We start from the raw sequence: 123,375 nt of genomic DNA, 5'->3' as shown, positions 1-123,375 counted from the left end.
AGTGTTCAGAAGTCACAAGGAAGAATATCAGACTGGGCAACAACTGAAAGCTATAAACAGGGATGAGAAACAATGACACACCTTAGTACAACTGATCTCCTACTTGTATGCAGTCAAAAACATTTCAGCAGGAATCCAAAGAAAGCAAACAATGTTAGTCAGAGAAATAATAAAGTATTCTCTCTAATGCAAAAAGTCTGTCTTTGGTCTTTGTTATTATTAATGAACCTACTTGCTGTGATGCAACAAATGTATTTTCAAGCCTTAGCCATTCCTTTAAAAAAGCAAATTCATATCTAAATTAAATCTAGGTGCAGAGACTTAGACTTTTCTACAATAGGAGAGTGTTCCTGAAGGCAAGCTGTGTAATGCTCCTTTTGACATCAGAGTGCTTCTGCAAACAATTTCTTTTTACTTACAAAATCTGTTACAGCTCTCTTTGTCCAGTATTGCTGACCTATCAAAGCACCCGGCATCCTCTGTCTTCACCCCTCTTTAATTGGTCTTTGCCAGGAAACTTTACCACGGGCCATATCACCACTGGAGATCTCAAACGTTATTGGGATCATCCTCACCATAGTCTTGGACTTCGGAAATATTACAGAGACCTGAGACCTTGAATTTAAGCATGCTGGGTAGCGTCTAAAAAGTGTTTGGTTGAACCAAGAACAGACACCAGATCCTCCTATCTTGACATAGTATTTTAACTACAATCCAGTGCAAACACCTTTCACTGAATTGTTTTAGTGGAAACTCTTCATTAGTATGGATAATATTGTAGTAGATACCACAGAATATAGACATTAATTCATTGCATGAGAATTAGTCATTCCTTTCCCCATTTCATCCTCCTACCTTTTTCCTACTGTCATTGCTTCTAAATATTAAAGCTTTTTCTCCTCTCTTCCTTACTAGATAGAATTAAACTACATAAAATATTGCATTATATTGTGCACAGACATAGGGTTTAGGTTACATGGCATTTTGTAGCCGGGTGGGAGAGCATCTTTTGAGTAGGAACATGTTACATATTAAGAAAGGTTCAACCCTCCTTGCTGGGCCCATACAAAACCACAGGTGAGATGAAGTGACACCATCATGAGCCATGATACAAAAATCCCAGCCCATTCCCTTGCCACTGCTCAGCCTGGAAGCACATCCTCAAAAGGCAACTCAGTAAAGCTGAGGGATTGTACCTCAGGCTGCCCATTTGCTTCTTACCATGTTTAGCTCTTAGGCTCCAGCTTGCCTTTTCCTGTCCTTAAGGCTCAGGACCAAAAATCCCAATAGTATCACTTCACAGCCCCTTTGGGGGATGGTTCATGGGATGGCCTAATGAGCACAGTCACAGGGTGAATCACACACAAGCTATGAAAAGCTATGCAAAGTGATGAGACTGATGTTACGTAAGTTATTACAACTCCAGCAGCTGCTCTTCCTTTCTTTTACTTTAATTGCTACTGATTAAAACCTCAATTTGCATTCCTGACTCAAACTCTAGATCCAACCCGTGGGGAAGATAACATGACCTTAAGGCATCATCCGACATGAGAAAAAGATCTGGAAGCAGCAGCAGAAATCGGGCTGGAGAAAGCGCATGTTTAGCTCAACATCACAGTGCATCAAGGACAAGGCTTGAAGAATCAGGTGTGAATATAACCCCGTGAGTCTACTTTTAACATGTTGGTTTAGATGTCGCACAGCGTTTTCCCCCTGAAAAAAAATGTAGTGAGATTTGCTCAGCTACACAAAAGATAAAAAGCAAGTTTATACCAGATAGTATACATACAGCAGGGTTTTGCCATTCTCTACAGTCATGCTTTGGATATGTTTATAGGTTTGCATATTATGAGGAAATAAGCCCATTTTATCTTATTTCACGTGTTCAGAGCCAGAACAATTTTATTATATACAGTAAAGGTATTGTCATCTCAGGATCAGAAATTAGAGACTGCTTGCATCCTTTCTTCAGCTATGTCTTCCAGTGTTGTGTCCAGTGTGACTGTAAATAATTCAAATTTAGGAATGTAACATTTGTTGCAAATTTTTCCATTATTCAACCTAAGCTCCCATTCTCTTATTTATATCCTATTTTTCTTAGTTATCTCTCAGATAAGCCTGAATATCCATGAATATCAAAAAGAGAAAGCAGGCCTTTGCCTTACATGTCCTTTGGAGCTACAGCTTAGAGCCAGTACTACAAATTCCCCCCAGGCCTTCTGAACATGCCCATGCCCTTGGTTACAGGGCAGGCAGCACCATGATTGTGAAAAGGAACAGGGACACCAGCTGCAGACACTCATCAGTGGGCTCTTTTTTCCATGTTGACCACATATTTCCTCTGAAATTGTGCTAAGGTCTCTCTTACCTTTACCTGTGTTTTGCCATCTCTGAGCTGTAGTCAGCCGTAGGACTACCAGCCAACCTGCCATCACTTATACCTTGAAAGATGTTAGTCTCAAGACTCACCAGCTTGCTCTTGCTTTTTGGAGATCAGAAGGACACCACTACTGCCTTGAATGTGTTTAGATATTTGAGAGCTCCTGTAAGTTAAATAAGAGATTTCAGTTCTAGAGAGATCTAAGGGCATTGTTTGACCCTCAAAAATATGGCTTTGTGTTCACCAAGAAATGAAATAGCCAAGCCTGAGCCACTGGGCAAACACAGACAAATGATGAAGACTGAGGGGGATTTTTTAGCTGCTGGCTAAGAGGGTAATATCTTTCAGAAAGTTCAAAAACTTTCTGAAGCCTGTGAAGGTCATAAGATAATGGGCCACAGTCAGAATAGCTGTGTTTGGCTTGGAATAATAACAAAATAAATCAGTAATGTTGTAGTATCAGTGTTGAACTCTCTCTGGAAAGCACACTGCGTCTCAGGGCATATGAGCACACTAGAGTTTAAGACAAAACTGGGCACTAAAAACTGCACAAGTTTAAACCACGCAACTTCTTAAGGCTGAAGAACCTTGGAAAGTGGGATTATTTGTAACTGAGATTAAAACAGACTGCATAGAAAAGAAAAAAAAGCTGTTAACTAAAAGGGAGGAAATAGTGTGAAGAGGAATTACTCTTTTTCATCATAGAACTTCCCCTTTGTAATTAAAATGTTGCTCAGCAGCATAGCTGGGGAAGGTCATACAGTGCATTTTTGCTGTGGTTACCTTTGCTTTTGCATTGCAGTTACAACAGGGTAACAGGCAGGATGCTGCAGAGAGAACAATGAAGGCTTTCACAGACAACCTTTACCCTGAGGAGGGACAGGGTGTCAGCTCTCTCTATTCACTAGTAGGTTGGATTAAGTGTATTATCCAGCTCCTACTTCGTGCTTAACATGAAAACTGGGATTACAGGAATTGCTGTAGGTTTTTGGGGGGTTGTTTGTTTGTTTGTTCATTTTTAATTATGCTACTAGTCAACCCAAAAATACTTAAAACCTGGAAGTCAATAAGTGATGCTTTTCATAGCAGTAATGCTCCTGCAGGCGTTATTGCAAAAGCTTTGGCTTAAGTGACACAAAGAGGTGGAGGAAAATCTGTCTTCTGGTGTAAAAGGCTGGAGCAGAGGCATTTGAAAGAGATGAGACTGACAGCGCAGGTCACTGAGGAAGGGACAGGGAAGCCAGAGCATGGGGAGGAAGGAAGGGATCTGGCTTCTCTCTGGTGAGAGAGGAGGGATGCCAAACCTCCAGTGAGAAGTGTTACCAGACAGAGTCAGGCAGCAAATGCTATCTTGGCAAAAAAGTTATGAGGTGAGTAAACTGTGAAAGTGAGAAAGGCCAAGTGAGTAGTGTGGAAAAGAAAGCAGAAATTTCAGAAGCTCTGAAATTCATTTGACAGAAAGTAAGACCATCTAGATGCAGGGTCAGAGGCACTTCCAGCGTCTCCAGCAAGGAGGACTTATCTCAGGATAACCCGGACTGCGTTCCACACAACTCCCTTCCCAACTTGTACATGGAACAAACATGAAGCTGGAGTAGATATTCCCAAGGTTTAGGGGCTGGTCATAGATAAGGCATTTTGTTTTGCAGGTTTCTGTAGTCCTGCACACTGAGCTGGGGGAAGCCAACCGTGGTCTGGCACTTGCCTCTTGTGCAGCCACATCTGCCAGCTGGCAGCCTGACCAGTGCTGTGCTTTCTGAATAAACACTGCAGATCACCTGTCTACCAAGGACCTTCTTCCTAATTAGATCAGTTATTTTCTCCCTTTATGAAGAAAGACGGACAGATTCACCATTACTGGGGCTTGGGGTTATAATTAAGTTATTGTGGAGGTAATTATGGGTAGTAAGCAGGACACAATAAATTCTCTAGTCTATAATACGCTCACCTATTAAAAAAGAGGTATTTAGTACACCTGAGAGACATGGACCTGTGTTTTACAGGCAACCTTGTGTTCTTCACATCTACCATGGTGGATACAGATGTAGACTTGTTATATTGGCTTTAAAAAAAAAGTAAAGGAAAGAAAAAGCATAAGAACCTGAGGTGACTTGATCTAAGAAGATGTTTATATGTAGATTTAAAAGTTAGACCCCACTGTTACCATTTGTGTATTTTTCAATGGAAAAGTGCTTTCAAATCCTACTGTTGTAACTCAGGAAGAGACGAATTAAAATAAAAAAGCCCAGCACTCACAGTCTGTTCCACCGCATCACAGCACTGGAGCAGCTTTGGAAGAACATTTACTGGTCCACATGAGAGTTTCACTGTGTGACTTCAACAACAAAATGGCAGGCACGTGTCATCTGCCCTTCTGTGGCGCATACTTGCCTTCCCCACAGGGCCAGAGAGCAGCCCAGCTCATGGCAACCACCCCTGGCCCATCTCAGCTCTCAGGTTCTCCATTAAAGTTGGCAAACAGCAGTTAGTTGATTCCCAACCAGGAAAGAAAACAAAGGTAAATAAGGTGTAGCCCTGGACAATGGTCAAGGATTTTAACAAAATCCTTGTTAAACATGAAATTCTTGTTAAATGCTCATGACCCTGTGGTTTGGGCAGGAAAACACTATCCTGACTGCTAACAGCATCACTTTCCTTCACCACGGGCAGTCCCCAAGATCGCAGAATCACAGAATGGTTGGGGTTCGAAGGGACCTCTGGAGATCATCCAGTCCAACCCACCTGCTAAAGCAGGTTCACCTAGAGCAGATCACATAGGAATGTGTCCAGGTGGGTTTTGAATGTCTTCAGAGAAGGAGACTCCACAACCTCTCTGGGCAGCCTGTTCCAGTGCTCTGGATGCAAGTGAAGCCCCAGCATGACCTGCCACCCTCACAGAAATGACAGCAAATAGCCCATAGTTTACACTGACTGTACTGTACACTTACTGTCCATTTTAATTTCTATATTCATGCTATTTAACATAGATTTTTCAGGGTAAGAAGAGGAAGGCAAGGAGGAAAAGAGAAGAAGGGTTTCTGTGAAGATGTTCCCAACATTTTTTCTCTTTCTGGCCCAAAACTATAACTATCCCACTAAATTAAGCAAAATGTTATTCTTTGTCCATCCCCATCCAGAATAAATAAATTGTTTTTCGAGAATCTCTTTGTACAACAGGCTTGCTGAAAATTGCAAACATGTTATAAAGTACAAATGATTTTTGCTCTGGCTTAGCAGACAACCTCTGAGGGTGACATCTCACTGACACAGATGCAAGCAGAAATAATTCAGCAGTCCCATCTCTGCTCCCACATCAAAGTCAGTTCCATCTCCTCTAAATTCAGCAGTGAAGTCAGAGTAACATATTGCTTACCTCCATATAACCCAAAATGCATTACCAGGCACACAAAAGTCAGGACAGAGTGGATGGAAGGGAGGTTTGTGAAACAAAGAGTACTACAAATGTGGCTTGAGGATTTTCTTGCCAAAACAAAGACTATACATCTGTTTGGGTCCTTCTTCATTACAGTAGTTGTGTTAATAAAATCATTGCTCACAGGTTTACAGGCTCTCCCCAGGTGGGGAGGGTTAAGGTCACAACAGTGCAAGAAAGCCACAGACACACACACAAACACACACACACACGCAGGTGTTTGCAGTACCAGTACCATAGAAAGAACAGAATCCTCCAGGGGATGGAGAGAGAATTTAAAAACATGGGCCCTGTAAGGAATACCCCTAACATAACGGATAGTGCATTGTCAGTAGTAAGAGGATTCAGAAGCTCTCAGGCTTGCTTTGCAACCTTCCATTTCACTGGAATGTATCAAGAGATGCAGCCCAGCTGCATCTTTGTTTACATGCAAGATAATTTCTGAAACGGACAAGAGAGATGTGGCAAACATCTATCTTATGCCTATTTATTACTCCCTGAAGAGCTTTGATGGGAAGCATCTTCAGCAATATTGTTCTAGTTGCTGGAGTCCCGTATTTCTCCAAACACACCTCTCAGCAACATACCACAAAGTCTGAGGCAGTGGTTTGTGGAAATACCCCATCATTTCTGTGTAAAGTGGTATCTAGAAGCTTGTATCCCCTCTTGATGCCAGCTCATTCAACTGTCACTGGTTGTCACCCATGGCTGAATTTAGCAGACCATCCCCACATTGCATCACTTGCCATTTTCTTCTTCCCACTATGACTTTTTCAAACCTGTGAACCCTGCATAGCTCTGGCCCTTGTAATTTATAGGTAAGGAGATACAACAGGTTTCTCACACCTGTGCTGTGCAGTACATAGTCCTTTGCACCTGACTGATAACTGCATCCACTATAGAGATTTCATAACAGAAGGTCTATTTGGAGTCTTTATAAAAAGGCTTCTTATTTGAGACACCTGTGTCCATAAACAGCTTCCTATTCTAAGGGACTCTGGGGGCTTGGAATGGGTAGTTATGTGAAATCTGAGCTTACAGTTAGATATAAACAACAATGTGATAAAATTGCAGGTTGTAAAAAAAAATAAATCATCACATCTTGGATTTTCAAGTTCTGTTAAAAGCTTTCTATATCTTTTTTTTTTTTTTTTTCAAACAATACAGCAACATGTGATTTATCTTGTTTAAAAATCCTTTATGTTAATTGGCTTCTAGTTTTTAAATGTTTCTCCTTAAACACAAATAGTTTTAGGGGCTCAGGAGCTTTGCCAATCCTGTGCTTTCATTAGTATCCCACAGACAGGCATGTTTGAGTAGAGCATTGATCCTTGTTATCACATACATTATACATGTATCATTACAGGTGGTCAGCTCTTCCATCCACACTAAATCAGCTTGTCACTTTACAAAACAAACATTTTATTTCTTTTAATATCTATTCTTGTCAGTCTCTCCAAAATGCAGGCATGCTGCTCTCACAGCCACACTGCTACTGCTAATGCCTGCACTAGATAGAGGATTTGGTCAGGGCTCAGTGGAGATATCAGTGATTTTGCAATCCAAGAGTATTACACGTAACTGAAGAAGTGCAAAGAGAACTTCAGGTTTGGATGTGAATATTAAACCAAAGAAACAGGCTATAAGTTTTGCGAAATCAAGTTTCCTAGGAATACTTCAGCCTTACTTGGGAGTGGAAATGAGACTAAGCTGTGTTAGGATCTACAACAGAGACACTCATTTGGACACACCAACTCAAGAAGGCCAATGGCATCCTGGGGTGTATTAGAAGGGCGGTGGTTAGTAGGTCCAGAGAGGTTCTCCTTCCCCTCTACTCTGCCCTGGTGAGACCACATCTGGAATATTGTGTCCAGTTCTGGGCCCCTCAGTTCCAGAAGGACAGGAAACTGCTGGAGAGAGTCCAGCGCAGGGCAACAAAGATGATGAAGGCAGTGGAGCATCTCCCTTATGAGGAAAGGCTGAGGGAGCTAGGTCTTTTTAGCTTGGAGGAGACTGAGGGATGACCTCAGTAATGTTTATAAATATATAAAGGGTGAGTGTCACAAGGATGGAGCCAGGCTCTTCTCGGTGACAACCAGCGGTAGGACAAGGGGTAATGGGTTCAGACTGGAACACAAGAGGTTCCACTTAAATTTGAGAAGAAACTTCTTCACAGTGAGGGTATCAGAACACTGGAGCCCAGGGAGGTTGTGTAGTCTCCTATTATGGAGACATTCAAAACCCTCCTGGACACATTCCTGTGTAACCTCATCTAAGTGTTCCTGCTCTGGCAGGGGGATTGGACTAGATCTTTTGAGGTCCCTTCCAATCCCTAACATTCTGTGATTCTGTGACAACATAGATCTCAGTGTTCAAGAAGTGCAAATTTCTGCACTGCAGGTGGAATAAACCCAGATGTCAGTGCTGGTTGGAACTGAGAAAAGTCCCTGCTGAAAAGGCCCTGGGAGTTACAGCAGACACCAAGTGAAATTCAACACAACAGTGCTCTTACATCATGAACCGGGGACATGGCATAATGGGCTATGTTAGGAGAGGCACGACCAGCAGACCAAAGGAAGTTGTTACCCTCATTTGGCAGGGAAAGAACACTGCACTGCAGCGCTGTGGCTTGAACCCTCCTAGACCTCCTAGTTCAAGAAGGGACATGCCAAGAAACTAGAGAGGATCCAGCATAGAGCTATGAAGGTGGTGAGAAACCTAAAGCACATAATCTGAAATAAAAAGTTGAAGGACATGGGCTTTTTTGGTCTGGTCAAGAGTAAGAAAAGTGGTGATGCAAAGCAACCTACCAGTACTTGAAAATAAACCCCAAAGATGACAAAACCAAACTTGTCACATAGTGATAGGTGGTAAAGCAAGAGGGAACAAGGCAACAGCATCATTCTGAGGTTTGGGAGATTTAGGGTAGGCATTAGGAAAAAAAAAAATCTTACCAAGACAGTGATGTCACACTAGAAATGGCTACCCAGAGAGGTCAGAGATGCTCCATCCTTAACACTTTTGAAGACTTGGCTAGAAAAAAATGGCATAGTGGCATAGTAACTACATATTTCCTAACCTGTTCACAGTGCAAATGGTGGTATCCCCAGTGCAACCAAGACAGTTGCTGACAGCAGGTGACATTTCAGTGGTGCTTCTGTGTTTGTTCCCCTCTAGTACAATATAATCCCTACAGGAATGTAAAAGCTTCTTGGTGTCAAGTGAAAGAATAACAAACCAGTTTATTTTCATGGGGATAGAAAGATACATTCTTTGAGCTAACTTTAGCTTAGGACTAGGAAACATTTGCAATCTCATCCACTAGTTGGGGACCCAAACACCATGTGCTGTAGGAAGCAGACCAGAGCTACATTTGTTCCAACTAACATTAGCATTAATTTGGTTTGACCAATGACAGTAGAACAAGAGGTTTAGACCTTGTACTAGAATAAAAAAAATCCCTTTCTTATTGTCTATCACAAACCTTAACTAACAGCAAAACAAATAGTTTTTCAGTTTTTGAATGGGTCTGTACTTCCTTCTTGTTGTTCCAATTAAGCCAACAGTTCTGCCTCAATGAAATTCCATCTATCTCTTTCATGAAAAGAAAAGTACATGTTAAGAAAAAGAAAAAAACAAACCTAACTTACAGGCTTTCCTGAAGCAGGTCTTAAAATCATCACTACAAAAGAGCTTCCCTATATCTGTTTTCAGAATCTACTGTACTTTTGCTTGAGCATTGATTTTTCATAACTGTGACAGCTCCCTTCACTTTTATCCTTTTGTCTTCTCCTTTCAGTATAACTCTCATATTACAGCTGTAATAGCCACCATCAGTCAGAACAGGCCAACTTTGGAAATTCCTTCAGTCAACTCACTAATCAGGAGCTTACATGTGAGCCCCACATCAAGAAGTAGTCCCATCTCTTAAAGGATTTTGACTCTTGCCCAGCTGATGAATGAGAAATGCAGCCAATTGTGGAAAAGGCCTCAGATAAGGAGGAAACCTAACTTTGTTCATTGGCTGTTTTCACTGGCTGTAATCAATTAATGGCTTCCAGATGGATCCAAGCCTTGAGCCCTCGGTGCTGATGTTCGTATAATGTGACACTGGTTTATTTCATTATAGTTACTGTGGATGTAAATTACCACATTCAACAGGTATAAAGCAGGTTATCATTAGTTAAAGTACTAGGACTTGGATGCGTAGATTAATTTTGATTTATGGGTCTTCATTATTGTCATTTTTTTTTCCTAAAGATAAAATCATGGAGGAAAGGAGAGAAGGATAACAATGTAATGTAGAGTCTGCTTCATTTCAAATTTTGGAGCTTCTGCAACTAATTTTGTAACTGATATGATAACTCTGCCTCAGTTTTATTCTGCTTCTTTATTTTCAACAGCTTTGAGTTATAGACACTAGCTTACTTAGGAACAGGGTATAAACAACTGATGGGTTAAACAAGTGCCCATGGAGGCTGAGCATAGATTCTAAACATATTTAGAAATCTAATTCCTACTTAGGTAAGGGGAATGGGAAAAGGTTTGGGCCTGTGGGTAGCAGTTAATATATAGGTAAGGTTTGTGCTCCGTCTGTCACTTAGTAAATGCTGAACAAAGCAAAAGGGAGGAACAGGTATAACAGCTCAGGAGGGAACAGTACAGTTTTAAGAAATCATATGAAAGAACTTAGTACTGAAGTAATTTACCTCTTATGCCTCCCCTCCTACCCCAGGAAGAACACCACAGAAATCTGCTATTCTAACAGCAGTCATGAAGTTGGAGACAGTTCATTTACAGGATAAATCCCATGTTTCTTTCTTAGTTGATGTAAAATTTAAGGAATATCTGCTGAAAGCCCCACATCTCAGCAGTTATGCTGTGTTGACCAACCTCTGCTATAGTTTTGTGAAAATAAATGAACTAGTCAGCAGTAACTAGTAATAGGGAAGTTAGTCCTGGCCTTACAAAACTGAAATGCCTGCTGCTCTGCAGAGCACAAGCAAATAGTCCAGATGCAAATAATTGAGTAAGTGAAGATAAGTGTTTTAAGGATCACCAAAAACCTCAGCAAGTAGAATAACTTTACCCTAGAGCCTTCCTTTCAATGTTTGTGGCCTTAAAGAAGCCTAGTTACCATCATGAGTTGCATGTAAAAAAAAAATGGAATTTTTATTCCTAAAGTATGTAGGCACTTTAAGGAAAAATCACAGAATGCCACTTGGATACAGAACTACCCGTTAGTATTGTATGTCTAAGCCTCCGCATACACAAAAGTACAGAGGAAACAACAACCTGAACACTGTGCTCAAATTTTATTCTCCATATAGATATTATGGTTTAGAATATACTGCAGGAAGAGAGCTGTGGCGGGGTTTAGATAGATGGAGATTTGTTGTTGAATTAGTCAGGCTCAAAGGAATCTCAAGGCCACTTCCAGAAGCTGAGAACAGAATCTGCTGTGAGAAAGAGGGACACCTCTTTATGAACAGGGCCCCAACATGGCGTGAGTCATCGGACCTATCATCAGTGAGACTCCAGCGCGTGGACAGCCCATGATACTCATTTAGCAAATCCATGCTTGGAGCGTGGATGCGTGATTAGAGAACAGTTGCATATATAAGGAGGCTTGTTTCTGTAATAAATGCCTTTGCGTGATTCACATTGAATCGGAATGCTGAGTCCTTTATCATTCCAACAGAGAGCAACAAGTTTTACCTGTTCTTGAAGAGTTTACTGGATTCCTGCACCCAAAGGTAATCTATTTATTGTTGTTCACCTGTCACATCAATTAAAGTCTCTTGGCATCATCAGAATCTTTTATGAACTTGATGTCCTTCAAAAAACAACCAGTTGGCCCTGGCCTCATCTAGAAGAGCACTTCAAACTCCACAGGGACATAACTCCATTCTACCCTAAAAGATCCACTTCAGGTTACTCTCCAGTGATCATAATCCATGCCGCTTCCATGCAAAATACTGATGTAGTGGTTTGTTGTTGTTGAAGTAGTCTTCTAATACTTTGAAAAAGCTTATTAAAAGACTAGATACATCACGTAGAATTTTCTCAGTGTCTGCTAGGAGCCCACACGCATATGAAATGAACATACAGAGCTATATCCTAAAAAAAAAAAAAGAGAGAGGGAGACCAAAGATACTACCAAAACCTTTCTTTGGGGGAATAGGAACATCCACAGCAACTCAATGTTTCAGTTTAGAAACAAAACAATCACTATTCTTGGCAATACGCACTTATCCCTGTGGAGATGGAGGCAGTAATAGCAATATCAATCAAATCTTTGCATTAAAAAATGCACAGTTATATAACCGTATACTAACTTGAAAATCTGCAGTTGTGTTGTTCGGGTTTTGTTTGTTTGTTTTAATAGTCCTCCCTGGTTTCAGTAGATACATCACTTTGCAAGCAAGCTGCTCTTTACAGATGTCCTGTTGCAGCAATGGACACTGTGGAGCCCTCCTGAGTGTACATGTGGAGCCTTCCTCCAGTACATGTGGATGGGAGGCCATACATCACCTTCCCATCCTTGCTGAAAGAAATAAGAAAGGGAAAGGTCAGTGTACTGTACAGTTATGGAACAGACAGGCATTAGCTAACATATAATTGTATTGTTTCAGTACTTTTTTAATAACATATAGTTTGTTCTTATTGTTAAAAATATAAATCATAGGTTTTCCAAATATATAGGTAGCCCATCCATACTACAGCCCAACATGCCTAAACTCAGCTGTGTGAACCAGCTAGATGCAGACAGTCCTGCAGCCCAGACCCAAACTCAGGCTCAGATTAGGAAGACTACACAACTGTGTCTCAGCCGTGTGACCAAAGACATGGAGATATTTTTCGAAAGATCAGAAAGGCCACAAGCATATGGATAAATCTGTCACTTAACATCACTTGTTTACAGTTTGGATGGACTGCAGTTTCGGTGATTTCTATCTCCCTGACCTGACTTTGGCCACTTCAATATTTAGCTGTTTTACACAAACTTGATATCAAAGGGCATCAACGTTCTGAGCAGCACTACCTGCGTTCATAATCATTCAGACTGCTATAAGCACAGTAGGTTCAGGAGTTAGTTGGGTGATACTCCACCTTCAAGGTCAAATAACTATAAACTTTTTTTTGTTTGTTTTTAATTTCTTATTTCTGACAGACAAATACAGATTAAATATATTCAGCTACTCCCACACACACTTATTGTAGGAACTTCCTCATGCAATATGCTAGCTTAAGGGCACCTTTTTGCCAAAACAGCTTTCATATCATATTGCTGATAGAAAGGTGTGAAATTTGTTCAGGCACACCAAATTTCAATGTCTCTTTCTATATGTGTTTGTGTTTGTGTGTGTCTATACAAATTTATGTACAGTGGTTATAAGAAGAATGTCCTCACGAATGAGGGAAAAAAAGTCAAGCATTGAGAGTTAGGAAGGACCAGCAGTAAAATTACGTTTTTTGCTCTCTCCTTTTATGTTTCCAACATATTCTCTGCATTGGAACAGAAAAGAAAAGCTTAATCTTGAAATTAAATTACAATCTTAGTGACAGTCTAATGTCTATGTCCACAGGAATTCACAGAACTTTACAAGTAACGCAGCCTGTGTTGGCAATAGCAATTTTTGACCCTGCCTTACTGCTCACGAACACTTCACATGGCTGAAATGCTTAGATGCCAGCTGCATATTGACAGCAAACTGTATTTCTAGAAACCAGTGCACTTAATTTTTCTCAGCGATATTAAAAACCACACAGGATAATTACAGCACTTCTGCAGCTTGGGCAGAACACTGAACCTGCATGAGCCATTCTCTCATTTGAAAGTGACATACCAGTTACAAGTTTAATTTGGCTAGAAGCTTTAATTTATTACATTTCAACATTATGCTGAAGCTGTAACTTCATTTCACACTGCACAGGCCCATCCCATGCCAAGAGTGGGTGAGATGCACAGATAAATGCTGAAGAGAACTTACTTTGGCAACCCATGCCCACAATCCTGGAAGGAGGCCTTTAGGTGCCAAGTTTACGTTTAAGCTTCTGCTACATTTCGAACGCTGACATTAAAATGTGTCTGCAGTGCATTTACAACCACAAAGTGAAGTCCCATGCCAAAAGTTACCTGTAGAAAAGTGAGAACAGTGCCTATGTACAATAGCATTTTTAAATGTACTCTGCACAGATGAGCAGCAGTGACTTATCTACTTACCAGCTCCACAAATTCACCTGGCACCTAAAAAATACAAACATAGAAAAACAAGATCCTGTTTCTCACTGGCATTGCAAAGGAAAGCTAGAAGAGTAAACAGCTCAGGTAAACTAGAACAGCTGGTTTTTCTAGCCTGGTTTGGGCAAGTAACTACTTATTAGAAACAAAGCCTTTGTGTTTCAGAATATGCTTCTCATAATGATAATAGAATCAAAAATGAAAGCATAGGCTTCCAAAACGTCTTTCTGCCAGAATCAGAAAAACTGTACCAGAAAATTGATTCTTTTAGTATGTATAGAATCACAGAATAGTTTAGGTTCGAAGGGACTTTTAAAGGTCAATGTGAAACGCTGAAGAACATTACTGCTCATCTAGGCCAGTTTTGAACATTTCCAGAGGGAAAAGATTTTATGTTGGCTGTACCGGAGATGTGCCAGCATGTCAGAGCAACCCTCTGGCTCTCCAGACTGCGAACAACAGTTTTCCCACAAGACATGTGTGTGTCCTTGGTGGGGACGTTGCCTAAAAGTAATACAGTCTTTATAGACAGCCTCAGTACAGAAATCTGCACCCGGGACTGTCGCTGAAATATCGGTGTGGCATTTCACTACCCACAAGGGTGAGAACCTGTCAGTGCCACCACAGCAATGCTCTGCCCTGGGAACACGCAGCCGGGCAGGTCTGCCTGGTGGGGAGGACACAACGCAGAACTGTCTAGAGATCCTGACTTCAAACTGCTCCCAGTTAATGCTCAGAGTGTCTAAGGCTTTGTGCAAATGTAGGTCTTTTAACAACACTAAAAATGTCTCCTAAGCATTCAAGAAAACTGCATTTCTCGCTTGGTCAGAATGGAAGAAGACAGCTTAATTAAAATGACCAGATTTTCAGACAGAACATAGTATTTTGTATTTCAGCTCTACAGTTTCAGAACTTCACAGAAATTATTTTACAGAAGCTGAGAACTGCTCAGATTTCTTCTTAGAATAATATGTTTCTCTTGGTGTTTATATTAATAAAATCATTCCTCACACTTTCATTTCACCTCTGCAGTATATTCTTTTCCAGATCTAAAATAAAGAGGCAAATGAAGAAAATTGTTCCAGCAAGGCCTGTAGCATGTCCAGCTATGGAGCCATGTAAGAATTTTAAACTGTATTAATTTCAGTGGCCTGACTGCTTTCTTTTTACTCTCAGTACAGCATCGGAGTTGGCCAAATTAAATGCCTAAACTCATCTTCAATTTTTCATGTAGTTCATGCAGTGCTCTAAGAGGATCCTACACACAAAATCTTGCTAAGATAAGGGAGATAGATGAAACAAGACAGACTGGACAAAAACAGGTTAAACACTAATGCAATAAAATACATATTGTAGCTGTTAGGGTCTAGGAAAACATATACTAGAATACTTAAACTCAGATAATCTCTGGAGACAACTGATTATCTCTAGCACAAGTGCCGAGGTCCAAAAGGACCACAGAATGGTAAACATTATGATTATCATTAGAGAGGGTAAAAGGCAGGCCAGAATTCATAGACCAATCACACCAACTTAATCTCTTGTATGATATACGAACCTTGATTCCAACAATAGATAAGGACAGAGACCAAGAGTGTCTAATACACTGTCTGCCAAGTATTTACTAGGTGATCTTGCAATGGCTTCTATCACCCAACTTTGAAAAATGCTTCTACAATTGAGATTAAACTGGAGCAATGGTAAGCAAGTAGACTCCCTGATTTGCCACCGCCACTGTATCTTCACACACGCTCAATAAGACTGTCATCAAGAAAAATATGTCCTATTATTTAAGATGAGATTTAAATGACTTTGAATTGAATTGAAAGAGAAAAAAACAAATGGTTGAAACCAAAGAGAAATTGCCTTAAGGTATTATGAACCATCGGTTAATTGTACTTGGACTCTCTTTGTGAAGAGTGCCTCTCCAGTCTGATCTGGTTGCTGACTAGTTTTAAACTAGTTGTAAACTGCAAGTATTTGCAATGCTTCCTTAGCAAGGTTAATCAATACATGATCATTCAGCAGTTTTATGGAGCACTTAGAAGCCCAAAGCTTGTGTTGAAGGATGTTTACTGTGGACAACAAAGTAAAGACAGTGAGCCACGACAGCATCATACAGGACAGGGAAATCCTGTGTTTCAGTCTGGATGTCACTGCTGGCTCAGAGTGTGGTTTTGCAATAGTTCAAACCAACTTAAAACAGTTACTGTTTGCTCTCTCATGCCTATATTTTGCCTTCTCTTGCATCAATTCTGGCGTTTATTCAACACCTTTTTCTCTGTTTTTCACCTTCTTTGCTGTGGCTCCTTGGAGCCTGTGTGGCTCTCCAGACAGCTTGCCTCAGTGTCAGGCATGTGTTCCATTAGGCCAGGCACCCATGCATCACCAGGAGCAGACTGAGGCTCTGCCTGCAGATGCTCTGGCATCATTCAATCTGTCATGTCGCCAACCTTGGCTATGGCTCTGACATGCATGGCCTGACAGGCACCTTACTCATCAAACAAGGAAGACTCTTGCTGCAGCACTAAGGAGAAAGCATGACCACAATGAGCTATCCTCTTTCTTGCTATTATTTCATGCAGTTGATTTATATGTGCCTTTCAGTGAGGCCACTGAGTCCTGTCACAAGTCTCCAGCCAGTCTCATCGCTGGCCAGTTTGTGGTGCCACACCTGCGGGTCAGGACTTTCAAGGAACGATAAAGTAAGCCAGGTCCCATGTAGCAGAGTGTTAGCTAATCAGAAGACAAGCACTCCAGGAAAATAATATCTCAATGTTTGCATGCATGCCTCTCATACCACACCATCATGTTCATGTGGTTAACCAGGGAAGTGGGTCATAACCTTATATGCTGGAGTCTGCAAAGAGCTGCTCCCTTCCTCTTTCCTTCAGATGACAAGAGGAGTCATACTTTTCAAGTCTTGTCTTGCTTGAAGCTATTTGACTCAGGTCCCAGACCTGTACTTCCTCCCTAAGGAGATGAGAAAAAACAGAAGCCTTGTTGCTTGCATTATGATCATGGATGATGTTAATTGCCTCAAAAGTAATTAATTACAGGAACCATTGTCTTAGATTGCCCACTGAGTGAGGAACACAACCACTAAACAAGCCATAAAGATATGTATCAGGGCTCATTATTTCATTAATCTTGGAAGAGCTGCAGTAGCATGTATTATGTACAAGCTACAAACACAATCTGTTTGAGTATCACCTGGTAACTTAACGGCTGGATTCTGAACCTCTGGACAAAGCAAGCTCCTCCTTTGGATTAGCTGAGAACTTGCATGGTGGAAAGCTGCAGCATCAGACTTCCAAGAGGCTACATATTGTCAGCTACAGGTAGTCCATGCTCTGGTAGTCCCTAGTCAAAGCTGTCATCCTACAAGAATGAACAGAATTTAGGGAAGGAGCTAAATTGATATTTTGAGGTTTGAACAAAGTGTATGTTTCCAAGTCAAAAGCTGACCTTGTTAAAAAGGGACTTCATTAGCTACTGCCAGGGCTCACTAGGGCAATTTCTGTGGATAAACAGGAACCAACATTAGGATTTTCATTAAAATAAAGGGTTGGGCAACAGGCTGTGCGTTTTCCCCTCATCTATATCTGCCAGTCAGGAGAAAATCTGAAATTCTGGTACCCAAAATATCACTAACTAGTAGTTCCACACTTCCCTGGTGCCCTTCAGTCTTCTTGAACAAACCTTAGAGGAAGAAAACAAAGCATCCAAGGGCAGCCTGCCCCAGCTGTGCTGATTTAAGCCATTCCAGGTGTGGGATGGGAATAAAGGGTTCAGGTCTCCAAGTGCAACTGCTCTGGAAGGCATTCTCCTTGCTCATGGTTGCCTGAGAGCAGAGGAGTTAAAAGCTCGGGGTGGGGTCATATTTACACACTAGCTCTGCACTGTATGCACCAGGAATTGCCTCACATGGTCTCACTCCCCTGGGTCCTTTGTCTGTAGCTGGCAAAGGAAAGCACTGCAAAGCAAAGTGTATCTACACTTGACAAGCCATATCTGATCACTCATAAGAATAAAAGGCTGTTGGAGCTATTTCATTTACAGCTAGCCAGCTGAACTCTAGACAGGAAACCACACCCATCCTCAGCTCCAGCTTAAATGGGATTACTCTGTTTTTTCATGTCATTTCTACTGAAGGTCTCTCCTTTGCTTTACTTCAGCCACTGCTTATGAGAAATCAAGGCATCCCTGTGAATTCACAGCTGATAAGGAAATCCCTCATGGCAGAAGGAGAGCATTGCCACCTCCCATGCCCAGCACAGCCCTTCACTGCTGCTGGGACCGACCCACTGGGTTTGCCTGAAGCCAGCCCAGGGAGCAGCGAGGAGAAGGCATTGGCCTCCACCCGGGAACTGCCACCAGGGATTGAGTGCACGGGTGACTCACCTGGCACTGTCTGCACTGCCACACCTGAGTACTTATCTGGGCGGGGGAGCAATAATCCTTAGTAGAGCCACTGATGAAAGGATCTGGCCTTGCTGCTGGGACGTTGTGCCTGTTGCCACCTTATCTGTCATGGCCTCAACAACAACAGCGTGGCTGCAGCAAAGCCGGGTGCACAGACTGAGGGTGGAGGAGATGAAAGAACACCTCACCAAAGCCTTCTGCTCTGCTGCACCACATCTTCGCAGGAGTCAGGTTGCAGAGGAGGCACAGCTCCGAGGGCTGCTCTGCTCTCCTGAGACACAGGATCGCTCACAGACCGACAACGCATGTGACAGGCACTCAAGGAGAGGGAACAAAAGAGGCACACCCAGCCAGACCTGTGAGCAGGGACTGCAGCATCCCCTCCCCAGCACGCCAGATGAACTGAGAAGAGTGGTGCCCCTCTGCTCCTATCTACCAGTTTTAGCACAAGTAGCTCTGTACCTCTGGCTCCACTCAACCCTGCATAACTTTCTCTGCTTGCTGGGCATGCCCTCCCACACTGCCACGGCAGAGCAGATCCCAAATAATATTAGCCCGGTCACCATGAAAGAGAAAGCATGGTGATTTCTCTTATAAACCAAACCGCAATAACGTTGGGTAAGAATTTCAGAAACCTTGAAAAAGATTTCATTTAAGATTTATAATGGAAAAAACAAACAAACAAAAACAAACTTATATTTTAGACTGAAAAAAAAATATTTTCCTACTTCTATTTTTTTCTTTTTGTATTACCAAAAGCAGAGGGGAGGACACACACACACACAAAATAAATAAAGGTGGGAGAGCCTCAGTTAAACTTCTGCAGCTCAGGTATCCTAACAGCCCACAGGGCAAATAGCAGCATAGCTTGTTCCTCCACAATGCAGGGTGATAGGACCAGCCAATCTCCCTTTCACAGCTGGTACTATAAATATTTAGCCCCAAGGTAACAAAACAGAACAAAAAAGGACTAAATGCTTCCAGAGCACTGGCAGGAGGGACAGGGCAGTCCAGGTCCTGTTCCAGTGAGCCTTTCTTGTGAAGGCGTCACATAACACTGCCGGGAGCCATTTGCCAGGAGCAATTAATCAGAATTCCTGTACTTGCTCAATAGCAAATTTCCAGAGGTCACAGATTTCTTCTCATTAAATCCTTTGGTTAACAAAGTACCACGAACCACACCCTTCCATGAGTCCTGGTTTCAGTAAGTTGGACGTACGTGTGCTTTCCTTATCACAAATCTATTCAGCACTTTTCGAACAATTTTGCAAGAGGACATGTAGCCACATAAGGCAGTTTAAGTGAATATGAGCTGGACTCAAGAGCATTTTGACAGCGAGGTTAGTAGCCTCAACATAACAGAATCAAACTATTAGAGGCATTTAGGGTGTGGATGTAACTTGAAACATATGTAGGAAATAAAACCTGACAGGCTACCACATAACAAAGTAAGAGTATTGTTTTGAGATCTTGTAGGGCCTCTGATTCTGATAAGAAGGCATCCAAGTAAAACAAGAGTAATTATGACAATAAAAACAATGTTTATTGATCTAAAGTTAAGAACTATTGTCTGCAGTTTCATGTGCAAGTACCCCTATTCCATTTCTGAATGCTAACATTAAATATATATATATATATTGGTTTTAAATGTATTCAGTTTAAATGGGTAAAAGCACTTTTAACCGAATACTCTTATTCCTTTTCATTATACAAACCTCAGATAGGTGAAACTCCTCTGTGACAGTTTAACAGTCTTTTCAGATAGCATTGAGCATTTGAGACATTGTTGGGGAATGAGAAAATGTTGGTGGGGCCAGAGCTGCTGCTGTTGGAACGTGCTCCTGTTTCCTATGAAACAAGCACACACAAGTGAGGAGACAAAGGAATTAAGCCAGAAAAAGACACTTTTGAGTCTGGCACTCTAATCAACTTGCAGTATAACTGCTGAGGAAATAAAAGCAGTTTAACCACAAACTCCCTCCCACATACCAGCAACTGGGCTTTTAAAGGCATGATTATAGTGCCTTGTAGCCATCCTCTAAGAGTCACTTTGGCCAGGTAAACCAACACAGGATAAAAAAGAGAGAGGGGGATTGGAGAGACTGGGAAATAAAAAAAAAGATGATGAGGAGCATTACGGGACCAGGAAGATGGTAATTCCAGGTTCACATACAGTAGGTGAGTTAGCTGAAGCCAATGGGCCTCTTTGCTGGAGGCTGCTTTTTAGTTCAAGTGAAGACAATCCAGCTGGGTTCAAAATTGTATGTAAACTTTGATTCTGAGGAGAGTAAAATGCCAGTCAAAAGAAATAACTACAGTCAGCATGGCTTGGGCAGAAGGCCTCTTAGCCAGGCAGACCATGGCAGGATACCACATGTTGAGTTTATAGAGAAGTATTCCCATTTCCCAATGGGGAAGAGCTTAGGAGAGAAGAGGAAGAAGAGTCTGGAGGCTGTGGAGATGGGCTTTGGGCTTTCCTCTCTTCCAAGGTAAGGGAAGTTATCTTGGGTTCAAATCACGACAGAGAGTTACTGAGAAGGGCATCACTACCCAGCACAAGTGTTGTTATGTCTTCGGCTGGATAGACACAAGAGATAAATAAATCATACCTCAGATGTCAGGAATGCTGTACTAAAAAAAAAAAAAAAAAAAAGAAAAAAAAGCAACTAGGAAATAACAAAAGACTATTGGGCAACTACATTATTAGCACTTCACAACTGTGAGAGGAGAGCTTGGAGCCAGGCCCTTCAACAGCGTACCTGAGGGGAACACATTTCTTGTGCTTAAAGAATATTATTCATCGAGGTCACCCAGACAGATGACTTGGGAAGAAGTGAAAAGATGACATGAAAAGTTCACGTTACAATTAAGAAATCTGCCTCTGCAGTTGTTCTCAGACCGAACTGCATTTCTGTATTTATGCCAAGTAGCTTTTTCTGTATCATATATCTTTGGGTTTAGCCAGACAAAGGGGAAGCAATAAATTTGAGTGTATACAACAAGGGAATAAAATGCAGAAGTTTTATACTGCTGTCCCATCAGCCTGAGAAAGCACAAGATTTTGGCCCAAGAAATGATCGAGAAACACATTAGGCAGTATTAATTCCTCTCAAGTCCTTTCTTGAGAAATAGCTTCTCTTATCTTAGCCTCAAAGTTACCTCTGTTCCTTGCAAATTTCTGCCTTAATCCCAGCAGAGGGATAGCTCTGCTTTCAGTAGTGAAAAATTATTTTTAGAGATAACAAACCTATTGTAGCTGAAATGACAGATGGAACTAATAATCTCTAAGGGAGGAAATTCGCAGAACTCAAAATTTCCCATTTTAATCATTTTCATGCACGTCTCACACCAGCAATTCATCCTACATTAGCACCGACAGTAGGGTCACAGCAGGTTCGAGGCACGCTTTCTCCAATACCTGAACAAAGCTTTTTGTGTTGTAAAATCAGTTTCCTCTCCGGATTACAGGAGGAAACATGATCTGCACAACCAACATTTCTAAAACTGATGGGAGATTAAGGCTGTTTTTATATGCAGCCCAACAACAGATTTATCTAGCTTTGAAATATTCAATCAAACTTTTTTTCCACTAAGCACTATCCTCTGCCTGTTCTGGCTGAGACATCTGGGTCATAATGTCCTGTGAGGAAGTCTGCATGTTGGAAGCGCAGATAGGCACAAGCAGGTGTTGAGTGAGAGTCACAGATGTGATTTGCATTGGGTGAGTGTTACTATAGCTGTGCCAGAACAAACCTGATAGAAGCTGGTCTACTGCCCTGGCAATATCAAACAAGAACAAGATCACTGCTGGGCCAGACACCCAGCGCACTCCCAGTTTCTTGTGGCCCAGCACACAGCGGTAGTCTGAAAGCCCCAAAGGAGCAGGATGAGGCCTTTTATAATTCTGTACGCACATACAACCTGCCCTGAAAACCTCTCTACAAAAAATGAGCAAGCCCTTCTCAACCCAGGGCAAACCATTGGCTCTGTCTGTTTACCTCAATAGGAAATTGTTCCCAAAGTTGGTCTCCCTCTGTTGCAACGAACTGACTTCCAGGTCAAGACTTTCAGTATTGATTCTGCCATCTTCTTAAAATCACATTCCTACACAGCCTACCCAAGGAGATCGATCGTTTTAATAGAGAAAAGCTGCAATTCCAATTTTCACTCTGCTAAGGTCTGTGTGAAGCACAGCAGGCAGTAAAATTACTGTGGTTTGCGTGGGGCACTGTACACATTTGGAAGCAGACTTTATCCTCAATATTTAAAAATTGATATATATTTAATTTGCCATTTTTGCTGTACTTGAGAAATAGTAATGGGATCCCCTCCAGGGCTAATTTAATATAGTTTTGTGAACAAAGCATCTGCTTCATATCTCCAAACAAATGAGTTTAAAGTCTTTTACAGAGTGAATTACATTAACCTTTCTAATTATTTTTCTCCTGAGAAAGCACTTCCAGATTTCTCCTGACAAAACATATTTCACTCCTGAAGCATATTTACCACCAGTAATTAAAACTAAAAAATGAGCAAACACGCACACGTTCTTGTAAAACAGGCAGCCCCACAGCAGAACTGCAAATGCTGAAGAGCTTCACAGTGCGATACAGCCTTGGAGCTGCCTGTCACTACAGCTGATAACAAATTCCATCCAGCACAATATGTGTGCTAGCTACAGATTAACCAAAATAACCAAACCCCTTGAAGTTAAGGCCTGACACCAGGAATGTGTTTAGTCCTCTTGTTTGCGTTAAAAGCAGATGCTTGATTTGCTCCACCAGAGCACTGCCTGTGCATTCCAGTGTGGCAGAGGATCACTATTTATCACCAAAACAACCTCAGGAACATCCACAGGATCTTAAAATGACTGAAAACAGAGACTGTGTCCTCCCTTTCTCCCCCTACCCCAAATTCTATACAACTCTGTTTTATATTACTCCACAGAGCAGCTAAGACTCTGGAGCATTTTCTTCCTATGACAAATATCTGCACAGATATCGGGAACTCAGCATGTTCACAAAAGCGCAATGAACTGAAGTGACAGCGCAGTGAGTCACCCAGTGGCTGCTCCTTTTGAAGGGCTATGGAAAGTGGAGATGGCAAACCAGAAAGGATCAGCTTTCCTTTGCCTCTGTCAATGCCAGTCATAACACCACTTGAATTTTTAGCTCAAATCTACAAAGGAAAAAATTCTTTCACAATGGCCACATTGAACGAAGAAACAATGGAAAATTGCTGATTTGGTTCTATTATAAAACACAGAATTACTTTGGACTAGACACAATAGTACTAAATTACGTTTCAACTTGGTATAATTATAACTAGCCATTTATATGCTGAACTTACATCAAAGAGCAATTTATTTTGAGTAATAGCACATAATTCACCCTAACGTATGTAATTAGAAATGAAATGCAACATATGCCCAGGGTTTCTGTCTAGGGAGAATGTGAAGTGCAGACTTTTTGAATTCATACTTTGTAGGAACTGCTTAATTACATAACTAGTAAAGATTAATCATCCATCACAGTGCAACAGATCAGGTAATATTAAAAAACCAAATAAAAATCAAGCTGCTGAGCACAAAGGAAATCCATTATAAACACAGTGGAAATTATATATGCCAAAGATAAATGAATTCCTGGTATAACTCCACTACTAAAGGAAGAGGGTGGCGGGGGGAAGTTGGGAGGAAACATAAGAAAAGTACTTGGACCTCTGTTTCTGCAGCACATTATTCCCAAAGACAGGCTGAAGCTCTGCCTTGGCCAGAGATGTCCACCAGGCCACCCAGGACCACAGCCCTGGAGTAGCACTCCTCTTACTCCCCAGCTACAGACAGAAGCAACAGGACATACGGACAGCAAGGGAAGGATAGAGCCCACCACCCATCCCCTCAGCAGGACCATAAGGGATACCATGATCGGAATGATTAGAGTGGCTACATCCCAGCACCACCAAGCACCTGCCCAGCTGCAGGAGCCTCCAGCAATCCCTGAAGGGTCTCAGCTGAATCAGTAGCAACTGCTTGGGCTACAATTGTCCCCACAAGGAGTGTGGATATGCTCCGGGGGTCCTGGATCTGCACTGATGCTGCTCTTTGCATGTCATGTATAGCCAGGTGAAAGATCATCTTCATCTCTGCAGCAAAACCCCACACACTCAGTCTTTTTCCACCCCAAAGTACCACTGACCTGGAAGTCAGCTTCGTTTTTTTCCCCCAGTGTTTGCACATAGTTGCTATGATGTTTTAGGTAAGCACCACAAGATACAAGGATCATGCTGCGGTGTGCCAGGCAACAAACAAAAATAATAAATAATCAGAAGTGAAGATTCTGACATTGAAACCTGCTTGTAAACTGGAAAGTGTGAGTAGAATATAAATGAGCAAAAAGCGAAAAAGCTTTCAACTATTAAAATGTAGCCTTATGAAAAAATGCTGCCTCCAAAATACAGTGACTTATGTGCTTCAGATAAAATAAATGAAGTGTAAATGTCACTATGATAAAACATCTGCATCATGTAGCACATGGGGAACAAGCACAATTCATGGGTAATGACTGCTTACCTTTCTAAGTAAGTACTTTGTCCCAGTCTCTGCTGCCTGGTATCTTGAGCTGATGTGTCACTGAAGGTTTTGTGACTGATTTATAGTCTAACAATTCTGATTATATTTAATGGATTCATCATCTATGTTTGAACAACTGCATTTAAAGCCCTTTTATCCTGATCATTTATCAATGTATTCTTTGATTCTATTTTGCTATATCTGTCATTCAAATCAACACTGAAATTTGGCTTCAAGAAGAAAGCAGGGAGGATCTTTACTTATCCTGAGACAGAACTGTTATCTTATGTAAGCAGGCAGTGAAGGTGAGCAGAGAGATTTCCCTCTGGTTTTCAGTATTTTTTTCTTTTTACCATAGGACAGTAGCCACACAGAGCAAATACAATTGTGACAAAAGGCTGAGGAGATCCTGGTCAGACAAAGACCGCCTTTCTTAAATCTCTCAGGTAAAGAAGTTTTCTCTGAAGCATCTCTTCCCCAGATGTTTTTCCCCACCTGACTTGGTTCTTCTGCAATATTCCCATTCCCCAGCTTTGATTTTATTTGTTCCCAGGACTTGTCAACAGTTTAAGCTGAAACAATAGTCCATGGAGGGCTCAAGGCTCTGAACATCTCCCTTTCTTGTAGTTGGGAATAGGGGGCCTTTTTGAGACTGTTGTGACCAGAGACGTGGTGGAGAACTCCAAAGAACCAAAAGCAACTAGTCACTGTACATTAAAGTGGATTTACAACTTTTGTCAGTCCCTAGTAAATATCTCAGCATATTTTGGATGTAACTAGCAGTAGCTTTGGATTACCAAGCTTTCTGAAGCACTTCTGCAGCAGCTGCCAAAGCTGCCTGTGCTGAGTGCAGGCACCACGCTTCTGAGTGTTTGTTTTGTTTTGTTTTCAAGTTGGCTTCTGAAGTTACCTGTGCTCTTGCTCTTTACTCAAATGTGCTTGACCAAACAAATGTCAGCAGGCCATAATTCAGCTCTTTCAAAGACAGACAGGATAGAGCCCGATGGTTTTAGCCACCTGGGAAAGTCTCCAACAGTGGGGTTAATCTCCCCATGTTTTGCACTTTCTTCCTCACATGAGCTTCCATGTATTTTAAAAGGGCTACAGGGTTGTATTTATGTGCATGTATGTGTATGTGTGTATATTTATTTTTACATTTAAAAAATCATATATATATATCTGTATAGTTACACAGTAATCATGGTTATAGCTAATAAATGTTAAAAATGATCCACTGGTTGTGAGTATCCACAATATCAAACCCACACATGCAAAAATGAAATTGCTATTTATTTTTCTATGTTTGTGTGCTCATGATAAAGATTGAATAATGAGTTCCTCAGGGTTATTTGAGGTTGACACAGAAAAATTAAAGTGCTTACACAGCTGCACCTGGGCTTCTTCCCTTCTATTTGGCAGCCAAGAGTTATCCTGGGCTCTGAAACAGATTGACTTGTTTAACGTTAAGGTCGAGCAATGTAAACGGCTAACAATACCCTATAGTAGGCCATAATGCTAAAATACACATACTGAGGAACTATCACTCTCCTTACTTGCAAAGACAATTGGGCAGTTGCAGACAGGGATATACAGGGCTGTTGTTTGCCTGGTTTTTGTGTCACTGGAGTCCCACAGAAATACAGAGGTTTGTCCATTGCCATGATCTGTTTCAATAGGTTAAGGAAATCTCTGTTACCCAAATCATGACTAAGCAGTTTCAATTTCCATGGACATCTCCCAGCCTGCAGCTGCTGTGTAGTGCTGGATTGGCAAAGGGAAGGTAGATCATGGGCCAAACCCCACCAATTTACAGCCCTGGGGACCTGTGAGACAATGGCCATATTTCAAGTGATAATGAGAGCGAGCATTAGGCTGGTCTAACACTCTTTAGCAGCCATCGCCTCCAGGAGTTTACTTCTTGCATTGTTGGGAGGCATTATGGCTTGGATTGAATCACCATGGAGAAGCTGGTATTTCTGGCTGCTCTTTGGTCTCTGCTGGCTTGGTCTGAGCCAACATCATAATTTCAGAGCTAAAACAAGGCTTCTGGGTTGACAGACATTTCTACCTAGACACTCACTGAAGCTCATGGCCAGCAAAATCCACTGCCTCTTGAAAACATCATGGTTCTGGGCTATCACTTTTTACCAGTATCACAGAGGAGTGAGAATTATGAACAGACTCACGCCAAGAGCTTCAGAAGAAGGCAGACCCTTTGCAGGAAACACGGAAAATAAAACACACCCTTCTGAGACACCTAGCATCCCTAGGCATTCTGAGTTCCACTGATGGACCTGCCTTTCCTACACATGCCCTATAACGCCACATTTGGGCTGCCCAGCAATTTGGGGAGCCACATGCAGGGCTGCTCCAGGAGGTGGGACAAGGAGGGGGCTGAGGGTAACCCCCTACTTGACAGACCTCATCAAGGGACTCAGCCCCACAGGGTACATCGAGGGGTAAACCAGAACCAGGGGGTTCCATCAGGAGCAAAAGGAGATGGGGCTGGACACAGGGCTTGGCAGGGGCACCCCAGTAACGTAGCCAGGATAGGTGCCCAGGGCTGAGCTGCAACAGGGTCTCAGGCCTTGGTTAGGGTAGGGAGGCCCTAGGGGAGGATGGGAAGGGCAGTGAGGGCTGGCAATGCCCTCAGAGGCCAGAGGGGCTCCTAAAAGCTCCTAAAAGCAGGAGGGACACACAGAATTACCTGCTGTGAGGCCTTAACACCTGCATGCTACCTACGTGCATGGGTCTCAATTTTATTTCTGCAAATCTACTGCACAGTTGCTGCCCATCCCGGGAAGAGTCCTCTGGCTGCACAAAGATCTTTTACCACTGAAATCTCCCAATACATGAAGATCTTCCCTGACAGATCTAGAAACATCAGACACCATGACAACACTAAAAGTCACAGTGCCTAACCCAGGAGAGAAAGGCTAGGCGTCCCTCCACCCATCGTACCAGGAGGCTCGCTGACCTCTCATTAGATGAGCAGAGCACGATACACTGTCTGCACATCCCCTGGGTTCATCTGCACGCAGTGTTGCCAGACTCTCCAAATATCTGTTTGATTCCCTCATCTGAGCCACCTGAGCCTCGTGTACACATCTCAGGTAAAAACCATGGTTAATGGATTTTTAGGTAACAGGGAGACAGCTGGTGAGACTGACTCTTGTGCTTAGAGAGAAAGACCCAGTGCAAGGACTGATCTCCAGGAGAGACCAGACCTATTTGTGCCACCTGGTGATAGATACACCTTCCTCCCACATGGTAGACAAATCCCTCCAGGGTGCGGTTTAGGATGTCCCTGGCTTATACCTTTTGCCATTTTTTTTTGTCTGGTAGAGACTTATGCTGTACTGCAAGCCTGTTCATTACACAGGACTTCATTTTACTGGGAGGACAGACCAAAAAAAAAAAATCCCTGGTATCAGTTTTCTCATGCTTGAGCTTTCTGACATCAACACACAGATGTGCAACAGGAATTTAAAATATTTCTTAATCCTCAGCTGATAAGAGCAGTTAAACATTGCATTTGTACTCAATTTTGCATTGTGCAAAAACCTCACCCACTTCTTGGACTATTATTGTAAAAACACCTACATATCTCTCCAAAAATATGGAACTGCAAAGATACATGCATTAGCCTAAATATATTTTCCATCATGCTGCAATTTAGACTATGACTATCATCTGCCATTTCCCATAGTTTCTTTATATTCTGTGACTGCTTGTAGCAGCTACTGCTTCACTTTATATTTGAACTATAAATGCATTTAGGCACAAACCACCTTTATTTTCCCTATTTGTAACTGAGCCTTGTAGCAAAGCATTTCTGGTGACAGAAGGAACAAGTGGTTTTCCTCAGTTGATTCTGCTTTTGAAACAAAGCTTTTTCTTACAAATCTACCAGAAACATTAATGTTAAGGTTTCACCTGCTCCTGAATTCCATTCAGCCCTCATTCTGATGTCCACATGGTGTCTGACAAGGCAGATTAGATACAATAGCACCTCGATACACAGAAAATCTCTAAATGTGATAAGATTAGAGCATCCTGAAATGTCTTTGGGAGCTAATATCATCTCCTCATCATCAACCACTCACTAACTATCTACTTTTCCACATTGTTTATAGGTGTTTTAAAACAGCACTGAGCTTAATGTAGATCCATATGGGATTCCAGTTGGTAATTCCAATTGGTAAATACATTGTGAAAAATAAATATTTTTCTCTAGCTTGTACCAGTATTTGCAGCTTACCTTATCGTGCATGTGGAGAAGTCTGTGACATGTTGGGGGAATTCCCACAGGCCTAAAAGATTTCAGGTAGAATCCCACTTTATCATTTCCCCTTTTCACATAGCTTTACACAAGGTACAAATAGCTTAAAGAGAATACATTGATTAGCAATTCCTGAGAAGAAGGAGCAAGCATGTCATCTCTAGGAGTGGAGCCGGAATGTAAATTATTAGCTTTCAGACCCCAAACCCATCAAACTAATCACCTGTGAACATCAAAGACAGTTATTTATATACATGGTGCATTATAAGGAAAATAAACACCAACCTGGAATGAAAGCTGACACTGTTGTCTACATCAGAGAACATAATATTTTATCACTTGCTTAAGTGGTCATCAGGTTCCTGCTCTTTGGTTAAAATATATACTGAGTACCTTAAACCAGGAACAGAAATATGCAATACAACAAATGTTCAGTATCCACGTCAAGATGCACACGAGAAAAACAAACTACATAGTAAGAGAAGACAAAGCATCATGTCACACATGAATGCCTAGTGCTACAAAATGTTATGGGTGTCTCATGGAAATATGGAGACATACTATTCATAACCAAAGTTTACTCTGTTTGAAAACCCTAGTTTTCAAACACCATGTCCCAAAGCTCACTCTCATTTCTTCAAGCACCAGCCAACCTTTAAATATTATTTTATGTAACCTGCCAGGAGCACAGCCTGGGGTTTGTGCAGCTGCAGGCTGTGCAGTGAGTGAAGAAGAAAGTTGATAACATGCATGCAAACAATCTCCAGTTTGAAAACCATCTTTTGAGATGTAGAAGTGAGGACAGGAAAAAGAGGTTGGAGGGAGTAAGGAATATTTTACTATTCTATACTATATCTTAAATGTTATTCTCACCCCAGCTCACTGAATACTTTATTGTGTCAAGTCAAAGCAACATGACATCTGGTATCAGATAAACACAAGCTAAGAATCCTGGTTTTGGCTGGGATAGAGTTAATTTTCTTCCTAGTAGCTGACATGGTGCTGTGTCAATTAGAATAATAGTAATAATACACGGACATTTTAGCTGTTGCTATGTAGTCAAGGACTTTCCAGTTTCTCACGCTGTGCCAGGTGCGTAAGAAGCTGGGAGGGGGTGCAGCCAGGACAGCTGACCCAAACTGGCCAAAGGGATATTCCACACCATATGATCCTGCTCAGTATATAAAGCTGGGGGAAGAAAAAGGAAGTGGGAGCCGCGTTACACATGATGGAGCCCTGCTGTCCTGGAGATGGCTGAACACACTTGCCCATGTGAAGCAGTGAATTAATTCCTTGTTTTGTTTTGCTCATGTGCACGGCTTTTGTTTACCTATTAAACTGTCTTTACTTCAACCCATGAGTTTTCTCACTTTTACTCTTCTGATTCTTCCTCCCATCCCACCAGGGGGGAGTAACTGAGTGGCTGCGTGGTGCTTAAGTTGCAGTTGGGGTTATACCATGACACTAAGTTTCAGCAAGATTTATTTGGATTTTGCTATTTAAGGTCAGTTAAGACATACATAGCTACTGACTTCAGTGAAAGCTGATTCTCAGCTCAACAAATGCTGAATAGATAAGAGGAACAGGAGCAGAATTAAATTTACTGATCTGAACAGAGCCAGGAAAGCACTTTACTGACACTGCCCCATTCTCCATTTCAGGCCCCACTGAAACACCTTGGTACAGTCTAGGAAGATTTTCTGGGTTGTTCCTGTCAACATATGCAGAAATATTTCAGTAAATATTTCTGTGGCTGCCTCTGAATGTTTAAGTCCTTTCCTCTTCTCTGCCCTTTTCATATCTTACCCATGCTAATAAGCACTAAAATTTAGGGAAGAAAAGGTGGCTGCTACAGGAAGAAGTACACTAAAAATACTCATTCACAAAGGAGAATTTACAATACAGAACACCGGGCATTCCTAAGAATGGCTTTTATTTTTCTCAAATAAAAGTATATAATGTGTAGTCTCCTTAACACTGTACTTTCAGACCAGCAGTCATATCCTGCTCCTCTCGTCCCTTTTTAATTCTCCCTTCCCAGGCTCACATGCTATTCTGTAGTCACAGCTGTCAGGGTAATGTCCAAAACCCATGTATTAATAAAAGCAGGACATTATCTTCTACATTTGACACTATAGAACAATTGAGATGCCTATTTCAATCAACACTGAGCTGAGTTAGCCTTCTGCTCGTACACATGATCTGTGAGAAATGGCTCGCATCAGGGTTTTATATCTAATATCTCCCTCATGAGCTGGTGAAGGTGACTGGAGAAAGTTGTAAGGGAAAAGCAGAAGTCACTCAGTCCCTCAAACACCATGTCCCAAAGCCCACTTTCATTTTTTCGAGCACCAGCCAACCTTTAAAGCTTATTTTATGCAACCTGCCAGGAGCACAGCCTGGGGTTTATGTGGCTGCAGGCTGTGCAGTATGTAAAGAAGAAAGCTGATAACATGCACGCAAACTATCTCCAGAAACAGAAGAGGCTTGCGGCATGTTTTCCCAGAAGAAATCTGCTGTTATCAGCTTTGAAGACAGAGTTTGTTTATCAACTGTCTAAGCAGGCAGCTTGATGTTATCAGATATGGTTAGAGATACACCACAGCCCAGGTGCCTTTCAGAAGTATGTGCCCCTGCCAAATACAGGTCCCCGTTTGTGTTAACTGTTATATCCCTGCATCAGTATTATGCAGAGGGTAGATCAGCCAGCTGTTTCCTTCAAGCCTTGGAAACTGTGAAACCTGAATTCTGAGAGGGCAAGGCCAAAGCCCCTGGCCCAGCAAAGTGAACGCGCATAGGCTGTCAAAGGACTTGCAGAAAAAGTTATTAAAATATGTTGTCTGAAATACACAGCAGTTTCAACGCATGCCTGAATGCCCAGATACAGGCAGAATTCAATCTCAAATCCTTCTGATAGAAGTTTACATCTCAGAAGTTATTTACTTTTTCAAGTCTTCCTACTGTGTTCCTCTCCTTTACATTGCTACTTATTTACTAAAACACAAACATGTATTTGAAAGATGCATTTACTAACACACTGACTTCACCACGTATCATCTGATTGAAAATAAGAGTTCCCATAAAGTGCTCAGAAGTAAACCAGTACCATGTCAAGAGAAGATAGTGGCAGGCTGTTATCACTTTTGTGTGAAATAACAAAATGCACACCCATAATAACTTCCCCGTGCCCCAAAAAAATACTGTGGTAAATATAGTAACATGAGACATCTGCCCACAATACACAATACATTTCTTACGCTAGAAATCTTTTAGTCTATCTTATTGAACGAGAAAAACAAACAAAAAAACTCCCACCTTCCGAAAAGCCGTAGTTTTGACTTCTGAAAGAAGCAACACCAACATAGAAAATGTCTTTGAATACTTCCTCTATTACAATGGGCAGAAAACTAGTCCTTGAAAATACGTGTAAAAACCAGACATATTACTACTTTTCCTATGCCTGCAAATGACACAAATACTTTTAATTACAAGAAAGGATGAAAAAAGGCTGGAAATTAAGCATTTCCAGCTGACACTATGTTTGATTCATGGTTGAACACTCTTATAATGCAGAAAAACAAGCGTTTGCCATGCTGAAATGTGAATCAAAAACCTGGATGACAGAAACAGACTCTAAGGGAGTGAAGCAAGGTCTCTGAGAAATCCACACATACAAGGCGTCCAGGTCCCTTTGGACTTCAGGAAGGTCAGGAGTTAAAGGCAGAACAGGACTCACAGTGGGACAACTGTATGTCACCGGCGCATCTCCTTTCCTAAGATATTTTGCTTTTAACGGCAGCTGAGTTCCTAGCATGACATCTCTCATTGACTACTGAGACACTTAAATACAGATATCAATTATTAGTGACACAGAAGGCATAAATTATTGATCCAGAAAATCAGCTTAGTCTTCCTTGGCTTGTGCCTGAAGTCATTTATGCAGATATGGAGCACGTATTACGCACTGGCAGACAGAGTCAAATGCTGCACTAGCGCTGCAAATATATTTACTTAGCTAACATCCCAAAGCCTAAATTGCCTGAACGCTAAGAATGCCAACAAAATTTAGTCTATCAAGCTCTTGTATTGCCACCTTGTGGCTAATGCATGTAATATCTTTGTTGTGGAAAGGAAAGGCGATAAGGCTTGTACTGCATATATGTAATAATAAACGCTGGCATAAATCAAAGCAGAATTTTAAATTTAGTTACATCTAATAATGATAGTTTGCAATATAATAAGACTCTGCAAGAAGAATATGAATCAAATACTAGGTGAAAACTTAAATATGAAGCGAAAACTTCAGCATCCACTCTGGTTGTGATGTGTCAGTTGTGCAGTTCGCACTCAGCCTGGCCTTCTTGCTGGTACGACACAAAAGACAACGTTGCCACTAATAAGGAGCTTCGCAATTAATCCAATTAAGTCATCCTTCTGAGAAATTATTGTAATAATTTCCAAGGCCTCCAGGTGCTTTGAAATTCAATGGAGATAGAGACAATACAGTAGTGTCTGAATTTGATTATGTCCACATCTGCTTAAGAATAAGAAAAGACCCATGGACCCAGTAAAGAATGAGGAGGAAAACACAGGTGGAGGGGTGCCTGCTACCACCATCAACATCAATTACTGACCAGAGAACTGTGTGGGTCCTCCCCAGAGGCCCTCCATGCTAGCCTTTTATATTTACTTTAATTTCACACAGCAGTTCCCTGGACTCTCAGAGTAATTTCCTTCAAACCACCAAGAAGCTTATATACCTGCAGTGGCAAGCAGAGGGGGGTTTCACTTTCAAATGAGTTTTTATGGTACTAGTCTGAAACCAGAATGGTTTCCTCCATCACTTCAGTGTTAGCACTGCCCAGAATCCAAAATCAGACAGCTGGGATAAAGGATTCATCCTTGAACAAGTCAACTGGAAAAAATAACATTCTTATTCTCATTATTAGCTCTTGTTAGTTCTTGTGCTAATCTATGCTATTTATCCAAGTACATTGTCATAAAAATAATTATCCTTTTGCGACTATGCTATTTAGCACAAGGAAGGCTGAGCCGTTATTATCAGTTCTTTATGTTTTTGTGCAAATGCTTGCAAAATGCATGCAAAAATCATTTGCTTACAAGGCTAAGATAAATTGGTTTATGATTTATAGGAAGATGATCACACACAAAGCTTGATGATTCATAATAAATAGGCTAAGCACCTTAATCATCTCTGTCTAACAGTATTCACATTTCTTCTGCTTAGGCTTAGCCTGTCTTCTAATAGGATTAAGACTTGGACAGTTCCTACTTTCCCTGCTTATGCTACTGGTATCCCATAATACAGCCAAGAGAGATCACCGTGGGCTTTGTCTTACTCTTTTAAGTGAATGGTTCTTAGAACACATAATTTGACAGTGACAGTATGGCAGCATGGTGAAACAGTCACAAAAACTTTCTCAGTAATGCCACAAGCATATATTTTGTTAGCAAGTGATACCAACCTGTAAACTTTGGAGGAAAAAAGACACTATGTGCATATACACATTATGCGATTATTCACATTTCAGTGTCACTAGCATAGTATGACATTTATTTAAAATTATACATTATAGCCATACACATAAAATAGACACAAATCAGTGATTTAAAAAGGCCAGTGTCTGACATATATGACCATCATCTCTGGTAAGTTAGTCCTAGTATTATGCAGTGAGTTAGATGTAGTCTAACAATGTTGGCTGGAATCAAGTGAGTCTTTCCAGAAGTATAACATTCTTTGCAAACTTCTCCTACACAAGTTCTCTCTACATCTTTACCAGAGGTGATGGGCATGCACTCAAAACAGACTGGGGTGCAATTGCAATGGGCAATACATTTCTTATACTTCCATGGGTTTCTACATGACCCAGGGAAAGGTGTTGCAGTTAAAATGGGACATGCAAAACTTTCTTCTTATTATTTGAAAATTAACCCTGTGTATGACTGTGAAGAATGGAGAGATTTTGGACTTGTGATACTATCGTTATTTTTACATCCAGCTTTTAGCTCTGTAAAGGTCCCCTTACAGGATACCTGTAGTGTTGCACACTCATACTTACATACAATGAGTGGCATGTCCTTGGAAATTACAGCTACTCTTCATGCCCTTGCTGCACACATGCATACACACATACACACTACCGTGCTAACCTGTACCAAAATCTTTTTCCCCAGCTGCCTTCTCATTTTCCACACTAAGCACAGAGCCTACATGTTTTCATAGCAGATAAGAGAGGGAAACAGTGAAATGAACAACAGAGGTTTGTATGTACCTTGAGTGAGAGAAACAAATACATGCCCAGTCACAGCAACATCCACTCCAACAAGAGTACCAAATATTATTCTCCTTGCCATTTGTTTTGTGATGGTCTGTTCTTACCATCTCCAAAGGGAACACAGTCAGAGGACACACTGAAAACTGCAAACAATTTATTTACTTTTTTTAATAACATAACCTTCAATTTAATCCCATGTAAAAGACTTCGATGATCTCACTCTAAAGAGGCCATGTAAAACGAATAATTGCTGAAAAGTCAACAAGCCACAAATAATAGCATACTCACTAGGATAATTTAAAAATCAATAGGATTCTCATAGTTGATTCTGGGTTTGGAGTCACCCTAGAAAAATCCTAGTATTGAAAGTGCAGTTGAGAGAGTCTAAAGGCAAGGACAAAAGCATCTGTTGGTGCCATAGTCTGTAAAGCCCTGGCTCATTTAGATCAAAATGATTTAGCCTGGAAAAATACGAAAGTACATTCCACATGAATTGGTCTGGTGTTTCAAGGACAGAGATCAAATTTAAATCTAAAACACCATCAACACAGCATGAAGACAAATTAAAAACAGGTATGCATCTATCAGAGGACATATAAAGAGGATCATGAATAAGAAATAAAATTAAGCACTATATTATACAAGGGAAGAAAAAAGGACACTTGAGCACCAAATACTCCCAGGATAAGAGAGAGACAGGGCAACAGGGAACTCTTCACTTTTCAGATTAAAAAAATCACAAGGTAAAAAAAAAAAAAAAAGAAAAAGAACAAATGAAATAAGTGTGAGGGAGGGTAGGAAATGGCAGTAAATGAAAAGGAAAAATGCTCATTCAAATGCTCTGACTAATCCAAGAGAAGAGAAGCTGCAGAGGGAATGCAGCTGCAGAAAACAACCACTTGCCTTCATGGCTACAGACACCACACAATTAGACTACCCTTAGAGGTACATCAAATGCAAATGCTTTTCCCACCTTTTGGCCACAGACAGAGCAAATCCCTGTAGAGCACAGCAGAAGTAAGAAGGCAAGAGGTGGCAGGGGGATTGGCATGGGGTGTGCTTCTGGAAGGGAGGAGGCACAACCAGAGCGGCTGCCATGGCAAGGTGATGATCCCAACACCACTGAACATACTGGAGGGCCCAGGAGCACTGGATCCTAGAGGTTGTGTTGACATTGTGTGTTAGAGCGAGATAAGGACTAAGCAAAACAAGTCGATTCAATGTGAATCACGCTAAGCCATTTATTACAGAAACAAGTCTCCTTATATACGTAACTATATTCTAATCATGCGTCCACGCTCCAAGCATGGATTCGTTAAATGAGTATCATGGGTTGTCCGTGCGCTGGAGTCTCACTGATAATACGTCCAATGATTCACGCCACGCCAGGACCCCGGTGATTGAGGAACGCCCCTCTTTCTCACAGCAGACTCTGTTCTCAAAGCGGCCTTGAGATACCTTTGAGCCTGACTAATTCAGCAACAGATCTTTATCAAGACCCCTCCACAATTGTGGAGTTTTATTCCGGTTCACCATCAGCAGCAGCCACAGACGCCCTGTCTGAAAAGAAAGCAGAAGTACAGGAGACACTATTAGAGACACTATTAAGGAACAACTGGCAAAACTGAGCTCTGTAACTGAAGTAACTAGTTCATTGCAAAGGGAGGGGTGCTGACAAAATGCAGCATCTCAGGAATTTCAAAGAAGTAACATGGTGCAACCATTACATCTTTTCTGCTTCCAAGTCAGTGTGAGCTGTTCCTGTTCAAACATACCATTCCTCACCAGCTACATAATCAAAATGTTCATGTCTTGGTCTTCTGTTTAGCATGTCATTACCTCACTTATTTTACTTTCTTCCACTTCTCCTCTGAGGTGGCCATATTTCAGAGCCAGTGGTAACTGTAGCTAAAAATTAATATGACTCGTCCTTTTCATATTTGCTATTATCTTATTGGTATGTAATTACCTGAAGGATCTTCAGCTATCCCTCCTGATTGCTGATAAGAAAAGAAAAAAACACAATGAGTGGCAAACATATACTACATATACTACCACTCCTACATTTATACAGTAACTGTATGTAACTACTCCTACATTTATACAGTCCTAAAATTACATTCGGCCCTTTGAAGGCAAATGCGAGGCTGATGTGGCCCCCAGATAAACTGAGTTTGACACTTGTGATATACACCATTAAACTGTATGAAAGACTTTTAAAAACAATTTTCTGATTTTATATTTCTATTTTCTATTATCTGATGTGGTCTTTAAAATAAACTAAATCATCTAGGATGTACATTAACAGTGTGCTAAAAAAGCCTCTAAAAATCAAGCTCATTAAAAATAATCCATGCTATGTTTTGATAAAGGAAAAAAACAATTCTACTTCACTAACAGTATCTTATATCAATAAAACTGTATGGCCTTAGTTCTACAGAGATCTGTATGCACATAACCTCTGAGATAATTCTTTGCAAGAATGAAAACGTGTAGTAGTCCCAATGTACTCTATCTATTAAATACAGCTGTGTTCTCATGCTTTTTGCCTTGTGGGCCACCATATGTTCTGTGTTGCTACTGAGAATTTTGCAGCTTTAAGAAATCATGAATTCAGAAGACTGCAAGCTGTGATGCTGCCTGCCTTGCAAGACTTGTTTGGCATCAGCGTTCTTGGGTCAACACACATAAGAATCTTCTTCCCTTGCACTGGCATACAGATCATGCTGGGTATTTCACATTCAATCCTGTTCTGATCTAGCCAGTCTCAAGAAAAGTATTAAAAATGTCTTTACTTGCAAAAAAACCCCCACGTTTTGCTTAGCTTAGATTCAGTGATGAATCAGGAAAACACTTGTAATCACCTGTGAATTGTCCTATGTTTTTAAAACTGTCTCAAACTGGAGTGGACCTCTGAAGTTAATTCAGGGAGAAATAGTATGAACAAAAAGAAGGAGTAAGGATTATCTGAAGTCAGTGGCCCCCAGCAGCACAAAGGGAGCTACGCATCTGCTCCAGCTAGGCCTTTACCTAAAGAACTGTCCATACTAATTGTTTTTACCAACAGTTAAATGTGCTACAGAATAGCAACTTCAGCTGAGCGTGAAAGCTGCGCGTGAGAGAACCTTACAAGGCCCTTTATAAGATAATGGCTATTTTTTTTGGTTTCTACTGTGCGACAGCTAGATATTCTCTTCTTGCCAGTATTATCTGGACAGTTAATAATCTAAACTTTTCTCATTCTGTACAGTATTTTATCTTATTGTTCCCCTTCGTATTATCACCTCGACGCATTACTTCTATGACAGAATGATGAAGATTTTAACAATGTTTATAAAGTACCTAGCACTGTCTCAAAGGTAAGAGCTGCCTTGCTGGGATATTTAGACTGTAAGACAGGCAAGTATGTAGATCCTGAATTTCTAGGAAGCCATACACATGACTTTATCAGAGCACAGAACCATAGAATAGTTTGGGTTGGAAGAGACCTTCCAAGGTCATCTAGTCCAACCCTCTGCCATGAGCAGGGACACCTTCAACTAGATCAAGTTGCTCAGAGCCCTGTCCAGCCCGGCCTTGAATGTCTCCAGGGATGGGGCATCTACCACCTCTCTGGGCAATCTGGGCCAGTGTTTCACCACCCTCATTGTAAAAAATTTCCTCCTCGTGTCTAGCCTGAATCTCCCCTCCTTTAGTTTAAAGCCCTTACCCCTTGTCCCATCACAACAGGCCCTGATAGACAGAGGAACTGCCACAGCCAAAGCTGTCCCTATGTAGGTGGACAGGAAAGCAGAGCCTGTTTTGTGAGGCAGAAGGGCAGAGTGGGCCCCACCTACAGCTCCATCTAAAAGCTATGTGCCTTGGTAGGCGGGGCCTTCCTTGCTTGATGAAGGAGATGAAGAACACCTTTGTAAGCATGACCTTTCATTGCTTGTTCCATTCCTTGTCAGAGTGGGAGCAGCAAGCTCTACCATCTACACCTCTATGGGAAGTATCCTTCCCTTGGCACTCAACCTACCTCCAGTGGTGCAGATGAGCTTGAAGCTGGCAATGCAGAAGAGGGCCCAGCCTGAAAGGATGAAGAGTGCACAATTACCCCCCCAGCAAAGAGAAAGCGTGGGATTTTTAGGAAGATGTCCCCAGGGAGGGGACAAAGGAACAGCAAGCCTTGAACCATGGCTTTTAACCATCTCTAATATCACCTACATTTCCGTCTCGCAGAGGCCAAATGACTTTTGCTATATTCTTTGCTCGGATCAGTTTCAGACAGTCATCGCAGGGTCTACGTGTAGTGATGAGCTCAGCATTACTCAGGTCTCTCTCAGAACTGAAAAAATACAATATTGCCACAATTATAAACAAGGTGTGTTTGCAAGAGAAATTATTCCCCTTAGAATCTAGAGTGGGTTCTTCACTTTTTCCTCTTCTAACACTGGCCAAGGGATGTGAGTAAGGGATGTCCTGTCCATGACAAGCAAATACTTGCAGTACGTACCATGAGCTTGCCAACGCAGGACATTGATCTAGCTAAATTCTGTTTAGCCACAGCATCGTAAAGACAGATACTATGGTTTCTGAAATGTGTATCCAGGAATCATTTCACCACCAAACCATAATCACCTGAATATGGGAACAGGTGACAGCAGAGCATTCAGTCAACACACTGCCCACTAAGCAGTTGTCAGAAGAGAGACCATCAGCCAGGGACACGACTGCACACATTTGCTCTGTCAGTCTGCAGAGAAATTTCCAATAAGCAGGAAACTTGATGAACCTCAGTTTACATGTGTCAAGGGAGGCGGTCTGAGTTGACCACCCAGCTGCGATGCCCTGCAATTCCAACAGCCAAGTAATACCAGAGCCCACACAAAAGCTCTGCTACTGGCTACTCCCATCTCCAGCACATGTGAAGACCCCTACCCATAACAGGCTGGGTGTACATAAGGTCAGAGACAGGGGATCAGCAGGAACTTCTGACACTGTCACAGAAGTTTGCTAGGTGTATTAGAATACAAGATCACATAGACCCAGATCTCTGTAAAAAAACAAATACACTCAGTGCCTTTTAAGAAGAAATTCCTTTCTGTGTTATGCAACATTTCCTTTCTAGGCTTTGGAAATTCCCATGGTAGGCTAGTCAGAGAGCTATTTCTTCATTACCTTTGCACCCAACACTAAGCCTTGGTCTAATTCCTTCTAAATATTTAACAAGTTCCTACCTCATAATAATTGCATTAGCTTCTGCACATACAATTGCATGCTGGTCAAACTCTCCCCCCTTGCAAAATAAACTATTCATTGACCCTTTTGGATATCCACTGTAGCCCAGAGCAACCTAGAAAGAAATAACATATTAAAAAAAAAAATAAAATAATGTTCTTCTGGGACTTTTAGCTATTTACAGCCTAATGTAACTCTTAAAAGCAGTTAATAACTTCAGTGAATGCTGTTCATTATTATTGAGCATCATCATTATTGAGCATCATCATTATTGTGCATTCATGTTTGGCAATACTTATGCAGATTTCCATTTCAAAATGATTGATTGTAGATCCTAATCGTATAGTAGTATGATATGTGAAATTTCAGAAAATCATGAAGACTTTGTTCAGGATAAATCATCTTTGTTTCCAGAAATACGTTTTCCTATGAACATGAAATACACTGCTTATAAACAATCAACACAGGGAAAGTTCATTAGGAAATAAAAATTAACATGAAAGAGGCTGCTAAACATGAAGTCATTTAAAAGATTTGGAAAACGTTTGCTATGTTTTCTTAGTTGTGTCCATTTTGGAAACATATAAAATAAGAATAAGCATGGAATTTCAATATGGTAATAGTAACAATGTCATCAGGAACATTAGCTCATTACTTCGAAGTTTAGCAAATATGGGACTTCACCTCTTCTATAATAACTGCTGACTCTACATTAAATAATCCATCAGAGTTAGGGAATATAAACATTTTTCACAAAAAGTTGGTTTATGTTACTGCAACTCCACTAACTTATTTTTCAAGAGAGTCCGCATGATGTAAGTTAACTTTCTCCTTTACATGCATAAACACAAGCCTGGTAAACTTTAGGTGCATTTCTTCTGACAGAAATTTGCTTTTTAAAACATTTCCATGCCTGATAACTTATTACATAGCAATCTTACAAGTATTATTTTCATATAAAAAAAGATCATGATTAGATAAGAGCACAATTTCCTAGACCACCTAAGCCTCTACTTACAATGTCGTCCTCCTTGTAAATCACTGTTCCCACTCCATTTTTAGTGTCTGAGGATAAACAGGCAAATAATCACAGTTATGAATTCATACAATGTTATATTGCAGCAAACCTGCTGGTCAAAAGGTGTGACATTTATACTCATGCTTGCTGGTCCAGACAGATGCAGAACACACCTGTTGGAACAAAAGTTGCTGTTCCTTGCTCGACTGCTTCCAGAAAATATTGAACCAGGTAAACCACTGGCTAACCAGATCAGAAGGCTAATCAGTGCACTTATCACCAGTCCTCGTAGCTCGCTGTCTCCTGCAGTCCATCTCCACTCCCTTATCTGTGCTCTTGTGTAGAAGTACCAAAACCATTGACCTTCCCCATTGCTGAGACTGGCATGCTTTCTATCATTGCAGCTCAGAAGGAGTTTAGAAACTACTTTCTCTGCCTGAACAGCAAGTTCTTTTAGACATTCCCCAAGGCACAGGCACATGCAATGGCATCTCCTGCCCAGGATCTCTTCCTCCCCCTTTTCCCCCACAAGAAGAAATAACCCCCAAAAAGTGTCTTTTGTGAGAAAGGAAAACTAGAAACTTTCCACTTTCTGGTGACCTAGGGGAGTTGGTGCAGGTGTGATGCTGATGGGGACTGTCTAAAATACAGCTGAGAGCCATAAGACTCCACGATTCAATCTATGAGCAAGGAGCAACTGTTATGATGATTAAAATCAATCACAATCTGCAATGCTTTCTCTTCCATAAAGCAGCCAAACGCATTTAGCTAACAGTAGGAGAAGCATTGGGAAAGCCTTGAGAAAAGGAGGCTGAGGGGAGACCTTATCACTGTCTACAACTACCTGAAAGGAGGTTGTAGCATGGAGGGTGTTGGTCTCTTCTCCCAAGTAGCAAGCGATAGGACAAGAAGAAATGGCCTCAAGTTGCACCAGGCAGGGCTTAGATTGGATATTAGGAAAAAATTCTTCACAGAAAGGGTTGTTAGGCACTGGAACAGGCTGCCCAGGGAAGTGGTGGAGTCACCATCCCTGGAGGTGTTTAAAAGGCATTTAGACGAGGTCCTTAGGGACATGGTTTAGGGCTAGAGTTAGGTTACAGTTGGACTTGATGATCCTGAGGGTCTCTTCCAACTGAAATGATTCTGTGATTCTAAATAGTAGTAGGGATTTGGGATAAAGTAGAAAACACCTGCCACGCTTCTGAGTGAACCCTATCCTCAACCTGCACAGGTAGGACCGAACAAAAACCAGCCTGGTATCTCTGGTGTAAGCAGCCACAACCAGTCAGCCTAATGGCAGCATGAGAAAGTAACGGATAATTACATCCAGTTTTGTTTTCTTTTTATCTGTCATCGTAGCATTTCTTCAGTTTTGCAAACCTTTAATGCAAAAATAGGAAAGCTCGTCAAAAACCAGCTTCAGAGCTGACAGCCTGCCGTTTGATGCCATGGAGAAACTAGCCCCAGCCAGAGCCTCTTGCAATCACCCTAAGGAGTTAGAAATCCCCACCTGGTGAGGAAGACAAGAGAAGCACATTCTTCCTCCAGTTTAGCCAGTGGTACAGAAAGGACCAACTAAATAGCTCTTCACTGTATTTCTTTGGTCTTACTCAGCCCTGGGCTTGTGCTGGAGCAACTCTCCCTTCAGCAAAGAAACTCCCATTTGGTAGTAATGATACCTTCTGGTTTTGCTTAGGGAGATTCTTGCCCAGTTTGCAGTACTAGCCTTCTTCAGCTAACCTGAATATGTTTTGTAAGATAATGACACAATATGACTTAATTTTGTAACACAAGAAATACTATCGTGCTACTAAAGTTGGCCAGATATGCAGAGTTTCATGAATTAGCTAACAGAACGTAAAGTAAACAGTTAAAGATTTTTTTCAGTACATTACATCTCCAAGAACAGAATTAGCATTATGTAGGATTTTTCTACACTGTGTGAATTGCTGAGCTACATTTAGTAATATTATTTTACTTACCACTTCTGGATGCTAATAAATCACAGAGCTGTAATGCATGGGTGTATTCACAATTCTTTACAATGGATTCCTTGTCTTCTAAGATTATTATTTCTTCATCCTTGCAACTTGCCAGATGTTTAAAACAATCCTCTGCTGTACTAAGAGTATTTTTATATTCTTCCAGTTCTTTTTTTCCCAGGTGTCCCAAGTTTAAGCGCTGTAAGGTAACTTTATCTAATACAGATTCAATTTTACCAGCATCAGAAGGTGCTCTTCTGTTTGAATTAAGTATTTGCATCTTTCTTACATCATCTATTGTTGGTACAAATGTCGCTGCAACAACATAGCTTTCCGTAAAGATGGCATCAACGTGATCCCTTTCGTCATTTTCTGGCATGTTTTTTTCAATATTTGGCCAGTAATACACTTGTGAGACTTGTGCTGAATAAAGAAAATAAATATGCAAGATTAATATTATATATGAAATACACTAGTGGTCCTTTTTTCCATCAATAAACATAAAGTGACATGGAATACTCCTAAGCAAGCTGCAGCTTTTCCACATATTTGTAAAATAATATTAACTTTTTTTAATTAACACATTATTTTCATAGTAAAAAGGGAACCTTTATATACAATTCATGACTTTTTTTTTCCCCGGTGATTAAACTTTTGTTTCTACTTACATTTACCAAATGGTAAAATTTTTTTTTTTAAAAGACACAGGAAGTATTAAAGTTACTGTAGAGGAAAAGTATGTATATCAATTAGGCATCCAAAAAAATATCCCCAAAAATTCAATATACAGGTAGTGTGTTATCATTTGTGAAGTAATACAGATTAACTTGTCTGAAAAAAAAAAAAAAAATCTATCTACTTCCCTTGTTATCCTGAATACTAATATCTGAGATACATTTCTTGCCTGATAAATTACTTAAATGGGAATGGCTATTGTCTTTCTTGTTTATATCTGGGGGTCAATTATGCATTATTTATTCAGGATTTCCACGTCACTTGGGACCACTCCTTGAATTTCTTATCTCATTTAACAAGCATGTCTACAAGCTCTGGTGGCTCTTTTTTAATTTAATGACTTGAACCCTTCCTAATCAGTGTGTCAGTAAATATCAACAATTTGTACATTGACATTATGAATAAACTCTTAATATTTGCTAATAGTCACAGCTAGCTGTTGTATAAGATGCTTAGCTACATCAGCTTCTGACAGTGATCTAAGCGATTCGTATAGAACCAACTGAGGAAAAATGCAGAGAGCAAAATGGAAGAAAATAAAGAGGAAGGGACATGACTGGCATGATGAGGTTACCAGCCTGTAGGTGTGCCACATGTGCAGTCAGCCTAGGAGATACTTCAGTTCTGATACTGACCTTGAACCAGCAGTATTGCGCAATAATTGCAAGGCTTCCGAGACATGTAAACTTCACAGCCTTTCAGTGCATTGGGAAACCTTAACAGCACTTTTGGCACAGCATGAAGTTCCTTCGTTGTGCAGCCCAGGGCAATAATCCTTTTTGGCTTGCTTGCTTCGCAGACAACGATTCCTGTATTCCCAGCCTGCACACACAAACACAAATAATTGTACACGTATACAAATGAATGTATAACCATTCAGTGGGTCCATCCAGATCATGTGTATGCAAATTTATAGCAACCAAAGGATCCCACAGAAAAAGAATGTTGTTTTTTGCAAAAGGACAGGGATGAAGCAGTCTAGAAAAGTGCTGATTCTTGTGGATTTTCAGTCACTTCTGGTATGTCTAAAGCACACCAGAACAACTCAGCTGTTCTATTCTAGATCAACAGCACAAGTACTTTGACTGGAGTTCAGAAAGAGGCAAGAGGTAGATCATTGAAAAGTCTGTAAATCTGTAAAATCATGGAAAAAGTAAAGAGATGTGTATCCCAACAGCTGGCCCAGCAGACGACCAAACAAGAGAAAGGCGTGACAAGGTGTAGTTTCAAACAAATGCCAACATTGTTCTAAAGATATTCCATGGTAGGAACCACCAGACATCTCTGTAGCTTCAAAACCTCAAACAGCGTGATTTACCAAAAATTATTAGATTCTAAGCATACAATTGGATTAAAATCCTATCTGTGGGACTGTGGCCAACAAGCGACCCACACTGTGGTAGGGACGATTCCAAGGGACTGCAGCCAGCAAACAACCCATGCCAGGACAGAGCCTGTCGGTAAGCATGGAGAGGAAATCTGGGAAAAAGCACCAAAGAGCTTCAGACAAACCATTACGCACACAGTTCCAACCTCCTACACTACCCATCGCCTTACTGAAGGAATTGAGACCTACTGAAAACTAACCTATGGTGAAAACAAGGGAAGCTGAGACTAGGAAGGTGGGAGAGTAGGTGTCTGGCTTAAGTTGAACCTGGAAAAAAAATGGATGGAGGATGTTTACTTTTGTGTTTATCTCCTTATGTTTCACCTTTTGTTCCTCCATATCTAATTCAGCAAGCAGAAGTTTGTATTTATGGTCAATAAATTGAACTAAGTAAAAATTCCCCAAATTGAGATTGTTTTGTCCACAACACCAAGTTGGTAATTTAAAAAGATTTTTAAGATTCAACTGGGCACTTTTGGGTTTTTAGCCTTGATAAAAATGGATATGCTTGAGTTCAGTTAACTCACAGTTTCTGATTTTTTTTCCATATGCAGAGCTAAGTAAATGCACAATTCTTCTTTCTTCAGGTAAGGAAGAGGAGGGTCTAGAAAGAAACAATGGAAAGAAAAGTTTATCAGAAGAGTCTTGGAGAAACGAGTAGATAATGTCTTAAAATTAGCAAGTAAATACTGGTAATGAGATTGAAAGGATAATAATCTAGCTCTCTAGTCCTAGGTGAAAACTCAGGGAAAAAGGTTATAATTTCTGTGCATGGATCTCTTCTTTTTCTGTTTTTTTGTTTGGGTATTTTTGTTTGTTTGGGTTTTTTGGTTGGTTGGTTTTGGCCTTTGTTTGGGGTTTTTTGTTTGTTTGATTGATTGATTGTTTGATTTTTTGTTTGTCTTTGGTTTTGGCTTGGTTTTATGTTATCTGCTCTTTTCTGCTGGCATAGGAAATTATTTCTATTGACTTCAAGAAGGAAGAAGCAGCATACGAATATCTAATACATATATATATATTATGCCTAACTCTAGTCCCCTATGTCATACTCTTCTTCAAAATGTCCATCTTTCAGCTATTATTTTACAAAAACTTCAGTTCCATGGTATACTTTCTGCTAAGATTTCAATTACATTAGGTAAGACTGAAAAAAAAATTATACAGTTACTTTAACTTAAAGTAAAATTAAAATGAAGACAAATACGCTGCCCGAGAGACACATCGTAAGTTCAGGTATCAGCTCTCTCTACTGTCTGATATCCAGCTCACTGCTTTCAGGACAATTACAATTATTCAACCCTGTTTAACAAAATGAAATTAGGGAAACCAAAAACTATGAAGATCAGTGAAAATTCTACTAAATTTATTTCAACTTGCCTTCATCATCCCTTCCTTCTGTTCCTCTACTGTCTTCTGAATCAGTAGATACTGGAAGACAGAAAAAAAATGGTTGGATTAGGAATATCACCTAAAAAGAGACTACATAAAGTGTAGCAGTGTATCAACCCTCCTCCTCTCATTGCTAACACTGACAGACTATCCACTGTGAGCTGGGTGTTTCAGAAGCCACGATTGCTTCAGGTTTTGACTGACAGGACACAGAGGTCCAGGGTCTGATACTTTATTTGGAAATAAACTGTATTAAAATGAGTGGGAATTGCCCAGATATAGAAACAGTTAACTGAATCTCATGTAGAAAGAAATATGGCTCCCCAGTGTTGTTGGTGGTGACAAGGGGATTGGGTTTTTCTTATTGGGAATTTGTTTAAAGGTTGAATTCCACTTTTTTAACTTACAAATCCTCAATGCTTTCCTCATGTACAGAGTGGCCAATACCTGCCCTGTCTCTCTCTCCCTTTGCTCTCACACTCAGGATTGCCTCTTCTTGGCTTTGATACCGAGTCTCTGCTTGTTCATTTCTGTCAGCCCGTCATCCTCCTTATGTGAACTTCATCACCCTGGTTCTCACTCTCCTCATCAGTTTGATTTCATTCTAGAGGGTGTTTCAAAAAGTTGGACCTAATTTCAGTATATTTCACAATGGTAACATGTTACAATTACATACAAATTACAAATGGTATCATGAGTTAGCAAGTTTTAGTAACCTTTTTATAAATTCTCTATGTTCCCTCCACCTGCTGTACAGACAACATCGAGACAATAGTTCAATCTGTCCCAAACGCCTCTCAAAGTGTCTTCTTCCACTGAGCTCACCGTTGCTGTGATTCTGGTTTTGAGGTCATCCAGGTTAGTTGCTAATGGTGGCACCAAAAAAATCATCTTTGAAAGATTCCCACAAGAAAAAGTCATTTGTGGTTGCAGAGACACAGTGATTCCAAATTTGGTCCATCTTTTTGAAACATTCTATACTGATAGTATATACTGTTCTCCTTGATTTTAAATTAATCTATCACTGTTTTCTCTTCAGTTACATAGTTTTTCCCAACTCACTTGTACATTGTATCTTCACACTCCAGGAAAGATGTGGTCAGCAAGTTTTTTAGAGGTTCTAATTTTAGTTTTCTTCCAATTCTTGATTTGACTTCAAATCCCTGTACTCCCTCAGTAAGTGCAATGATGAAGTTGTTTGGTTTTTTTTATTCTCAAAATGTTGCTCAGTGTTCTTAAAAACTTCTGTTACTTTTTACTGGTTGTCTAGTCTAAATAAAATTATAACTTATTTAAGGCAATTTCAGTATTAATGACATCATTCTGTGGTAGGAGACCTGATGCTGTGATTCCGTGTGCTCTAACTGGCATAATTCAGAACAGCATAAAGCCAAGGGCGTTCAAGCCCAGTACCTCCAAGAATTTGGATATATCCAGTTGAGGCTAGAAGAAATTCACAGAAAAGGCTTGAAATAAGAAAACTATCATGAAGGATGCTGATTAGTCATTTGGGCAAACAAACATTAACGACTAAGAGAAAGGGGAAACTAGCAATGTTATTCCTCTGTCTTTTCAGCTGTAACCAGTCATGAGGTCTGGCCACTTACAGACATCAGAAGCAACATTTCCATGTAATTCTGTCTTCTGCATATTCAGAAGTATTGTGGTAGAAGCAGAATCTGCATGTCACAGACATTTATAATATGTTGTTCCAAAAGAAGGTTGGAACACTCAGAACTAATTTAATGGTAAGTCACTAAACGTACAGTAATTATATGCAATTTATAACCAGATTTTGTTGCATTTATTGCATGGTGCAAAAAGGACTTTTAAAAAAAAATACTCAGTAACATAGTGTGCTTCTAAGTTTAAGCACCACATAATACCAAAAGAAACTGGATAGAATAGTAACAAAGGACAAGGAAATCAATCTTAAACACACCTGCCGTAGGCTGAGTTCGGCACTGTTTCCACTGGAAAAAAACAATCAAGCAAAAACTCAATGAATTTATTTAAAGCACAACTGAACACTTATTCAGTACTTTCCATAATTTGTCTGCTCAAATCTGCCATAATATCTAACAGCTGTTAATGAATCTAACCTGAAGATTTGTTGGCTGGACAACGTGGGTTCTCAAATTGATTCTTGTCTATTCTGGTTCTAAAGCTCTTGTCTTACAGAGGAACACAAAAGTCAGTTACACAGCCTGCTCTCCTCTAACCATTTATCCAGTTCATCTGTAGCCTATAGCGTGGCCCAGTTCCCTTTTTTTCCCAACTCAGACTGCTCTTCCTCCATCAGATGTATCTGACAGTTCTCGAAAAGTGAAGCAACGCTTTTCTACATCATCTGCTTCCACTTCTGACATGCTTTCTGCTGGCTGAACTATTTCTTATGACATCTGGGAGTGACTGGCTCCCAAAACTACTGATGGAGTTCAAAATAATGACTGGAAAGCTCTGATGTGTGAATTAAGGTGAATACATGTTTACATGTCATCAAATGGTTCATGAACACTCGAAGTATTTTAACGAAATCTAATGAACATGCACTTGTTAACAACAGGAAAAAAAATAAACAAGACAAACCAGAGGAATGATACATATCAAAGTAAACTATTCTATGCTTTTATAAAATAAATGTTAAAAAATACTTTTTAGTAGTACAACCCTGAGTCTCATCTTCGATATGCAAACCTACCTCATGATAGTCAAAGTTTTCCTTTAAATCCTTTAGATGACTCTAAAAGAAAAAAAAAAGAAAACAAAACAAAAACTTGAAAGCAAACAAATAAACCAGGTACTCACAGAATCATGGAGGTTGGGAGCCACCTCTGCAGGTATCCAGTCCAAACCCCCTACTCAAGGCAGGGTAAACTAAACCAGATCTCTTGGGGCCATGTCCACTCAGATTTTTAGTGTCTACAAGGATAGAGACTCCATAACGTCTCTGGGCAACTTGTTCCAGTGCTCATCACCCTCACAGCAAAAAGGCTTTTTCTTCTGTTTTAGTGAAATTTCCTGTTTTTCAAATTGTGCCCATCACTGGGCACCACTGAGAAGAGTCTGGCTCTGTCTTCTTAACTCCCTCCCCTCAGGTAGTTATACACATGGATAAGATCCCACATGAGCTTTCTCTTCTCCAGCTTTATCAGTCCCAGCTCTCTCAGCCTCTCCTCTTATGATGCTCCCATCACTTAGTCATCTTCATGGCCTTTAGCAGGACTTGCTCTCATATGTCGATCCCTCTCTCTTGTGCTGGGGAGGCCAGAACTGGACACAATGTCCCAACCACAGCCTCACGAGTGCTGAGCAGAAGGATCACCTCTCTCAACCTGCGGGCGATGCCCTGCCTAATGCAGCCCAGGAGGCTGTTGGTCTTTGCCTCAAGGGCACATTACTGCGTGCTAGTAGTCAGCTTACTCACTGGGGCTTCCAGGTCCTTTTCTCTAAAGGTGCTTTCCAGTCAGTCAGCCCCAGTCTGTGCTGGGGTGTGGGATTCTCCCTCCCATGGTACACAGGCTTTGCACTTCCCTTTGTTGAACATCATTATAGAGTCCTGTTTTGCCATTTCTCCAATCTGTCAAGATCCCTCTGAATCCACCACCTGGTGCACTAACCACTCCTTTCAGTTTTCTATAATCTACATACTTTCTGAAGGGGCACTCTGACTCATCATCCAGGTCATTAATGACAATATTAAACAGTTTTGGTCCCACTATGCACCCCAGGCGTAACACCACTGAGGACTGGCCTCCATCTGGACTTTGTGCTGCTGATCACAATCCTGTGAGTCTGGCAATTCAAACAGTTGCCAATCTACTTCACTTATCTAGTCCACACTTGATCAGTTTGTCTGTGAGGATGCTGTGGGAGATAACGTTGCAAGTCTTGTTGCAAGTTGCAAGTTGTTGTAAATTGTTGCAAGTTGTTGTTAAATTGTTGCAAGTCCAGATCAAAAACATTCACTACTCTCTACTCATCCCCCAAGCTGGTCAGCTCAACATAAAAAGATTTCAGGTTAGTTTCATGTTTTCCCCTTCAGAAATCCAAGCTAAGTACTCCCAGTCACCTTCTTGACAGATCTCATGGTCTTGTGTGTACCCAATTTCCTTAAGTATTCCATAGCCAGATTCTACTCTGCTGAGGGTAAAGCTTCATTGCTACACATCTTCCCACTGGTCTCAAGATAACGGATGCCTGAGGGCAAATCTTGGCAGTAAAAACCAAGGCAAAGATGACTTTGAATACCTCACCCATGCTTGTCTTTAAAGGGGTAGAATTTAATCTGGAATATGGACATGAACTAGATACGTGCGCCTGAACCAAGACTGAGACTTACTCCTTCAGAAAGATTTTTCCAAAGCCATACACAAGGTGTTTGACTTCAATTACATCCAAATAAATCCTGTTAAGTAATTAAGGGACTTCCCTGAAAGGAATAATACTCCGTTGCAAACTCAGAAAATACTTGTTTTTTCCACTAAATGGAGGGCTACATCTTGTGATGGAGCCAAAAATACTTTGTTTGGCACAGAATTGTAAACAGTAAAGCCAAACTCATCAAACACTTCAAATATGAGAATGTGAGACTTAGAAAGAAGACTGAGGGATTAAAAATTAAGCGTATTGCAATGCAGGACAGAGGCACTCCTTCATATTGGAGGTCTTGATGAAGCATGCCATAGCTTCCCTCAGTATTTTTGTTGAGGTTTCCTGCATGTAGCAACCAAAACACATATCCAGGTTGTCACCATCATAATAGTTCAGGCACAACCAGAAAAAGCATTCAGATGCAAAATCAGGAAGCATCTCAGAGCTCTGCTATATAGATGTAACTAAACGGGAGGCTGGACTTTCACAATGCAAGATCCTAAAGTACATAACTTCCTCCTTTTCTGACTTTAGAAGTAACTGAGTGTACGGATTTCCAAGGCAGAAAGCAAGCCATAAAATTTCAGCTGTATATGGGTATGAAGAGTGAAGCATCTCATAGGTGATCATATACACATATACATATTTCCTCTCCTGTATAAAAGGGTAAGAACTGACAGGTTTTTCTGTAAGTCAGCTATAAATAAACTGACCTTTCTGCCTCCAAACATAAAATTGCATTATGAAAAGAAAAAATAATTAAATAATATTACATATGCATACTTTTCCACTTTGTTCGGATGATTCTTCTACACAATGAATTGTTTTTATTTTCATATCCTTCAGAAGGTTCTGACAGTTGCGACAAGGAGGTTTGGTGCAGTAAAGAACATCAGTCTCTTCTATTTTGGGCTTTGATCTGAAAAACATACTCATATGCACAACTAATTCATTGCAAAGCTAAAACTAAGGATAAAGTTTGCATTACTTTAAAATAAATTTAGCATTTTAATTGAAGACTGTTATTTCAAATTAGATTTATCTCTTCCTCCACATTAGGATTTCATCTTGATTTTCCCTTGAAATAGCTGATCTTTGTTGCTTCCTCTACTTCGGTGTATATGAAAGTGCTTCTATGCTGAGCCATATTGTTTTACAGACTAATGATTCTCCAACTATCGACAGCTAGAATCATAAGGGATCTGGCTGACTTGACACTACTCTTGCTAGCCTAAGGACCACCAAAAAAGGCTGCCAGACAGAATGCTGCAGACTATGTCTTTCAAAAACTGTTTAGAGCTTCATCACAATGAGATTGGGTCATTATTCTGGCAGTGTGGGAATACGAGGTGGTACCACAACTTTCTGGGGGTGGAGGAAAGGAAACACACACATTAAAAGGTTGATGGTAAGCTCAGAGCTGTAAAACGTTGAGTCTTTGAAACTGGATTAACAGGTGAAGAACAGATGGAAAAGTCAAAGAGAAAATCCATGGTTAGTCACTGACTTGTTCACACTACACACTATTCACATTGATTGTCATAAAGAATGCCTGCAAAGTCACTCCATTGCTAGATTTGTAATAACAACCTGTAGAGCAGAGCATTTGCTTCAGCATGGAGAACAACTCCTCGTTTTGCAAATTGACGTGCTTGGCTTTTTCTCCCTGCGCAGGGTAAGTTTGCATATAATATGCCAATGGGGTATCCATTATAACCTGCCCCAAACTGCCAAAAAAACAAATGAAATAAAATAATCAAAACTTAACAGACTCTTCTAAACATCAGCAACATTTTAACCACATACTAATGCGGCTTCAAGCCCTAAATACTTGCTGTGTATATATTCCTAGATACACAATCACACAGAATCACAGAATCGACTGAGTTGGAAAAGACCTCAGAGATCATCAAGTCCAATATACAACTTCAAATTTTTGTGGCTATTATATCAGCTTTTTAATCAGCTTTAACAGTTTGCCATGATCATCTTACCATCCTGTCATGTTTTCTGTTTTAATACAGTCAAGAACTAATTTTGCTTTTGCTTCCATTGAGGTCTTTGTTCTCCATCAATTTCATCACCATTTTTTTGTCTCTCTCCTTTTGTTAGAGACTTAAGATCTGCCTTTTTGTGGGCCTCAGAGATTATTTTTGTGAAGTTGAATTATAAAATATTATTAGTAGTATTAGCATATTTATTATGGGAGAATGTGTTCATGAGGGAAATTTGCCTTCTTTACATGTCTATAACTGAACTAGTCACCCTCGACTCCATTTCTGTTCAAGACATATTCCAGACTCTGGTTTGGGATGAATGACACTCTAGATCTTCACCAACAAACAGCAAACAGCTCAGAGGTAGGAATCTATACTGCATGCGTGTACATTGGGTCAAATAAACCGCACCCCTTGGAGCACCAAATAGACATTTAAAAAGTGTTGGAGAATTCCATCTACTTACAAAATATCCATCCTGACTGTAGAGAACACACCCCACACCTCGGTGTGGATCACCTTTTAGAAGAGAGAAAGATTTTAATGTCACTTAAAAACCATACTTCTATAATACTAAAAAGTATATTTTACAGTTTAGCATGTATTGCTTTAATGATATTGAAATGGAAGCCACAGTGACTGCTTATAGGTTGAAAGAATCCCTACATGCATTTACCTTATCAGTTTCTAGACAGACACCCATACACAGTAACACAATGAGCTATTATCAAGCACAACAAATGTCATATTTCAGAAGAACACAACAATTTAAAATCTAACTCAAGGTATAGTTACTCTTTGATTAGTAATTGCAGAGCATTAACTTGATACAAAATCCTGATAACAGAATGTAAAAGGTTATAAATACATCGAGGTATCCCACAGATGAGATTTGCTGTAAGTGCAGCTAGGCACATTAACAACATATCTAGAATGCGTACCTTAATACACTATATGTCTCAAAAAAGTATTGTTCCCTCCCCCCAAAAGTGATTAAGTGACAAAATATTTTTTTCTGTATATCTATGATATGTGTTTCCACCTTCTGTTTTAGGTTTAAGTTCAGTATCGCAACAAACATTATAAACAATAATACTCAACATCAGTGTAGTAAATACATTAAAGAAAAATATTCTAGCAGTTATGTTAGGAAAGCATGCCAATTTCTCTGATACCCACGTATGTTGTGAAACATTTATTGTAGCTGTATCAATCAACAACAATGATAAAAAAAATCATATGCAGGAATCTATCCTTTATATTTGGTTACTATTCTTTATACACTCTCATAATAACTTACTAGATCTTGCTGCTAAAAAATAACAAAGCTGCAAAGCATGTTGATGAACAGCATCCTCTGGCCTTTTTTCCTCAAGTTGGGAGCACGCCAGTAAAAAGTCATAGCAGCGTAAAGCATTTTTCATCCGCTTGACAAATGTGTCTTCACAGCTATGCATGTTAAACAGTGAACAATATTTTTTAAACTCTTCAGTTTTATCATCAAGCAACTTAGATTCGCTGTTTGGGTTTCCTTTGTATGGTATTTTTTTTGCAATCACTTTCACAGTTTCAAAGCTTGTCATGGGTAAGAGAACACTGCTACTTGTATGACTTTTAAGAAGCACATGGTCACTTCGTTGAATATCTTCCTTAATCTCTGACTCATCTCCTTTTTTTTCAGGAGCCATTGGCCAGTAATAGACTGAAGAAACCGAACCTGGAGACAAACACTGAAAGTTACTTAAAGTGCCATACAGTTAGGTGAGACATTCAATCCAAATGTTTTTTGGTTAAAAAAGTGGACTAATTTTCTGTTGCATTGCAATTCTGTGGACACAGTAGAGACCAAAGCCTATATATTATAGTTACCCCCAGAGCTTAAACCACTTCCACTGCAATGGGGTCTGAATTTAATGTAGAACTATTGCAAAAACTGGCACTTCACTTCCATAAACGACCTCCCGTCGTTCACCAATCCTTTCCTAAGCAAACACTATCTGCACACACACGCATACACACACACACACAAAGGATTACTTGAACAAGAAGGGATTTATTGGACTGAGCCATGTACAACATTTTTCTAGGCATGGTGCTTAGTGGGGTCATATATGAACTTCTTATTCAGGTAGAACTGCAGTTAACATAGATGGATTAAAAATGTATTATATACCTTGAATAAGGAATGTGGTACAAGTTGTGCATGGTTTCCTCGACAAATACACAGTGCAGTTACGCAAAGAAGAGGGAAGACAGTGAATAATTTGCTCTATGGCGTGCAACCCAGGTTTGGAGAAACTCATGGCTACAATTTTCTGTACTTTGTCTGATTCGCATATTACAATCCCAGTCTTATTGAACTGATGAGAATAAAAAAGAAAGATTACTTTTCACAGCAGATTTCATTTTACAAGCATGCATGCATTATGCAGATACAAAAACACACTATAGGTTTTGCCACACTGTATTACATATTACTGCTCTGTAGTCCCACAACCTTTAGATCACAGCTTAACTTTCTGCAAAGTTAATGTAAATATAGTATAAATGGAATATTTTTCTATGCATTAGTTCTCAAGAAATCCAGCGCTGCTCCAATTAAGAAACACATGAAATCAAAACCAGAATCAATTGGAAAGATCAAACTATAGATTTCTAAAACATTCTCAGAACTGTTTGTTTCTTTTAGCCAAATTTCTGAAGAATAAATGCACATACAAATATATATATCTGAGTTCTTTATAAACACTGTGGTACGGGGAAAAAAAAAATGACAATGGTATTAAAGTTAATAATGAGTATCCAGATTATTTAAATCTGCTGTACATTCATGTAATGGCTGGTATTCTAATGCCCATTGTTGCTACAATAGTGCAAAAAATAAATCATACTGTCCCTGGATACAGCCCCGCTACAAGGCTGGTCGATGCACCACACAGTAATTGAGATTCAAAACAGAAATCTGGAGGTTACCTAATGTACGTCCCTGCTCAGAGCAGGGACAACTTCAAAATTAGATCATTCACTTCTTACTTAGGTAACAGGTTTTGTCTTCTCTGTCACAGAAGTAGTTGGCATAATCTATTCTAGGTGATCATCTGTGGATTCAGCTGAAGTTCAGTAACTCCCGTAGGCAATGTTTCACTGAAGACAGGACCTTCTCCCTGCCTGCCCCAGCGGATGCCTGCATGGGAACTGAACACCTTACACCATTTTTCAGAAAAGAATGGCAGCTTTGGGATTCACTAACATGTTTCAAAAAGACTATAAACATGTCTTCCCCTCTATTCTGCCCTGGTGAGACCACATCTGGAATATTGTGTCCAGTTCTGGGCCCCTCAGTTCAAGAAGTACAGGGAACTGCCAGAGAGAGTCCAGCGTAGGGCAACAAAGATGATTGAGTAGAACATGTCCCTTATGAGGAAAGGCTGAGGGAGCTGGGGCTCTTTAGCTTGGAGAAGACTGAGGGGTGACCTCATTAATGTTTACAGATATATAAAGAGTGAGTGTCATGAGGATGGAGCCAGGCTCTTCTTGGCGACAATCAATGATAGGACAAGGGGCAATGGGTACAAACTGGAACACAAAAGGTTCCACTTAAATTTGAGAAGAAACTTGTTCTCAGTGAGGGTAACAGAGCACTGGAACAGGCTGCCCAGGGAGGTTGTGGAGTCTCCTTCTCTGTAGACATTCAAAACCCGACAGGACGCCTTCCTGTGTAACCTCATCTAGGTGTTCCTGCTCCAACAGGGGAATTGGACTAGATGATCTTTCAAGGTCTCTTCCAATCCTTAACATTCTGTGATTCTGTGATTTCTCAAAGAAATAATAGCATAAAGTAAAGCAACAGAGATCTATTACTAAGTATCTGACCAAAGCAACCATCTGATGCATCCAAGAACCTTTTCATAACAGTAGACTAAGTATTGGAGATGGCAGCTCAAAAACTAACACATTTAAGATACACCTGCAGTTCTGGAAACATGCCATAGCCTATTTTCATTCGAGCAATGAATGAGAAAAGAGATATTTTACATTTGATCCTAGTGCAGAAGAACTTACCGTAAATCTGGAAATGGAAAGTAATTCAAATAAAAATTATGATGATATGACACATAGGAAAGGATGTTGTAAGAACAGAACAAAGATAATGACTTCTGAAAGGCATATACCACCAAATTTATGAAACTCTTAGGAAGTCTCTTGGAAAAATAATCTGAGGAGCATGACAGTCTCGCTAGAAAAGAAACTGGAGTAAAATATCCTGATGTAAGGGAAATGTCAGTAACACCATGAGACCATTTAGGTTGTATCAACAGATATTTATTAGTCTGAAAGTTAAAACCAGAATCGCGAAAAAAGGAAGCAAAGGTAGTACGAAGAATGAGCTTAGAGGAATAGTATAGCATGTACAGATAGAATTAGGAATACTAAATTACTGAAAAAATACAGATGCTTCCACTAGCAAGGGATACAACAGGCAAAAAGAAATGGGTATTTACAAAAACACAGGAAGAAAATAAAAAGAGGCACAGTCACATTACACAACAGGAAGGGAGAGCAAACAAGAATACAGGAAAGGCTACATTGCAACAAGATGAAACCAAAACAAATTAAAGCAAGATCCTCCTTTAGAAACTGAACAAGCAAATACAGTACAGGAACATATGTGAACCATAAAAGAGTCAGGAGACTATTGTGAACTATACAGCTCAACGGATCAACAATACAGTGTTACTATTGACCTCCGCATAGGATAAATGTTTCCAGGAATCACATGGCTGTAGTTACTCGACATAAAGGAGTGCCATATCAGGTTTTTGTCCTACTTTACTTTAAGAAAAATACAAGCACACTGGAGAATCTAGGGAAGGAATCCTAGAAGTTTAAAAGAAAAACAAAACAAACCAACCAGCCAACTAAATAAAGAAACAACAATCTAGGAGAAAGACTGAAGCTTGATTTGAGAAGGTTGAGAAATTGCTCCTATAAAGTGGTTTGAAGATCAGGTTAGACAAGTATCCGATAAGGGTGGTGTAATTAGACTTAATCCTCCTTTGCTGCAAGAAAATGGATTAGGTCATTTTAGTCCATTTCTGATTCCACTATTTCACATTTGAAGCTGTTTGTTATTACTAGATTCCATAACAGATCAACTGTTTATAAAATCAGAAATATTTAAGAAGTAGTTCCTAAACTTTTTAAAATTGTAACTATCACTTTAACTGTTATCTGCTAACTTTACCACTGTGTAGTATTTAATCTATAGGTTTATAAACCACTGTTAGATAACCTGGAGAAGAAAAGCTTTCTAGACAAGCAAAACAGTATGTGGAACTGAAGATAAAATAGTCAATATTTTTGTGTTCACAACTAAAGTTAAGCTATGATCTATTTTAACAGCGCAAATGAGAGCATGAATAAATGACAAAATGAGAATTTCAGTTATTTCTTTCAAAAAAGCAGAATGGTCCTTGGATTGTCAGGCACCAATCCGGCTGTCGTTAAACAACAATCCAAGTCTGAACTGCAAAGTCTGTCACTCATCCTGCGAGGAAAGGCTTAAGGAGCTCTGCTTAACAAGGTGCCGCTGCTACAGCTGCTCTTCGCACAAAGGTTTCTGTTTCCTCTTGTCTACTGACTGTCGTCCTCAAACTGTTCCTTAGATGAGTGAGTTCACAGCTCTGCTGAGCTGCACCTGAGGAAGACTCAGAACACTGAAAAAGCCTGGCACACAAAAGGCAGAGCATGCTGGGCTTGCTGCTACCTGTGGCATGCTCTGTTCTCACTATATAAATGGGCAGAAGTATAAAAATGTCTTCAGAGACACTCACAGGAGCAATTGTACTCCCTGAGTTAAAAATGACACTAAGGAGGAAACACATTACTACTATTCACTCTGTCTAGTACCATTTATAAATATCTCAAGGGTGGATGTCAAAGAGGATGGGACCAGACTCCTTTCAGTGGTGCCCAACGATAGGATGAGGGGCAACAGGAACAGACTGAAGCACAGGAGGTTCCATCTGAATATGAGGAGAAACTTCTTTACTTTGAGGGTGCCAGAGCACTGAACAGGCTGCCCAGAGAGGTTGTGGAGTCTCCTTCTCTGGAGACATTCAAAACCCGCCTGGACACGTTCCTGTGTGATCTGCTCTGGGTGAACCTGCTTTAGTGGGTAGGCTGTACTAGATGATCTGCATCTATGTGCAGGTTCCCAGGACCACTGAGAACAGAAACTGATTCTGGGTCAGTACCCACAGGAAGAACAGAGGGAGGCCAACAACTGAACATCATTTTATCCGCAGCTTTCAAGTAGGCAAAGCAAACACAAGACAGTGACACTTTTCCCTGGCAATCTCCTCCTGTTCCATTACAGGGTTCACTAACAATTAGGGCATGTTGGTATGCCTCAGTGATATGACATAGTGACGGGAGGTAAAAAAATGGTATTAATTGATGCTTAGGAATCCAGTATCCTTCTTTAACTTCATCAGATTAGAATGAAAAACTTAACGGCATTGATTATTACCAGCAACTTTTAAAACCCAAGACTAGAATGGACCACCTAACTCAGCAGATTCACTCCACCACAAAAGGAGCAATTGCACAATAGAGGTTTATGTTGTAAATGTTTGTTTGATGGATGCCATTAGATATTTTAAAGGATAATTCTTAGTAAAATAAGCAGTAAAAACATTTCCTAGCCATGACAGCCTGCTACATACCTCATCAGATGGGGCATGACACTCTGGAAACTCCTCCATAAGACGAGCTAGAAACATATACAAATCTTTCTTTTCTAAGCGCATCCATTGACACATGTCTGAACAGGTCCAAATAAAAAGGTCATAATTAGTAGGCAAATTCAAGCAGAGTCGTGCTTCAGAAAACATATTGTTGATTGTTTCAGTTTCGGTAATATGGGGATTGAAGGCATGGCATTTGGGTAAAGGAAGACAGAAATATAGCAGATGTATTTGTTTATAGACTGTACACACAGATTAACTGTCATAAAAAACATTGAAATGAGATAGGGAAAGGTTTATGGTGGTGTTGCCTAAGGAGTGCACCACTTACTGCTAAGCGACACTGAGCTGGTTAACAGCCATGAAGAATTACCACCACGCAAATAACAAATCTGATAAACTCCACAGCAACTAATACTCAAAATAAAAACTCTGGGCTGTGGTTAATCTTCTGCTGCTCACTTTATCTACCAAGAAATAGTCAAACTTCAGCTGTGATGCCTTGTTTTTGTATTATAATACTTTGTGATGCTAAGAGATGTACCCATTTCAGTTGACTGTATTGAAATGATTAACTGAAGCCAAGAGATAGAAACCAGTGTGCATGTCTTCAGCTCTAGAAGGTCTCCACTTCTGAGAGAAAAAAATTTAAAAAAAAGAAAAAAAAAAAAGAAAAATAAGTCTTAACTTACTTTTGAAGCAAAGTAGTGTAGTAAAGAGAATATACATGCACGTGTGTGTGTGGATATACCTATGTATATGCAACCATGTAACTTTTAGTTGTGTTTATTCATGTTTTAAAAAATAATAAACACCTTTCAATGCATATAAATAAAAAAAAAAAAAAAAAAAAAACAACATAAGGGAAAATGTCGTACCTTGTATTGCCGATGCCTTTCTTTATGCCAGCACAATAATTCTTCAGAAAAACAAAAACAATTTATACCATCTCTGGTAAGCATGCAACTACCAGACCAGTGACAAAGTTCTTCACAGCACCTTTTCTTATAAAACACCATTAGCACACACATAAAATATTACCCATTGATAGACACTTCATCAGTTCAGTATTAGCTCACTGATGCTTAACCGACTTAATTTTTCTGCTTTCATTATTTTCCACCAAGACCTGATTTTCTCCCATAACATTTATCCCCAATGTGATATAACAGAACAATTTTGTACTCCACTTACTTACCCACTGGTCTGCTAGCAAGACGTCTTCAACGACGGTAACGTTCAAGCGGCAAAACCTTTATATCTTCCTTCTCTCCTGTGAGTCATAGTCCTGTACTTTTTGTTTCATCTTTGACACTGCCTCGGACCCACCCTGTCAATATTTTTCATGCCACATGGAGATCAAGTTTGTTGAATTAGAGAAATTGATCAGGTCAACTAGATGTTGACCTATAACCGCTAAACACAGGTAAATGCTCTCCTTCCAAATTAAAATGATTAATTAAAATACAGATTAGTATCAGTATCATTACTTAGCATTCCTCAAATCTCTACTAAAACATCTCTGGGCTGCATGAACTGAACGGTAACTGGACAATCTAAATACCTCCCCTTTTATGATGTATATTCACCTCTGAAATACAGCCTGCCAATACTCACCTCTGTAAACTATATACAAAGTAGGACTGTCCATGATTGGAAGGGCTTGTTATAAAAATGATATAATTTCTCTAAAAGATTTAATATTATTTTCCAGAGTCAAAGATGCCGTTCACACCTTTTTTTGTTGTTATTTTGTTGACTTCTACCTACTATAGTGCTTTAGGGAAGCATCAAAGCATATGAAGCATATGGCATTTCCAAACTTTTCTCAGTTTCATTTCCCACTGTCACTAAATTGTTGACTCATTGTTTTGTTAAACAAAACAAGTAAGTCAGTCAAAAGGAGGTGTGAACAGTTCTGGAAAGTTCTAAAAATATAACAACACGTTGCTTTTCTCGGGCTGGCGGTTAGTTCCTCGAAGCAGCATGTGATGGGTGCAAGCCCTCTCTCTGTGCTGCCATGCCCACGGAATTGGTTTACTTTAACTAACAATACAACTGGGAAGAATGAGGAAGTTCATGGGCAGTGTTTTAAACAGGCTCAGACTTTGAAAGTTTATAAATTCTGGGGTTCGCAAGTTCTAAAGCTGCAACGTTACTAATCCACACATCTGGTATCCATTCTGCTAGGTGCCCTACTCAAAGCTGAACACCTTGTTTCCAGCACATGCATTTTAACCTGAAAGTAGTGATAGAGGGAATTAACGCTTAAAAGATTAACCACATAGCAAGTGGTGGCTTAGAGCTTTGTGTAACCTGTTATATTAAAAACAAGGCCTTATAGAAGAGAGCAAACTCTGCAAAAATAAGAAGCTTTGCAGCATCTGGCAGCATCCTCGAGTGGACAAACTAACTAGAGTCTTCAGCACAGGGAGGACGATGTTCCAGTTAAAACCAGTCCAGAAGTTTCAGCTCTGGCCAACTCAGCATATTAGGCCAAAGGTTAGAAAGTTCACAAGTAGTCTTCACCCCAGACCCCAGCCCTCGACCACCAGCAGGCACTGCACAGGCGCAACAGGGAGGAGCCACAGGAAGGGACTATGGAAATTATTTCCTCGAATTCATTTTAATAAGAATGGCCTTCTGAGGGAAATGGTATGAATATGTATAGGCGTTCCTGGGATAACCATGAATATGTAACACCTTGCTACATTTAAGCACGCTTCATGCTGAGATCAATTGTACAAGAGTAGAGGAAAGATCCTTCTTGCACCCGGCGCCAAATAAACATTCCTTCTTTATAACCTCTTGGGTTGTAAAGTTTTATAGTCAGGAGAAGCACAGAATCATAGAATGGTTTGGGTTGGAAGGGACCTTCAAAGGTCATCTAGTCCAACCCCCTGCCAATGGCAGAGACAACTTCAACCAGATCAGGTTGCTCAGAGCCCCGTCCAGCCCGGCCTTGAATGTCTCCAGGGATGGGGCATCTACCACCTCTCTGGGCAACCTGGGCCAGGGTTTCACCATCTTTACTGTAAAAAATTTCTTCCTCATGTCTATCCTGAATCTCCCCTCTTTTAGTTTAAAACCATCGCCCCTTGTCCTGCCACAACAGGTTCTGCTAAATAGTCTGTTCCCATCTTTCTTATAGGCCCCTTTTACGTACCGAAAGGCCACAATAAGAGCTCCACAGGCTTAACTACCCCACCTCTTTCAGCCTGTCCTCACAGGAGTGCTGCTCCAGCCCCCCGGAAAATCCCGGTATTTCGAGTTGGAAAAATCAGGAGAAGCCCACACACGCGTGTCTGCCAGCATCATCTTTAATATCCCGGAGGCCAACCACCAGCCAGCGCACAGGCCCGCAGCACCCTCACCGCCGACCATTACGGCCATTCCCCGACTCCTCCCAGCCGAGCCCCCGCACGCCAGGCGCCGCAACCCGGCCTGGCCCGCACACACCGCCGCGGGGAGAAGCGAAGGCCCCGGCGGCCCCGCCCCGGCCCGGCCCCCGTCATCGCCCTGCGGCCCCGCCCCGTTCCCAGCGTCCCTCGGGCAAGATGGCGGCGCCCACACTAGGCCGGGCAGCGCGGCTGTGGGGCGGCCCGCACCGGGTCGCGCCGCCGCTCTCGCTCCGGCGGCGAGCCCACCAACAGCCGCGGCGGGCCCGGGGCGCCACGGGGCTGCTGGCGGCGCAGTGCGAGCGCGGCCTCTTCCAGGAGGTGTTCCCGGCACAGATCGCGGAGGAGCAGCTGCTAGAGCTGCTGGCGCCGGGCCGCCCGCCCCTCACCGCCTACTGCGGCTTCGACCCCACGGCCGACTCGCTTCACGTCGGGCACCTGCTGCCCGTCATGGCGCTCCTGCACTTCCAACGCGCCGGCCACAACGTTATCGCCGTGGTGGGCGGCGCCACGGCGCGGCTGGGGGACCCCAGTGGCCGGGAGCGGGCGCGGGAACCGCTGGCGGCGGAGCGAGTGCGGGCTCAGGCGCGGGGGCTGCGGGCCGGCCTGGAGCGGCTGTTCGAGAACCACCGGGAGCTGTTCTGGGGGGCGGGCGGGGAGCGGCTGGGGCAGGCGGTGCTGCTGGACAACTCCGGCTGGCTGGGCCGGCAGCAGCTGCTCGACTTCCTCGGCGGGGTCGGCGGGCGGCTCCGCATGGGCACGCTGCTGAGCCGGCAGAGCTGCCAGGCGCGGCTGCGCAGCCCCGAGGGCATGAGCCTGGCCGAGTTCCTCTACCCGGCGCTGCAGGCCTACGATTTCCTCCACCTCCACCAGCAGCACGGCTGCCGCGTCCAGGTGGGGGGCGCCGACCAGATGGGCAACATCATGTCCGGCTACGAGCTCGTCACCAAGTACGGCGGGGCGGAATGGGGCAGATGGCGGGTACGGGGAGTCTGTTCCGGGGGCGGGGTCGTGTGCCAGCTCTGTGCCGCTTCATGTGACATTTAAAGTGACAGGAGTAGAAGTCGCACCTGGGGGAGTTGGCACTGGGCAGTGTGCCCAGGTGGCCAAGAAGGTGAACAGCATCCTGGCTTGTGTCAGGAAAAGTGTGGCCAGCAGGACTAGGGCAGTGATCGTTCCCCTGTACTCAGCGCTGGTGAGGCCTCGAGTCATGTGTTCAGTTTTGGCCCCTTTGGTACAAGAAATTGAGGTGCTGGAGATTCAGAGAAGGGCAACGAGGCTGGTGAAAGGTCTAGAGAACAAATCTGCTTAGGAGCAGCTGAGGGAACTGGGGCTGTTTAGCCTGGAGAAAAGGACGCTGAGGGGAGACCTGATCGCTGTCTGCAACTACCTGAAAGGAGGTTGTAGCATGGAGGGGGTTGGTCTCCTCTCCCAAGTAGCAAGTGATAGGACGAGAGGAAATGGCCTCAGGTTGCGCCAGGGGATGTTCAGGTTGGATATTAGGAAAAACTTCTCACCAAAAGTGTTGTCAGACATCAGAATAGGCTGCCGAGGGAAGTGGTGGAGTCACCATCCCTGGAGGTGTTCAGAAGATGTAAAGATGAGGTTCTTGGGACATGGTTTAGAGGTGGGCTTGACAGTGTTAGGTTAATGGTTGGACTTGATGATCATAAAGGTCTTTTCCAACCAAAACGATTATATTATTTTAAGAAGCAATTGTCCTGAACATGAGCCTGTCACATACATACATTTTGGCCATGGTTTTAAGTCTTTTTCTTGAAACATTAATGAAGTTTTAACGAAAGGTATGGGTTTTTGTTTTAGTGAACGTGTTTGCCAAATAACCAAAATCAGATATCCCAAAATGGGAGAAAATCAAGACAATTCTTCTGCTGGCAAGTGCATTATGGTGTAAACACCAAAGTAGAGGCAGTTGTGGTATGTTGGTATGGATGGCTGCATTTCTTCTCTCGGAAATAAAATGAAACCTGATGATGAGCTTTTGCTTATCCACCAGATTTGATGTGAGTCTTATAAAATTCACAGAAGTATACAAGAAAATCAGTGAGTATGTGGCAATGCTTCTACTTCAGTACGTGCTTGACTATTACAAGCCATTAGGGCATCTGCACAGAAGAAAAGCCTTACAAATGTCAAAACCACACAAGTAGCTTCAGTTAGTGCTCAGAGCAGATGACAAAACACACAGGATCCTTGAACTTGCTAGTGCTGTTGCTCATGAAACTACTTAAAGTACTTAGATTTTTAAGTTCAAGTTTCCATTTTTTATTTTCCTAAAGTACTCTTCATAAAATTCTTCTTGCATCTTTTGCCCTCTTCCCCCTGTCTTACTTAAATGCTTTATATCAAGGACAGAATCTTATAGAATGCTTATATTTTAGTCAACTTTACCAAGATGTGATTTTTTTTCTTTTTAACATGCAGTGACTCTTCATTTTCTCAGGATGACAGGAACAGATGTGTTTGGAATTACTGTACCTCTTATTACCAGTACTACTGGAGATAAACTGGGAAAGACTGCTGGCAATGCAGTTTGGCTAAACAGAGAGAAGACCTCTCCATTTGAGCTATATCAGTTTTTTGTCAGACAACAAGATAACGTGGTTGAAAAGTAAGTAGCTTTTCGTTGTTGTTTATAAAACCTGATCCTCACTGTTGGCTGTAACTGTTTTGTGGAGATACGTGCAATCTGAGTTCCTTGTAGAGGTATATGTTCATATAACTGTACATTCCTTAAATAAACAGGCATGACTGGTTCATAAGTATAGAGTATAAGTATACAGTGTCTCCATATATTGGCATATGTGTCACCAAATTACTCTGTGGATGAACAAACAAGTAAAGCACAATGCATTTTGTTTTACCAGTGGGGAGGCTTTTTCTTCTGAGGTACATTAGTTTCAGTACCATAACATCACCAGTATCAAAGGAAATCTCCTGCTGAGTAATAAGCAACTGCAGTTTAATAGATAACAATTACTACAAGTTTTTACCTAGTATGAGGTATCCAGAAACACCACATTCTAATTGCAGGAAGCTACTTAACTGGTTATAAACAAACACATAAAGTTCAGGAACTGCATCACATTAAAAACTGCATATCCCTAAGCAACTTGAAATAATGCCTTGTTAGGAAAAAGCCAAAAAATTCCTAATTATGATTGTATTAACTGTCTAGATTAGTGTTCGCTAAGTTGTTTTGATCATGCGCCTCTACTGGTGAAAAAAAAATTAAGCATACACTCCCCAAACATGTATATTTCTTTATAGATTATATAAATGTACTACTGAAGTTCTAAAATTTTCCTCTTGCACCCCAGTATATCATCTTGTGTACCTCCTGGGGTGCTGGCACCCCACTCTGGAGACCACTGGTCTAGATAAAAACATGCCTAGGGGACAGTTACACTGTCCAGTTACTACTTAAAGCTGTAGCACATAGACAAAATTCTGAATAAGCGTTACTCAGGGTAGAACAATTCCAATGAGCAAAATGTGGTCTTGGATTCATTGTGCTATCTCTGAATCTGCATCAACCACCCATAATTCGTATTCTTACTGACTAGTGTAAAAAAATATTCATATAACGACAACATGAAATGGTAGCAAAAGTACAAGAAATACCATTTGACAGGTTGCCTTCATGATGGCTGGCCTCCTTGCTGGTGTGCCAGTGACATGGCTGAAAATAAATAACCAATAGCTTTATTCAGGGTATTACATTAATTTTAATAAGTTGCTATATGTTGTCTTTTAAATCTGCTTTTCTTTAAGTGTTAATATCACTGTCAAATCTGAGTCCTCATAAATCTCAGACAGGTTCTTCCTGTTCATGTTGTGACCTGTCTCAAAGGTTTATGCCCTGATATTTCAAATTTAGGTTCTGCATCCACACTTTTCAGGTTGATAAAAAGGGTATGTGGGTACTTAACATTAAAATGTTTCACGCGTTCAGACTGTAAGAGTACTTTTCTTAATAAAATGCACTTCCTAATACTATAAGCCCATTAAAATGGGATTCTGCTTAGGTACACACCTTTAAATTCTCGATTATCCTAAAAAAGCTTCCTGTTGAGATGCTGTCAATACATGGCATGCTTCTGTCCCGCGATCACCACAGAATGGCAGGGATATTTTGCATTAGCATATTGTGCAGCTACTATGAATATAATATAAAACCTTGTTAGTTGACACAATTGCAAGAAATACTGTAAAGCAGAGAAAAACCAAGTTGTTAATTGAAAGACAAGCTTTATAAAAGCCTTTGACGCTATCTGATGTCTGAAGACATAAATAAAATGTGAGTTATCCGGGTAAGCTTAAGCATGTGGGCAAAAACAAAGAGTTGTTTGAAAGCACAGAATATGGATTTCTTAAATTAAGAAAATTTTTAGTGTAATTAATGATGCTTGGATGGGAAAGGCAGAAAATGTGTAATAATGCCTGTATAGACAAAAAATATTTTCTTCCTTGTTTGTAGATACCTGAAACTCTTCACCTTCCTTCCTCTTGAGGAGATTGACCACATTATGGAAATGCATGCAAAAGAACCTGAAAAATGGGGTCCTCAGAAACGACTTGCTGCAGAAGTGACCAAGCTTGTTCATGGCAGAGAGGGGCTAGAGTCCGCTAAGAGGTGAAGTCTTGACTTGTCAAGCACTTTTCTTTCAGATTTATTGAATGTTATTTATCTATAGCCTTTTCAGGGACTGTTTTCATGTAGTTAGTTGTTGATCAGCTGTAAGAGAAAAATGTAGTAATTCTGTAGGCTTAAAAATACAGCAACAATGTAAAAAAAACGCAGTGCAGTGGGTTATGATGAAAATAAATTGGGCTGTACTTTAGTTACTTCTGTTACTGTGGACCCTCAGAAAAGTTGGGGAGGGGAATCTGATTAGTTGGGTAGTACTTTGTGCGAAGATGAGGCTAGCACTGTGTTTTGAATTATCTTTGTTCTCACAGGTGTACTAAGGCCCTTTATTACAGCAGCATGGAGGCATTGGAAGCTATGTCTGACCAAGAGCTACAGGAACTTTTCAAACAAGCTCCTTCAGCTGAATTGCTGCTTGAACCGGGCATGAGTGTTCTTGACTTGTGTCGCAAAGCAAATGCCATTCCAGATGGACCCAGTGGGTATGTTATCACCCGTGCTCTTTGGTAATACCTCATATAAACAGGCTGTAGCGGTCTGCTTTCAGAATTTACAGGAAGAGGACAGCCAAATCAAGTGGAAAGAGGGTAATGATCTACATTCCAGCATTACACAATAAGGGGACAGGTGGCCTGATTCAATTTTGAAGTGTAAGTGTAGGATTATGCAATGTTGTGTACCTTAGCTATACCTGATGAAGGGACAGACTTAAAACAACAGCCTGTGTTTCCTTATACCTCTCATAAAGAATGGGAGTGGTAGAGGCTAAGGTTAATTTCAGTCACTCTTGACCTGAACTGAAAGTGCAAGAGAATTAAAATTTATTCATTTATAGATCCAACCAAAAAACTCCTAACTGAACCTTTAACAGCAAAAAATAGTTTCTTCTTGCAATGACCAGGGTTGTTTTTGTTTTTGTTTTTTTTAAGGTACCAGAAAATTACAGATGGTGGAGTTTCAATAAATGGGATTCGAGTAACTGATCCTGAGACTGTTCTTATTCTTGGACAACATATTCTGAAGAATGGAGTGTCACTGCTTAGAATTGGAAAGAAAAATTACTACATCATAAAATGGCTGCAGTTGTGACAACAGAACATCTCCCTAACATCATGTATCTTTTTGAGTCTGTTGCTTGAAGATGTTTCTATACTGTGCATTACTGTGCAGCTCACAGACTGCACAATACCATAGTTGCATTTTCAAAATGCACCAACAGAGTTCAAATAAAGGCAACTAAGTTATACCACTGAAGAGATTTTTAGATCCTCTGCCTTATTCAAAACCCTATTCATAAGAGGATGTGTACAAGAAGATGAAAAGATGAATTTCAGAGTCCAAAGATGGAGATGCTTTTCCTGTCCTTCAACAACCCTCTATGTTGTAGGAAAAGAGCAGTGGCCAGGTGTCTACAGCATAATCCACAGCAACATGAGCAAAAGCATACTGGAAACCAGTACTTCTTACTGCTGCTGTCCAGTTTGACTTCATCCTAACAAAAGAAACCTGCAGAATGGGTGAGGACAAGCAGGCTATGATTAACATTTTTTTTCCTGAACAGGTTTGCTTTGAAGGAGGCACCAGAAGATTCACAATAAATGAATAGAATTATTAAGCCCTGATATGTAAGCTTAATATTGGTTATACGTGAGGGGCAAGCCCCAAAAAGCTTTCCAGCCTAACGAATTCACTTTTTGAAATGTAAGAGAATAAATGTGAGAGAAAATAGAGCCTTTCAAAGCTTAAATCAGCCCAAATAATCCCTTTTATGCTTTCTGCATGCCTTGTGTGACTTTTAGAACGTGGGTGACACCGTAGTGCTTTAGCAATTAAAATCATCAGGTCCTTCAGCCAGGGCAACATGCAAAAGCTGCATTTCTTCCTGAAAGAGCAGAAAATGATCCTACTGCCCAGCCAACATTTGGGATCACAGCTTTCTCACTTTCTTATAAAGACAACACAAAAGTTAGGAGTGTACTTCTAGAGCTGTTAGAGTAGCAACATCTACATTTAAAGATAGTGTTGCATTATTGCTCCGAAACACCACAGCCCCTTTTTGTAACTACTACAGCCCCTTACACACCTGGATACCAATAAGCACGGAGTACAACACCTTGCTAAAGTCCCTTCCCATGGTAGGGTTTGGGAGTGGGTTCCTTAGGTGCTATTGGTGCCAGAGTACTTACAGCCGGGGCACCTAAACAACAAAACCTACATGCGTTTACCAAAATTATTTGTAGTAAAAGCTCTTATTTTAATTACTTAGAACTGGTTAATTGACTTAAAATACAGCAGCAGAGTTGGCTGGCTCATAACTTTGTTATTAAGGGACCCTCCCTGCCCCAGTGTAGTCACTTTGGGCCTTGGTTCCAGTGTTGTTTTCAAGGCTTATGGTAATCCTCGCTCTCAGGCCAAGGCAAATAATTTCCTACTGCAAGAAACTCCTACACAATACAGTTTTGCAGCCACAAGGGGAGAGGCCTGAATATGGTAACTCATCAACCTTTCTTTCTTGTTAGAATAAGTAATCTCAAGTAATGGTAATTCAGCTGGTTTTAAACCACCCAGCCTATGAAAAGAACGGGGAAATGGTAAGAAATGTTAATAGGCGGGGCGGGGGGGGTGTTTGTTTTTTCTTTACTTGCTGTTTGCTGTATTTGCCTCGTCAATCAAGATTTCAACAGTAATAAATTATAGCTTACTGCTTATACATCATAGCCTCTTCAGATTATTAAACTGTAACATGGTAGCACATGGAGTTATTAATATTAATTTCTGTTTCTAGATCCACTTATCTGCCTGATAATAAGATCTCTCTATCCCAGTCTCTATGATGAATAAAAAAAAGTAGTTGAGTCATTCCTACCTTAAAAAAAGGTCTACAGATCCTGTTAGCTCTCAGGACCAGTTTGTGTTGCTTGTTACTTTGCTTTAAACTGCAGTGATGATCAGCACTATCCTAGAAAACCATACGGAAGAAAAAAAAAATAAAAATCACAACTTTGATGGGAAAAAGGTGGAAGGAAGGAAGGGAAAGTTTTCATCCACTTAATATAGCTGCATTGTTCCTTAAATGGCAGCAGCACTATCGCAATACAGAAACATGCACCTGGGAACAAACTATACCGGTACACACCCATGTTAACCTCCAGAGAGACGCAACAGATCAAAATTGACAGGTACTTTCTGGTTGCAGGAAATAAACTAGGAGTGAGTTTCGTTTCTGATTATCTCCTGCCTTTTTTCCTTCATCTCCAAATGGTGCAGATACGCATATATCCACACATTTCAGCTTTGTTTAAAAGCATTAGTACCCACTTTGATGAGGTATTAAAAGGGCTTTATTTTTTTACAAATACAAAATAAAAAAGGGAATGAAATTCTTTGCATACAAGGTTTTTAGTAAGATCCATTAACTCCAAGAAATTCAGTCCATGCTTCCTTTTGACCAACTCCTAGTAATCTAAATCCGGTCCTGAATCTTTCCAAAGAAACAGATGGACACAACCACAACTTTTCTTGACTGTACGGGGTATCACAACAGAGCATTTGAATCAAGGATGACTGAAAATAAAAAATAATTTAAAAAGAGTATTCTTTCTTGGCTTGATCTTATTTCTCATGTACCTCAATACAGGTATGGTCAGGTAATCAGAGACATGGCTTGTTCAAAAAATATTCAAGTGTTAATCATGTCTACAAGTGTGTGATTTGGAAGTGTAAAAATAAGTTATTTGGGCCAGCTATAAACAGAAACAAACAAACAACATTTGTAGAGCATCTAGGGGACAGCAAAAACTAGAAGACATAAATGTAACATTGTAGCAGCTAGCAAGGAAGAGCTAAAGGTTGAACAGGTGTGCAGCAAGTCAACTAAAAGGGAGGTGTCGGAACCTGAAAGCACCTTCACTAGTTGAAACAGTCACTGGGCATAAATCCATATGCAGGTAGTCTACTGGGTTTTTATCTTAATCTTTGAAGTATTAATCATCTAGCTGTCACCTAGCATAGAGTTTAACTGGCAACACATTAAAAAGCATATGCATTTGAGATCTTCACTATCTACAGAAAATACTAGCTAGCAATCACTCTTCTAGCTAAAGGATTGAACTGTGGAAAAAAAAACAAAGAGAATTCAATTCAAGTGACCAAGAAGGGCACAACAGACTAGCAAGTTGTTTCCTTTGCTGTATTCCATAGGGCAGGGACCTGAGTTTACAACACTGTCTGTCATCTTTCAAAGTCAATCCTCCATAAAGCACAAGGTAAAGGCCAGTTTTACTTCAATCACTTCAGAATACAGTTTGAAGTGCACAGACAACCCCCCTTACCCATCTATTCCACTAAGTGAAATTTGTAACTGACTACAAAAAAACCCAAGTAATTTGACAAACTCTGTTCACATAGGTATACTGCGTTTTATTTACAGTAGTACCACACATAGGTCAGGTATTAATGTCAAACATGTACTATTCTAAACTTGGCTACAGTGGTTATTCTCCCCCATGATTGTGTTTCACTGGATAGCAAGTTATTTTAAGTTAGCTGAAATTTGTGCATTGATGGCAAAAGTACTTCTAGTTTAAATTAAATAAAGTGAACTAGAAGACATTTGTAAACAATCAGTCTAATTGGGAATTTTTCAGCTGCTGCCTTCCTCTGGCTTTTCCCCCCAGTTTCACCATTATTTATGTTAAAGGTGGCAGTAACAGTAGCATTTTAAGTATGGTTCAATTCTAGACAACAGATTGCTTAGAAACCATTCACAGCCACTAGCAGCCTGTCCACACTATTACATATGCAACTATATGAGAACTAACAACGTAGAACTGTGTGAGGTCAAATATACATAAGGCTGTACAAATGTAGGTAGTTGGACTGTTAACTTGTGAGAGCATGTAAGTCCTGCCACCTGAACCACAAGTCAGTTCAAAACTTTATTTCTGGAATAAATAATTTTGTGTATTATCTGTTTATTAAATAACAGGATTGTTACAGCATGGATTTTTAAAGACTTGCATTAAGGATTACAAATCCAGTTCATTTCTTGGCACTCAAACATTACCAAATTGAAAATTTCTGTGAAACTTAAACAAGAAGAGTCATAACATTTCAAAAAAACAAATTAACACTGTAGAAATCTCACATGACTTTACAGAGCCAGTTATCACTTGCAGGAATTTTTTAAATAAATGGAATTCATTTGCTTTATGCAGCATTTCAGAACTTTACAAGTCAGAGTATTTCTTCACAAGAGACTGTTGACTGAACTTTAGGAGTTAAACCTTAGGTAGCAGTTCACTTATGGACGGCTCTCCCCTGTTCAAAACAGACTTCTTAGATGTCGAAAGCAACGGGGAGAGAGGTATCAAGTGAATTCCAACCAGAAATGTAACTACTTTGACAAAACTATTAAAAGCTTTCACTGTTCACCAAAACTGATTTGAAAAGTGGCTTGCACTTGAAATTCACTACAGTCACACATTTGTTAATTCTGAGAACTACCATCCCTGGATACAACACAAGAAGTTAAAATTACTTCCTTTGTACTCATCACATGTAATGCATACATCATGACATTCTAGGCTGTTTAAAACCACAGAATATATTTGTGTTCTGCAGGGATTATTTCAGATCATGCATAAAAGTATTCAAAAGTTGCACGTCAGACTTAACTTCTTGTGCTTACATTGGTGCCAAACTGAAGATTACCATGAGAAAAATAATTTTTTAAACAGACCTTCTTGTAAACTGAGGTTTTTAAATTTTCAGTCCTCAGCAGCTTACAAAAAGAATTCCATTTTTGTTAACTGATGACGTGGGGAAAGAACTGAATATCGTAATAAAAACTTCACTATATTGGCCCAATATTGTAAAAGCAAGCCACGGATGTTAACAGCAGTGTCCTATTTTTCATGCAAGTTGTGTGAGATATAAAATTTGAGCAACACCATAGTAAACATTTTTACTTTATACAAAAAAAGTGAATCTGCTTGAAAAGTACATGCAAGTGCACTGGCTAGAGTTTAAATAAAGTTAAATTCATAAAAATTTAAATGTTTACTTTTTAAAGGCCAGTATAATCAATATTTATCTGTATGAATTATAATCAGAAGTAACTCTTCAACATAATTTCCAACCCACAATTCCCTAATTTTAGGATTGTCCTCAAAAAAAAAAGAAAAGAAAGGAAAAGGAAAGTAAAAAGCTACTTACAGCACAGTAAAATTTCCTCAAAAGTAACTGTAATCTCTGGTATAAATATTCCAATCCCACGGACTGTCTTTCATACTGTCATACATTCCAACATTTGCAAGAAGCTGTGGGGATCCCCTTCTCCCTGGCCAATTTAATCTGTTTTTAAAAGAAACACTTATTATCCCATAACAGTTTTGAAATCTGTTTTTATTTTTCCGTTCTGCCAGAACAAATTTACTGTCGGATGGTCCAGGGGCTTGGTCCCAGGGGGGAGGAAGGGGAAGGTGTTCTTGTACCTGATTATAATCCCCAATGTTTATACACAAGCTCCAGTGCACATTAATAACTTTGCACCAAACTTTTCAGTAGGCTGTTATTGTTCGCAAGCTCCAGGCTAATTCTTCCTACATGATACTCTGTTCAATGAAGTTTGAAGTTTTGTCTGCAGTTTTAACATTTGGGGGGGAAAAAATGGGGACACATATACATAGTAATACGGTAGACATCTCTACTGTGCTATAAAATTGATACCTCCATCTGTCATAGTGCATGCAATATATTCATGAAAGAAAATACTCGGTGCTCTCTTCTCTTCACAGTATTTAAACTTCTATTGTAAAGCAGCTTAAAACTATGCCACAAGACTACACCGTCCATCTTAACCACAGGCAACCTGTTTAGCAAGTGAGGCACTGGAACTTTAATGTTTTTTTTTTCCCCCAAGTTCAAGTGAGACTGTCACAGAAACAGTAGACTTGGTCTGCTTTAATTTGCACCAGAAGATGGTAAGGAAACATTTAGAGCCATATATTATGTGGATTAAATACAACTTATTTTGCAAAATACAGCATTTTTTTTTCTGTTTGCAAATCAAACCAACTGTCTTTACATGAGCAGATTTACACAGTTGCAGTACACAGATAAGAGTTCATAAATAAAAATTCTACTCCGTATACCATGCCTAGCAATTTTCAAGTCAAGGTAACCTCCGATGCATATAAATAGTGTGGCTGGTACAGTCTTCACCAAAGATGCGTCTCACGAATCTCTGCAATGATCTGACTGGCTCGCTGAAGGGCCTGCGCACGGAAAGACAGAAAAGCCAGAGTTATTTGAGTTTTTCTGAAGAGATTTCTCAGATATGACAGCAGCAGTATAGTAAATGTGATGTTAAAAAGGAAGCTAAGGCTAATAATTTTAATTATGAAATGAGTGTTAACAACCTGCAACGACATTGATTGACAACCCTGAACCCTTCCATCTGCAAATGATTATGCAAGTAGAAAACACTACAAAGCAAAAGGTAATAGTAAAACTTAGCATAGGTGTCATTAAATCATTTCTCTAGAGACATTAGTTAATTGAAAACTGAACTCCCGGTTAGAAGTAAAAAGACCTCACTGTCATAATTTTGAGCAACTTTTACATACTCAGTGTTCCAAATAACACCTATGATTGTCTTAATATTTTGTATTTATAAAGAAATTCTCAAGGGAGGCAAACTTTTTCACCACAAACAGTTTTAATGCTTTAAACCTTCCTCAAAATAAAAGGGAAACTGCACCTATTTTATATCACTTTTAGCATTCTGATGCTAAACTGAACTGCTGAACACGAAGTTAAACAAAAGCAAATCACTAAAACTAAATGTATAATTGAAAATAACACCAGATTACAACTTCTGCTTTACGCCTGAAATATAGTTTAAGTCACCTCTTCCCAACTAGTCAATATACGTAATCCTTTCTGGTCACATATTGCTTTAAATTCCTCTAGCAGAGAAAAGTAATACACTGGCATACTCTTAAAAACCAGCAAAACAAAACAAAAAGGCAAGTCTTCAAAAAATCTCACATTTATATGGTTTCAATTTCATTAATTACTCCCATGAGTTCCTGATCTTTTTAATACCTTTAGCATGTCAGCTGCCTCTTTTCTGCGCTGTGCCATGTCCTCAGATTCCGTCAGAAGGTCATCCAACAACAAGGATTTATACAGCTGGCCCACCAGCTCACTCTGAAGAGTGTCTTTCACGTGGTTCACCAGAAAATGCATCACTGCCTTTGGCACACTGCAAGCACATTAAGATTGTTTCTTCAAAAAGAATTACTCAAAATCAGGTCTGTTCTAGATTGAAGAATGCACAGTGAGAGCAAGTGGCTACACACAAACTTGGCTCAAACTACCAGGAATTTACCACTACCATAAATAAGTATCTTGTGCAATTTAGGAGCTGTTGAATTTCTCCCAAATAGGATAGCTGCATTGCAAAGAACATGATTATATATAGTGTAAAAAAATAAGAATAAATTACTTTGTTCACTAGAGATCAGTCTGAGTCTCCACTGTGTTAGGCATGGGAAAAAGCTAAGTATTTCAACCTTAGAATCAATCTTACTGTGTGTGTGAGAAAGGAAAGAGGCAAAGAAAATTCATATATCCGATCTTAACTTAGAAGACGAACTGAAAACAGGATCACTGTTCAAACACTGGGACATATTATCTCTGGTATCAGAGAGCAGAATGTGAAGGCAATTTAAAAACACAGAGTTTAAATGTGAAAAATACACTCGTATGGAATGAAGGCAGACAGCAACCAGTGAGAATCAAGAACAATTCATCAGAAAGACACTACAGAATCTGTGGAGCAATATTTTTCAGCTCTATGTCAGGTTAAAGCACCTGAAAGAAACCAGTGTCTTAGCTCTGATTTCCACGGCACTAAGCTTCTTGAAATTCGAGGTACTGAATGCAGCTGAAGCTGGTTTTCTTTGGGACTTAGGATATGTGTAGCAGTACTCTTCTGAAAAAGTGTGTGGAAAAAAACCAAACCATACGAGTGCACCTCAGGCTATTTCATCAGAGTGACAGTAACCAACAATAAAATCACTGACGATTGTTCCCAACTGGGAAATGAAACCTTTCAGTTTAGACAAGCTTGTTGCTGCAGTTCTTAGCAGTGGTATTTTGCAACTGGAGTGGGCTGGGAGTTGATGCGTAATCCACCATTACTCATTAAGTACGGACAACATCGCTCTCCTCACGTGCCCACAGCCCTAAATAGAAATAATTTTTAGGGGCAGATCAAGGGTTTTTGCTCTTTCTCAATGTGCTGAGAATTGCATTGCATTGCAAGGTCTACCAAAAGAAGAGCTTAAGAAAGCAGCCTAGAATACTCAGGAATCCTAGTCACCTGGCTAAGAGTAAAAGCAGCCCAAAATTCAGGATCAAAGCTGTGTGGGTACAGATACCATCCAAACCACCCAAGTAAGAGACTGAATTAGTTCTGCAAGTATTATACAGCGTGGACATAAGTACCCTCTTTCCTAAAAATATTTCTGAATTAGGCAAAGATGTCCAAACACAAATTTATAATGTTTGAGATAGCATTTTATGTTTTTCATTATGTATGCATATTTACTGCAAAAAATGTGAACTGTTTATTTAAAGTATGCCAGAAGGTAACACTACTAGTACTAACACTGCAGTAAAATTAAGGTAAACAAAGCAATTCCTTGCCGTGAAATACTAAAAATTATGCCGAGGAGAATATTAGTTCACTAGATAGAATAAAACTTATATGACTTCACTAATCTGTTCTAAACTCTGTTTTCCAGACTCCTGTATTTCCCATATATATATTAATATTTATAAATATATATAAAAAGTTAGGTCTTTCCACATAGACTTAAACAAAGAGAAGCTTTACATCATTCTTCATTTTAAAAAGTATGCCAGTTTTAAAGCAAGGCTTTAAAGGCATTTTCCATAGTCGCACACTGCAGAAATACCACTTTTACGATATTTTGATCCTTATAGTTAAGTATTAGAAAACTTAGGCACAGTAGTTCCTATTTGATCTCCCTCTCTGAAATAAGAGGATGGCAAAGCTGAGTTCCATCAGGGCTACACAGCACCCAGAGTTGATCCCAGTTATGTGCTGCAAATCATCGATCTGAATTGTACTATGATCTGGAAAAGCAGGCATCTCCTAAATAATTAATCAAACCTTTAATTTTACTTAACACAGAACTCAAACCATTTGTGAAAACAAGTGCTTCTTCAGGCTTCTTAATTCTGTGAAAGGGTAAATTTTACTGCTGCTGTCCCTTCTAAAGAAAAAAACCCCATGTTTTCTCTTTGGTTACAAACATAAGAACATGATAAAGTAACAAGATTATATATGTGACTCTTGAGATATCACAACATTTGTATGGCTTAACATTTCTAGAAAGTTTTGCTTTACCTGTCCTGAATGTTCTTCCTGACAATAAGGAAGTAAGATTTAATAAGTCGTTCAATCACTTCACAATCTCGTTGCTCACGGGCAGAAAGCTTGCGTGCGACAGGTACAGGCTATGTAAAAAGATAAAGAACTCAGTTTACCAATTCTGCTCATTTGCCTAGGTAAATAAAACTCAAGCAGTGCAATCTACAATAAACTACAGCTCTGATAGTTTGATAGATGTAACCTGTCTTGCCACAGATTTCTAATTCTTCATAAATAAAATGTCAAAATCCAGATCTGCAAAACAAAAGTCAGAAGGCACCACTACTAAATTTTTTTTATAAGCTCACTAAAGGAACAAAGCTCTCCACAATACTTAAAGGATCTTAATCTATTTTTACCGTAAGTGGCTTTTATTTTTAATGATTCTTTTCCTGTAATATTAAAATGCCAACTTCAGCAAAAAAGAGCAGGCATTTGAGTTGAGATATCAGCTGAGATTTGTTTCTGTAGAAAGAGCGATCTAGACGAGAAGTCTATTTGCACAAGAATTTGTGAAAGGAAGCCAGTTATCTCAAATCATAGGCTGAAACTGGAAGGGGGCAGAAATGAAGGATTGGGCAAGCAAGGAAGGAGAAGAAGAGACTGAGAAGAGCTCTCTGTCCCTGTAGTGGTAATTATTTACAAAGATATGAACTACAAAGAGGAAGTATTTGTCCTTCATGACTCACCACATCTAATAGGTTTACAGCATGTCCTTTCTGAGGACTGGCAGGTAGGGCTGCAGCTGGCTTGGATTTTTCCTCTGCAGATACCTCTTCCACTTTGGAGGGTTTCAGCATTCCTCTCCAGTTGCCTGTTCCAGGCTCCTGAGGCATATCTCCCGCTCCAGGAGCAGCCTGCACAAACAGCACAATGGAGAAATATGGGAGGAGTTAGAACTTGGGCACTGCAAAGAAGTGTCTGATCAAATCTTCTATTGCTGAGCTATAGGTAAGACTCACGATTAGTGTGATTTTCATATGTATATTCCCACCATTCTATTCTTCACATTCCCCAACTTTGTTCTCCATTTGCTGATTACAGCCGACACAAAGTGGCAGTAAAACGAAAGCTTTTACAATTCACATTCTTGCTAATAATGGTATGAAAATGCCTCATAGATAATCTTCCCAGCATTTTAAGGGTCTACAAATCACTTCTGAAACATGGAATGGGCTTTCTACATCATTTGGCTTTTACCACTTTTACACCCTTTGGCTTTTACCACTTACATACACCCTTGGAGCAACACAATCTATACTATCAGGATCACTCTGAAAGTACATTTTGAAGATCACCACAGCTCTTGGAAGACTTGAATTTAAATTATTTGGTATTTTATTTGATTATAAATAGAAGTTTCTTACAATAACAGCTAAAAAATATGTACATTTATGTTTCCAGGTACCAAAGCTATGAACGTATTTGTGCTGCCAAACTTCAACACACAGATGGCATTTCTTTGCACCAAAAATAAATAAATAGACAGATAAATAAATAAATAAATAGATAGATAAATAAATAAATAAATATCCACCCTCTGGAAATGAAGATCAGAGTTTCTGGGGAGTTCCAGACAAAGAATGACTCACCCATCCCCTGAGGAAAGGACATAATACCTAATATTGGGAATCACTGGACAGAAGAAATATTAGTAGATGGTATCCACCACATGTCAAATTAGTATTAAAAAAAGACTGTTTATTTTGATGTGGAACAGTGGTAATTTTTACTTTGTACCTTTCCATAAGCCTAGTATCTGCTCTATTTACTACTATGCTTTAAAATCTATTGCTGTTTGAACTACTACAACTTATGTCTTGCTTCAGATATAGGAAAATAAGCTAAATTAATCTATTTATCTATTGTGTTTAAAATTGAACCACCACAGGCTGATCTTGAGTGTAAAAAAAGAGTGAGAAACAAAGCACAGCAAACAATATCAATAGTTGCATACCAGGAGGAAATCCAGCTAAACTGTGCATATCAGAAATTTCATTACAATTGCACAACTGTTCAGAGGTGCTGTAAAAAAATACACGATAAGAATCCAAATCAACCTCTACTAATAAGAGAGAGCTATTGATGAGGAAAGCTCCATTACATTATTTCTAATTGCAACACAGCTATTCAAAATGGAAAAACTGCCTATGCCGCTCTCATTCAGTATCGCTCCGGAGCCTGCTCCATCCCCAAAGTAGCTTCAGAAACCAAGCTACATTCTTTCACAAGAAACGGTGTTAAGTATGTGTCACCTCATAAAGGGTTTTGTGGGAAATACAAATTAAGCCAAATTGGGCAGCTTCCTTCAACTTCTTAAATCGCAACAGTATCCTAGCAGGAGCTCTTGATTTCTTAATAGATGTCTGCATTGTGTAGAATCTCTAAAACTGTGATGAAAATAACAGTTAAAATTTGACTGCTGACTAGATTTTGACTTTAACTACTTTGTTCAGGACAGAAATGGCAGCTTTGCACTAGAAGCTGAATGTGCATATGCAGTGAAGCAGAAAGCCTGAGTCCTCTTGGTACTCCCAATACACAAACTTGTGATTGCCCATCTTTTATGACTCCAAGTGAAAGCAATTAGCAAAGAAAAAGTCTTTACATTAATGAGCTGTTATTTTAACATGAGAGACAGCACACCTAAAGCATAAAAAACAACTACTGCAGAACACATTTCACAAATATAAGTAAACCAGGGACTGAATGATTACGTGGAACAACAAAAAGGAGGTTCAGTTTGAACAAAGCCTATAAAGATTCCCTGCGGGAAGCAGGAAACTCACATTTTTAGCTTATCTTCTGTCCTCCTTCTTTAACTGTCAACACATTAAGAACATGCAGTTTAACAACCATGCTGAACACTTTTGATTACAATACTGTTGCACCAAACAATCTATTGACTACAGTCTGAGGGAAATTATGCTGCACACTTGCACAATATATTACAACCAAGAGTTGAAACAGAAAGCAGTGACTTTGCCCCCTACTGACACAACTTTACCTGCCACTGCAGATATCAAAATCAGTAATGCTAAGTAATCTACACTCTGTAGGGCATAATGTGTCAGTGACAGAGCACTAAATACAAACTGCTTTCCGTACTATCTGCGGTGCACCACAACAGAGATGTGCATGCAGTGCTTATACAGGAAAAAAAAAAATAATGAAGACAGACCTTGCCATCAGCCTCAGCAGAAGCAGCAGTAACAGCCTCCTGGGAAGCAGGTGGCAATGCACCTGGAGCTTTAGTAGACTAAGGAAGGTGAAAAATGCAGGGAGGGAAAAAAACAAAATTCAACTGAAGACCACAAAATCTACACTTTTACCTACTAGCATCTTTCAAAATCCTGAAAAGAAGATATTTTGAATCAAAGCAGTAATATAAGCAGAAAAAAAAAAATAAACAAACAAAAAACCATCTCCAAGACAGTTAAGAGATTTTGGGCTTATCTGGCTGAAATTTCAGTTCAGCTCCTACACTGATGATATAAATATGAAGGCAATAAAAAGAAGGATCAAAGAGCACTGAAAGCAATCTCTAGATAGCTACCTAAAATTCCCAGTTCACCATCAGGTGACTTCTACTGATTAAAGGCAGTAATATTAGATCCATTCTGGGACCTTGTCTTACTTTTTAAGCTAACAAACTTACTGAACTGATTTCTATCAGCTGTAGTAACTCCTGCTACAACCTGTGAGGAGCTTAAAATATTAAATACCTAACTGTCTAAAATTCCAGCTGATTGTCAGACCATTCATTTCTACCACCAGGCAATGTTTTCCACGACACTTGGTTCTTCCACTCATGAACTTAATTGTAATTGAACTAATACCAAAACCTGGCAAAAATACACGAGCTCCAGAGACAGAATGCATAATGGCATTATGGTGATCAACTGAAAACATCACCTCCACCATCTTCTCCCAAAGAAAGCAAGACTGCAATGAACTGCAGCTTTAAGGGTGACTTAAAAAAACAACCACCAACCACCAAGTCACTATGCTGGCACTCTGAATATTTTAAATCACTTGTTTATCTTTTGAAATCAGTGTGTCTCAGCCATATATTTATGTATGCAAGTTATGACTACACCTTCAAAACCTGCAGGCATTTTAAGCCTTACCTCAGATGACATTCAAGTAATAAGTGTAATATTAATGTAAATTTATAGACAAGTCTTCAGAAATCTCAGATTTAAAATCTGCTAAAAAATGCATCTTTGGAAGAAGAAAATAATATTCCACTTCTATCTTATGAAATGTAAAGAAAAATGTCAATACCCAAGACACTTACTAGGGCAACATATCAAAGTTTCCAATACTCAGATTGGATCAAAGTAGAATACATTAAACTTAATAAATAAAATTCAACATTTACTTACCTTGTCTCGTGGCACAGCAGAAGGCAATTCCCGGGCTAGCCTGTTACGCCTTTGTTCCTTGAAAAACAATCCAGCAAGACCTCAATTATGTATTACTCTGTGTAAACACATCTGCAAGATTCATCTTTTACAGACGACTTTCATTTTAGAGACAACACTAGTAACTTTATCTCATCCAGAGTCATTTAGTCATATTATGATCCTATGAAAGCCTCAGTTATTTGGATAAAACTGCTCTCATTACCTGGTCAAATGTAAATTCTCAATATAAAAACTTATGCAAAACATTTTTCAACACATTCCATAATCAAAGCTAGATCCTTTAAAAACCAAGATTAAAGATACACAGTTTAGCCTAGCACAGATACCCTACAGCCCTCATTAACCTTTAAATCTTCAGTGTAATCTAAAAGGATTTGATCCTGCAGCGAGCAGGTTTAACTATGATTAGCCCAAAAGGAAGAAGGAGGCAGAATTCACTTTATAACAAAATAATTTGAAGCAATCAGGACAAAGGTCTGATTTTTCTTGATATTAAGAATTGATTGTCCACTGAATAAGGATAAGATGTTTTACGTGCTTTGCTTCTTCAAAAATTTCAATGTCCTGTTCAGGAAGATGTTGGAAAAGAACTAGTTTAAGTAACACACATTAACACAATAATCTCATACGTTCAACTTCACAAAGTCCTAATTTTTGTACTCATGAGAGTTTGCATACACATTGTTTCTGAACTAGATTCAAGAGCAGTCTACCAAGGCAAATTAAATTGTATATCCAGTCAATAGAAAATTCTTTACAGAAGAAAGTAAACGCTTAGAACTAAAGAACTAAAGTGATAACATACGCATCTCAATAAAGAACACTGCTATGAAAGAATGTGTTGGATAAGCAGGGGAACACAAGATTAATAACGAGCTCTTAGATGGATGAAATACTGCAACAAAATCAGATTGCAAGAAAGAACTGAGCAGACCAGTTGTAGAACAACTGCTTCTATAGAATGATGATGGCAACAAGTATTATCAATCAAATATGGGCTTAAAAAAAAAAAACCCAGAAAGACTACTGAAATTGGAAAAGGCTTATGGAAGACTGATGGAGAAAATTGTCTTAGGGAAGCATGGTAACACTGATATTCACAAACAATGCCAAAAGGAAACAGAAATTAGAACCTAAATAGATAAAACAATACTTGTATTATACTTTGATGAATACGAGGAATATTATAGCTATTGATTCATACTGTCAGAGACAAAATGCAGTTACTTCAACATGAAAGAGCATTTCACAACTATTTTAAGTTTTTCTTCTATAAATTTCATCTAATAGAAAATACTCAATTAGGTACCCATTTTACTTTCCAGACAGAAATACAGACAGAATTGTTTTCAGTGAAATACCAACCACTGTTCCCGAATTTAATATGCAATATAAATCTAACAAATCAACAGCTCACAAGAAAACACACCGTATTTGTAATATATCACATTTTTCTACTTCAAAATGTAGAAGTGTGCTTCAGTGAAAGCAACTGAAGCATTTGTTCTTTTACCAATCATTTAGGCTCTCACTTAAGGGAGTCAAAAGACTTTTTAAAGATAATGTATTTTCTTACCTCTATGTTGTTATTCATTAAACCACAGGCATCAGCAAAGTCCGGATGTTTGGTATTGATATAAGCTAACTCAATAGCCACTAGATTATGAACCTGCAATGCAATGTCATTCATAGTTCAAAACTTCAGTGAGCAAATCTAATACTAGTGACAAGCAATGACCTACAATGCTAGAAAGCAGAAGCTCACTGTCCACAGCAAAAGACTGTTCTTACTGCCCCAAAGACATTGAAGTTCAAATCCAGAAGGCAAGAAGGGAATTAATTCATTGCAAAACATGCAGACCTTAAGCCATTTTAGATGTTACAACGTTTGAACCAGTAAGAGATGGGTCACTATTGGGGACAGTGAGCATACAGAACAATTTTTGCTTTTCACATCAAACATATGCAAAGTCTGAAAGACTTTGTTTCCTCCCCAATAAGCAGACTAAAGCAGACTTTTGCATTAAAACATATTTACTCAAAGCTAGAAGTTGAATTTTTAGTTCTCAGTAAAGGGCGTTACAAGCAAAATCAACATTTGGCATTGATTTTATCTGCAAACACAGAGCAAGGACTATAATTTAATTTTCATCATTGCATCCCAAACTCTACAGTAAATGCACAGTTTCTGTTACAAGGGAGGAAAATATATCAGAAAGACTAGGAGATGTTAAATTGAAACACGTAAGCTGAAGAAGGCTCCCCCCATCCCTTTGCTCCTTTGTTTTTTATCTATCTACTAGTGTATAAGTTTCAAACCATCTAGATATTAAGTATCTAGCTACTTAACAAATACAAGTTAAGATTCCTTTAATAATTTGGGTCCCTGTCATTACAGATAAAACAGAAGCATCAAGAAAGAATCCAGAAAACACACACTTTTCCCAACAAAATTATAGTAGATGGGAAATTACCATTTCATTTGTGACAGGAAGTCTTCTACGCAGAAGACAAGTTACTACTTCGACTATGGCATCATGCAATTTAGGAAATCTCAATAACTCCTAAAAACAAAACAAAAAATTACTGATGAGACTTCCAGAATCTTTTAGGGAAGTGAAGGACAAAAAAAAGCCCAATTATTCCAACTATAATTCTGAAACATGCTTTTTTACCTGTGTACTGTAATTACTACAATGTTGGATAATCCTCTGCATTTCTTCATGAACCAGCTCCACACAGCGCAAGCTGGGCTCTTCTAAACGTTTGATTTGCCTTTTTACCAGCAATTCAAATGAAACTTCAGGAACAAACAAGGCAGGACGGGGACCCTAGTACAAAAGGAGGGGAAAAGCTGCTGAACTGTGTATTAAAACAATAAGCATTTTTGAGAAGTAGCATCTGACGAAGCCCGGAATAAATCAGGTCACAGTGCTCGCACCCAAAAGAACACTCAGAATAGGTCTTGGGGGTAAAATAAGTTACAAGAATATTTAAATATAAAATCTGTAAAACAACGTTATTACTTGTAAGAAAAACTCTGTGATAAATAACAATTAACCAGTATCTTTATAGAATCTTGATGATTTATACCTACTAATGTCACTCTATGCTTACAACTATGAACAATTTTTTCACATTTTTTATCCAAGTTTAAATTAAATCTATTATAAGGCAAAGCCATTATCTTCCTAACTTTCGAGAGAAAAGTTACCACCATTTATTTGACAGTCCTGGCTGTACAGGTCTTACTGCAAAGCAGGTGGGTTTGCTGTTCAGTATAATCATAACACAGTGGCACTGATTTACAGTGTTTGAGATAATTTCATTTATGACCATACAGACCAATGCTTAGCTATACATAACACATTTTTTACCCTAAATATCTTTTTTTTTTTTAATTAAATGACCTGTAGTGCACTTACTGACTGTGCAGAAACCTGAGTGTCTGTACACACCCAACAGAACACAGTACAAAAGCAGACTGATGTGCTTGACATCCAAAGTCAAGCTCCAAGGAGTGAACATTCTACATACTGCAAAATTTAAAAGTGAACTTACTCTGTTAATTCTTAGCAACACCAGCTCCCATATTGACAAGAAACCAAGTCTGTCAATGTAAACACTGAACCACTGAAGAGTTGTGTCCCTCAGATAGAATTAAAATATCTGAAAGTGGCCCAGCCCATACATTTCAGTCTGAGTCTTCATAACTAAAGTTAAGTGCTTAATGTGAAATAAATGCAGAGGCAATCTTCCATCACCATTTCTGTAATACCTAATAGCTTCAGCATAGGGTTGCCAAAGCTGGGCCTGAGCTTTAGTTCAGCCTGTAAATAACAGTAATGAGTTGCAAGAATTTACCTTAAACTCATTCAATTTAAGATAATGGTTGCAAATTTGGATATTGTTATTTTTCCACTTAAAATACCAAAAAGCAGGATTCAGCCCCTTCATATTAACTCATTCAGATAAGATCATTAATCCATGGCACTCAATGAGCAAAAATTGTTGACACTTTATCTTTAAATCAAATATATAGCAACTATACTTAGAAATAGTGGAGAACACTCACAGTAGCGTTTCTAATGGCAGTCAGAATGTCAATTGTGTTAAGGCCACCCAGTGGGTCAACAGATTCTAAAGTTCTTCCAAAGGTCTCATGAAAAATGTAACAGATTCTGGCTCCACCGCATCTGAAAGAATAAAATAACAACTGAAGTAGCAAACAAGAGAAAAGCTCTCATTGTAAATATTTCTTAAAGTTGCTTGGATTCAAACATTTTTGAGTATGTTACACTCCAGTGTAGTACTATGGCCAGTGAAAGCCAGCAAAAGCCACTGGGTCGATCTAACTGCTCAGTCAATATTTTAGAAAAACATTTGGTACTTACAGTTCGGAAGTCTCTATGTATTTTGCTGTTCCTTCAATCGTGTTACAATATTCTGTGGCAAATTTGGTTATAAGCTGCAATAAAGTAGCACTTTTATCCTCAACAGGTTCCCCATAGCTGTTCAGGAGAGATTGGTACTGAGCAGCTAAAACATTGATTCTGGTTTTCAGTTCTGGCAAGCAATCCCTGATATGATGCATCAGTAGTCTAAAAACAGAAAACAGTCCCTCATTAGAAGGGAGGAAAAGTTTCAGCTTTATCATATCCATCAAAACAGACAGACAGTAATCAGCAAAGTAAAACATTTACTCTGGAAAATTACAGTAAATGCAGAAACTGAAGTTGGAACCAGAGTCTTCCTTAATGTATCACTGTACAGTGCCAATAGAGAAAGGAAGGATAAAAGTAATGTTTACACATATTTCTAACACACAAATGTGTATCTTAAAGTATCTTTAAAAGCATACATTTTATTTTACATAATATGTGATACCTGTTCAGTGTTCTAGCAAGATACTTGGTTCCGTTTCGATTGGCTAGGGAAGGATACTTCTTTTGAAGAAAACCATACTCATCACGAATGGAATCAGCTACACTCTTCTTATTATTAATATCCAACTGACTCCTGAAGTTAAAAAGCAGAGTTACACACTATTAAAAAGATACAAAGTAAAAACAATTTACACTCCTCCTTCTCTAGACAGGACATCTGACTGGTTTTTGCTTTACACACATAACTCATCTTGCTTACACAATAAAGGGTTTTACTTGTACCATGCAACATAGTCAATAAATCAGTGTGGGCAGCAGAGGTAAACAGACTAAGCAACACTTTTATCAAAACTACATGAGATTTGACCTACCTAATGCAAAAAAATTGAACGAACAGTACTATAGCCATATGCAGTTATCACTAATATATGCAAGATCTGTACTGGATCAGTACTAATGTGAGCAGCTTGACCAGGAGCATCCCTCAGGCTAAAAAACAACAGTGGAAAGAAGTGACACTACAGCTCTTTTAAATAATTGTTCTTACTCCTTTCTAAATTAGCAGTTGGTTGAATGGAAGAACAGACAGGCTTTTGAAAAGTGAGCAACAATCTTCTTGCTTGCTTATTCAAAAGTTTATTTCAACATCAAGTAACCTTATTCTTAAAACCATATTCATAGTTTAAAAAGACAAAAGCATTACTTCATATTAACACAGTTTTAAAAATAGCTTCAATGTGCTCACAGACCTGTTCACTACTCCAATGATGCCAAGTTTGACTGGAATCACTCTTCCCATGAGCACATCCATAGCATCAGTGCCAGCATCCATGAGATCCAGCTTTGTGATAACAGCGAGGGTTCTCCGACCTACCGAAAGGAAAACTCACATGGATGTTTTGTCTTGATCAGGGTAGCTAAAACTCGTCCTTCACATCCTCAGACAGTGCATGAAGTATAATGCTGCAAACCAGCAAAGACGAGCACAAGACTATGTGGTATCAGTCCATCTAGAGCCCCTTATTAACAGGATTATAAGAAAGCATTTGGCAGGTAGTGCTCCCCACAAATATGTGGTTAAAGAAAAAGGTTTAGGCACCATGCACTTTGAAGTTATAGTCATTACTGATTACAACAAAGATTTTTACACACTACACAAGGTTGAAGGCCTTACTAAGCATTTATGGAGAAGACTAAGGCAGGCAGTTCACAAGTGTGAGTGGACTGAACATATTTCTAGCATATATGTAGGACCAGATATAATGGTAAACTGTTTAGAACTGTATTTGAAATATTACTGCCCATTGGAGAAGCTGCTAAAAGAGGCAACAGACTCACTCCAAGCATAGTGGATCAAATACACAGCTGAAAGCCCCAAAGGACTGAACAGCTTGAAATCCATCCACTGAAGAAGCTTTAGGGGATTTAACTTTGTTAATTAAACATATTTGTATTGAATATGTGACTCAATGTTTTCTGAATTAAAATTAAGCTTATCAGATGCTGTGGAGGAAAAAGTAACCTGAATTCATTAAGTAGGTAAATATTGCACATCTAAACAGGTAGGCTAACACACACAGGATTTGTCTGGGACCACAGTTATCTCCTGGGCTCTAGGGTCTGAAAAATACACAGCAATAACTTTTCCTTAAAATATAACAACACTTTTTGAGCCTAAAAATAAGTATTTCAAGTTCTCTTTACATACCATTATTCCTACAGAACCAGCAGCATGAGCTGCCTCTCCAGACCTTTAAGCTTTAGAATTTTGGGAAGTGATCCAAAAGTCACAGCTGATCATTTTTACAGGGGTACATTAAAAGGAAAGGGTCTGCTGCCTTGAACCAGGACAATTTGACTGAGAAGACTGCCAGAAGGGGCTCTCCCTCAAGGTTACATGGCTGTAGAACCATAAAGGCTTAGGCAAACAGGGCAAAGTAGACTACAGAGTTTGAAAACAATCAAGAAATGTTATACTTTATGAGAAAAAAAAAATTGAGGGTACAGCATATCAACACTAAACTTTAGCCTAATTTCAGTATACCTGTTTGCCAAGTATACTCTTCCATATTCTTTCAAATCACATAGTATCATTTATTAGTCAATAGCACTTCCCATAAACAAGCAGCAGGCACCCAGTAGTTTCAGATCAGTTTCAAAGTCAGTACGTAAATATAAAATTAAAATAATCTTTTAAAATATAATTCAAATCAGTTCTGTCATATAAATGCAGCCACCAAAATGGACACTGACAGTAAATATTAATTTTATTCTTACTAAAAGCCACTAATTAACAGCCAGTCAGTCAATTACTAGTTGTAGGATGGCATATTTTTACTAGTAAAAGAAACTACATTGGACAATAAAGCATGAACTCATCCTAACAGACCACTGTAAACTACTAAAATTCTCAAAACCACCAACATTCTGTAATGCTGTTTTGCTGCTCAGGAAGCACAAGTGGCTCCTATGACTACTAAAATAGTTCTTTGGCCTGTTTGTAAGCCAGAAATCTATTGGATATGAATTCATCACAGCATTCTCTGAGTTGCAGAAACTGCAGCAGGAAGTCTTAAGCAAATATAATAATTGTATTTTCTAGGAAATGCAATTGCTTTTTTTTTTTTTTTACTTTTTGCTCAAACAACTTTAGTTTTATCTTAGAATTTAATTTTAAAAAGAAGCTGGACAACAGGATCTAGTCTTTCCTGCTGCTTACCATCTGGATCCACCTCCCGTGCAATTTTAAGCGCTTCTGAAGTGGCCATGTCTGTGTTAGCAGCTGTGACTGCCAAAATAATTGAATTTGGGTTGCTGATGAATTGAAGGATTAGCTCTCTTATTTGAAGTTCAATGTCCTTAGGCTGATCACCAACAGGCACCTAGAGAAAAAACAACAAAGAACTGTTCAAAATTGTGTAATCATGCTTGTATAAGACCACTCATTGAAAGTTCACACTGTATACCACAGTATAAGATAAAAGTTTTCCAGCCCTCTACTTTCCTCTTCACAAACAAACAGGAAAGGAAAGGAAGATCTTGAAAGATACAAAAATAAAAAACACTCCTATAGAAATAAGAATCAACTATTTGATACTGCTGTCAAGATGACTTAGTATCCAAAAACCACCTGCACAACTGGCAGAATGGGGTGTGTATGTGTGCACAGGCAGGGAAATAAGTCATCTTGTCATCTTTGTGCCACAGAAAATGATTTGGTATGAATCCTGAACAAACAGGACCTGAACGTTTCTTCTAGCGTATCCTCTTTTTAAATGACTTCTTACACAAAATATGCAGAGTAACTTCCAGAGAAGCAATGTGGAAAACATTTTCAAATTTGTCAACTGCCCATCTCTCTGTAGGTACAACTTTGAAACTCCGTATGCTATCTTTTCTACTCAGAAGAACCTGCAGCCCGCATGCTTCAGATCCCTCAGTCGTATATACACAGAGGAAGAACTTAAGCAAATCTACCTCTTACAACAGCAAAGAGCACCAGAAACCCAAATCTTACACCAGAAGACGGTGACATCTCAAATTTATATAACCAACTACCTAACCTGAGGAAAGCTGTTTATCTAAAAATACAGAATAATGCCAAAGAATGAACATACACACCTTGTTTCAAAATATACTGTTCACAGTGAGTCAGGAGAGATACATTCTGCATCTTACCTTTGTCATTCCAGGTAAATCCACAAGAGTCAGATTTACAACATTAGAGGAAAAGATCTTAAGATGAATAGGTTCAGGACTGATCCCCTAGAAATATATTAATAATAAAAATTAATCACTGTACTGGATTATTTAAGTGTACCCTTTAGAAAGCCAGAAACTGTATTTTCACATAAGAAAAACTTTTCTTCCATCATACACCTTGTAACTATGTGGTGAGGACAAAAAGCCAGCCACATCTGCCAACAAATCCTTTGGCTTTGAAAGCAGCCCTGTTCTCCTCCTCAATATAATCCATAAAAGCTTTTTTACTTCAGTGATTACATAGATATGTAAGAATAGAACACCCAATTTTATAGTTACACATAAAGCCATGTATGTGGAAAAAATGGAAGCAAGTTTAACCTGAAGGTTATTTTCTGCACCATTATTACAGAAACTTTGAAGTAAAGCAATAGTAATTCTCTGCAGTTTCTTTTAGCTGAAATCATTTATCTCATGAACACTGTGAAAAAATCCCAAGATAGCAAGCAGCATTACTGTGTTCTTCATTAGAATAGTTCAATGCCTTTCACTTTTAGCTGCCAAAAGTGTTTAAGAGAGGTTTAAGCAACAAGAGAATCTATAGTAAGACAAAGATGGACAGTGCAACAGTTACCTTATTATTTCCTGAAATCCTTTCTGTTTCATTTTCTATTTCCTGACGAATTTCATCAAAATCTGTATAGATCTGAAGTATGGAAGAAAAAAAATGTTTAAAAATCAAAGAGAGCATCCACTTACCTAATTGCAAAACAATGCTTTCTTCTCCAAGAGAAGGTTAGCCCTTAAGCTAATGCCAACAACCACCAGTGCTAAAAATTACAGAAGTTGGAATCCTGGTATTTAATCTGTTGATTAATACCGTGAGATTACAGTTATTAGCACTTACTACCCCATCGATGTCAGACAAGGCATAGAACAGCGTTTACCTAAAGTGAATTTCAAACACTTAATTCTATTTTCTGAAAAAAAATACCAATCCTTTGAAGTTAATAAACATGTAGCCTGAACCTCTTCTCATTTCGAAGAGGATGAGCAAGGACAGAGTTTCATTTCAAAATTTTTTCCACTATTGTCTGAACTATTCTCCAATCGAAAATAAGCTAGTACAGAGCTAACCTTGCACAGGTTCCTGCTGCCTTCCCCTCTACATTATATTCCATTTCTAGCACCGCCTAGAAGGTAAAAAAATCAGCTTAAAGTGACAAACACTGTTCAAGGCCAGGCTGGACAGGGCTTTGAGCAACCAGATGTAGTGGAAGGTATCCTTGCCCATGGCAGGGGGGTTGGCACTAGATGACCTTTCATGCCCCTTCTAATCCAAACTCTACGAAATAATTCATCCACCAACAAAAAGCTGACTTTCTTCAAGCAAGGAATTAAGTTTTGACTCTCTTACTGAAGTTCTAGTTCATCTCAGTTTCTGCTTCTCCCCCGTGATGTGCATTAGGCTCTTCCTTCCTTTTCATAGCTTTCTAATAAATCTCTGAAGTAGCAAGTTCTTCACCAGCCTGAAACAACTTGTGATTATATACTTCCTTGTTTTCGCAATACCCATTCTAATTTCCCAATGTTCAAAAAAGAAAAATCAACAAAATAACACAAAAAAGATCAAGACAAATAACTTGGCAGAATCAATGACCCACACAGCAGTCAGCTATTGATAAACTTTCTGTCTTGAGTTTAAAAGAATGTTTTCAGAAGTTTGGTACTCATAAAAAACAAACAGAAAATCCTCAATACTCTGGCATATAGTACAGGAGGTAGAATAATCTCCTTTTTGGGAAAGTCAACAGAAGAGATATAGAATTAAGTATAGATACGATAGCATATTTATGATGCTGCTACTCCATTATCTGAGTAAACATACCTTATTTTTCGTGTGAAGAAATTTACCCCACTCTTCAGCATCTATCTCTGAAAACAAATAATTGATACATGAGGAAAAGGAAGCAGATGTTTCAATGATGTTTTTCTGAGAGCATGTTTGTTGAAAGCTACGTGGATTTCTTTTTTCAAGCAGCAAGAGAAAAATTAGTCTGCTTTCCACAGTTAGATGTTAAATAGCTCAGTACAAATATGCTGATGATTCTGCTTATTTAAACACTGCATCTCATTACTCTTTTTAAGTTGTCTCTCTTACACAAGGTCCACCTTCCTAATTGTGACTAAGCCAATCAGCTATCCTACCATTTCTCAGAAATAGTCTAGTCCACTAAATATTGGCTTGCAACAGAAAACAAAAGAATTATTAGCAATAGCTTTAAAAAAAACTAAGAAAAAATTACCAGCTTTTAGCATCTTTTCTTTTACCATGCAAGTGAGATCAAATTACAGCTGAAAGAAAAAGTTAGAAAAACCTGTAGAACCCAAACCAAGCAAAGTGAAAATACATAAGAATTCTGCATAACAATGACGTCTTAGGAGAACATGTCTCTTCCCAAATCTGTCAAGGACCAAACATCTTAACTCCTGTCAGTCACCAATGACATCTGGATTTACTTGGGGACTATTCAAGCACAGTCCCAGAAAATCAGCAAAAGAGGTTTTATCAACTCCTGCTTGGTTGCGCAGGCAGCAGTTTGAGTCACACTGTGAGACACTGACACTTCCACAATGGGGTTTCCACGTATTAGTGATAACTTCCATTTCAATTTTTTTTTGTTGGTGGTTATTTCTACTCTGCTCCTCGATACAGCAATCTGCTCTAGAAGATTGCCTACAAGAAATCTGGCCATTTGGTAAACACACTGCTTACCTACAATGAAGTCATCTTTCAAAACATTTTTTCCACTCCAGTTGAATTTCAAGACACTGATCAATAGAGATTTTTTTAGAGGATTTGGGAATTAAAAGTGCAGGAAATTCTATGAAGCAGCAATGGCACAGAAGAAAAGCAAAAATCATCTCATTCTAATGCAACAAGGTCAGAAAACTAAAAATCAACCAGATCACAAGAACTCAGCAAAATAATCAATCACCACAGTAGCCAAAGTGCAAAAATAAAAGTGTAATCAACAACAAAGTGGCATGAAATGTATGTGGTTTAGTGTATGTAAGCATGCACTTTATGCATAGGGAGTAAAAGCAAGTGGATAAAGGCAACCTTTAGAAAGGTGTCTTGGATTTTTCCATGTAGCAGGGTCTGCAGTTAAAGAGAAACAGCATTGAATGATGTTTAAAATTTTTAATCATATTTAATATAGCATTTTATTAATTTTCAGTACCAGGCTGTATTACAAAGATCACAAATGCATGCAGACAGATGTGCACGCTGTTCAACTACTGATGAGAACATGTAACATACTAACGATATGCACAGAAATAAGACCTTAACTAAACACTGACAAATGATGCATAATAATCAGATATTCTATATGACAAAGTTTATTTGGTGATGACATTATTATTGCTGTTCATCTAATGCCAACAGCTCACAATATTTTTATCTGAGCACAGAAAACAGCACCATTAGGTTCTGCAAAGCTGAACTTCTTTGGTGAAATATGTTTCTCATCATTTATTCATGGCAAGAATGTGGGAGTACAGAAACATTTTTAATGTCACTGGAAGTAATATTACTGTATGGGAAAAAAAATCTGAATTTTTGCATCAATCTTTCTACTGCTCAATTAAAAAAAACATTATGGCAGTTCTGAGACAGATTTTAGAAGAGACAACATTAGCTAATCACACTTCTCAACTTTTCAATTTTCTGAAAACATTTATGAAAATCCCATTACAAAATGAAAAACCACTTTTTATTGAAGAGTTGATAAGTTTACGACTCTGTATTTGTATTGCATGTGATGCCAGTGGAGCACCACAGAAGCGCAAAAACCAAAACAAACTGGTGAAGACATTTTTGGCACATGCCTGTTTGGCACAAAATACAAGTAGCACAGCAACTGTCAGCTCATCAGTTTGGAAAGCCTAGTAGATCTGGGGAGTTATTTTCGTGTCTTGCTCAGATGTGTAAGTCAAAGGTTTATCATCAATAGAAATATGCTGATTTACACAGACTAGATCCATTAAGAAAATAAAATTAAAAACTAAACTACTTTTATCAGTACTGTTCTGCAGGCACATGAGCTATGAAGAAACCATTGTTAGGAGGAAGTTTTTGCTTGTCTTGGTTGGTAAACAGGTAAAATTACATACCAGTCTCCAAAATAAGTGCAAAATGAAAGGGCTTATTAATTGCAGGTTATTAAACAGGCTTAGTCTATTTCCAGTTCAGAGGAAATAAAGCAAAATGCACATACAAGAAACAACTATGGTTATGTTCAAGACTGTATTGATCATCCTCTCTTAAAAATTGCATCTAAGAAACTGAAGACAGGCATAAAGCCAGGAAGACAAAGATACAGCAAGAAATGCCATCATTACATTTGAATTATATGGATCAAGCACTCTCCTGTAATGTCCCTCCTAGGGAGATGACATTCACCTAGGACACACTGTTTTAGTCTTAAATTACTGGTTTTGTGGTGGCACACGAATTTGCAGCTGGGTATCAGGCTTAGTTATTGGTATAAATGAATGTTTTGGTTTATTATAATCTATTAACATTTAAAAATACATATAAAAATATGCATTCTAGTCAGAGGCAATTTAACTAATTAACATCTGCAGATCAAAGGAGACTGAACATTTTTAACAAGTTTTAACAAGCCATAAGTTTTCTTTCCTATATACAACACAAAATTGAAGCCACAACAAATGACTTAGGCTTAACCTCAGCCTTGATGCAAAAGAAGAGAAGAAAAAAAGTTAAAGAATAAATGCAGTTTCCTACGGTGTACAGAAAAACTCCTCTGGTCCAAGTATAAGCTTTTAGAATTTTCATTTTATACAGTGGGGAAACTCTTGCTCCATTCTTCTGAGGAAGTCTGTCCTGACACCCATTTAATATTTGAGAAAAACTTCCCAACAGTTTAAAGTTAATGCAAGGGAGTTTGTAGGAAAGGAGGAAGGACTTGCATTACTCCAAATGCAAGGATGCTTGAGGCAAGGAAAAATACCTTAATTAGCCCACATTCAACAACTTGATGTTCTGGTTTATATGTAGAACATTTTCTTTATCACTAGTTTCACTGGTAAATCTGTCTTCTCGGGTTATGTTGCTTTCTGGAAGCTTTTTGGGCAAAACTTTTAAGGTGAATTAATCACCTAATTACACACAAGATTGAATGCTAGATAAAACTGTGCAGAAATGATATTTTGGTCATTATAAAATTAAGTATTACAGATTATAAGAACTTACTAAAACAGCAGCTATTAAGAACAAACAGATCTTACCTTTCAAAACAAAAATCTCCTGAATAAAACAACAACCTCTTTGTTTTTCTAGCTTTTCATATCTTGGAGTGAGACCGGAAAACTTTAATTAATATACTGGAAAAACTAGACATGATTATAGCATCTTTCTCAGGACTGTCCTCACCAAATTGTTACCTGTTACCTCCTGTACTGCAACGTTCCTCTCAGAAGCTCAAACACAGTACAATGCTACCTGACTTCAGTTATTCATGTATCTCTTCTCCCTCCCTAAAGCAGTAGAAATGTTCTTCACACACAATAAGAGCATCAAGAAGCTGCTCAGAGTCATAAAAGTCTCATGACCACAGAGGATTTCTTGCAGCATGGCAATGAGAACTTCCCAAACACTAAAAAGGACAAAAATCAGAAAAGCATGAATAATCTTAGCTATTTGCCTAGCTTTTGAGTTCCTTTATCTTCAGTAGTCTTGGACCCAGCAGACTTCCATCTGAACTCTCTTATTCCCCCTCATAACCTCATCCTTTCCTCTTTCTCTAAATAAAAATGAAAATCAACTTGTGAAAAAAAACACGTGCACATCTTCCAAACCCTTCTGTATGTTGTACTTTATTTTCCATCCTTGAGAGTAACAAACAGCAAGCTCTTTTGAGTGAAAGCTCTTTCTCTGGCCCTTCTACAAAGCTAAATACAATGAAGAAGACTACAGTTTGGGAGCTAGGGGTAAGAGATTCGCATTTGAAGTAGAGAGCTAAAAGCTGACAAAACAGTGTTGATTTAGCAAGCAACAGATCTGTATTAATTATTCCTGTGTAATATATCAATTTATCTGTTCAGAATGTGAACAATGTTCAGCTTCCTACCTTGGACAAAAAAAGAACCTATCAACATTTGCTAACTGACCATTCATACATTCCATTCTTTTTTCCATTTCCTAACAAAAGGATAAGCTACTAGAATAGGTCCTAGCTACAAGACCAATTTAATAATTCATGAAACCAGGCCCAGCTCTCCCGTAAACACTGCTTCTCTGGCAATTTGATAAGAGAACACCACACACGTGGTATCACCACAAACACACCCTATGTGCTGAATCACTAGAGGCTAACCATAAACAGCAAAAGCATAATTAGACAAAACCACACACATCCCTGTAGAATATATGTATCAGTCTGAAATATGTTATAAAAACACGGCGTTTCGTATTTAAACTGAAAATTCATCTTTCTGCTGTTTTACGACTATCTTCATTTATTGTCATGACCACCATACAAAGGTATCACATAGCTCATCAGTGACTTTGTGGAACAGCAGAGATACCTTAGGTGTTAGGATGGATAAAGGTGAGAAATCACAAAACAAAGAGGCAGTTGTATAGAAGTATCTGTGCACAGAGGCCATTAGCAGCACATTCAGAAAGCAGCATGCTGAGACTGATACTCTCTTGTCTAATATTCCATTTGTAAAGAAGAAACCCCTCATCTGGGGAAAATCCTTTTCTGCAGGACTATGGATAAATTTCCTTCTGGGAAATCCCAAACACATGTTCAACCCTACCTTAACATCCACCTCATAACAAACAAAAATATGACCTGTAACAGTATAGTGACTTATTACAACGTCAGACAGCACAGCCAGGATAAGAGGTTGCCATATTTTTTCTTTCCAAGCTACCTAATCCCATCTTCTCTGATGCAGCATCACAGTCTGTACATATGCTAAACCAGGTCAGTGACAAAATCATTTAGATCACAACTTGCCTGAATTCTGGAGGGAGAAAAGAGACTCTTCAAATACAACTCTAAGTCATAAAGGTTTGTCTGTTCTTATCAAACAAGCCCATGTCTCTCTCAAAAGAACACCAAGAAAAGACTATAACATACATTTTACATATTGATTTTTTTCCCCCAAAGATCTAACTGGGCCTCATAAATATTAATTTAGCCCAACATTATGAAATTTAGCCCATTGTGAAATATTATCATTACCCCACTTAAAATTTAAAATCTGAATCTCCAGATCAAATGCAACCTACAACAGAAAGGTTCTGCCTTGACTCAGGATAATTACAAAATCTTTTATACCTGTGAAGTTGCAGAGCAGAACAAAATCATATTTTATCCTATGAGTCAAAATCATGGCATTCTGAAAAGTACTAAAAACTATACACTGCACAATGCAAGTAACATAAAACCACATCTAAGAGATCAAACATGTCATTTCTAAAAGGCTGCCCAGAGACTCTCTGAACTCTCCACCCCTGAAGGTTTCAAGACCCAACTGGATGAAGCCCTGAGCAACCTGGTCTTTAGTTCAGAGTTGGCCATTTTTTTGAGGAGGAGGTTGAACTAGAGACCACCTGAGATCATTTCCAACCTGAATGGTCCTACAATCTCTCACAATCCAGCACACCGTGGATTGCATGCTGAAAGTTCTCAATTGTTATGAACCTGAATTGAGTTATCTGCTTGCAGCAATAATGAGAATCTCCTTCTCTGGAGACATTCAAAACCCACCTGGACATGTTCCTGTGCGACCTCACCTAGGCGTTCCTGCTCTAGCAGGGGGATTGGACTAGATGATCTTTTGAGGTCCCTTCCAATCCCAAACATACTGTGATACTGTGATTACGCCTTTTAAACTGCACATTACTAGTAACTGTTCTTCAGAAACCAAAGGCTATAAATATTACAAACGACGTAAAGAACTTCTGATACCTTGACTTAGTATTGCTAGAAATAAATTCTAAAAACAATGAACACAATGAGAATTGATAGTTATAGCCCCAAGTTTATCACATAATCAAAAGCCTGTGTACTTTTTACTGTCTACATCAAAAAGCTAAGATTTATCTTATGATCAGAGGGTGGATATGCTCTCCTGCTGCTCTTTCATAAGATCAAGAGCACTAGTTAGTAAAGAATGAGCATTTAAACTCCCAAGGGACAACTGAGATTACTTTCTGCATCTGCTGAAGGATAATGTAGAAACACTATAGAAAACACAAGCTTCAAACCAGACAGCTTCAGAATATCTAAAGTGTTGTTCATGATGCTTTTGGAATCTCTCAGGGCAGTCCAGTAAGGTAGCACCTATAAGCTACAGAACGTGCTCATTAAATTCTGTTTCTACCTCCTAGAAGTTCGTTTTCACTTCTTATTCTTCCACTCTATCCAGAGCTGATCTATTTCCTAACCTCCTAAAAAGTCATGTACTCATCCTCCCAAGGTAAAACCTTACTCATAGAGCAAAAGAGAAGGGGAAGAAAAACAAACACACACAAAAACACATGTTCTCTACACTCTAGACAATCATAACTGTAACTGAAATGCTGTCTTTGGCCTGCTCTTCTCAAAAGTGTTTCTTTCCTAAGAAGAAACGGGAGAGCTTAAAACATTGAAGATATTTTGAATATCCAAAAGATTTTGACTTTGTGACATTTGCTAAATGGACAGAACAGATGTGACGACAGCTGCATTTTCTTCCAAGTAAATTTTAAAAAGCACACTCTAGCTTTAAGGTTACAACAACTGATTTTTCAGTCAAATCAACAATAAAGATTAAAAGGCTTTTTCCTACTAGGCAAAACACACTCTTGGATCACACTTACCATTTTCATCTCCAGCTGTTTTCCGACCATCCTCTGGGGAAACATGCACCAGCTGCAGAATAAGGGGTCTCCGGGTGACAACTCCAGTACCTCGTGGGAGCAGATCCCTCCCCACAAGACTTTCCAACACAGAACTCTTTCCACTGCTCTGAAAATTAGAATACAGCTACATTATTTTCTTAAACATCAAAATGCTGTAAATATTTTAGTTTTAGCTTGCTTTCATCACTCATGCAAACAGTGCTCTATTCTGCCCTCTGCTATACAGTGCCTGAAGGAGCATCTGATAGACTCAGTGCTTTTAACACAGCAGTATTATACTGCATAGGCACTAAAGGACACAAGTCTGCTATAAACCAGTAATAGTCTGAACCTGCCTGATGTACTTAAAAGCCATGGGACACTTGAAAGCCATGTAGATAGATGTATTTTCTATCTTAAGGCTAAATTAAACATGATAGGTTTCAGAAAAATTAATATCCTATTTAATATTTTCTAATATTAATATTCTTAATATTAATCTCCCAAGAAAGAGTTTTGGAAAAGAAAAAAAATATTCTTTCTTTATAATGCTCAGAAGGAATTCTATGTCTTCTACTGTGTCATTTTCTAATGTCTTGCAGTAACACTTCAACCTGTAGACTAAGGAATTCAACCTGCTGTTAGTATTCACATGTAGTCATGTGAATACTAACAGGAGCATTGTACAAAAAGATATTAACTATGTAAACTTGAGTACATTTAGCTATTACAGGCTAATATTCTTTTCAGTTTGTTTTCTTTTGGTATAACACATCAGCTTCCTAAGTGCAGACATTGTTTTATACTCTAAAGGCTGTGAAATTACAAATTTGCTTTGAGAACCTACATTTAAAATGTTTTGCTGTAGCACTTGTGTATAAAATGCAGAATTGGTCTACGTGGTCCAATAAGCAGCTGTGAACACATGGGTTTTCAGAGTGATTCAAGACTACTATCATGTTAAAACTAACAATAAACAATAGACACAGATATGTCAGCATAAAATTTTGAAAGACTGATCTATAAGATTTTGTCTTTTTAATAGAACTATATTATACTCTTTCAGTTTTCTGCATCTGGAAAGTCAACATGGGCACGGCCTGGGCATGGGGCACTCTGACAATCATTGCTGTCAGCTAGGAAACGTTTCTATATTAATGTTACTACCAAATAGTTCTCTTAAAATAAAAATAAAAACCAAACAAAACAACAAAAAAAACACTAACCAACAAAAAAACCACAGATGTTTCTGACAGCAAAAATGTGCATTACTGCTATACAACCTCAATTCAGCTTACCAGTGCTGAAAGAACAGATTTGAGACTTCAAGTAAATCATAAAACAAGTCCTTAACTTGGCATAACATGAAATAAAAGCAGTGCTGAATAGCTTTTAAATATCATACATTTAATGACATCTTGGCTGATTTTTCTAAAAATGAAAAATAGAGGACAAGCAACACAGCACCATCAGACAGCACGTTTCTACTAGTGCAGTAAGTCAAGACGGGAACATACTACATGAGAGCATTAGAACCTATTAAAATATGACGTATGCAGAAGCACAAAAAAAATGTTGAAATACAAGGTCAAACCCCTAGAAAGCTTGAACAACAACAACAAATGATATCGTTCTTTTCTTTTAACAGTTTACTGTATAACTATGGTTTATGGCACAGAAAAATGCTGTTTTATCAACAATATCATTTGTCTCAATAGGTAAATAACAAAACAATGCAGTGTGCATATTTTTCAAAGTAAATCTAATTAAAATTTGACAGCAGTGAGGTAAACTGTCTAGAAAGAGTAGGGAGAAGGATAGGGTCACAGGAAACAAATAAAACCTAATTAAGATCTTTTTGCTTCAAAAGACTCCCCTAGAAAGCAATTAATAATTTTCTTCTTCAACTGACCTTCTCCAACTTTGGGCACCTTCCATGCAAGGAGCTTATGACAGGACATTGGGCACTGAAATCTTACCAAAGAGTAACTGAAGAACAATCTGACCAATGCACAAAATAGCTCTGGAAGCCTCCCTGAGAGAGCTCCTATTGTAGCATACCTCTGAAGAACTGATATTACAGAAAGTGAAAAAACAAATTTCAGAGCAACAAACAACAAATGATTTCTTAACCAACTTCATAATGTAAAACAAGTGGAATGCCTGCTCAGAAAGATGAGACATGCTAAAATTTAATCAGCTGCATTGGAGTAGGGGAAGAAAAAAAATCGATGACAAAAAAAGAAACACCAGGGTTTCATTTCTTAAAAACATCTTGAACATCTTTTGAGCAAGATTTCTCACACATGGGTAGAATGATCACTCAGTCTCAAAGGGCTGGAGGTGACACTTCGATGAAGTAGCTTTTCCTGGACATATAACCAAGCAAAGAAAGGATCATAATAAATAGCTGAAGCCCTTATGAATAACCTCATAAAACAGGAAACCAAAATCCAAGAGACAAGTTGCTGTACACTACTGCTCATGGCCTGGTCTTTCTAAAAGAGTGATATTGCAGGAAGCTGAGACAGGCACACAGCAAGCTATGTATGGAAATAAACCACTATGTCTTACACCACTCCAACAGTTATCTTTGGGTGTAGAAGGAACGATGTGGATCCTTTGCAAATGTGAAGGCACACATCAGATGAGACTACTACAGTGCTCCACACATCAGGAAATTCATTTCAAATTGCATTACATTCCCTTATTAAAGCAATCTGTTCTTGGAACATAATACAGTATCTAATGATGCACTCCTTAATCTGAGCCCCACACACATCCATTAAAGAATTGTCTGCGCACTTGGTGGGGAAAGAAGTAAACACAAAGCTGTTCTTTTTCTGCCAATAGGGGTGAGGGCTATAGGTCTGTTCAAAATACAAATTCAGTTCAGCCAGTCCTCCATACAACAGGTGTAGACAGAGAACAATACCGATTACCAAAGGTAGCACAGAACTCTTAAGGATAAGTCTGCAGCAGCACCAGGCTTGTTTTGTCATCTCATTGAAATACTCGTCATGATTTTAAGCACAGACTAAAATCCATAAACTCATTTCATGATGGGTCCAGAAAAGCATTAATAAATTCTAACCTTTTCCTTTGGACCCTAACTTGAAATATCTGTAAGCTGTGGTATCTAGAGGAACTTTATACAGATTGACCAGGGGAAAAAAAAAAAAAAAAGAGGCAAATCTAGATCTTGCTGTCTCTTTAACCACTGTGTCAAACTTCCAGTGCTGAGTGTTTAACACTGTGCTCTGTTAACCACCGTCAGTCTTGCAGATAAGCACCTGAGTTTGATGGATGGTAAAACCATTTTTCCCAGAAGTACTAAGATAAGAAGAGATGATGCATACAGGGACTTAAATATTTTATTTCAATACACACTGACAGTGTATATGATATAAATTTTATCAGGTTTCTCACTGCCTCCTTAAGTTACATTTTCATCATTTTCAACATCACTTTCAGATTTATTCAAAACCATCCAGGAAGAAGGGTAGAATAACAGGGAAATGGTTGTGCACATACTGTCACAAATTAAAAAGCTGAAATCTGTAAGAACTGTGATCCACTCCAAAAAGCCAGCATCTTGACAGCATAACAGTCCTAATGATCTTCTTCCTTCTGCCTCCCTATCTTTCTTTCCTTATTTGTCCTTGCATATTTCAAGTGTGTGCATTTCTTAAGTATCAAAAGGTATTTGCTCCAATCCATTACACTAATTCTTATGAGAAAATCTGGTTTGCAACCTGCTGTATTGCTAATCACATTTTTCAGGAATTCAGAAGCAGAAGACATCAGCGCATAACTTTATAATTGTCCAGCTTCATTAACAGCAAGAGATGTCACTTTCAAAAACATTTCATGGCTGTTGACAAGCCAAATGGAAGAGACTCTATCGAAAAATGTGATGTAACACTGTGATCAACAATTCATGTTAATCCCATTTACTTCACTGCCTTTCTTATTCTTTTTTCCAAGTCCTCACTAGCTTTCCTAATTTTAGAAGACTTGCACCCTACACCCAACAGTGTGCAAAGATGCCTTCTCCATATCCAAGAGAGAACCCTAGACCAACCCTCTTCCACTACTGATAGTTACAGTGCTCTTTGGGCCCTGTCTACAAGTACAAAGGCCTAGAAGACCCTGCTAGTGAAGACCAAGGCAAAGAATGTAGCACGTGCCTCAGTCTATCCCATATTTAGTTACTAATTCTCCTGTCCCAGTCAGCAGCAAGGCAGTATTTCCCTTGTTTCTCTTTTCTTCTTCTTGAATCGCTGGAAGTTCTTTTTGTTGACTTTGATGTTCCTCACCAGTTTCTACTCTAGCAAAAAGTTTGCTTTCTTAATACCACCTCTGCATATGCAGGGAGTATTTTTATATCCGTGAGCGAGCTTGTCCTCACTTCTACCTCCTGCACAAGTCTGCTGCATTGATGCTTGGCCATGAGTTCCGTCCGCACTGTTCTCCCCACAGATCTACTCGTTTTCCTGAGCATTTGTATGGACTACTGTTTTTGTGCTCCAAGTAGGCTGTCTTTAAAGGCATGCCAGGTCTCTTGAGCTTTACTGCCCTGTAACACATCAGATCCCATCAATTAGTTTATTAAATAAGCCTCAGCCTGCTGGTGTTCTTCGGAATTCTGTCCAGCAAGAAAGCCGTAAACACAAGACTCACCCAGAGTCTCACTGCTGCACACAAACCACAAAATTTTTTACAGTCATTTCCTCAGATTGTTGATAGTTGCATACTTCAAGTACTATTAAAATGATAATTGTATTGCCTGCAACAAATTTCAAGTCATCTTACAAGAATCTGCTGTCTTCTATCTTTATACCTCATACTCGCTTTGTGGAGCCAATGTAAAATAAATCATCCGTGGAACAAAACTTCATAAGGAAACATGTCCAATAAACTACTGGGGGACTTCCAACATGAAAATTGGTTGAAAGTGGTGTAAAATTTGTTCATTGCTTTTGATAGGACAAATTGATGTTTTTATTATTTGATCCAATAGTAGAAGAACTGCAAGGAGCTCCTGCAACACAATACAGATTTACTGCAGGACACCACAAGAAAGTAAAAAGGCAGAGACATCAGTATCCCCTATGACTTTTTCAGTGGCACAACAATAACAAATATTTGAGAATAATAGTAACGAACTGCAAAGTAAGAGAGATTTCTCAGTGTGGCATAATAATTCCTGAAGAATTCTCTTAAGAAAAGCAATCTATCTACTTTGACACTCAAAGCAGAATGGTGATGATTTTACCATTTCTGTCATGTAAGAATTACAAAAGTCTTGATGGCTAAATCATGCTCTTAGCAATACATACATATATGATTTACTAAATTTTAAATCTATTGTTGGGAAATATAAGTTAGCACATTTTTGCTGGGATCTCATCCATAGGAATATTACACAGATAGGTGCTTTGAAAAGCAGCTCTCTGCTATGCTGGAAGAGTTCAGCATGCTATAACTAAAGAGCAGCAAGATTTTTTTTTCTTTCCTTGTTTGGAAAGTATGACTTATTCTGAACTAAAATGTCAACACACAAGCAGTTCCACAAGGGAACTGCTTTGGTTGGAACAGCTATTGAGGCAAAATTTTCCTATGTGAACTAGGGACACACAAAGCACGGCTGATCCTAATCTGCCAAAAAATTTCAAAATGTATTTACTAATCAGAAGATAATTTTAAACTTATAAGCAGGCCTGATGAATTGTTGTAAGATATTCTTTGAAACAAAATTATAATTCTAGAAAGACTCTGAAGAGCCACAGGCTGATCTCGAGAAGGCAGTGAAACCAGCATAATGCACTTCTGGTTGATGCAAAATCCATTTTCTCTGTGAAAGATATTGTCTGGGTTACAAGACTGTTTTTCCTGCAGGCTGCTCCCCATTCACTTGAGAGCTTTCCTGAATCGGTCAGGAAAAAACTGGAATCCACAGGAACTCCCTCTATAAAAGACAGCTTATGTAAAAGTAGTAAGGAAAGCCAGAATTTGTTAAAATTCTTCAGAAATCCTGTATTTATACCATATCTACATGTAGATACACGCCAAACAACAGCAAATAGATAAAAGATTTGCAGATGTATTATTTCACAATACATCAGTTCCCAAAGTCCTCCAGTAATTCACTCAAGAAAAAAAAAAAAACTCGTGTAATTAGAAACAATGAGTACAGAACTTCTATAAGTTAGGTCATGGAATTGTGGTATTTGAAGATCCAAATTTCAGAGCTTTTTGACTGACCTTTGACAGCATTGCTTATACTATTATATTGATTACTTTTTCGGTAAAATGAATCAAAACAAAGTCAAATTGTATTTTTGAATTTTAAAAATGAAAATGAACAAGATTAAGAGGACCCTGACAGCAAGCACACAAAATAGGGGGGGGGGGGGGGGAGGGGAGGGGGCGAGACACATAAACTCATTTCTTTCACATCCTTCTACAACTGTGTATTCTCTTCACTCTTCCAAAATAATTGGGTATTTGCAAACAATAAAATCAGTATCTTAATTTAAAAGATAATTAATATTGTTTTCATTATCAAAAATATGTAGAGATTAAAGGCAGAATCACAGTTATTAGACCAATAAATTTATTTTAATTCACATAAAGTCTGCACATAGACACAGTGAAAATGCCACCCTTCCAATCATATAAGCCTCCAGGACCTAAAAATTATCCCTATTCAGAAACTGAGAGGGCCCATCAGAGAAAAGAAATGCAGAACGCCAAATGTTTGCTCTGTATAACCTCAGCAGAAACAGTGTATTATGACTGGTAAATGTAAACAGCTAATTAATGTCAGTTTTACTTTGCTGCTTGCCTGAAACAGACACCAGAACAGTTAAATCATGATTTAACAGGAGGAAGGGATGGCAAAAAGGAAAACAGTTATGCCCAAAACCAGATACAATGAATGCCAGATATCAAAACAAACAAAAAACCACACCAGGAAGTTTGCAAAATATTTGGGAGAAAAACCAAGCTCTCCCCAGCCAGCAGATACAGCACTGGAGCTATGTTCTAGTTACATCCCATTTTACAAATGTAGATATAAACATCTTTTTGCATCTGCTTGAAATCCCCAGCAAGATTCCTGGTCCGAAGAAATAAACCAAACACGCACATACACACCCCCACAAACTGAAGAGAGGAAGGAGGAAGATATTCCCATGTTGAGCTTGGTGTGGGTTTTTTTCCTGGTTGCTTGGTACAAGCTGGAGTTTCTACCACCAAAAACTGGCTTTTTGCCAACACAATGTAGGATACATTGAATAAACTGAATAAGGTGAAACGGCTTAAATTTCTGTTCCACTGACCTTCCTTGACAGAAAAAGGTCACAGAAGCTCTGTAGAGCACCCAAAGTTTAAGACCACAGTGCCAGACTCTCTCAAACCAAATAAAGCAGCCACTGGATTCTTCTCCTCATCCCAGAAGCCAGGACCGTACATTAACTTCCCATTGCTGTCATCTTCTTAGCAGCCAAATTACCATCCTAACTGTTTAGCCTAACAGGACATAGTTATACATATTCAAATACTCATGCTGCTATCTCAGGTCAAGAAACCTTCCTCCCTGGCAACAACAATTGGTTTAGCATTGAAATATCAAACATAATACTGAATCCAAACAGAAAAAAAAAAAAAATAAAGTCATCCTCATCTGTGAGCTAATCACAGAGGCTAACAAAACAGTTCTTTTGGATGGAAACATCCGACAAAACAGTCTGTGTTAAATATTGTAAACTGCATCTCCCCATTTAAAGTCCCAAAAGGGCACTAACTGAAGACTGCGCAAATATATACCTGGAAGGTCATTTAAAAATCTCACTGTGAATTTCATTAGTTGTTAGATCAATTTCACCACGATGTCTCTACTAGAATCGAGGAAGGGGACGTGGGAAATAGAAAATACCCAAAGCTAAATTAAGGATTATAAGCAGTTCCTAGTTCTACATACTCTAGAAAAGAAATATCTTGATGTACAGAAGTAGAAATAAATGAGAACTAAAGAAATACAGAAGAACAAAACAATAAAAGGGTAGAGAAGAGATACAGAAGACAAGTGAAAAAAATACACAGCAAAAACTACTTTAAACGGCTTTTTTTTTCGCCTTGTTGCATATGTATAAGTCATTTAAGAACAGCAACAGGTAAACTGGAAGGGGAAAAAAGCATAAATCAATTAACAGAGAGTTACAGAATTCTTAATTGGTAGCATTTGTTTCCTACAAAGAAAAATGGAGGTGCAAAATTCAAAATTGTTTGTGGAAAGTATTAAAAGACAACTGCATATGCCCGTAGGCTACAAAAAAAAAAAAAAAAAAAAAAAAAGAAGAAAAACTGTGAACACACTTAAAAGGACACACAGCAGTTAACCAAAAATATCTGAAAACATCAGATCTCAGGCGATATTTGAGACATCTACAAGTAAATAACAAAATTTTATTTAAATTCTTTTAAGACTAATTGCATAAAATAACGATCTGCAGAATTATCATGTCAGTAAAGACAATTATTTCTTCCAACAACCACGACTAAAACAAAACAACCACCAGCCAAAAAAAAACCCCACAACAACAAAACAAAACAAAAACCACCCAAGCTTGCAAACATCTTGCTACATATTTTCCTGGAGTCCCTAAAGGACTTTTTTTCTGGCATGCTAAGAAATATCATACTTATTCAAGTGTTTTTATGAATATACTGAATACAGTACTGTATGGATATTAATACTGAGGGGTGGGGTACTGAAGTCAAATGAAAGTCAATACTGTCTCAATTCAGTACCTACTGTACACATGAAAAGTTAAGTAGGACAAAGTCATTTAAAAGGATTATAATTTTAAAAGTGCCACTTCAATGCATTTCATAAAGTGAAATAGAAACTTTATTAATTTTACATAGAAAAATGCCACATCTCTGCCCTGAACTTTCTGTTGCAGAACTAAAGTAAAACAAACAAACAAACAAAAAAGCAGCAAACAACAACAGAGAAAAAAAAACTATTCAAGTATTTTAAAAAAATTTTACAAAGTGGCTGATATAAAGTCAATGAATCTTATCTGATTTATATTGGTAAAACACAGGGACAGCTAGTTGCCTCACAATCACTTGGCCACTGCAGTTGGCTCTGAGCACACCTATTCCATGCTTCGGCAATGTGCAAGTTTAACATACAGCTCACATGTTTTGAGTCATATAATGAAATATCTGGCTGCAAAGTAGTTAGCATTACTGTTTTAGGTAGGCAGGCTATCGCCAAATAACATCACATGTCCAACAAACACTGTTAATTTCACAGAAACAAAGAGAGAGATGCATTGACTTCCAGTTTTAGTTGTGTTTAACGTTTTGTTTTCAATTGCCTGAGGACTCTTGCAGTTCTGGTCACACACGTTTTGCTGCCACAAGTTTTGCTGAACAGATGTGAAGGGGTCTGAGCTACCTTCGGGCCCAGCAGCAGCACTATCGGGCTGAGGCGCACACGTTGTAACTGTGACAGCCAACACTGGCTGGTTGTGCCTCTCACCTTCGCTCCCCATCATCATTCATCAGCTACAACAACGAGGTCGAAACGGCAGAAGAACTCGCAGCGAGGCAAAAACGACCCCCGCCCGCGAGGTGCCGTTCCGCTACCGCATCCCTCCTTTTATTTGTTCAGCCCTCACTTCACGGCAGCTGTCACGGAAGGGAAGCCACCGACTGGCGATGGCGGTCACGCTGAAGCACCGGGCCGGTAAACGGCCCCCTGATCCGGAGGACCGACGCGGGGCCACGGGAGAGGGAGAGACGGGCCGTCCCGGCCGCCCTCGAGAGCTCCTCGGCCATTCAAACCGCAGGAGCCCAGGGAGGGAATGAAGGCGGGGGGGGAACGCGGGCAGCCAAGGGCGTCCCCCCTTGCCCTTGGAGGAGGCGTCCGCGGGTCAGCAGCACCCGAGGCGCGATGGACGCCTCGACTTTGCCCTCAGGGAGGTGAGGGCCGGCACCGCCCGTTCCCCCGCCTGGCCTGGCCTGGCCGCCGCCCCGCCCCGCCTCACCTGCGTGCCCACCACCACGATCTGCGGCAGCTGGATGATGTCGGCCCCCACCGTGTTGAACACATCCTGCAGCTTGTTAATGACGGGGATCAGCGCCTCCATAGCGGCGCGGGGAGGGCAACGGCCGGGGAAGGCGTTGGCGATGAATGGGCGCGACGGGCAACGGCTCCCGTCAGCCGCCCCCTGCGCCTGCCGCCATTGGAGCCGGCCCCCGCGCACGGCGCGGCTCCCAGCAGGCTGTGCGCGCCCGCCGGGCGCAGCGCGGCCGCGAACGCCGGCGGGCATCATGGGAGTTGTAGTGCAGGGGGAAAGCCTGAGAGCGCCCTCCGGGCCGGCGCCGGGGAGGGTGAGCTGCTGCCTGGCGAGCGGCCAGGGGCCGAAGGCATTTGGAAATCATAGAATCATAGAGTCATTTTGGGTGGAAAAGACCATTAAGATCATCAAGTCCAACCATAACCTAAATCTAACACTAAACCATGTCCCTAAGAACCTCATCTAAACACCTTTTAAACACCTCCATGGATGGTGACTCAACCACTTCCCTGGGCAGCCTGTTCCAGTGCCTGACAACCTTTTCCATGAAGAAATTTTTCCTAGTGTCTAATCTGAACCTTCCCTGGTGCAACTTGAGACCATTTCCTCTTGTCATGTCACTTGCTACTCGGGAGAAGAGACCAACACCCTCCATGCTACAACAGCAGCAGCTACAACAGAGTTGCAGACAGCGATAAGATCTCCCCTCAGCCTCCTTTTCTCCAGGCTAAACAGCCCAAGTTCCCTCAGCTGCTCCTCATCAGACTTGTGCTCCAGACCCCTCACCAGCTTCATTGCCCTTCTCTGAACTCTCTCCAGCATCTCAATGTCTTTTCTGTGGTGAGGGGCCCAAAACTGAATACAGGATTGAAGACGTGGCCTCACCACTGCCAAGTACACTTCCGTATTCCTGCTGGCCACACTATTCCTGATACCAGCCAGAATGCTCTTGGCCTTTTTGGCCACCTGGGCACACTGCTGGCTCATGTTCAGCTGGCTGTCAATCAACACCCCCACATCCCCAGATCAGACAGCATAGTCTTTGTAGTCTTGTATTACAAGCCATTCCCAGGCTTTATTCTCTTTTTTGGTGCGATGAAGCTGATCCCAGCATAACTAGTAGCAGTCCAGCGGGCAAGTTGAGGTGCCACAGGCAGCCTGTGTGGGGCAGGCAGGCTCATGGCTGCCCGGGGGCAGCTGCTGTAGGTAGTTGGCAGCCAGCAGCATGAAGTGGCCACATTTATTCAAGGCACTATGTTTTGAAAACCCTTGAAAAGCAGGAAACAACCGTGTGTCCTCACTGCCCTCACTGCTGCTTCACCAGGTGTGGTGGTGCTGTTGCCTGAATAAAGCGAGGAAAGGTGCTAAATGGCAAATTGCTGGATCTTGTCAGTATCTGGTGTCACAAAGCCAACAGAGCAGGTACATAAAACTGCTGGGGGCAGCAAGGAAGCATTAGGGAGGTCTTTTTGAGGATGGAAAATAATCATAGAAGATCTGGTCCTACAAATGGTACAGCAAAAAGAACCTTCTCCCCTTTCTGTTTACATATGGAGAATTACAGTGCACACATTTAAAACAGCTATTTATTCTGTTTGCTTTTTTGTGGATATTTTTGTTTTCACTGCAAATATCTGAATGTGAAATGTTTATAACTCAGATGCACAATTGTAGGTTTGGTTGAGGTGTCTGGCAGGGTTTGGGAACTGAGAAATTAAGGGAGACTTAATACTCAGCTGCATTATACAAGAAGAAAGAGTGAAACTAGAGAATGACTTGTGATGTGAGATCATAACAAATAGGCTGTCTGATCTCTAAATGTTTTTCCCTTGAGTGCATTTTCTCAAAGATAAATTATGAATACGCTAGCACAGAACTGAATTCTTGCTATATCCTTTCTTGTAAGCCAACAATGTAAAAATGCTTCCGAAAGTTTCAAGTTCTGGGGGATATTAGATTTTACATTCTTATTTTATACAAGTTAACCTCTTCCCATCTTCATGTCTTGAAACCCTCAGATGTTGAAGAAAAGAATATACAAAGGAAATATGTTCTTACCTATATATCTTTACAACAAAGTTTCTTGTTCTTACCTAGGAGATTTCACACTGCTTGTCAGAGGACTAATATTTCGTAATGAAAGCATAAAGATGGCCAAGCAAATTCTAACACTCAAACATTTATGTATTCAGCACAGAGAGAAGCATGTAATATGTAAACATGTAAAACTTTGTGAAAAGGGTCCTGAATGACTTATTGATGAGGAGTTCTTGTCATAGCCACACAGTCATGATTTTCCAGTAGTTTCATCCATTGGCTTTCAGTGTGCTGGAGCCGATTGCTCTCAGAGATCATCAATACCAGGATGCCATTTGGCATCTGCCTCTCTGGCTTCCAGGACAATGATGAAAGTTCCTTGCATTGTACACCTGACACAGCAAAAAGTCTTTCCAAAGGGTTTGCCATTCCCTGTGTAGCACGGAGTCTTGTCTCCTCTCCTTCCTTGAGTCCCTGGAAGAAAATGAAATTTTAAAAAAGGCATCCATATAGAAGCTGCTGGCACCTAAAGTAGGTAGATAACACCAGCTTATTTCTCTGTGTGATTCTCTTCTCTTGCTGCTTTAATTTTGCCATATGACCTCATGGACACCACTGTGAAATACAGCAAGTGCAACCTGTTTTCTGTTTTAATTTAGACCAGAAGTGGGACAGCTTGGAAAGAATGTAGAACTGGAAAAGGGGTCAGAGACGGACAGCAAGGATGATGAAAGGTGTGGAATAGCTTCAATTTCAAGACCAACTAAGCAAGCTAGGAGACTTCACTCTACAAAAGAAATGGTGAAGGGCAGGGAGGGTTAGAGGTCTTTGTAATCATTAGCAGCTTGGAGCAGGTAGAAGAGCATCAGTTTTGTTTACTCTCCATTCCAATAAAAGACCTTCGAGAGCATCTAAAGAAACTAGAAGGAGCCAGGTCAGAACAAAGACAGTATCCCTTCATAACTGAGTTGTTCTGTTCGTTGCCAAAGGATGTTGTAGACTGTAAAAGTTTAAATTGATTCAGGAGGTGTTTAAGTGTAAGGAAGAGAAATGTATGGCACGTAAATAAATAGGTATGTAGGAATCAAATCTAGTTCTGAATGTTTCTGGGATGACAATGTTTGGAAGCTGGGACAGTCTCATGCAGAAGCACCATGAGTACTTGCCCCTTAGGCTGTGCCATTATGGCTATTCTTAGAATTTAATCAGTCTAATATTTCAAGAAGTATACAGAGAAAATATCAGTTGCTGAACTGAGTTGAGATAATGTAGCCTGCCCAGCAGAGATGTTGAAAGGCCTGTCAAGGGCTGGATATATCCAAATGGAGGAGCACAGTGCAGAGGGAGGAAGTGAATTAATGAAAGAAAGCAGGAAAAAAGTACTAAAGAAGATATAAGACTAAGAAACATCAGAATGCAAAGTTGAACGCATTGTACATTTCTCGCTAAACAGTGAGAGCCAGAAATGCCTCTGCTGTGGAGTGTCATGTCCTGCACCAACTTACAAACTTCAGCGCTTACCTCAGCCCGGTTGAAGATAGTGCCAAAGCAGTCAACATTTTACCAAGCAGTGGTCAACTGTAGCTTTAACTTTCCATGGCCAACCTATGTTCTACTGAGCAAGAAAAATCAAAGATCTGATAAAAAGCAGTAGTAGTCAGACTGGTTATTTATCAAATGTTAATTGACATGAGGAAACAGGAGCTGCCACACTGAATCTGACCTTATATCTATCTACCTCAGAATCTCATCTCTAAGACCATCCAGCATCAGCCCTCGGGGGAAAACATAAAAATAGAGTAATAAGATCTTCTGATTCCAAAATTTGTGTTAAATAATGTTGATATTGCTGTAAGATCTGGAGTAGACAGTTCAATATTTCTTCCATTTAATGTTACTTGAAACAAGATTGCTTTATTTGCCATATAACAGGGCTTTTTTGTCCCATCACACAAAATTCTTGGCCCCAATGACATCCTGTGACAGTAAATTTCATGATCTAATTATGCATAGTGCAAAAACCCCAATTTGGTGTCAGTTTTAAATTTGTCATCTTCCAATTTCATTATAAGCTGCCTTGGTTTTATGTTTGAAGTCAAGAGAACAAAATCTCCAGTCTTTCTTCTCCATGATATGAATTTCTTTATAGTTTTGCATCATCTGCTTCTGTTTTTGCTTGGATAGCTGGAGCCTCTTTATGTTGACATACTGACAGTAGTGGACAAGTCATTTGCCATTTAATTCATGCCAGACAAGGAGACCACAAACTAGCACCTCAGTAAAGCATATTTCCTTGCCATTTTATTTGTTTGCAGGAAGAAACATGATTACTGCACTAAAACGTATCAAGTATGTAACATAACATTTGTGCTGCATACATAGTCATACTACTTTGTGCTCCACAAAAATCATTAGCAAAATACTTCTCTAAGTTATTCCTTGCTAGTGTCGCAATACAGTGGTTACACGGGTCTGGCATAGCCTGATTTTTATGTGAAGCCAAATTGAATGGTGTTCTTGTGTTCTCCAGGGCAACCTCATCACAGATGTAACACATTCTCATAGCACTTACACCAGACGTCTACACAGTGAACACCATTAGAAGCTGAGACAAATAAATTCCTGAAATCCTTTGATTAAATGACCCTTCGTTTGGATGTTCTACAGAGATTTCCCAAGCTGATGGATTGCTAAACCTTGCTCTTTTTTTTTATTCCAGAAGCAGCAGAAATCAGAGGTTTCAAATCCATAGTGCAGGGATTCTGCTGAACTGCCAAAGCAAGCTCTCCTATGCCCTTCAGCTGGCTGTAAGAAGGTCACAGTGCTGATAGGAATCCCTGAGTTACGTGTTCCCTGGGCTGAGACCTCATGTCTTGCAAAACAAAGTAATCCTGGTGCAGGGATGCAACTTTGCTGGAGAGTATGATGAACTAAATAACTGAGAGTTCCTTATATTTTCTCACTCTGCCCACAGAGAAGTTTTTTATCTAAATTCATTGAATGTTGGAGGTGTTACACAATTTTTCATAATCATGCTTGCAAAACTGAAAGCAGGTTTCAAGTTAAGGAAGAGGCAGAGCAAAGAGGGGAAGAGCCACAGGGCAAACAACAGTCAAAGTTCATCAATCAGTAACAAAGCCTGAGCACACTGCTGTCTGTGAGACAACAGCGTTTCTCACAAGGCTAATAGAGGTAAAAGCTTTGGCTGGAGGTGAAAATAATCTCTGTATCATTCTGAACCGCAGTACAACAGTGCTCTACCCAGCAAGTGGGGTGGTCAGACTTATTGGAACAACAAACACAACAGTAATGGTTGCTTCAGTGAATGATTTTCACCACTCCAGTGTTTTGCAGTCCAGTTTTAAGGTGAAGACTTTTTGCTTTGAAAGACCTGGGTTTTGGGAATAAAGGCAATAATCTCCTGTCTGCTATCAAGAAAGGAACTTTTGTATTGGAAAATTAAATGCACACTTAGCATTCAGCTGAGGTAATATAGCTACAGAGGAAAATGTATTGGGATTGGACTAGATGATCTTTCAAGGTCCCTTCCAATCCCTAACACTCTGTGATTCTGTGAAAACAAAAAAAACTTACCCCAACCAAAACGTGCCGATATTCAGGAGGAGTTGAGCTTATACCTCCTACTTCTGAATCTAGTACTTTAAATAAGGCTATCTCCTGTGATCTTTTTAAGATAAAATGGTATGCCAAGAGGAACGTTTTAAAATTTTTTATTTTGATAATACATGTTTTCTTGTGCATTTCTCTGAAGCAAGGACCCTTACCTAGAGTTTGGAAAAATGAGTTGGGCAGAGTATGATAAAATATGTTCAAAAGAAGAGAACACAAAACATCCAGCCTTTAGAACAAAAGCTCACTAAGTCAGAGATGTGAGTTGAGTGTCCAGCAGACCCAAAAGAAGGTTCATTCCTAGGTGTTCCCCACACAAGTGCTGTAACTGCCTGGCTCTGAGACAGGGGTAGAAAGGGGCAGAAGAGAACGTGAGGCTACAAGAGGCCAAACAAAAAGAGTGTAATCCTGGGTTCCGTTCTCAAGACAATTTCTGTTTCTTGAATATTTGCAATATTTTAATATTGCAAATGCATAAATCAAACCCAGAAACCTCTAGAATCTTCAAGTAGGGTGGTATTCAGTAAAACTAATGTGAAGAACTTTTGGGATGTAGAAATCCATCTGCAGCCCACTAAGTCTTACCCTAGATTCTTAGCTACAGCTCTGTTCCGTGAAGAGACGCTTCTGACAGCAGAGATTTCCTTCATTTAACAAACAAAAATATATAGAAATTTGGTGGTTGAAATTCTTAATGAATTCTCTTGATAAGATCGTGATGGTTGGAGGCTACTTGAAGGCTGACTAGAGAATCATTACAGCAAACAAACAAAAACAGACTACAGAGAGTGTAGCTAACAACTGGAAAACTTACCTGTGTATGTGATGGATTCTTCATAACTTAAGACTTTAAACTAGAGTAATTTGAAAGATATGCTGTAATACAAATAAATAAATTAGTTTGAGATAGAGAGCAGTTAGCACATCCTGCTCATGACACCAGAGTATTGTGTTTTTGAGACATAGACAAAAATTAGCACCACAGACACAGGGTAGACCTCAAGCAAATAAACTCAGCTGGGCGTATCCTGATTTACCACATGAACTGGATGTGATGAGGCTTAATATCGTCACAGCTGTCTAGTGGTCAGGGCCAAGGAGGCAGAACATGAGCAGCTCCATGACAAAACGGTCACAATCATAAGGGTCCCTCCACTTGCTCATTAAACACATCACAGGAACCTCCAGAGCAATTTCTTTACAGCAAACAAGCTCCAAATTTTGTGTTTACTGAAGGCAGGCATGCCATTTCTCTCATGTCAGGAAGCTCACACAATGTCAGGAACAATTCTGTGATAATGAGGCAGAATTAGTCAGGCTCTTAGGGAGAGCCAGAGGAGATGCCACCTACCACTTACCAACCCTGTATTTAGATGGGCACCTAGGCAATTTGCTAGAAATATCTCAGTGCTGATTAAACCTGCTGATAGGAAGGAATTAAGTAGGAGCTGTGATGATGGATTTCCTGTGGTTTGAGTTTTATAATTGTGTTTTCTAATTAAAGCACATTTTAAGGTAAATTCTGTTATTTTTGTTTCCATGTAGACGGCATTGCATTGTGTTTAATGAGGAAAATAGTGGTTTTGGAACAGAATTAATCACAGAGAAAACAAAACAGAAAAATTAGTGGAAAAATTATGTAAACAGGGAGGGAAGCATTACTTTCTTTTCTTCATCAGTACTTATTTCAAATACTAGTCTGCTTATGGTGTTCACAAAGAGAAGAAAAAGTAGAAACTAAAGAAAATTCTTGTACGCAACAAGAACTAACAAATAATACAGTAAATTTTCCTCTCTGTATTTCTCTCTATATATCTTTTCTGCACCACTGCCTATTCTGTTCCTGCAGAAGACCAAGAATGAATAAGATACAAACATAACAGGTTTACTGTGTACAAATGATGGAAACTGGAGACAACTGAAAATGGTTCTGTCTGTTAAAGGACACTTAGAAAAGGAGTAGCTGCAGTATAAGTGGCACTCCCATAAAGTGAACATGTGCTTAGCTAGCAGATGAATTTAAAGACCAGAAGTTGCCTGTTCCAAAGTTCATGATCCATCTAATTACCTGATCATTTTGCAGCACCACTTGCATTCAGTGAACAAGAGACGGTGCTGAACAGCTGCTCAATGTTTTGTTTCATCCTTTTGTTCAGAGCAGCGCTTGAGTTATACTATGGGGCTGCACTGAACACATCCCTTCCTTTCTCCACTTTTCTATGGGGGTGGCAATGAAGAAACCCATCAACTACACTCCTAGCATCGTAGTCACATGGGAGAACATTATTTTCATTATAGAAATATTAATATGAACTGTGAAGGACTGCGTCTTTTCCCAGTCTAAGGTGTCACAGCATTATATACTCTCCTTTACTCAAGATCTATCTTCAGTTCTTGTGAATAACCAGCACTTCAGCAAATTAGCTACCAGTGTTTCAAAACAGACGGTCACACATAATTGGAAACACAGTTTAAAGATTTCATTAGCAAAGTACACAGTAGGTGGACAAAAAGTCAACCAGCAATACTTATTTAATGATGCTTTTATTTTACAGGATACAAATTTCTTTTCAGTACTCAACAGGAATTAAAGTGCTTAATTTGTACAATTCTCCACCCACCTTATGACCCAATATACATATATTACAGAAAATATATACAATATCTTCAAATTTTTTTTACATTCATGTATTTCTTGACCATAAAAATGACCACTTACATTTGCACAACTTACAACAGCATTTATATTTCACCTTTTAAGTATTCTTCACGTTATTGCAAAACCAGAACAAATTTACACCTCTTCCAAATATTGATATTTTTTAAAAAAGTATTTTCGCAATTAAAATTGTTTCCACAATGAAGGAAAATTAACATGTATAGCCTATAATTCTGATGTCAAACATTACAGCTGATCCAGTTCCCACTAAAATTAAGTGTATTAACCAACCTTGAGGGCTTCAGAATACAAAACATGCTAATAGAAAAAAACCCAATACTTCCATTGTAAACTGTTCCCTATAGGCAACAAAATTAACATCTTTCTTAAAAATCCTAGGGCACATACATCTGAAAATGCTTTGACACAGTTCCCCCTTTTCTAAATGTTTTCATCATAAATAGTTAATGAATCTACAAGGATGAACTATAAACCGAAGTAGGTTGGTGTTATACAGTGGAAAACATGTTTTATTCAAAGAAATTTGCTTGAAGATTTTAGTAGAGAAAAACTACATTCTACCTTCACTTGTGCTAGGAAGAGGAAGGGGTGAAAGCAAAATGCCATAGCTGAAGTCTGGGAAGAAATTTAATCCCAAGGTTTTAAAGAAACCAGATTGAATGGCTTACTGAATTAAGCATGTTGGGTCTTTTTTGTGTGTGTAATTAGGCTGAAATAGTAAAAATGCCACAAAAGTATATCTGCTTCTCTCATTTTTTTCCTCTGAAAAGCATACTCAACACAGTCAATATACATTATATATCTTGAATGCAGCACAGTGCATTTATTGATTGTAAAATACTGCTTGAAAACAGGTCACCTGAATAATAGTCTCAGATACATAAATACACATATATACATATACGCACACATACATATGCATATGTGTATATTTACACACATATACAATCATTACGTTAATTTTATGTTCTGTTAAAGGAAAAGAATTTAGAAAGCAATCTGACTAGCAGATTAAAACTCCTATCCAAGGAACATCACTACAGTCCCAGGGGCCAGAATCAGGCAGGTAAATTTCTCATACCAACAGGGCAAGAGACTGGAGACAAAAAACTCCATACATTTCATTTCAGATTTCAAATAACAGTACACCACAGACTAAGATTGATGCCTATTTCACCAACGGATTTATCTTCAGGATAGTCAGTTCTGTCATAAAATTATTTCTCTAGTCATTTATTCTGGGATATGTATTTCAAGCTGTTTACATTCTCCTCTGTATCAATTATCTGTTTATACCAGCTAAAGATCTGTAAATAGATTTATGGAGAAAACTCCTTTTTTATTGCTTAGAATTATTTCTACATGGAATGTTTATTTCTTTCCTGAAAGCCTCTCCTTCAGTATTAATAACAACTGCCCTCTGTTCATTTTATTTGTTCTTGTTTTGAAATGAAAAGCTGACCAGCTTTTATACTTAGCCAAGTGGTTATGTAGGTTAAAAAAGCAAAACAAAAACCAACCAACAAACAAAACACAAAAAAGAAAACAACAAAACCCAAAGAACCTGTCAAGTGTTTCCAAATCTTCCCCACAAATTTACATATAACATATATATATATATATATATATGTTTTGTTTGTTTTTCCTGACTCCACTCAGAACTCCTTAGAGCATACTTCTATAACTTCATCTAAAATCTATGCAGATGGTAGTGTATTTATTCTACATTTAATCAGTGCCTTGGCTTCATCCGTAATTTAACAATATGAAGAATAAAACCCCTCTTTTCTATCAAAGGGATTTAGAATCTTTGAGGTGATTTATAAAGCACTTTGAGATGGTTTTGCATAAAAAGGTGCCACTATTTATTACATCCATTTAAAGTAGTTCAATATTCTACTCCCAATAGAGGAGAATGTTTTGTATTCTCAATATCTATTTTGCACATAAAAATGAAATACATTTTGGAATAAACCAAACTACTCAGTGTAAAGGGATTTGAAAGTACTAGATGCTTTGGATTTTACAGCAGCTCTTCAACCAAGCAGGAGTACCCGACACCAGAAAACCATTTTTAGAGGATCTGGAAGAATGGTGCAAACATGCAGATGTCACAATACACTATTTTTCCATGACAGGGGAAACATAATAAGTAATTTTAAAAGTACATATTCATGATAAAATTAAACCATTGGTCTGGTTGAACACAGATAAAAAAGCACAAAACATTTGATTTGATTTAAATTGCACAGAAGACTGATCATTTTTAAAGTGAGAAACAAGCATTTCTTGAGCACAAGAATTGCAAATCTTAAATAATTCAGCAGAGCCATTCACATACATTCATGTATTATGAATGAATGCTCAGTTATAGTTTATACCTTACACACACAGTTTTATGCTAATATATGTTTAATGCCATTAAAAAAAATAATTTCACAGCTGAAATGGGAACAGCCTATCCCTTATTATAATTATGGTTTTAATTTGTCTGCTTTGATCACGATACTTGAGCCACAGCAGTTACTACTTTGAATTTGTTCCTCTGTGGCCATAATTTACAATCTAAAGTTTTAGATGCCATAAGGGGGGCTTGTCTGTGGAGAGTGGAGTAAAACAGGGTGGTTAAATCTAGAAGCAACTTCTCCATCTTCTGATCTCCTTTAATGTTGATGATATGTACTTTTCCTACAATATACACACAAGAACCATACATTTCAGTTCCAAGACATTCTGACTCAGAAGAGAACAATTCTAACCAAACAAATGATTACGGGAACATGAAATAGGTTGTACTAGGGTAAACAATATATCCCCCACTATATAAACTTTAATGGCTGAGTACAAACATGAGGCTAACATCCAAATAAACAACTCCCAATGCTAACTCCATCTCAAAGTTTTTATGCCCAAATGTAGGGCTTCGTCTGGGAGATGCTGCAATCACTCAAGCTGCTTCAGATACTCAATACCACTATAAACAATAAAGCAGCTGAGAAATTGCTACTTCTAACCATTTCCCTAGTCATTTAGCTGGAATAGGTCTTCCTACTTGGCTCAGAATTAAGTTTGCAGGAGCGTAGAAAACAGAATGTACTACATGACTGCAGTCATACCATTGCGTTATTTTCAGAGTAGCTCAGTCAGTCTTATCTGGAGACTCCTTTAAGACAACTTCTCCCCTTAAACTCAACCACTTGACCATGGGAGACAATGTTTCTATACATTAGGATGTTGTAAAATTACCTCCTCCAGATCCCATGATGACACTTGAGAGTCTTTTAGAAGATATCCACTTTCAGGAGATGACCATGTCAGAAAGTTAGCCATGGAGAGTTCTTCTTGCTTACCTGAATGTTTCCCCATCCCTCACCAAGGTATACACAAGACAACACATACTAGCTAGGGAGATCCAGGCAACAATTTGATGGTACTCACCAATGTGAATCCATATGGACTTGAGCTGCCCATAAATAAATACAGCTGACAGTAGAAATAACTTTAAATCTCTTCGAGAATTACAAAAGAGCTTGCATATCAGATAAAAGTAATACTAGGGTTACATGCAGAATGACCTGGACACGTGGAGCACCCGAGGAATAATTCAGAACAGACACGCACAAAGTCAACTGTGGAGTTAGTACTCTACAATACCATGTCCTGATAATTACTAGTTTAAAGCTTTGAAGCCTAAAGGCCATGGTAGATTTTGGATTTGTGCAGATGAGAGCAAAGTCCAGCCCATTAACATGAAGTTGCGTGACATTATTTTTACCGAAGAATGATACACTAAAAACAGAGGTTACTTTAACAATCCTTTGTTAAATGTTAAAGTTGTTTTTTTTTTTTCCCCCCTATTATGTCACAAAAAGAATAAAGTGGGAGTTTGAGTAATACTTTGTCTGGAAATTTCATTATAAAAAAGCGACACTTTAAATCTGCCCCCATGTTACTAAT

General features: G+C 39.3%; 3 protein-coding genes across 6 annotated transcripts; 1 reads left to right on the top strand and 2 right to left on the bottom strand.

Moving 5' to 3' along the window:
* Positions 1–49,740: 49,740 nt before the first annotated feature.
* LOC308038325 (cytidine and dCMP deaminase domain-containing protein 1-like) lies at positions 49,741–63,870 on the bottom strand (the record flags this gene model as incomplete). Its single annotated transcript, XM_080340737.1, has 8 exons — positions 49,741–50,109; positions 52,527–52,659; positions 53,331–53,467; positions 54,204–54,256; positions 55,038–55,454; positions 55,911–56,097; positions 60,466–60,563; positions 63,786–63,870. The coding sequence occupies 8 exons, from the start codon at positions 63,868–63,870 to the stop codon at positions 49,996–49,998; spliced, it is 1,224 nt and encodes a 407-aa protein (XP_080196863.1). The 3' UTR covers positions 49,741–49,995.
* A 170-nt stretch (positions 63,871–64,040) lies between these two features.
* YARS2 (tyrosyl-tRNA synthetase 2) lies at positions 64,041–69,764 on the top strand. Its single transcript, XM_080363737.1, has 5 exons — positions 64,041–64,834; positions 66,349–66,516; positions 68,386–68,541; positions 68,868–69,038; positions 69,486–69,764. The coding sequence occupies exons 1-5, from the start codon at positions 64,044–64,046 to the stop codon at positions 69,643–69,645; spliced, it is 1,446 nt and encodes a 481-aa protein (XP_080219863.1). The 5' UTR covers positions 64,041–64,043; the 3' UTR covers positions 69,646–69,764.
* A 3,468-nt stretch (positions 69,765–73,232) lies between these two features.
* DNM1L (dynamin 1 like) lies at positions 73,233–111,238 on the bottom strand. 4 transcript variants are annotated; one of them, XM_080358543.1, is made up of 19 exons: positions 111,039–111,238; positions 100,951–101,098; positions 93,931–93,977; positions 92,677–92,748; positions 92,019–92,105; positions 91,060–91,222; positions 89,090–89,210; positions 88,342–88,473; positions 87,849–88,055; positions 87,530–87,650; positions 86,130–86,285; positions 85,929–86,018; positions 85,031–85,123; positions 83,413–83,469; positions 82,206–82,283; positions 79,714–79,881; positions 79,001–79,110; positions 76,666–76,825; positions 73,233–75,833 (listed from the first exon to the last, which is right to left on the bottom strand). In XM_080358543.1, exons 1-19 carry the CDS (start codon positions 111,138–111,140, stop codon positions 75,777–75,779), a joined length of 2,169 nt encoding a protein of 722 aa, XP_080214669.1. In that variant the 5' UTR covers positions 111,141–111,238; the 3' UTR covers positions 73,233–75,776. The 4 variants fall into 4 exon arrangements, with proteins under 4 accessions (XP_080214669.1, XP_080214666.1, XP_080214667.1 ...); XM_080358540.1 differs by lacking the exon at positions 82,206–82,283; XM_080358541.1 differs by lacking the exon at positions 82,206–82,283 and having other exon boundaries at positions 100,951–101,093; positions 111,039–111,237.
* Between the last annotated feature and the right edge of the window lie 12,137 nt (positions 111,239–123,375).

Source organism: Nesoenas mayeri (genome assembly GCF_963082525.1).
Source record: "Nesoenas mayeri genome assembly, chromosome: 1".
NCBI classification, from domain to species: domain Eukaryota; kingdom Metazoa; phylum Chordata; class Aves; order Columbiformes; family Columbidae; genus Nesoenas; species Nesoenas mayeri.
The sequence above is the reverse complement of the archived record's forward strand: the minus strand, read 5'-3'. Positions and strand labels throughout refer to the sequence as shown.

Excerpts from the sequence above, each read along its gene's own strand:
- YARS2 (XM_080363737.1), top strand. The coding sequence starts at position 64,044 with ATGGCGGCGCCCACACTAGGCCGGGCAGCGCGGCTGTGGGGCGGCCCG. Across the intron at positions 66,517-68,385 it reads CAAGATAACGTGGTTGAAAA|ATACCTGAAACTCTTCACCT; the intron begins GTAAGTAGCTTT and ends CCTTGTTTGTAG. Across the intron at positions 68,542-68,867 it reads GGGCTAGAGTCCGCTAAGAG|GTGTACTAAGGCCCTTTATT; the intron begins GTGAAGTCTTGA and ends TTGTTCTCACAG.
- DNM1L (XM_080358543.1), bottom strand. The coding sequence starts at position 111,140 with ATGGAGGCGCTGATCCCCGTCATTAACAAGCTGCAGGATGTGTTCAAC. Across the intron at positions 87,651-87,848 it reads TACATAGAGACTTCCGAACT|ATGCGGTGGAGCCAGAATCT; the intron begins GTAAGTACCAAA and ends TTATTCTTTCAG. Across the intron at positions 82,284-83,412 it reads CTGCTGTGCCACGAGACAAG|TCTACTAAAGCTCCAGGTGC; the intron begins GTAAGTAAATGT and ends CACCTTCCTTAG.